The 144179-nt window shown below is 36.5% G+C and overlaps 1 protein-coding gene and 1 long non-coding RNA gene across 21 annotated transcripts; one reads left to right on the forward strand and one right to left on the reverse strand.

Moving 5' to 3' along the window:
• Nucleotides 1-22617: 22617 nt before the first annotated feature.
• PEX2 (peroxisomal biogenesis factor 2) lies at nucleotides 22618-80531 on the reverse strand. 18 transcript variants are annotated; one of them, XR_012128261.1, is made up of 10 exons: nucleotides 80375-80531; nucleotides 68370-68514; nucleotides 66399-66860; nucleotides 58457-58562; nucleotides 57995-58080; nucleotides 54038-54148; nucleotides 51956-52069; nucleotides 49835-49938; nucleotides 37758-37883; nucleotides 22619-23181 (listed from the first exon to the last, which is right to left on the reverse strand). XR_012128261.1 is itself a non-coding variant. In XM_073229734.1 (7 exons), exons 2-6 carry the CDS (start codon nucleotides 68380-68382, stop codon nucleotides 54081-54083), a joined length of 735 nt encoding a protein of 244 aa, XP_073085835.1. In that variant the 5' UTR covers nucleotides 68383-68514; nucleotides 80375-80531; the 3' UTR covers nucleotides 46168-49938; nucleotides 54038-54080. The 18 variants fall into 18 exon arrangements, 9 of the variants coding, with proteins under 9 accessions (XP_073085840.1, XP_073085837.1, XP_073085835.1 ...); XR_012128264.1 differs by lacking the exon at nucleotides 58457-58562 and having other exon boundaries at nucleotides 22618-23181; nucleotides 80375-80530; XR_012128262.1 differs by lacking the exon at nucleotides 51956-52069 and having other exon boundaries at nucleotides 22621-23181; nucleotides 54038-54205; nucleotides 80375-80530.
• Nucleotides 80532-80719: 188 nt separating this feature from the next.
• LOC140847943 (uncharacterized) lies at nucleotides 80720-95448 on the forward strand. Of its 3 annotated transcripts, XR_012128273.1 has the most exons (4): nucleotides 80720-81238; nucleotides 81658-81784; nucleotides 83314-83439; nucleotides 88217-95448. It is a non-coding gene; the product is annotated as an uncharacterized lncRNA (long non-coding RNA). The 3 variants fall into 3 exon arrangements; XR_012128272.1 differs by having other exon boundaries at nucleotides 80720-81784; nucleotides 83311-83439; XR_012128271.1 differs by having other exon boundaries at nucleotides 80720-81784.
• The last annotated feature ends 48731 nt before the right edge of the window (nucleotides 95449-144179 follow it).

Consider the following 144179-nt stretch of genomic DNA (forward strand, 5'->3'; position numbering starts at 1 on the left):
CACAACCCTATCCATTCTATTTTAAGAGTTAACATTTCTTACTCCACTGAGAATGGAGCTAAGGCCCACAAATCCGACTCCTCAGTTTTGTTTGTTATGTTTCACCCAGAGAATCACCTCCAACAGATGTTGAACATACTTATTCTGGAGTTTGGAGAGACTGTGCCCCTCAAGGCCTCGTCAGGTCCAATGCTTTTGCCATGCATTCTTGCCCAGAGCCTGGATTTTTCTCAACTCTTTATCTCATCACTTCTTGAATAACTCAGAAGCTTTGATGTCAACAAAAATGTTTTCTTCTGCCATAACTTTTTCTAGAGGCCTGGAACATCTCTTGTGTTGTTTTTATCCCCATACCCTTTCTAGAGACTTAGTTGTGTTTTTACAATTTGCTTAAATACGTCCCTTTATTTTTCTACCACCTGCTTGTTGTATTTTTCACTTTTCTTTTCAGCCATTTATTTTTCTACCACACTTCTCTAGATTGAGTCTTGTTTCACAATCACCAGAATGCCTGTCTTATAAGAAGAATGAATTCAATGAACTGCAAGTCTGCCAAAAGTCTATATTTTTCAAATAAATATGTCTACTTCCTCCACCCCATCCCCACATTGAATCATCCCACCCAGGAAGTATTCTTTCATCAGATGACCATCTAACCTGAACTGAACTTCAGTATAAAACAGTAAATCATAGTGCTCAAGAGTACAGATGCTGGAGCTTAATCATATGAGCTTGAATTCCAGCTACTTTACCTACTAGCTATATATCCTTGGGCAACTCATTTAAATTATTGTGCTAAGTTTCCTTGTATGTAAAATGGGATTATGAAATTCCCTCCCTTGTGACATTATTGTAAATACTAAATAAACTCATACATAAAATTCTGAGATTAGTACATGACACATAGTAATAGTTATAATGTGTTAATGTCCCTGTACTTTCCTTTATTCATACATTTTCCAAGCACTTTAACTTAAGAGAAAAAGAATAGCCCTATAATCACCAGGCCCTTCACAGGCACCTACTAATGCCCTAAACATGATACTCTTTAGCCTTCTCTTCTAAAATGCATATCTAACTTTTATAAAATACTAGGTGATAGTTGGTTCAAGCCTTGAGATCATTTCATTGAGCTTCTGGAGATCTTGCTACCTTTCTGTTAGTTTTCTTTGAATCCTGTTCACTCTTTCTGATCCAGTAACTGCAAAACTCTTCTCTAATCCTATGTGCAAGAACAACTAAACCTGGGTGCATCACCATTCCCCTTTCTCATTTTCCCACACTGATCTCCAAGGCCTTTTTCTTCCTGTCACTGGCCTCCCTTCTTCTGTAAGAGCTTAACCTTGCTCCTAAAAAATCTCTGTCTTCCTCTTAACCAAACTTTGTTTTTTCCTCTTTCATCCTCTCAGTGACCATGTTCTGATAGCTTTTAAGCCAATCCAGTTCCTTCTGGATTGTCACCTCCTGTTCTGTTGCTTGAACAAACCCAGTTCCTGAGGACAAAGTATTTCTGTACAGACCTTTTTTATTTGCCTTCTTAGCTTTTGGGTTTGAATAAATTTCATTAGATTGCTTCCACCTCAAGCAAAAATGGTCTATCCCTTATTTAACGAGGGCTCCTCTATTGGAGCTGTTCATTGATGCAGTCACTGTCCCTCTGGGTATGAATCCAGTCTGCTGAAGATGTGGGTTGGGCAGAACTGTTGGAGACAAACCATGGGAATAGAGGGTGTGGGCCTGCCATGCTTCACCCCTTTGACACTAACGCAGTTAAGGAAAAAGAGTGACTCAGATTCCAACCTTTGCTTGCTATGAAGCTCTGTGGCTCAAAAAGAACCTAAGTGTTTCTGAAATTTAAATTGAAGGTGTTGATGAAAATAATAATAATAATAATTCCATGCAACCAGTGTCTAAAGAGCCTGCACAGTGATATCTGACAAAAGGACTTTTTTTTCCATGACCTTCTAATCCTTTTCTGGGCCTCACCTGTGATGCTAGGCCAAGCTGCCCCTCTGTGATTCATGTGCAGCAGCAATAACATGCACACTAAAGCCTGCACAGCCAGTTCACTGGGGTCTGTCCCAGCTAACAGCTAGCTGTACCACTGGAAAAGCAGCCACATATATGCTACCTCAAAATACTAGGATACCCTTCCAGAAAACCTGGATCTACAAAGTGCTAAGTAAATATAACTCGAAACAAAGATCACCAGGTGTTATTTCGGTCCCTAGGTATCAGTCTGTGTCCATCCTTCAAGGTTAGTAGACTATGCGTTTCTCCTTTTCCCTCCTGAAACACTCAATAAATAGCAATGTAGCCATAGGAAGCAGATAGAGATAAAAATATTAGCTTATTGTTAAAAGCTGAGCTGGAGGATATGGCTTCAATGTGTGTTTTCCTGATTCTTCACTCCACATGGCCACAGCCAGACACCCCTGAAGGAGTCTCCTGACCCAGAAAGCTTAGCATGTAGAGAGAACAGACAGAACATAGGCTTTCCATAGGCAAACAGTTTCAAAAAGAGAAGCTGGAATTACCTTGTGTTCTTCTTCCCACTTACCAGTCAGAAGATCCCACGAGAAGGCATAAGTCAGTGAAGGAGTAGGAAAGGACACAAAGTGCCAGGAGTTTCCTCATAGGAAGATGAAGCCAGGTTAATACTTTAGACTTGGATTTTAAATAATTGCCAAAAGAGTAAAGGACTAAGTGCTGGCTGGATAGGGAATTATTCGCCAAGTCCCAAGGACTTCCCTAATATTCTACTCAGTTATTAAATGCAAAAAATGTGGGAAAGGCAGGTTAACCATTCCTTCAATATTACAATGTTTGTAGTATGGACAATAAACCACACTGACTATTTAGAGCTAATGTTGATTTTTCTACCTGTCCATCTGTAGGACTTATTTTACTTAGAGAGTTTTTAATTCAAGTTAGAAAATAAGTCCATATGATTTTTAAGAATAACATTTCCAGCATATTTTGGTAAGAATTTGACTCACATGTACAATTTTTGAAATTTTTCTTGAAAGTGCTTTGAAAGCTGTAAGATATTGAACAGAACTATGTTTTCTATACTATGTGTACTATTGTTTATAAGTTTAGAGTTTTATGCAGTTGCTTTTTTCCAATAAACCATATCTGTTCCTAAAGGTATATGAATAGGTACATGTAATGTTTACAAAAACAAACTTTAAAGTGGCTGATTTGCTTCTGAAGTGAAAGGAGATGGAACCTGATTAGGTTAATGGGATATGTTTTTTCTTTCTTGCTAGAACACAGATGGGAACCCCTGCTTTTTTGAGATGGGTAAGAAGCATCAATAATCCCAACTAAACTCAATTGCTATTCTCATTTCTGTATTTTTCCTTCTAGACTCTCCCTTTATTATGTTCTTTCTCATGGAAAAATAATTAGTTTTATATGCCTTTTCTTTAAGCATACTTATTTCTCAGCTGCAACCATATAAAATTTATATTAGCATTGTACACAAGTTGATTCCAAAATACTGTCCACTTACATATGGCTGACAGTATTACATATGACTAGTGTCTCCTTTTTTAATAGAGAAACTTCTCTTCATTCAGGTCATCACATGAATTACTTGAGCTCCTTGGTGATCTCAGTTGCTCATTGTGATTAATGTCCAGTTAAAGCCCTTCCCACACCATCTCTTTCATCTTCTTCACGGGAGAGTGTTTGAAAAGGTACATAAATGTCCCTACCAAGTAGGAGTCATTCCCAATAATATCATATTCTGCACTGAGCTCTAATAATTTATAAACTCATGCCAACACATCATGTTTAATTTCATTTGTGCCATACAATTATTCTTTAATAAATAAAAATAAATAACTTTAGCCCGAAGATTTCCTTTAAGTGAAATATTGGTTAAGTAAAATGGATCTAAAATCATCTTTATGTGTCCATCAGGTTATTTTTCCCTGGGGTCTTTGATATAAGACAAGTCAGAAACAAGGTGATTTTGTTAAAAGGGACTGGGGTCTGCTCACAGGCACACAGAAGTTCAAAGTGAAAATATGTACAATAGATCTTCTGGGTTCCCTATTGTTATAAAAGTAATCTCTAAGGAATCTGGAAACCAAATAATAATGGCGGGTGAAGGGAGAAAGAAGGGAGAGAGAAAAAAAAGAGACAGACCGAATAACAGAGAGTTTTCTACTTTTAAGAGGTTTAGCAGATTAGAGGCACTACTCTCAAGATCCCAGGGAGCCCTCTTTTACATAGCTCAGAGAATTTGCAAAACAGATTCTGTGTGAATTCTACCCCTCATAATCTAACCAGCCTCTGCTTTACTGACCCCTTTCTGTGAAGTGGTTGACTGATGCTGCTACAGTGTTCTACCTGACCCACGGTTGGAATAAATTATCATCATGGTCCTGTTACCAGGCCCAAGACAAGATAGTGCATAACATAGGAATAATGTGGATCCAAGTGTAAATAATTAGAGTGGTAATTCAAGCACAGTTTACCAGTGACATCGTTTATCAGTGTCACTAGAATCCTTCAATGAAATTACAGCTTTATATGTAAAACTTAGATGTATACCATTCATTGTGATACATGAAGAATGTTCCTATTAAACATAGGTACTAGATGCATTAACATCACAGGGCAGGTCTTGATCTGAAACACTGAGACTATTCTATTTTCTCCTCCCACTGAACAGGAACCATATATTGCTCCCTTTCTAGATTCTGTGGCTATAATCTTAATTTAAAAATGATTGTCCTCTTTTTGGAGGGCAATTCAAAAAACAAAAGGCAAGGTGAAAAAGTTCAAGTGGCCAACTGTTGGGCAAGTATGAGTTAGTGAATAGAAAAATAAAAACTGACGTCAGGTTCCCAGTATATATCAGAAACCACCTTTTACTTGAGTATTTCTGTAAAGGTTTACTTCTTGCTGGGCTGAGAAAAATCTCAAGGGAGAACTTAGTTTTCTGCTAACTGATATTTTAGAGTGAGTAAATTATAAGAATGTAATATAAATTATGCCAGATATGGTTATTTCAAGATGGCCTTGATATCATGTGCTATAAGAAAAAAAATAACAAAGAAGTTTGCAAACAAATTCTTCTAAATAGAGTTGAGGGGTAGAGTCTATTTCAAGTAATAGATGTTCTGAAACTAAATTGATGGATTGAAATTTTCTTAAAGTATCTTGGGGATACAATAAGACCATGTAACCTGTGAAATAATAAATGGCAACATTTCTGGTTTACTAATCACTCTTTCATTTTTTATTTTTTCATATAGATGATCATCCTATCCAAGAAACAAAGTATTTCCATAGTATGACTGTGTCTGCTTAGTTCCAATCTTTCCCCTTCATTTCTCCTTCTTAAAGAAGCCTAAACATCTCATGTAGACATATGACAACTTGTTCTCCTTAAAAATAAGGTGAGAACAGAGTATGGAAAAGAATATTGTTGTGCAATTAAGCCTATCAGCCTTCTTTCAAAAAGAATTGGTCACAATTTGCTTTGTAGGAGCAATCTGTCCCTTGTCACTGATTTATATTGCTCTGTGGGACCATGTTAGAAAAACATTATTATTATTAGCAGAAGTAATACTTGGCAGCCATTCAGCACATTTCATCAAAGACTCCAAGAACTTAGCCATCAATCAAACTTGCCTTGGTGTGCTCCTGGGAGGAGGTGGTATTATTTCTGTTTGGAACAGAGGTTAAGTGACTCGCCCAAGGCCTTGAAGCTGGTGAGCTTCAGAGTTGGGAATTAAACCCTGGAGACTTGACACCCAGCAGCCCACTCTCCTTCCTGGAGCACATTCCCTCCGCCTGTCTGAAAGATGTAGAGATAAATAAAGCATCTAATAGAAAAATGTCCTGCTCCATAGCATGTGTTCTTATGTTCAAGCTCTTCTGGCATTAAACTGAAAAAGCATAAGTCATTTCACTCAGAACTTGAGCTGATACCTTTCAGTTTTGACACTCGTTCCAGTCATTCCTTCACCAAATATTTAGTGTTACCATGTGTTAGACAACAATTCAGTTGTGAGCAACACAGCCATGGCTCACAGGAAGTCTTCAGTCTAGTAGAAAAGAAAGACTAACAAACAGACCATCACGATGCTAAGTGATGTTACTTAGTGTTTACTACTGTGCCATGGTCCACATTTCAAATCTAGATCCTGCCTCTTTAGAGATACATTATAGGTTTTAATGATGTAACATTGGTGTCACAAAACCTAAAGCTACATACAGTATATACATACACCTAAAAATCAGGTTTGGTCCTTTAATTTTAAGTATAAATAGGTGATAATCACATTCTATATCATTTTTCAGAAGTCAGTAGAAGATAATTGCTAAGAAAGTTTAGAATTAGAACATGACTCCTGAAGGGCAAAATAATTTTTTAAAAATTCCTTTTGCTGTAATAAAAATAATCGAGATTTAAAAATTTGTTGTATTTGAGTTCAGTCCTTCCTCTCAGAAGAAGCAGTAGCATGTAGTGTTTTTGATGGCTAATCCACATGCTTTCACTGTGGCCTCCAATGTGCCAGGCACTAAGCTACTTGTAGTGGCTTTATATAAGAAACTAAGAATCAGAACCTGCCCTTCAGATGCTTATATTTATTAAGGAATGCGTTTATAGCCTAGGTGGACCTTTATTCAAAGGAATTCTGTGTTTCAGGATTTGTCACTTAAATCCTAATTCTTCTTAAAGAGATAGAATTCTACTAAATGCTAAGCACGAGGAGATTCCACATGACCTCTGTAGCTACCACCTTGTTCCTACTGCCTGTCACCAGCCGGAATGTTTACATGATATAGAGTTGTACACAGAGGCAGGGACTCCCAAGTTAAAATTTCAGATCTAGGATGGTGTTTTATTTAATCCTTTTAAGCCTTTATTTCTTTCATGGAGAATGAATATGGTCAAAATACCTGTTTTACCTATCTCTGAGATTTGAAGGATCAAATGAGATCTTAACAGGTAAAAACTCTGGTAAACTGTGAAGTATTGTATAAAGGTAAGTCATTATAATGTCCTTTGGAGGAATAAAGTTCTTAGAATGCATACAGTTCCTTTTGGGAGGACATTTCTGACTTGATATGCATGATGTTGATGATGAAGATGTCCTTCTTACCATTTTACCCATGTCTGAACAGACAGATGGAGGCAGCAAAACGTATAACTCATTATTGTTTGTGAATCATTTTGCATTAAAGGCCAGACCATGAACAAATTGTGTCTAAATAGAAAAGCTTCATACATACCAATTTGTAGCAGGTACAAATCTCAGTCTCAGTAGAAGTCATGATAAAGATTCTCTACGAACTAGAAATAGAATATGACTTTCTTAATCTGAAAAAGGACCTCTACAAAAAAATACAGCTAACATCCTTAATGCTTTTTCCCTAAACTTAGGAATGAAATATGGATGTCCCTTATTATTACTTACATTTAACATTGTAGTGGAGTGTCCTGGTCAACTGAATAAGGCAAGAAAAAAATGCATAAAGACTGAAAAGTATAAATATAACTGTCTCTATTTGTATAAAACATATTTGCCCATGTAGAAAATCCTAAGAAATCTAGACACATGCATATGACTACTAGTATTAATCAGATACAAGGTCATCACAAAATTCAGTGTCATTTCTATACATTAGCAATAATTAAATGAAAATTAGCAAATGAATAAAAAATCCTACAGAATTAAAAACCAAGTAACATTTAGGATTAATTTCAGATTTCTACACTAAAAACTATAAACCATTGCTGAGCAGAATGAAATGGAATCTAAATAAATACATATATCATGTTCATAGAATAGAAGACTCAGTACCATTAAGATGTCCATTTTCCCCAAATAGGTCAATAAATCCAAAATAATCTCTATCAAAATTATAGCAGGGCTGTTAGTAGGAATTAAGAAACTGTCTAAAATTTACATGGAAATAAATGCAAAAGACCTAGAATAATCAAAACAATTTTGACAAAAAAGAACAAAGTTGCATGACTCATACTTCTGGAATTCAAAGTTAAACAATCAAGACAGTGTAGTATTTGCATAAAGATAAAGACATTTATAGCACAATGGAAGAAAAGTCTTGAAGTACACCTACACATATATGGTCAATTAATCTGAATGAAGGTGTCTATGTCAAAGGGAAAAGTATAGACTTTTTCAAAAAATGGCATTGAAATAATTGGTTATCTATATGGGAAAAAAATGAACTTTGATCTTTGTCTCATCTCTTGTGTCAAAATTAGTTAGAAATGGATCACATCTAAACATAAAAGCTAAAAGTATAAACCTTACAGAAGGAAAAAAATAGGACAGAGTCTTTGCAACTTTTGGGGTTGACAAAGATTTCTTATGTGTTAACCACAAAAGAAAAGGGGAATACATGATAGATTGGACTTTATTAAAATAAAATCTTCTACTCTTCAAAAGCCACCACTGAGAAAATGAAAAGACAATATGCAGACTGTAAGAAAATACCTGCAACACATACTTTACAAAGGATTTGTAACAGGAATTTGTAAAGAAACTTTATAGCTCAAAAAGAGGAAGAAAATCATCCAGTACAAAAAGTTACAAAAGAGGTATTCAAGTGGACAATAAGAATGGAAAAAGGTTCTCAATATCATTAGAGGTTAAGGGAATACAAATTCAAACCACAGTGAGATAAAATTAAAAGAGGAATGATACCAAGTGTTGGTGAAGATGTGGAGCAAATGAAACACTAATAGTTTGCTTTTAGAGGAGTAAATTGTAAAAAGTGGTATAACCACTTCAAATAGTCTGGCAGCTTTTTATAAAGTGAATCATATGCTTACCATAAGACATGGCAATTTTACTCCTAGGTATTAACACAAGAGAAAGATACTCACAAATTCTTACACACAAAAGCTCATAATAGGTTTATTCATAATAACCCAAAACTAAAAATGAGATCCACCAACGGGTGAATATATAGACTGTTTCTATTCATGCAATGAATAGAATACTACTCAACAATGAAAAGGAACAAATATATGCAATATAATACGAATGAATTCTTAATCTTTAAAACTAAATTAAAAAAGTCAGACAAAAAGAACCACATAATATATTATCTTATTTATGTGAGGTTGTAAAAGAGGCAAAACTAATTCATGATAGAAAGCAGATCATCAATTGCCTTGGAGGATAGGTTGAGACTGACTTCAGATAGGCATGAGGGAACTTTATAAGTATTTCCATATCTGTCTTAGGGGTAGTTGAAATGTTCTGTATATCTTCAATGGGGGGATGATTTCAGGGGTATGTAAATTTTTCAAAATTCATCAAAGTGTACACTTAAAATGTTTACTTGCATTGTATTGGATATGAAACTTAATCTTAAGAAAATTTATTGAAAAAAGCCTGTCACAAATGTAAGCATTCAAGAAATATAAATTTCCTTGAATAGGTAACACAACCTAATTTCTATTATTCAATAACACTATAAAGCTTCCTGCCATAGGATGAATGTAGATTTAAAACAATTGATGATTAGCTCCTGTCCTCTCCTGTTCCAGATCTCAAAGAGGGAAGAAGGAGTGGGGTAAAGTGGTATATTTTTTATGTTCTCTTCTATGGATGGATGTGAAAGATAGGTAAGAACTCTTATGATGACATATGGAACTTTTCTGTTCAGTGTAGTGGATTTTACATTATAATTTTCATCACCTTTATTCTTGTGCTTTATTTTTTGACCTAATAGATGAACCCAAAATGATTTTAATTAACCTTTAATACAGCTTTTCTTTTACATGATTGCATTTTATGTACCCTAATTGCTGTTTTTTCTTTCTTTTTCTTTCTTTTTAAAAGAGTAAAATTCTTCCTTCCTTCCTTCCTTCCTTCTTTCTTTCCTTCTTTCCTTCTTTCTTTCCTTCTTTCCTTCTTTCCTTCTTTCCTTCTTTCTTTCTTTCTTTCTTTCTTTCTTTCTTTCTTTCTTTCTTTCTTTCTTTCTTTCTTTCTTTCTTTCTTTCTTTCTTTCTTTCTCTCTTTCTTTCTCTCTCTCTCTCTTTCTCTCTCTCTCTCTTTCTCTCTCTCTTTCTCTCTCTCTTCTCTCTCTCTCTCTCTCTCTTTCTTTCTCTCTCTCTCTCTCTCTTTCTCTCTCCCTTCCTTCCTTCCTTCCTTCCTTCCTTCCTTCCTTCCTTCCTTCCTTCCTTCCTTCCTTCCTTCCTTCCTTCCTTCCTTTCTTTCTTTCTTTCTTTCTTTCTTTCTTTCTTTCTTTCTTTCTTTTTCTTTTAAAGGATTTAACTATACTATCCATCACCCTGGAGCAAAATTAATCTTAGTCAGTTTATGGTTTCCATTTTCCTTTGTGTTCTGAATCCTAAATTCTGGGAATCTTGCTTATATCTTGCCAAAGCATAGGGAAAGGGCAATTTCTGGCCCTCAGTGAGATGTCCTCATTACTGCTGACTTTCTTTGTTCTTATGCTTCTAGGTCACTGCAGCAGTGTCCTTTATTTCTGACTGCAAGACTCCCTCAGCTGTCACTCTCAGCTGCAGCCCCTCAGTCTTCCCCAGCGTAGGAAACTCAGTGCACTACCTACAGACTTGACCATCTCCAATATATTCTTTGGCCACATCGAAATTATTCTATTTTTATATAATGTTAAGGGTCTGATAAATTATGTAAGGCTATTTTGAGTCCATATGTCTAGATCTATGCTGTAGATAATCAAACACCTGTAATAACTAGATTGGTAAATAGGTAGCTGAGGTAGGTGGGTGGTGGGACTGTGATGACCTGGGAAACAACTTGTCCTGTTAGAAGAGGGGTGGGAGCATTATTTGGCTTTAGCAAAATGCTTCTCTGTGAAAATGTGGACCCATGTTCACAGATCTTCTGGGATTTCAAAAAGCAGAAATAAGATTTTATGTGAAATTTCCTGGCATCAGGTCCTATCTAGCCTGTGGACATCTATAGTAATTTTCTATTGCTGTTGTAACAAATTAGCACAAAGTCAGTGGCATAAGATGATGCAAATGTATCATCTTATAATTCAGTAGGTCAGAAATCTGACATAGATCTCACTGAGCTAAGATTAATGTGTTGGCAGACCGTGTTCCTTTCTGAAGACTCTCTGGGAGACTCTGTGTCTGTTTTATCCAGCTTCTAGAGATCACCCACACACCTTGGCTCATGGCCCACATCCTCCATCTTCAAAGTCAGCAATGTCATATCCATCCCTCTGTCTGTTGTCATAGCTCTCTCTGACCACAATTGAGAAAGGTTATCCACTTTAAAGGACTCATGTGATCATATTAGACCCATTTGGATAACCCAGGATAATCTCCCTATCTCAAGGCTCTCAACTTTAATCAAAGTTAAATTCCCTTTTGCCCTGTAAATGAACATATTCACATATTCCAGGGATTAGGATTATGACATCTTTTGGGGGGTCATTATTCTGCCTACTACAGACCACAGGTGCTAATTGTGACCTCTGACCTAGATTTTCTATGAAGTCATCCCTACTCTAGGAGTCTTTCTATGACCTAGAAAAAGGCTGCAGGTCTCTTATATTTCGCTGTTCTCCTGGGTTTACCAACACGCTGTCACACCTGCCCAGGGGAAGTATTGTGTGGGGGATTGCGAAGGTTTGGGATTCCTCCGGCACTCCTCAGGGATCCATTAAAATAGATTTCTATATGTAAAATCAAAGAAAGAATTGAATATTGTGCGAGAACAACTGCAGCAACAAGCAAAATATATATGAATAAATATATCATTAATTTGAAAAACCAGATTATGAACAGTATGTGGAGTTTGAACTAGTTTTCCTAACCGCATATGCTAATGGATAAAAAGTGTCCTGGTATGATACTGACCAAAGCTATCACAGTAGTTATTACCTTGCACTGTGGGACAATAGGTGTTTTTATTGCTTTGTGTATTATCTTTTTTAAATTTCTCTAAAATGTATTTATTTTATGGTTCTTTTTAATTAAAAATCAAAGTTGACTCTAGTAAAGATATCTAGTCACCTCTTACAATACAAAAGTCATTTATTTCTATAGGCTATTTCATCACTACTTCTCTTGCAAAGGTTACACAGACCACTGAACATAGGGTTGTTACCCGTATCTGTGTACCTGTTCCACGTCATCTGCAGGTAAGCATACCTTCAACTAGGTAGCACTTCCACATGACAGGGGATATATTCCCAATGTTTCTTCTTTGTACAGTGAATTCAAGTACTTTAAAACTTTCCTTGTAACAAAATAGCAGCAGACTTAGAGACTCCAAGAATGAACTAGTGGTTACCAAAGGGGAGGGGTGTGTGGGAGGGCGGATGGGGAGGGACGGAGAAGGGGGCTGAGGGGTATTATGTTTAGTACACATGGTGTGGGGGATCACAGGGAGAACAGTGTAGCACAGAGAAGGCACATAGTGAATCTGTGGCATCTTACTACACTGATGGACAGTGACTGCATTGGGGTATGGGTGGGGACTTGATAATATGGGTAAATGTAGTAACCACATTGTTTTTTTATGTGTTTTTTATTGTTTTTTAATAAAAAATTAAAACAAACAAATAAATAAATAAATAAAAAGTAGATCAACAAACCTAATATAAGAGCTAAAGCTAAATAAGTCTTGGAAGAAAACAGATAAATCTTGATCTCAGGTTGGCAGGGGATTCTTAAATACCTCAAAAGCACAAGCACATTTCAACAAGGTGGGGTTTATTCGAGGAATGAAGGTTATTTTAACATTTGAAAATCAGTCAATGCAATATGCCACATTAGCAGCAGAAAAAAAAGTGAAATTCTAAGAAAGACTGTTATTTAGTTAATATGTTAATATTAACAATAATATCCTATCAGTGTTAATTTCCTGGTTTTGATCATTGTAGTATGGATGTGTAAGATATGAACACTGGAAAAACTGGGGAAAGCCATATGTGAACCCTGCTATTTTTTGCAACTTTTCTGTAAGTCTAAAATTATTTCACAATAAAATCTGCTTTAAAATTAAAAAAAAAAACTTTCCTTTTGACGTAGACTAATTTGTTTATATGATCAAAAACAGAGTGTGTCTGCTCTAAGTAGCTGAAATGATTAGAAATCTCTTAGATTATGGAGATCCTAAGAGAATCTCCTTGGCTTTTCAGTGCAATCTTGTGCAATGTAGTATGTGCCAGATGCCATGAAACAAGGACGAACTGGAATGGTGTTTATCATGAAAGAAGGAGACACCTCACCGTGAGCCTCTGTTTGCCCCTAGGTATTTGCAAGCTTTCTTGAATTTAGAACATAATTAGTTTTATGGTAAATTCTCAATTAAATGTTCATTGCTTCATTACTTAAGTGTCGTAGCATTTAATTTTGACTATCAGTACAACGGTTTGTTAAGTTCATTTGATAAATCAGAAGGAGCATCCTTATTTGATTTTTTAAAATTACTTCCTTAGAAAAACTGCTTTAGAGCAAATATGTATTTATAACTGGAAACAATTTAAAAATCATAAGCCTAAAATAGCGACAGGTACAATAGCTTTAATAGTCATTGAGGATCTATTAACATAAATCGTTATCCTATCTGCAGGGAACACTTCTCTGCTGAGGTACAAAGATCAGCAAATGGGGCTTTGGGGAGGTAGTCCTCTAAGTCAATCTCCTTGAGGCTTTTTGGGTTGCACTGTGCACAAGGGGCTGTGTCAGGGTTGAAATTCAGACCTGATTCACCTCACCAAACTATATATCCTTGTGAGAGGCCGAGTCTGCCTAGGCCTTTGAAGGAGAACTAACCTTAATCAGCACAAAGGCTCTGTTTGGTCTTTGCTGTCCTACATGTTCTATAAGTGTGAAGCTATATTACACTTTACTAAGCTTCTTTCACAGTTAGAATAAAAAGGGTTTTCAGTACAGTATTAAAGGTTAGGATTAATACTTCCCTATTGGCCACTTATTGGCCTGCCGGGGTGCTCATTCATTCTTTCAACACATGAGTACTGGTTTCTTATTATACGCCAGTCATTATACTAAGCTCCAGAGATGCAAAAATGAACAGAAAAGACCCTGCCTTCAAGGAATTTACAAACTGGCAATAGCCATTTGTAACTTCATTTTGAAAAATGGTAATTAACAGGTAACAGAAGTGTGGACAAGGCATGCTCTTGAGGCACTGTAACGGTCTCAGCTTGTTTCACAATGGCTAGATGACAGATAAAGTTTTCTGGGTCAAGCACAGGGCATGATGCTCATTGAGTTCTAAGGTTTTAGGAATATAGTTGTAAGAAAACCCCCAGGTTTAAGCATTCTCTAAATAATGCCCCTGGCCCTTTCTCAACCCTTTACCCCAACATACTCACCTCTGTTTTATTTAGCTTGAAACTCGGCCAGGCAGCTTTCACATGAGTCCTTACCTCAGCCAGGCACTGAGTCAGCTCTAAAGTTAACTGTCAGAATAGATGAAAAGAAGATGTAGTGCAGAGTATCATTAGTGTTCTGATGATATTCCAATATTTGCATTAAGAGACCATAAATATTTTTAATCAGAATTCAGAAATTCCTTGTGCCCAGCCTGATTTTCATAGGAATACCCCAAGAAATTTAGTAGAGATATTTTACACAGTTGGTGGGAGAAGACAGATTGATCTTGGCTGGAAAGAAGAGCTGAATAAAAACTATAAGCTAACATAGGTCATGTGTTTCTGGGGCAGTTTTTTATAGGTGTATATGATTCTATAAAATTGAATTTGCCTAACTTTTTTAAAGTGATTTCTAAAAAATGATATTCTTTAGTGTGCAAAATAGAAAGTATCCTTTTTTCTCCCTTAGACATGAGTATCAGAACATCAAAATATTCTAGTTAAAATACACAGTGTCAGGGATTCAGCCTCATTGCTATTATGCTAGAGCAGCACGGTACCTAAGAACAATGGAACTGGAATGAACTCTTCCAGGCCCAGTCTGCTTTATTCGAGCATAGCACTTTTCTTAGCACTGATTTCCCTGATTGACAGCAATATTGGCAGTGGGAAGGAGTTTATGGGTATCATTAATGACAAACAGTGGAAGCTTTTAGGTATTTTTTTAATAAGAAACATTATGAAGATATGGAAGCAACCTAAGTGTCCATCTGTAGATGAATGAATAAAGAAGATGTGGTACATATATACAATGGAATACTATTCAGCCATAAGAAAGAAACAAATCCTACCATTTGCAACAACATGGATGGAGCTAGAGGACATTATGCTCAGTGAAATAAGCCAGGAGGAGAAAGACAAAATGCCAAATGATTTCCCTCATTTGTGGAGTATAACAATGAAGCAAAACTGAAGGAACAAAATGGCAGCAGACTCACAGACTCCAAGAACGAACGAGTGGTTACCAAAGGGGAGGGGTGGGGGAGGGCAGGTGGGGAGGGAGGGAGAAAGGGACTGAGGGGAATTACGTTTAGTACACATGGTGTGGGGGATCACGGGGAGAACAGTGTATCACAGAGAAGGGACATAGTGGATCTGTGGCAACTTGCAGCACTGATGGACAGTGACTGCATTGGGGCATGGGTGGGGACTTGATAATATGGGTAAATGCAGTAACCGCATTGTTTTTTCATGTGAAACCTTCATAATAGTGTATATCAATCATACCTTAATAAAAAAAAAAGAAATATTATGCCTTTCAAACTAACATGGTATAAGGACCTTTACTCGGATGAAATTCATAGAACTTAAAATGGAAATCTAACATGCACCATTATGCTTATATGCAGAGGCAGTTCTGCAACTTTCTGAAGCTAGGTGGTTGGCAGTTCATCATGGAAGTATAATAAAGATAAGAGGCCATCATGAGAAGTTTTTGCTTCCCCTCCTTCTTCTGTGACAGGTTACTCAGCCAAAGTCCTCTGTGATATTGACTAGATCCGTATTAAATACTGCACACAATCTGGTGCTTGGCAAATGAGATTGCTGTTAGAAACTAGGCAGAAACAATGTGCTTAAATTCCAGATTACATTAATGTTACCATAAATGGAAAATCAAATTGTCATTGTCTTAAAGGAGTAAAGAAAAAAAAAATTTTTATACCAGACACATCATAAAATTAAGTTACATCATATAAAATATAAATTACTCTAGTCCCAAGAGAAAACCATTAAATATAGGCATATATAAAGACAGTTTTGACTCTAACAGAAATGAAATAAATTCAGGATCTGACTTGGCCATGACACATGGGTAGAGTTGCTAAATAGACCCCCTGTAATGGAGGGCAGCCTGTTTCTGAAATACTAAGGACTTTTTATTGCAGAAAATTTGGTGGTAAAGGGAAAGAATAAGGAGACATGAGAGAAGGTTCTAGTAACACATTTGTTAAGTGCCATTTCCCATTGCCTAAATCCGGTTCTGATTACTTCTGCCATTTTAAAAGGCTCAAAACCTGAGAACCTGACAAGGAAATGGAGTAAAAAATTGAACCCACATGTAAACTATTTACAGGTTTGCTAGCATAGAGAAATACAATGGGAAACAAACAGGAGCAGCAGCAAATTCAAAATTGGCTATAAATCTCATATAAGAAATGTAAGACTCAGATTGGGCACGGTATACTAGGATCAGCTTTAGAACTCAGTGGTTTTATATATATATAACAGGACATCTTTCATTAATTCTGTCAGCTGGTTGGAGAAAAATTATAGTAGATAACTGACACCCATTGAGATGGCCTATTGGGGAAAAGCGTTGTTTATATTTTCTGTTTATTACTGTAAGTGCTTAAACTATTAGCAGCTCTGCTGAAGTAAAGAATGCTATGTTGCAAACCTGTGAGTGGGGCCAGAATTTGTAGAACTCAAATGCAGGCTCTTTCTTTAGCCTCAGGCAGGACCTTTAGCCTTTGTCATTCAATTTCATCTTTCTACATAGCACAGTGGAAAATGATACAGCATCCCTCAACACAACTGCTAATAGCCTAGGGGTACTCATGCCATCTTCAGGGGCCATCTGATTCTGGGAGGCGAAGCAAGTGTCCGTATACTGACAAGAATGATCAGTCAGTGCTTTAGGTGCTAGTCTTAACCCTAGGGGCATTGTCTTATTGGCCCTGGGCATTTTGCACTCTGTATTCTTGTGAGCTTGCAGAGGCAAGTTTGAGATGGAATAGCAGTTTCCTATCGAGTTATTATAAATGTTGGAAGTTCATTCAACATGTAAATATGTCCTGAGATTCGGCTGGACCAGTTACACTTTCTTCATGGTTTCATGCATTGAAATGAGTTTTGAGAACAAACAGTATGGTGGACAGTGTGCTTGATAATGGGATTACAAAAGAAAAGATTATTGCCCAATCTGCAACCTAATGGAGGGAGCTGATAGTGAAACAAACATTTCCATGTTATGTGATCAAAACTATAAGGCATCCTATGAAGTAACTTCAGAGTAGCAAGGACAGATGTAACAGGCTTGATTTCAGGAAGCTGGAGGAAGCTACCCAAAGGGAGTTGCCCTGTGACTGGAACTGGCTACATATTAGAGAGTGAGGTGGAGTTCACTGTGCGGGATGGGATCTTTGGGAGGGCTGTTCTTAAATGAAGGTAAAGGCAGAGGAAAGGCCCCGAGGAATGGAAAACATAATGTGTTTTGAATAATCAGAGATTTTTAATGTGTAAAATTGAGAGTGATCGAAGTTGAGCCTGGAAAGGTGGGTTGGGGCCTGAACTTAAATGGCTTTGGATGCCATCCTAATGCAGGGTTTCAACCCTATTAGCCCAGCGTGGAATCAGTTCAGTGTCTGGCTTCCCAAGACTTCACTTTTGCATTTATATTATTTCCTCTGAAGCATTTTTTTTTTACCTTTCTTTTGGATCATCTATCAACATACATACATGCATTAACATTTATTCTCTTCAAATAAAAATTCTTTCTAAATGCTAGGTTCTTTCCTACTCATCCCTCTGAGTTGCCATCTCTATAGGTCTCTAGGTAAACCTACCCTTATAGATATTTCTCAAAATTACTTTTTAATAAATGCATCAGCCTTTACCAGTTATGATGGTTAATTTTATGCATCAGTTTGACTAGACCACATGGTATCCATATTTTGTTCAAACATTATTCTGGATATGTCTGTGAGAGTTTTCTGGATGAGATTAACATTTGAATGTATAGAATGAGTAAAGCAAATTGCCATCCCTAATGTAGGTGAGCCTCATCCAATCAATTAAAGGCTTGAATAAAACAAGTTGACCCTTCTGTGAATAAGAGAAAATTCCTCCTGCCTGACTGGAACAGGAACTTTCCTTGCCTTCAGATTCTAACAGCAGTTCCCCCTGGGTCTCAAGCCTGCTGCCCTTTAGCCTGGAAGTATATCATGAGCTCTCCTGGGCCTCCAGCTTGTCAACTCATCCTGAAGGACTTGACAGGCTCCATAATCATATGAACCAATTCCTTACAATAAAACTCTTTATATATATTATATCAATACAAACATATAAATATTACACATACATTTAAATAAATATACACACATATATGTGTGTGTATCTATCTTCTATTGGTTCTATTTCTCTGTAACCCTGACTAACAGTCCAGCTAAGACTTTCTAAGTCTCAGTTTCTTCATCTTTATAACAGAGAGAACAGTAGTATCCACCACTGGGTTTTATTATAAGGAAATGGTACTAACATATCTATGTGTCTGATATATGTGTTTACAGTGCTTAGATTCTGCAAAAAATATATACACAATTTAAGCTACTATTATTTTTTCAATTTTTTCCCATCTACATTACTTTATAGAACCTAAGGAACTCACTGGGGCATTTCTTAATACTCCCATGACAGCCATACAAATGCAAAGCAACTAAGGACCCAGACCCTTTAGGGAGGAAGGGCGGGGTCACCACTAAGGCAAACAACTTTGACAGGGTAAAGGGATGGCAAAAGATAAGGGGAGTCCAGAATAGGTGATAGAGAAGGATGTTAATAAATGTAAATCACAGCTTCAGTACAGTTGCAGCATTGGGATTATAGTTTGCTCAATTTAACCTGCAGTATTGTCTTGTGGAAATGAAGGTCATCTGTTACTTTGAAGGTCTTGTGACTAAGAAGATCTGAGTGGTGCAAGGAATGGATATAATCAGATCTTCTTGTTTCCTATCTTATTTTATCTTTTGTTCTAACCTTTAATTCCAATTATCACTGGAGCAATCAGCTTTTTGCCAGTAAAATATGGCAAGACCTCTTTCAACTGTACCTTATGTCTTTTTCTTACTGTCCTGATACTTCTTTGATTCCACTGAGGGCAGCATCTCTCAACAGTGACATTTGTAAAAACCTGGAAAAGCAAAGTGAACATCCTGACCCTTGAACAGTGGGAGATAGGAGCCTATGGATTAGTGTTCTTCTCTTCTATCCCATAGGCAATTCTAACGCAAATTATTCAGCTTCTTAGAAGGTTCTAGGATGACTGAGTCTACCAAGATGATGAAGTTAATGCACACATGTATTAACTTCCCTCCTTCCCTGTTCCACCCTTTCAAGTCCTCCATTCCTATTTCCTAGAATCATGTCCTTAAATAATCTACCTTCACTGTAGCCTTTGTTTCAGACTGCTTTCTAGGGGGTTATACAAGCTGAAACAGTCACCACTGGCATCCATGTCCAATGGTCATTTCTCTGTCCTCATCATATTCAACCTGTCAGAAACATTAGACTAGAGTTTACCACATTTTACTTGACATATTTTGCTCTCTTGGTTTCTGTGATACAGATTCACCTGATTTTTCTCCTACTTCATTGCTTTCCTCTTCTTAGTCTTCTTCATTGGTGTTAAATTTTATGTTCTACCCATAAATATTACAGTGTTTCAGGATTCAATCTTTGGCTTTTTCAGTTCACATTCTTAAGACATCTTATCTAGTTACTTGAGTGTCATCAGAATATCAACAAATCCCAAATTTGTATCTCTAACCATGATTTCTACACTGACCTCCAGACTCCAACACATATGCAATGATATATTTGATTTCTATCCTTGGTTAGCTTATGGGCTTCTCAAAATTACCTTGGTCAAAGCTGATTCCTAAAACTTTCTGATCTAGCCTTCTCAATCAGCTATATTGTTTAAAACTAGGAGTCACTCATCTCAAGTCCAGTCTATAAACAAATCCCATCAGTTCTACCTTCAATAAATATCACATATCTGTTGGCTTCTGTCCATCTTCACTCCCTAGTCTAGGTTATTATCATATCTCACCTGAATTGCTGAAAGGTCTTCAAATGGGTCTTTCAATTTCCATTCTTGTGCCTTAGAATTCAATCTCTTCACAGTAGACAGAATGATCTCTTAAATCCATTACTGAGAACATGTTATTCCCAGGCTTAAATCCCTCTAAAAGGCTTTTTACTGCACTTAGAATAAATCTAATGACTTACCATCACTTTCAAAAGTCTACAAGAATTGGCTGTTCCCTGCCTGCCTGACTTTATCATCTGCTATGCTCCACCTCTCTCATTATGGTATAGTCAACACTGACCTCCCATCTAATCTATGAATTTATCAAGCATATTCTTGCTTCAGGGCATTTTCACTCTGTTTCCTCTCTTTCTGGGACAGTCATCTTTATAGAGCTTGGTCCTTGTTATTTGTCTCAAATACTACCTCCTTAGAGGGGACTTCAAGTCTATCCAAATAACCCTGTCTTCATGCCTACTGACTCTATATCACATTTTCCTATTTTAATTTTTATATATTTATCACCACCCAAAATGACCACACTTATTTATTTGTTTAATTGCTTACTGTCTTTCCTTTAGGAATGCAAGCTTCATGAGAACATTTAAGTTGCTTAACACTCTTGCTGGTACCTAGGCAGAGTTTAATACACATATATAAAATGAATGGGGAAAACATTTTTCACTGCAAAACAAAGTTCTTTTTTTAAAGTTTTAAAATACAGATTTTATTCCACCTTACTGTTAATTATTTACTCTCCATAATCTTGTGAGTTTTACCTAATCTCACCTTCAATGTTTATCTAGTAATTCCTAAATCATGGAAATTTGTTGCAATGATTAAAAGGAATATATTACATAGCCATTCCTTACTAGCTGTCTTTATACACAGGTATGGTTCTTCTGTCCCATTAGGAGTAGGATACTCATACTGTATGATTCTATTTATATGACATTCTGATAAAGGCAAAACTAGAGGGAGAATAATCAGTTCAGTTGCAGGGGATGGAAGTATACAGACAGATTAGACTAAGAAGGAGCAAAAGGGAATTTTTAGGGTGATGGAAAATTTCTAAGTCTTGATTGTGGTGGTAGTTAAATGACTATATTACAGTGGTAAATTTTTCTCAAGAAATTCAATAAATTTGACTTAAAATGTTAATTTTGCCAAGAACTATAATAGAGATATACAATAGGTGGAGAAAACATCAACAAGGGAAATGTAACCTGCAATAGGGTGATGGATTGCTTTGAGATAAATACAAGGTTTCTATCATCCAACATGACATTAAGTATCAATTGGCCAAATAATAAAATATTTGAACTGCTGAAGATGAATGAGGTGTTGTATTATGTTTTACAGAAGCATCATTGTACCCATGTTCCTGACCACTTGACTATATGCTCCTTGAAAGCATAAATTTGATATTGAGACAGGGACAGTGGGTATAGTCAGAGTAGGGTGAGGACCTCCGGGAAAAGCAAGGCAGGATATTTACAGTCCAGCAATGTAACAATGTAAAGTCCCTATCAAAACTCTGTGTTCAGCATTATGCAAAGTAAAGGTCACACTAATTCGCTAGGGTAAAGATACCAGACTAGGAATATAGACATCTTCAGTGAGATCAGTTAAAGGTCAAAAGGCCAGGAGCAACTTGGTCCAGAATGTTTGAGTGTTCCACAAGGGTATCTCAGCATAATCCATGACTTCACTGTAAACAGCCCTAGCAATCAGACAATGACCCAGCCCACCTTGAGGGCAGGGCAGGTAGTACAAATTCACACCCTAAGCCCTGAATTCCCCCAAATCCTCAACTGCCTATAAATCCCCTAGACAACGTACCACCCTGGGCTCTCTTGTCCCCTACTGGTATGAGCCAGGAGCTCTTTCCTCTCTCTTTATTTCTAAATAAAAGCCTCTCCTTGGCTCTTCTACCCTGGGTGTTTGCTAAATTCATTCTTCGACTCTGCAAACAAGAACCCCGGCATCAGTATCATTCTTTATATTATCCCCTGTGCTTAGCACAATGTTTGGAAATGTATTGGCATACCATAAATGTTTCTTGACTGATGGACTGAACATGTTGTGGGAAATCAGTTTTAAGTTCCAAGATCTCAATCAGATGGTTACTCATCTCAAAAATAAGGAGTAGAATTTAAAATACTTTGCCTATTTCCACATCAGGGGCAGGACAGAGAGACAGTAGTCAAGGACCAAAGAGTGTTGGGTCGGGAAATGGATGTAAATCTTAAGCAAGCAGGAAAATTACTAGTAAAAAGTAGTGACAAAAACTTTGCAGAATAAATTGCAAAAAAAAAAAAAGCATGTCTCTACTAATTTCAGTAATACAGATTAGATTTCACATGAAACTTTAGAAAATCTGGAGATACTAATAAGTACTCTATAGAAGGACCTCTCAGATCTGTGCAGAAGAACAGTGTGGGACACATAGAAAAGTTTCAGCCAAATTTGAAGGTAAAAAGGGAAGAGAAATGTAGACTGCCCAAGAGGAGATTCTTCTCTTTTTCCAACTTCTCTGAATAGGGGCTTTCTTTATTGAGGAGGAATACCAAATTATTTTTAGAACTAAATTTTATGTCATTATTGTGGTATTAATACACAAATCAAGTAGAATAGAAATCAAATGTACAAATACATATGGCTTGATTATTTTTCCTACAACAGAATGATTAGAGCCAAAACAGTTCCTACAACTCATGACCACCCTCACATGGTTTCGGTGTCCTTGAGAAGCGTCATGCCCTAGGGCTAGACTCAAGGTCAGATAATGATTGTGTGTTGATAATGTGTTGAACCCCATACTCAGAATTCTTTTGATGTTTAAGTTCATTTGCTCAATAAATATGAGGAGTCCTGGCCTTACTCTTGTGCTGCTACGCCTTGAGTCCATCCCCTGGCTGGTCCTTTCAGATCTTCAGCATTTCATCGCGTTCCCTCCAAATCTGCGGGTCAGAGGTAGGGGGAAGCCGATACATTATAATTTGTGTATAAATATTCTGCCTCATATTAAATTCAACTCCATTTTTGCTCTTTCTATAAAGTCCAAATTTTAAGTACCCCCAAGTTCAGGTTTCACATGACATTAAACCATAGGAATCTTGAAAGTGAAAAAGCAAGCAAGTAGCATCTCTTTTGGGGCTATGATAGTAATTCTATTTATTTCAGACTGAGAAGAGGTATATCTCTTAAGATAAAGGATTCTATCTGGGGTTCAGGGATCCAGGTTGTACTCCATGTCAACCACTTTCCTACCAATATTCTTAATTTCTTTGCTTAACATTTCTTTTGCAAATGTGATTTGGATGTGTATTCATTAAACAACTGCTCTTATTCCAGTAGCACTCCCCCAAAGAGAGGTTATATATACTCTGACTTTCTCTCACACCTCTACAGATACTTAAGGTCCAGTTACATCAGAATTTTTACTGTTTTTCAGTTCTATTCACCCAGTTTTCCCCAAAGGCAAATTCACACACCTCTTCCAGGAAGTGCACTGGTCTCCCAAGCCTGGATAAGTGCTTATCAGGTGTCTTCTTTTTATGTGCTGCTTATTACATTGTATAAGCACATATTTATTTCCCTAACTATATTGTAAGTTTATGTGGCCAGAATCCAAGTCTGTATTACTCATCTTTGTATCTCAGAACTGAATACCAAACCTCACTTATATTAAATACTGTATAAATACACAGTGAAAAGAAATGAATACTAATGAACTTTAATTTTCCTCATGTTAATGACTGAGAGGACTAAGAAAACAAACTCAGTAGAGCTAAACAACTTGTATCCCGCTTAAGAGTTTTTTAAATCAGCATCCACTAGGGTCTGAACTTATTTTTATTTTTGTTCCAGTTAAGTACAAAGTTAAGTAAGGAATAAAGGGCAGACAGAGAATACAATATATTCTCGTGGATTTCTTTTAACCTCCCACTAGGAAGCTAATAAGCTGAGGCAGGGGCAATGGTAGAAAGAAAAGAATAAAATATCCTCTGAACAATGGGTCTACTTAAATATTTCCTTAATAAATGCCATAGCATTTGGGAATTCATTAAAGAGAAGCACTCTTTTCTATATGTTAACTGCAGCTTCAGCAATAGGAGAGATAATTAAGAGATTCTTTGAAAGGAGCCCAACTTCCTCAGCAGCAGACTAATAGCTATGATTTTCCTAAAAAGGACCTTCCTAATAGCCTGTAAGCTTTCCTAATCCCTGGTTCAGGCCTGTTTTCTGTCTATGAATAAAAGTAGAATAGTTATAGAACCCAACCCTAAGTCCTTCAATTTTAGAATCTCCTTTAAAAGAGAAGACAGATTGCTTAATAGTATCTTCACTTGCTGAATTTTTTCCTTCCTGTCCCCTATACAGGGCTCCAACTCAAGACAGACATTTCTAGCAATATGCTTTCATAATTTTACCTTAAAATTAGGACGCATTTTAAAGAATTTAGATGATTCAATTTAAAAAAATCATTTGAAGCTAGTATTTGACAAAAGAACACATTTCAGATCAATAGAGTAAATTTAAAAGTAAAAATATGATATCTGAAAAGAATTTAGACTCCAGATTTATGAGGTTTTCTCAATCCTGGGAAAATATTATGAATATATTGGTTACAACTGTTTTAGCACTATATGGCTCTATAAAATATTCCAGGTATAGAAATGAAACACAGGTTAAATAACTGTCTGGATACAAAGGTTGAAGCACTCCCTGATTAATTCACATTACTCACAGATGGTTTATCCTAAGATAAAATTTTTAAATGTTTATTTACTGATTTAATAAAAGCAAAGTAAAGGAGAAAACTGAAATAATTATGCAAATGGTCCAAACTCTCATAGAATTTCCACCTACAACATTCAAAGTATTTGTCCTTGGGTTGCCTGGTAATTTCCTCAGATCTTCATTTGTGCAATAACATCTATACGTCCTCAATACTATCAGTACTAATGTAACTTTACATAATATCTCAAGAAACCATGTGCTGTGACATAGTAAACTAAGAATATATATATATATATATATATTCCAAATAAACTTGTTCAAATGAAAAATAAATTCTAATTTGGAGGAGATCTTCACAACAGAACAAAAGCCTTATCAAATAATGAGAATCTGTCTCTTAAATACGTTTTACATAAAGTGTACATTAAAATCAAATATTAAATCTGGCACAAATACCAAAAGATATTTGAACACTTTGGTCAATTTTTAATTTTTGAAAATAGGTATTTGTATATGTATATATGAATGTGAAAATGCAAAGGTTTACTCAACAAACATTTGTATATAGTTTTGTATATAGATTATATTGAATACATATTATATTCAATATAATCAAACATTTGTTGAATAAAGCTTTGCATTTGCAAATCTGACATGCATATACAAACACCTGCTTTCAAAAACTAAAAATTGATCAAATTGCTCAGTAAAGTAAAGTGATAAATAATAAGGAGATTCAATCAAATCAAATGAATGTTTATGGGACAGAATGCTTCCCTTTTTTCACCTAGGACACTATGTCAACCTCAGTTGCTCATGAGAATTATCTGGAAGCTTCCAAAAGTTGATGCCTAGACCACACTAGTTAACTCAGAATCTCTAGAGATTGGAGGACCTGGTTGGTTTTCAAGATCTCCTGGTGATTCCACTGTGTATATCATTTCAGTCTGAGACCTACTGACCTAGGACAAGTAAGGGTTAATTGGATGAAAGATTCATTAATTCGACAGGTAGAATCAATACAAATGGAAGGAGCACTTAAGTGACCTTTCTTTTTGACCTAGGCTTTCAATATGCATTCTTTAAAGTAGTCAGTCCTTGAAAAGCCTTTGCATGACCTTGAGCAAGTCACTTAAACTCTTTATCATGCAGTTTCCTCACTGTGAAATGGGGATTATCCTACAAAGATTAAATGAATTATGTGCAAAACATTTAGTCAAGAGCCTGGCACAATACATTTGTTTATTTATTTCTTTTTAAACACAAGTAATATTTGCACAGTGGGGGAAAAAAAGAAAGTATAGATGTGCAAAGAAGAAAGATTTATATAGTCCTACCATCCAGAGATCATTGTTTTTTCTACTTAGGGCAGATTATTCAGCATTATATTTATATTTATATTAAAATCATAGTACACAGAGTCAGTAAGACCTGTTTTGAATCTTGTCTCTGTCCTTTTCTAGTTTTGTGACCTTAGGCAAGTCATGTAAACTATCAGTGATTTTCTTTCTTATTATTTGACTTTGTTGCTTTATACATTAGCATGTTTATTATGTTTATTCTTGGTTTCCTCACTACAGAATGTTAAGGCTCCAGGGGGGTAAAAGGGACATTGTCTTATTCACTACCCCTAGTACTTGGAAAGCCCCACGTGGATACATAGAAGTTGTTTGAGAAATATTTGTTGAATGAATGAATGCTTAGATTAGGTAGGCCTTCCTCACCCCCAAGACTATATAATTCTTTATAATTATTTTCATTTAAAATTTATTATAAAATGTTTTTTTCTCAGTAGTAAGCCAGTTGTTCCAATATCACCATTAAATATAACTGTGGCTATTTCATTTGAATTACCATCTTTATCATATTATGTAATGTTACATACATTTGGGTCTGGATCTGGGCTTTGTAGGTATTGTACTGACCTGTTTGACCTTGGCTTAATTGACTGTGACTGTACACTGTCTTTTCATTTCACATGTAGCATAACCCCTTATTGCTCTTCTTTAAGGTGGTACTGCCTATTCTTGCATGTTTCTTGTTCCAGATGAACTTTAGAATAACTTAGTCAAGTTTAAATACAAATTGTTTCTGTATTTTTGAAGAAAGTTAAGACTTGACCCTTACTTTATATCCTACACAAATATTAAGTCAAAATGGATCATAGAACTACTCATAAGAGACACATAAGAGCTAAAAACCATATTCTAGAAGAGGACATGAGAAAGTCTTTAGACAGGACACCCACCTCATGAATCACAGAAGAAAAAATGATAAACTTATCAAAATTTTTTTTTCCCTTGGGATTTTATTTTATTCCTTGATTTTGTTGAAAATGAGTTGGGCCTAAAGTGAGTTTTTATAATCACACCATGTGACTCATTTCTTCTTTGGAAGCCAGATCTTCTCTCCCACTGTGTAGTCTCATCTAGTCTCCCCGAAGTACAGGGCTAGCGGAGTTGATAATGAAATGCAGTCCTACTTATCACGCTCAGCAAAGGACTCAGAGAAGACAGGGGGAAAAAATCAATCCCACAGGAACTTCTTGAGTGCTAGATATCCATATTTAACCCCCATGTATTTAAAATGGAAATGAGATATTTAGGGTTTTAGTTTTTGATTTACACAAGTTGTCACCACCTCCTTGGCAATGGGAATATTTTACAGACCAACTACTGACCTGTCTGGGAAGATCTTAGCCTGTCATCTCAGGTCCAGGGTAGTTTCTTCATATTTCTTTCAAAACTCTCAGCAGTGCTTTGCAGTAGCTTTGATTCTTCAGGCTTCAAAGGATGCCCCTTCCAGGGCCAATCTGTTAGTTCATTTTTGGGTTCTGTAATTCTGCTGCTGTTTTGTTCCTTCAGCTTTTCCTTTGTTCTTATACTCCACAGATGAGTGAAATCATTTGGTATTTCTCTTTCTCCGCTTGGCTTATTTCACTGAGCATAATACCCTCCAGGTCCATCCATGTTGCTGCAAATGGTAGGATTTGCCCTTTTCTTATGGCTGAGTAGTATTCCATTGTGTATATGTACCACACCTTCTTTATCCATTCATCTACCGATGGACATTTAGGTTGCTTCCAATTCTTGCCTATTGTAAATAGTGCTGCGATAAACATAGGGGTGCATCTGTCTTTCTCAAACTTGATTGCCGCATTCTTGGGGTAAATTCCTAGGAGTGGAATTCCTGGGTCAAATGGTAGGTCTGTTTTGAGCATTTTGATGAACCTCCATACAGCTTTCCACAATGGTTGAACTAATTTACATTCCCACCAGCAGCATAGGAGGGTTCCCCTTTCTCCACAGCCTCGCCAACATTTGTTGTTTGTCTTTTGGATGGCAGCCATCCTTAATGATATGAGGGGATATCTCGTTGTAGTTTTAATTTGCATTTCTCTGATAATTAGTGATGTGGAGCATCTTTTCATGAGTTTGTTGGCCATCTGTATTTCTTTTTTGGAGAACTGTCTGTTCAGTTCCTCTGCCCATTTTTTAATTGGATTATTTGTTTTTTGTTTGTTGAGGCATGTGAGCTCTTTATATATTTTGGACGTCAAGCCTTTATTGGATCTGTCATTTTCAAATATATTCTCCCATACAGTAGGGTTCCTTTTTGTTCTACTGATGGTGTCTTTTGCTGTACAGAAGCTTTTCAGCTTAATATAGTCCCACTTGTTCATTTTTGCTGTTGTTTTCCTTGCCCAGGGAGATATGTTCAAGAAGAGGTCACTCATGTTTATGTCTAAAAGGTTTTTGCCTATGTTTTTTTCTAAGAGTTTTATGGTTTCATGACTTACATTCAGATCTTTGATCCATTTTGAATTTACTTTTGTGTATGGTGTTAGACAATGGTCCAGTTTCATTCTCCTACTGTCCAGTTTTGCCAGCACCATCTGTTGAAGAGACTGTCATTTCCCCATTGTATGTCCATGGCTCCTTTATCAAATATTAATTGACCATATATGTTTGAGTTGATGTCTGGAGTCTCTAATCTGTTCCACTGGTCTGTGGCTCTGTTCTTGTGCCAGTACCAAATTGTCTTGATTACTATGGCTATGTAGTAGAGCTTAAAGTTGGGGAGTGAGATCCCCCCTACTTTATTCTTCTTTCTCAGGATTGCTTTGGCTATTTGGGGGTCTTTGGTGTTTCCACATGAATTTTTGAATTATTTGTTCCAGTTTATTGAAGAATGTTGCTGGTAATTTGATAGGGATTGCATCAAATCTGTATATTGCTTTGGGCAGGATGGCCATTTTGACAATATTAATTCTTCCTAGCCATGAGCATGGGATGAGTTTCCATTTGTTAGTGTCCCCTTTAATTTCTCTTAAGAGTGACTTGTAGTTTTCAGGGTATAGGTCTTTCACTTCTTTGGTTAGGTTTATTCCTAGGTATTTTATTCTTTTTGATGCAATTGTGAATGAAATTGTTTTCCTGATTTCTCTTTCTATTGGTTGATTGTTAGTGTATAGGGAAGCTACAGATTTCTGTGTGTTAATTTTGTATCCTGCAACTTTGCTGTATTCCGATATCAGTTCTAGTAGTTTTGGAGTGGAGTCTTTAGGGTTTTTTATGTACAATAGCATGTCATCTGCAAATAGTGACAATTTAACTTCTTCTTTACCAATCTGGATTCCTTGTATTTCTTTGTTTTGTCTGATTGCCATGGCTAGGACCTCTAGTACTATGTTAAATAACAGTGGGGAGAGTGGGCATCCCTGTCTAGTTCCCGATCTCAGAGGAAATGCTTTCAGCTTCTCGCTGTTCAGTATAATGTTGGCTGTGGGTTTATCATATAAGGCCTTTATTATGTTGAGATACTTGCCCTCTATTCCCATTTTGCTGAGAGTTTTTATCATGAATGGATGTTGAATTTTGTCAAATGCTTTTTCAGCATCTATGGAGATGATCAGGTGGTTTTTGTCTTTCTTTTTATTGATGTGGTGGATGATGTTGATGGATTTTCGAATGTTGAATCCCACTTGGTCATGGTGTATGATCCTTTTGATATGCTGTTGAATTCTGTTTGCTAATATTTTATTGAGTATTTTTGCATCTACATTCATCAGGGATATTGGTCTGTAATTTTCTTTTTTGGTGGGGTCTTTGCCTGGTTTTGGTATTAGGGTGATGTTGGCTTCATAGAATGAGTTTGGGAGTATTCCCTCCTCTTCTGTTTTGGAAAACTTTAAGGGGAATGAGTATTATGTCTTCTCTGTGTGTCTGATAAAATTCCGAGGTAAATCTGTCCAGCGCCGGGGTTTTGTTCTTGGGTAGTTTTTTGATAACCATTTCAATTTCTTTGCTCGTAATTGGTTTGTTTAACTTTTGTGTTTCTTCCTTGGTCAGTCTTGGGAGGTTGTATTTTTCTTGGAAGTTGTCCATTTCTTCTAGGTTTTCCAGCTTGTTGGCATATAGGTTTTCATAGTAGTCTTTAATAATTCTTTGTATTTCTGTGGAGTCTGTCGTGATTTTTCCAGTCTCATTTCTGATTATGTTGATTTGTGTTGATTCTCTTTTTCTCTTAATAAGTTTGGCTAGAGACTTATCTATTTTGCTTATTTTCTCAAAGAACCACCTCTTGGTTTCATTGATTTTTGCTATTGTTTTATTCTTCTCAATTTTGTTTATTTCTCCTCTGATCTTTATTATGTCCCTCCTTCTGCTGACTTTAGGCCTCATTTGTTCTTCTTTTTCCAGTTTCGATAATTGTGATGTTAGACTATTCATTTGGGTTTGTTCTTCCTTCTTCAAGTGTGCCTGGATCACTATATACTTTCCTCTTAAGACTGCTTTCGCTGCGTCCCACAGAAGTTGGGGCTTTGTATTGTTGTCATTTGTTTCTATATATTCCTTGATCTCTATTTTGATTTGTTCATTGATCCATTGATTATTTAGAAGCATGTTGTTAAGCCTCCATGTGTTTGTGAGCCTTTTTGTTTTCTTTGTAGAATTTATTTCTAGTTTTACACCTTTGTGGTCTGAAAAATTGGTTGGTAGAATTTCAATATTTTGGAATTTACTGAGGCTCTTTTTGTGAGCTAGTATGTGGTCTATTCTGCAGAATGTTCCATGTGCACTTGAGAAGAATGTATATCCTGTTGCTTTTGGATGTAGAGTTCTATAGATGTCTATTAGGTCCATCTGTTCTAGTGTGTTTGTTCAGTGCCTCTGTGTCCTTATGTATTTTATGCCCAGTGGATCTATCCTTTGGGGTGAGTGGTGTATTGAAGTCTCCTAAAATGAATGCATTGCAGTCTATTTCCCTCTTTAGTTCTGTCAGTATTTGTTTCACATATGCTGGTGCTCCTGTGTTGGGTGCATATATATTTAGAATGGTTATATCCTCTTGTTGGACTGAGCCCTTTATCATTATGTAGTGTCCTTCTTTATCTCTTGTTACTTTCTTTGTTTTGAAGTCTATTTTGTCTGATATTAGTACTGCAACCCCTGCTTTCTTCTCACTGTTGTTTGCCTGAAATATGTTTTTCCATCCCTTGACTTTTAGTCTGTGCATGTCTTTGGGTTTGAGGTGAGTTTCTTATAAGCAGCATATAGATGGGTCTTGCCTTTTTATCCATTCTATTACTCTGTGTCTTTTGATTGGTGCATTAAGTCTATTTACATTCAAGGTGACTATTGAGAGATATGTACTTATTGCCATTGGAGGCTTTAAATTCGTGGTTACCAAAGGTTCAAGGTTAGCCTCTTTAGTATCTTAGTGCCTAACTTAGCTCACTTATTGAGCTGTTATATACACTGTCTGAAGATTCTTTTCTTCTCTCCCTTCTTATTCCTCCTCCTCCATTCTTCATATGTTGTGTGTTTTGTTCTGTGCTCTTTTTAGGAGTGCTCCCATCTAGAGCAGTCCCTGTAAGATGCCCTGTAGAGGTGGTTTGTGGGAAGCAGATTCCCTCAGCTTTTGCTTGTCTGGGAATTGTTTAATCCCGCCATCATATTTATATGATAGTCGTGCTGGATACAGTATACTTGGTTCAAGGCCCTTCTGTTTCATTGTATTAAATATATCATGCCATTCTCTTCAGGCCTGTAGGGTTTCTATCGAGAAGTCTGATGTTAGCCTGATGGGTTTTCCTTTATAGGTGACCTTTTTCTCTCTAGCTGCCTTTAAAACTTTCCTTTTCCTTGATCCTTGCCATTTTAATTATTATGTGTCTTGGTGTTGTCCTCCTTGGATCCTTTCTGTTGGGGGTTCTGTGTGTTTCCGTGGTCTGTTCAATTATTTCCTCCCCTAGTTTGGGGAAGTTTTCAGCAATTATTTCTTCAAAGATACTTTCTATCCTTCTTCCTCTCTTTTCTTCTTCTGGTACCCCTATAAGACAGATTTTGTTCCTTTTGGATTGGTCACATAGTTCTCTTAGTATTGTTTCATTCCTGGAGATCCTTTTATCTCTCTCTATGTCAGCTTCTATATGTTCCTGTTCTCTGGTTTCTATTCCTTCAATGGCCTCTTGCATCTTATCCATTCTGCTTATAAATCCTTCCAGGGTTTGTTTCACTTCTGTGGTCTCCTTCCTGACATCTGTGATCTCCCTACGGACTTCATCCCATTGCTCTTGCATTTTTCTCTGCATCTCTGTCAGCATGTTCATGATTTTTATTTTGAATTCTTTTTCAGGAGGACTGGTTAGGTCTGTCTCCTTCTCAGGTGTTGTCTCAGTGATCTTTGTCTGCCTGTAGTTTTGCCTTTTCATGGTGATAGAGAGAGTTTGCAGAGCTGGTATGAGTGACAGCTGGAAGAGCTTTCCTTCTTATTGGTTTGTGGCCTTCCTCTCCTGGGAGAATAGCGACCTCTAGTGGCTTGTGCTGGGCAGCTGTGCGCAGACAGGGCTTCTGCTACCTGCCCGGTTGCTATGGAGTTTACTGTGGGCGTGGCCTGGCTCGGGCTGCTCCTCCAAATGGTGGAGTCCCGTTGGAGGGGGAGTGTCCAGGAGGCTATTTATCTCTGTAAGGGGCCTCTGTGCTCCCTGATGCCCAGGGGATTAGAGTGCCCAGAGATCCCCAGATTCCCTGCCTCTGGATTAAGTGTCCTGCCCTGCCCCTTTAAGAGTTCCAAAAAGCACTCTCCAAACCAAAACAACAACAGCAATAAAAAAATAAATAAATAAAAATTTAAATAAATAATTAAAAAAAAAAAAAGAAAAACGCCTGATTTTCTTTGTCCTCAGGTGCCGGTCTCAGGCACCCGCTCACCGGTCCTGCTTCCCTGTTTCCCTAGTATTGGGTCCCTGTCCCTTGAAGACTTCCAAAAAGCACTTGCCAAAAAAAAAAAAAAAAATGCCGCTCCCATTTCTTTGTTCTCCAGCATCGGCCTCAGGCACCTGCTCACCAGTCCTGCCGCCCTGTTTCCCTAGTATCCAGGACCCCACGCATGCACTGTGTCTGCGCTCTGGTCTGGATGGGTGTGGCTGGGTGTTCAGCAGTCCTGGGCTCCTTCTCCCTCCCTGCTGACTCCTCTCCTCCCGCCAGGAGCTGGGGGAAGGGGTGCTCGGGACCTGCCGGACCGGGGCTTGTACCCCTTTCGTGAGGTGCTGGGTTCTTGCAGGTGTGGATGTGGTCTGGATGTTGTCCTGTGTCCTCTGGTCTCTATTTTAGGAAGAGTTGTCTTTGTTATATTTTCATAGATATATGTGGTTTTGGGAGGAGATTTCTGCTGCTCTACTCATGCCACCATCTTGGCTCCTACCCAAAATTTGACTTGTTTATCAGAAAATACAGTTAAGGAAATGAGTGAAAAGACAAGCCACACACAGACAGAGGAAAAATATTTGCAAAACATGTATCTGGTGAATGACTTGTCTACACAATTCCTAAAGAACTCCTACAATTCAGTATTGAGAATACAAGCAAAAGGACAAAAATATGAGCACTTCAAAAAAGAAAATACACAAATTATCAGTAAGCACATGAAAAGATGTTCAACATCTTTGGCCAATAGGAAAACACAGTTTAAATCTACAGTGAAATAGCATGGCAAATCCACTAGAAAGTTTAAAATTAAAGTGCCAATTGGTAAGGATGGGAGCAAATGAAAATCTCATCTAAGGCTGGTGGAAATTCAAAATCATAATGTCACTTTGGAAAACAGTCTTGTCATTTCTTATAAAACTTAAACATACATATGTCCATAGAAGGACTTATCTATTAATTTTCATGAAAGCATTATTCATGATAGCTAAAAACTTAAAATAATCTAAATGTCTATCAACTGGTATATGAATGAGCAAACCGTAGTCTATTCACACAATGGAATAGCATTTGTCAATAAAAAGATATGAACTGATTCTTGAAAGAGGACGAGGGAATTTATGAAAGTAATATTTCAAAATTTGAGTGTGGTGGTAGTTGTACTACTCTGCTTATTTACCAAAAGTCACCAAAATGATGACTGAAACTGATCAATTTTGTTTTGGGTAGATTATATTTTAGTTATAGCTCAATAAATTATGAAAGAATTATGTTGGTAGTTTGTTATAAATTATGTACATCCAGGAGTTGAAATGTAGGATTATATTACATGGAAGACATAGATGAATAGGTAGATATAGAGAGGTAAACATTTTATTGTTTTTTCCATAGAGAGAAGTTTATTCCTGGATATATTATATTTTGCTTATTATTTGGTATGGGTTTTATTTTCATATCTTAATTTATAAGGATCTGAATTTCAGTGATGAAGAAAGACATTTTTCTTTTCACTAAGGAACTTACAGTGATAATCATATGTCTGTAAGAAAGCTGTTGAGTTCATTCCAGGACCAATTCAATGAGATCTCTTGCAGTTATAATGGTTTTGCAGGTGATTCTCATGAGTTTTTTTTCCATGTAGATAAGTCATATCATTTGAAGATTTAAAAAATTGCTCTTCTCTTTCCAGTATTATAAGACCTCATTCTATTTTTTGATTGCATTACTTAGCATTTCCAGAAAGACGTTAAATACTAACGGTGAATTGAGCAACTTGCCTTATTCTTAAACTCTAAACAGAATTACTTTCTGTTTCAACATTAAGCATGATGACAGTTATTAAGATGCCATAGATGTTTATATCAAGTTAAGAAACTATTCTTCAATTTCTTTTTTGCTAAGAGTTTTATCTTTAATATGAATGGACATTAAATTTATCAATTGCCTTTAGATCATCTATCAAAATGATCTTTGATTTTGCTCCTCTGACCTACTAGGAAAATTAATTATATTGATTTCTAATATTAAATTATAGTGGGGAACTTTCTTTTTTCACATACTGCTGGATTTATTTGCTATTATTTCACTTAGGATTTGCCTTTATCTTCAGAAGAGAAATGGTTCTACTTTTTGCCATTTTTGTTAGGTTTTGTTAATAGGGTAATTTTACTGTTACATTATTATTTACATTAATTGAAGAATGGGCTCCTTTTTTATCCTTTGAACAATTAAGATGAATGGGATTTACCCTTTTCTTAGAAGTTTTGAATATTTCGACTATAAAACAGTAGATTGTGTGCTTTTTGAGGAAAATTCTTTTATGGGACTTAAAATATCATGTTTATTGATCTATTCAGATATTTTCTTTTTGACTTAGTTTTAGAAATATATATTCTCCATGAATATCATGACTTTTACCAAGATTTTAATAATCATTATTGTTTAGTTTTATATGACATTTGCATGTCCTTAAATATCTGCCCTATAACTTTGGTTATAACATATCTCTTTCCAAAACATTTTGTGTCTGCTCCCTCTCAATCTTATTCACTCTCTCAGTTTCTGTCTCTGTCTCTTCTTATTGATGAGCCTTGTCAGATGTTTTTCTCTGCCTTTTAAGAAGAAAATAAAACAAGATTTGTATTTATTAATTTCACTTTTTGTTTTCTGTTTCATTTCTACTTGTATCTATAAAGGTATATTCCCCACTAAATGTTTCTGTGTGGCCTAGGATTTGTAGTAGATGCTATGAGTTGCCTACCCAATATTTGGGCTCACATTTTTAACTAAATAATTGAATCCTGACATCAATTTAGGCAATACTTAAGTCTTGCCTAAAGCTTGTCAAAAGTCTTGTCCAAAAACTACATTTTTAAAGTTTTGCTTGAAGGTAGGTGTGACCATGTCCCTAACCCTGGCCAATGAAATGCAGACAGGAGGTGGGAGGTGGGACTGTCAGGTAGGCTTTTTAGGGAAGTTGACTTTGCTCTTCCTTCTTCTTGATGCTTCAGTGTGGCTGTTATGGCCAGAAATCTAGAGGCCACCTTGTCACTTTACAATTAAAGGATTGTAAAGGCGATAGGAGAAGAAACTTCAGTCTCTAATGTCTTATGAGACTCCAAAATCTGTCTTGGGATGCTTATCTCTGGAAGTTTTTCAGATGAGAGAGAAATAAACTTGCCACTATCATCCCATTCTCACCATAATCTATGCTCAACATAATAGCCATGCTTACTCTTGTAAAGGAATACCAGATTATAGTCTTCCTTTGTCCTAGTCATTATTATTTGTCTTGAATTCTATGTTGTTGATGATTGATTATTGGTATTGGCTTTTTGGTTTGTTTGATATTTTCCTCAGTAATTTATTTGGCTATGCCATAATTTTTAGCCTTTCATTTATTTTTTGTCATTTGGCTTTAGGTACAACTTAAAAGTTGCTTGTTATAAAATTTAACTGTTTCAATTTGTGGTTTAATAATTGTCATTTAGTAACTTTCATTGAATACTTACTATACACACTGTGTTAACCATTTATACATTATTTTCATTGCTTTAATCCTTGAAACAATCATAGATTTTATCAGAAGTTATCAGGAATATTCTTATCACCATTATACTGATGGGAGAGCTGAAGCTTAAAAAGGTGAAGTGATTTGGCCAAGATAAAGCGTCTGGTAAAAGAAGGAGAAAAGATTTGAATCCAGATTTCTCTGAGTCCCAACATTTGCTCTGCTGTATCAGAGCCCATGATTTGTACACATGTATTCAGGAGGTTCTCTTTTGTTAGTATTTATAGTTATCTTATGTTCCATGATATTTTGTTCAATAATATTCTTTTGCTTTGCACAAATTTTCCTTTAATCTCCATAATGAGTTTTATCTCCTGAGGGCCTGGACTAATAGAGCTAATCAGAGACTCTCTGGAAGTGCAGACCTAGTCCTTTCTAGACCAGAATAGCTTAGAATAATAACATTGTTGTCAAGATGTTTACTATTTCATGTAGGAAAAACCAATGAACCATTCAAGTCATATAAAGTGAAATATAAGCAAAATATGAGTGAAAGTTTCTAATTATTATCTAATTTGTGAGCCAGTGATTTAAAGTCAATATTCACTAACTATTAAAATCTCTCTTTTTTTGTCAGTTTGTGTTCCAAAGATAATGAAACTAATGTAGCTTCTTGTTTTTTTTTCTTTTTAAAAACTTATTATTATTAAATGATATTCTCCCATTCACACAGTGAGTCCCTGGCTAAAACATTAAAATATATGTGCCATGAGTTGATTGGTCTGCATTTAGTGACCTGGAAATATGAGATGAGTACAGAAATGAAATAAAGAACAGATAGAAAAGATTCTCAGAGATTCAACTTAAAAAATTCTATTGTTTTTGCAAATAGTCACTTTCTCACTAGTCATAGGTGATGATCAGTTTATGCCAGGGATGTAGTAATGAACACTGACTTTGTCAGTGATCTTCTTTGGGGACAGAGAACTACTAACCTTGAAAACAAATATGATTTACATTCTTACATAAATCTGATAAAGAATTATGAAGGAAAAGAGAAGTTTCACCCTACCTCAAAAATGATACATAACGTTACTCTTAATCTTTGGCATCAGCAGAATATTTTGTGAAGTATTCCTTGTGTCACTCAGTTTTAGAGATTTCAAACTGGTATCTCCTTTTGCATCTGATTTTGCTACTGAAAGAAGGAGCCAGAAAAGAAGTATAATTAGAAATAGAGAATAAAACAAATTAAAATCAGTATTTAAAAATTTTGAAAGGAGATTCAGGTGACAAGACAATATTTTCAGCAGCCATTATTAATTTCAAAGTATATTTCCTTAGATTTAGTTTGACATGAAGGTACTGACAACCTCAGTTAGAAAATATCTATTTATCTGAAAAAATAAAATAATGGATGGTGTACAAACTGACTTATTTAAGCTTAAAACCATTTTGTTATTGAAAATGTTAAAAGCAATCACTTTTCAGAGTTATTTTTGGAATGGAACTGACCTAGAATGAAATTTATGACTTCCAGAAAATTAATCTCATTAGATTTTCTTTGTGTTTACTTTATGATAGTTTCAAATTTTGGTGACAGCCACATTAAAAACCAGTACCAAAGACTACTTTATGCTCACGACCAAAACAAAGAAAAAGATATTACTGTGACTGTATCTTCTTTCTCTTATGAATAGGATGAAAAGTACAACTTCTCTTTTTGGAAATAATTACCCTATACCAGAGCATAAGAAGTTTTGAATTAAGTTTAGAAACATTATATGAATACAAATGATTCCAGATTTAAAAGACAATGTTTTTCCACAGGCAGAAACTCATGGCAGTCAAAGAGTCACCCACATTCCAGCATCATAGCACAACCACAGAATCCCTATACAATGGGGGACTAGAAATATAAGTAAGATATGCTCTCTGTTTTCAAGGACTTTCAGTGGGGGAGACATACAGAGCATGAATATGTATAAATTGAAGAAGAAAAACATTCCAGACTTCTTCGCAGGTACATCCCCCCTCCATGCCAGCCCCTTCCCCTGCACACAGAAACTCACACCTTAAAGATTTTCACATGTTGATATTCTTCAAGAATGGATCTCTGGCTCTTATCCTCTCTAATGTGACATATTTTCTAAGCAATCTTTAAGTCAACAAATGTATATCAAACACAGACTTCTTTTTTGATCTTAAGTGCACCTTAAATAGAAGTTTCCCGAAATGGAAAGAATCTTCTCCCTAGATCATGTCTTCCAGCGTTCTCTGTGTTGGGGGATGGCCCCACCACTCATTATGCATAATCCTGAAACACTGACATCTTCCTCCTTTATCCTGCATTTGAAACTATCTCTAAGTCTAGATGATCTCATGATCTAAGTACTTCTCAAACAAATGCACTTCTCTTGATCACCACCTACACCACCATAACTCAAGCTACCACTTCACACCTGAACTGCTACAATAGTCTGACAACTAGTTAATTTTCATCCACTTTTGCTATCCTCAAATAATTTTCCATGTTACAAACAGAAAGTTCTTTACAAAACTGTGTCACCTTCCCTGCATAAAACTCATCAGAGGTTTTCCATTTGCCTTGAAGACAAAATCTGGACACTATCATAAGAGATGCTCTCATTCTTCAGCCCTTGCTTTCTGCATTCCAGCCTCTCTTACTTTATTTCAGTTCTATAAACTAGCCAAGGTCACTCCCACCATGAAGCTTTTGCATTCTCAGCCCCTCTCTCTGGGATGCTGCTTCTCCTCTCTTCATCCAGTTAACTCCTACTAGTCCTTCAGATTTCAGCTCACCTGTTACTTACTCAGAAAAGTTCATCCCTACTACCTGGGAAAAACTACTTATACATATTTACTAAACACTTTTCTCACAGAGCTCTTTTCTTAGTTTATCCTTACATCTCAGGGTTATTATTTGATTAATATCTGTCTTCCACACCAATCTAAGCTCCAGGAGAACAGAACCTCTCACAGGACAGGACAGAGTACCTGGTTCGTAGTAGGCCTTTAAAAAACATTTGTTGAATGGATGAATGGATGGGGGACAGATGAAATGATGGGTGAATAAGTAGAGGAATCATTAATATGAAGTAAAAGTAGAAGGAGAATTGATTTAATCCTGAAAACAGGATCAGGATAGATTACTTGAGGTGAAGACTTTTGAGCTGAACCTAATAGGCTGAGAAAACTTAATAGACAGGGATAAGAGTCCTTCTAGGTTAGGAGAGAACATTTTAGAAAGTATAAATTTTTTGTTGTTGGCATGTTAAGTTAGCCAGGGTTGCCTGAGTAGGAATCTGTGAGGAATTATATAAAGGAAATATAGTGACATACCAAGGATACTATTTGGTAGGCACTAAGGAACAAATGAAGGCTTGGAGGAGGGCTATGTCATTATTTTAGCTGCTGAAAGATGACTTGAATTTGAAGGATGGACTATAGAGTCAAGATACTGAAAAGAGAAAAAACTGATTGAGAGGCTCCTCAGGAAAGAGAATGGATTTCTCAGTGAGGGCAATAGAAGTGGAGCTGGAAAGGAGAAAGGGCTAAAAACATCTCAGAGAATGAAGCAAAAGTGCTGGGTGACCATTCAAATGAGGGGAGAGGGAAATGAAGACACTGCAGATGACTTTCCTTTCTTTAACCTGCGTGACTAGGAAGACTGGATATATAGATATAGATATAGATATAGATATAGATATAGATATAGATATAGGACCATAGGATGGCTAATCCTGGTGAAATATGCTCAGATTAGGAAAAATGAAAACTGAATAAACCAGCATAACATCGTCATGGACATGAGTGACAGGTAATAATTGCAGTCCTGACCTTTGACCCTGAAAAAGAAGCCTTTGCCTTTGAACAGCAATTAAGAGGACTCTACCTTGGCACTGGTCTGGATATGCTTCCCCTTGGGTGAGAACTGCACAGTTCTTAAAAGGATCTGCCCTGCAATCCACTGCCCATGATAGAAGAATCTGAGTTCTTGGGAGTCTAGATACTATGACCAAATTCCCCCAAGTCCACTTCTAGGATTGGTACAGGCGTCTCCTTTGGGTTCGCTCTCTGATGTGCCTCCTTGAAGACCAAAGCCTGCACCTGAAGTACAGGACCCCTTTGCCTACATACAGGGCTCCAAGTGGGCCAGAATGTGAAAGAGCAAAGGAATGGGACAGGCATGGAGTGGTTCTTCCCTTCTCTTATGTTCTGGGGAGGAATTCCCAGAATCCTAAGAAATTTAAATTAAAAGTTGGCCTTCAGGTTTTTGTGAAGGCATATTTGTCAGAAGTTCAACTATTCAATTATATTTTTTTAGCAATTTGTTAGGTGACTTATGATTTAAAAATTTTAGAAAGATGAAATGCCAGCTTCTTTTAGTACTTTTGAATCAAGTCCTGCAAAGTTTGAGAGAAGGCTTGTTTAAAGATTTGACATGGGGCATCTGTTAGGATATCAGCTGGAGTTAAAGACTCGAGAGTAATCAGCATAGAGCCATTCACTGACACCACAGATATGGAGGAAGGTTCTTCTGGACCAAGCACAGACTCAGAAGTCATTATGGGGGATTGGATGTAGGAAAGGCAGAAAGATGGGAGTTTGTGAATGAGACTTAGATGGAGCAGTCATAAGTATAGAATGCCATTCAGATAAGCAGTCAGAAACAGTGTCATGAAAGCCAAAGGAGAGTTTCAAAAATAGCAGTATTATTAATGTATCTTTTTACAGAGAGGTCAAGCAGGTTGAAAACTGAGAAGTGTAAACGACCTTTTAAATAATTGTTGCAATGATATTTTATGGGCAGTCATAAGATCTTTAGGGATTAAGAAGGAAATGAGATATGAGAAAGTGAAGTTCACAAGTAATGAATATTTCCTGAAAAATTTGGTAGTGAAGGGAATGAAAGAAATTAATGGGAAGTTTTTATTAAGACAGGAGATAATCTGACTGGTAACCAATGGTATAGAAAATATGGAAGATGCAGGAGTGGGTAGTAATTGATGGAGCAAATATCAAGACAGTTGGGAAGCAGCAGTGTCCATGAACTGGGTTGAAGTGTGTGACAGAATTGGTCTAGAAAGTAGGGGCTGCAATCTTATGTAGGTTTTGGGTTGGGGTGAATAAGTGATAAATATTGAGAGTTTGTACCTGGTGATCTTCATTTTTTATGTGATTCCTAGGACAGGGTTTTAGTAAGGATGTGTGGGTAGTGTAAGAAAAGCAGAAATTTTCTGAAATAATTACTGTAAGAAAAGTAATCAGTAATTAAGTGGATTAGTGAGCACCTTTGGTCGAGGAAAGGCTGAAACACAGTTATTTGTCATCAGATAGGTCAGGTTTAGTCACGCCTCTCCTTCTGAGAGCATCATCACTCAGAAAGTCAGGGAATTCAAAAAGAAGTATATTTTAGGGTTTTGTCAAAGTTTTGTTATTTAATCACCTAATATTTATTGTTGCCTAAATAAATGACTTAGATAGGCATAGAATTTATATTTGGGGACCTAATTGTACAGTGGAATTAGTACAAAGTCAAGTAGTCAACGAAATTTTGAATGCTTGTAAATGATAGTTGAAACTCATCATGGAGATCAAGCTGGGTTAAGAATGAGAGTGAAACCAGATAGTAAACTTGGTGAGATCAGGAACAATCAGAACGTTTCTCTGTAAAATCTGCATTGACCGACACAATGTCTACTAGAGAACAGCTTTAAAAACCCCTGATTAAGAAATTAATGAATGATGTTGATCTGATAAAAATAAATGCATCTGACATAAATGAATATTTAGAGACAAGTTGGACATGGAAGACTGGTTGAAATTAAAGAGTAGATTAGGTGGTAGTACGGGACTGACAATGGAAACAGTAAGTATCAGGGAGGAAGAATCTAGAATTTGATAAAGGCCAAAGAATTCTGAATAATGTAGGTGCTAAAGTGTGTCTCAGTTGAAATGCTATAACTCTGGGGGAAAATCCCAGGGCAAAATACCTTTGAAACCAAAATCAGTCAAAGGGAGAAAAGTGGAAGAAACCCATTTATGCTTATAAGCAGTTGTCCACTTCTGCTCTCCCATGTCTCACGTGACCCAGCTGCAGAAAAAGGGGCTCTTCACAACCTCTATGGTCCAGATATGCCCTCGCTTGCCCTTGTAATTACCTATTGATACGGAGATGGGACTACTTCTCTCTACCCCTTGGAAACACCTATTGATAGAGAGATGCACTAAGGCCAGATGAAAGTTTCTGGAAATACTGCAATTTTACCCACAAATGCCATGAAGTAAAATGTGTTAGATTTAGTCCAGGAACTGTGATATCTATTAGGAGGCTGCTCACTGGAATGATAAAGGGCAAGCCTAGAAGAAATCTGGTGCAGGTTTCAAGAACTCCAAACCTGAAGGGGAACATCCTGAAGTTAAAATCATAATGGTAATGAGAGGAGTAAAATCATATAGGCAAAAAAGAAGGAAGAAAAATTAATGATGGTAGGCAAGCAAAGTCATTATGGGGGATTGGATGTAGGTAGCGAGAAAGGGATGGAGGTAGATCTTGACTGTATATTTTGGTTCTGAAATATAAATTTGGGGTAATGAACCATCTTATTTTGAGAGTTACTGGGAAAGCCCTATCATCTGAACGAATCAGTTTTCCTTTAGAGTGGAAGAGCTGTAGGGGCAGAATGGTGGCTCTCTAAAGATGCCCATTCCCTAATCACTAGAACCTGTGAATACATTACTTTATAAGGCAGAAAGAACTTTGCAAGGGTAATTAAACTTAAGAATCTTAAAATAGGGAATTTATTTGAATTATCTTGGTGGACCCAATCTAATCACATGTGATCTTAAAGCTGGCTATGTTGAAAGAGAAGTGGCAGTGTGAGAAAGACCCCACTCTCCCTTTGCTGGTTCTGGGTAGTAAGAGGCCATGTGCAAGGACTAGACAGAGATCTCCTCTGGGAGCTGAGGCATTCCCCCTGCCACTGAACAGTCAGCAAGGTAACACAGATCTCAGTCCTACAAACCACATAATACTGAATTCTGTCCACATGAATGAGCAAGACTCAGATTCTCTGCAGAGTTTCAGGATAGGAACACAGCTTGCCCCCACTTTGGTTTTGTCCTGATTAGACCCATACTGGATTTCTGAACTACAGAACCACGAGATAATAAATTTATGTTGTTCAGGCCACTAAGTTTGTGGTTATTTGCTACAGCAGCAATAAAAAACAAATAAAGGGACTATTATAGGAATAAACTAAGATTTAAAGGAATTTGCTGACAAAATGAATGGGGATTTTAGGGAAAACATTGAAAATATTTAGGAGGACATGGATAAAAACTTCTCAGATATCAAAAATGCATGTATAATTTATTTTTCAAGTGCCACACACTCTCATAAAATTATATGGAGGTAAAAGATCTCAAATTATATTCATTAAAATAGAAATTAAGTACTATGTAAAATGTGAAACGTCAGTTTGGTAATTATTTCTACAAAAATTTTTATAAACTAAAATTAATACTATTTTTATATGAAGAAAACTTGCACATAATTAAAGAAAAAAATTTTTGTATAATAAAGTAGGGTTAATTTCCATTGTCACAGTACATTGAAAAAATAAAAAAATCATTGACTTCTTGGCTTCCAGTCCTATTTAAATCTAGAAATGGTCTAGAAGAGTCTTGGCTTGAAGTATAAGTCCAGCTCATATGGCAGTCTCGAAGGAAGAAAAAACCCCTGCCTTTATGTACCTTTTATGATTTCGTAGCAAAGATGAGTTTCAATCCATCCTTTTCCATTTTAGTCCCAAGTGCCCCACTGGTCTGGGAAAATTGTTCCTGACAGAGGGATGAAAACAAAAGAGAACCTGCCTGCTTTTTGCTGAGGTGCAGGAGATCTTTCCCAGAATTTCCTTTTGGCAAAAGTAGATCTTTCAATTTACATAAAAATGACTGTGTTTTTCCTTTTACTGGTACCCTTTTGATTTACATTCTTCCTTATTGACTCACTTCTTCCTGGCGTGTTAAAAATCACTCCTCAAATTCTAGAATGACTAAGAGTACTTTTTGGCTCTTCTTCAGGCCATGCTTCTTCATGACCACACTCTTGTCAAATCCCAGCTGTTTCACCCCCATGACTGCCCTGAAGAATGGGGCTCATTCTGGGGTGGTTCTTTTGGACCTATTCTCTCTGCATGTGAGGGAAGTAAAGACATATTTATAACACAGAGTCCTGTATGTCATTTGAATGCCTTAAATATTTTTAAATAGTATTATTTTTGTTAGAGAGATCAAATGTATTGAAGTTTCCTACTAATAGTAAAATGACAATTTTTAAGAATAATGAATACAGATGATTTGAGGAAAACTTACAAGCATAATTAATTCAGTAAATGTTTAGACATTTTAAATGGATCAAGGAAAGCAGAAAATACCAATAAAAGAACCATAGGTTTTGGGACTAGCTAGAAGTATCTTTGATGTAGACACAGTTCTGTAACATATTAATTCTGTAACTTTGGACTTAACTTTCCTGAGGCTCAGGTTTATTTTGCTGTTGTCCCCATCTGTAAATGGGGATGGTGACACCTACCCTACAAGGCAGTTGTTACAAGGATTAAAACACAATAATATCTCACATATTGAACAACTATTTGCCATTGCATGGGGGTTGTTGAGAGCAGAAACTGTGCCTTTTCATTTGTTTTTTCCCATGATAAACACAGCAGCCACCTGGTAAACACATAAAAGGTATATATTGAATGACTGAACAAGGGCAGCAGTGTGAACAATCAGGAGCAACAGATAATTGGAATGAATGAATTACTACTGAAGGAAGTTTATGTATGGCTTTCCATGGAATTAGATTTACATGATTCATTAATAGCCAACATTTGCAATTGGATGGCATTCTATGGACACAGGTTTAGCAGAAAGTCACCCAAGACTTTGGTGAGCAATTAAGTGGCAACTGGTCTGGGACTAACAACCCCTATAAAAATAAGTAGAAGCCAATAACAATGCCAGTCCCTTTATACTCTTTCTTTCTTTTTACACTGGATTCAGTGGACCTAGACTATCTTTATACCATGGAACCCTTCTTTCGGCATATCCAAATATAGTGAGTATATTTTGTAGGGCAGTTGGGCAATTTTGAGGTTTTGATTTTTTTCTCCATGGAACTCCTGATCCCAGAGTCTGGGAAAACCAGAAAACTAGAATTGAGCAAAGAGTAATTGGAATGGTAGCTTCAGTTTATACTGTCTAGTTCCCATGGGTTTTACAGCAGACTGTTAAGTTATCTGGAGCCCTGTGGTGAGAACATTTCTGAGCTAAAACTTGGAGATCTTTTAATAAGGATGGTAACGCAAAAAGTAAGACAAAAAAAAAAAATCACCAGTGATCAGGAAAAGACTTATCTTGAAAATATACTATGGGCTATTGATAGCATTACTTTTAATGTATTTTTTGCCACCAGTATGGCTTGCTATGTGTTGCATTCAACAAAAAGTGACTCATAAATACTTTAAGGCCATAAGCTTTAAGGACAATCAATCAGATTTAAACAAAGAACTTGTTTTAAAATGACATATTTAAATCTTCAGCTACAAGGGCTTCTTTTAGCTTTAGTATAGAATCATGCCTTCTTTACTGAAGTTAATTGTATCAGGGAGTGAATAAGAATCACTCTTAATTTTATTATTTTTTATTGCAGCTCATTATCTGAATCATCAAAATATAATGATGATCAGGTTTTTAAGGAGCCTGATGTTTTGCTCTTCTTTGTTTTGCAGTAGTTTAAGAAATTCACATCATATATTACTTGTGAGCACCTATTGTGAGTGGGAAAAATAGTCAAAGACTCGTGATAGCTGATATTTCTGTACCTGATAACATAGCCTAATGGATTTCAGTGAGTTTTACAAAGGACCCAGCTTGCTATTTTTGTAACAATAAATACAAAAAGAGAATTATAGTTTTTAAAGAAAGCAGGACAAAATTATTTATATCTAATTAAATTGATTCATTAGCAACATTATAGTAACTAGCACACTAAGGAAAGTACAGTTAAATAATTAAATATGGAGGCACTGAATATTACAATATTGCATTGTTTTAATGAAGGTGTCAACTCCAATACTGACTGTCTGGTAGATAACAATGGGTTAAGGGCCTGGGACAAAAAAAGCTGATGGTATTTAAGGGGCAGAGATGGTGGAAAAGCAGAGATGTAAGTAATGAAGAAATGATTACAGTGGTGAAGGCTGAGCTAGTGTTCTGGAACCCAGTCCAAAAGGTTGGCAACATAGGGATAAAGGGAAGAGAGGAGACTTATAACCTAATATTAAAAGCCAAATGTGCCTTGTAGATCAATATACATTGGTTCAGATCTTAGTTCCACTTACAGCATGACTTCAGGGTTGGATCAGAGCCTGTTTTATCATTTGTAAGATAGAAATAATAACACTTGCTTCTTATGGTTATTTCATGTGTACCCACCACCATTTGGCATTATCTTTGGACTTGTCTCTCCTCTTCAGGAATTTATATTTCAGTAGGTGAGGGAGTGTGTATACAAGTAATTGCTAGATTGTGATGCATGCAGTATATATATATATTCAAGGTTGTCTAATGACAGAAGATGGGAGTAATAAACTCAGCTTGAGTAAGTGAGGGGAACCTGCACAGAGAAGGAAACACTTAACACTTTAACACTTATGTTCCGTAATTGATTATCCAAGGTAGGCACTTGTCTTAGCTTGAGCTGTTGCAATATGAGTCATAAGAAATATGTTATTTATCACGCATATGACCAAATACATATTTCCCAGGTATATTTGGTCTCTACCCACAGTTCCTGAAAATGCTGTAGAGTCTTAAAGGTGAAATGGGTGTTTCATTATGTTAATGAGAGATTTTTGGACCCCCACCTAGGAGCAGGGGCTGGAGGTTGAATCAGCCAATGGTCACTAATTTAGTCAATCATGACTATGCAATGAAGCCCTTACAAAAAACCCTGAGAAGAGCTCATTGCTCTCTGCTCTGTCGCATCCTGCTTCTCAGTTGGAGAGAGCTTCTATGCTTGGGGAATCAGAATGCATCCACGTGCCACCAAGCTAGGCCCTGAGCTTCATGAGGATCAAAGCTCATTTGGGACCTTGCCTGGCTATTAACTTGTATCCTTTATTAAACTGGTAAATGTGTTTTCCTGAGTTCTGTGAGCTGCCCTAGCAAATTAATCAAACCCAAGGGGGAAGTCATGGGAACCTTCAATCTGTAGCTGGTAGGTCAGAAGCACAGGTAACTGCCTGGGGCCTGCTACCATGGAGGGCAGTCTTGTAGGATGGAGCCCTTAACCTGGGGAATCTGGTGCTGTCTCTGGGCAGATAGCATCAGAAATGAGTTGAGTTCTCCAACACCCTGCTGATGTTCAAGAGTTGCTTGGTGTTAGTTTCTCCCTGTTTGCTCACAGGGTCTTTCCTCATTTTTACATGCTGAGAGAACTCTCTGGTATCTCTTCCTTTTCTTATAAGGCCACCAGTCTTACTAGATTAGGACACCAGCCTTATGACCTCATTTAACCCTAATTACTTCCTAAAATCCTTGTCTCCAAATACACTCACACTGGGGAGTTAGGGCTTCAACACAGGAACTGGGGGGATACAATTCAATCCGTGGCAGCATCTAGTTAGAGGCAAGCACCAAGGTAATAAAGACTAAGGGACAAAGGATACAGAATCCAAAGAGGCTGAAGGGAAGGAATTAGAAGCTCAGACATATAGCCTAGCACCAACAAGTCTTCACCAGAATTGAAATTCTTTAGAGTAAGGTAATTTTTCTCAGACTAGGAAATTTGCATATTTCCAACTTTTTATGGCAAAAGACATTCTCTAAGTGTGGCTATTTAAGGCCTTATGGTGTAGCTCAGTGGGTGTACTGGCTGAAGAAGTCATGCTGATAGAGAAAGGAGAGGAACTATTGTTTCATCCATCTTTTATTCTTCCATGGGGTCTGATACACTAGCAGATGTTCAAAACATTTCAGTTTGATTAGCTAGATAGGATAATCTCAATACAGAAAAACAAACATGTTTTTGGTTCAATAATGATAGAATGTACCTTCTTTTCAGAGAAAAAAAATTGCTTAATATTCCAGCAAAGGTGGGGTATTTGTTAAACTATCTAAATCACATATTCTACAGAAGCTCATTAATGAACTCAGTGAAGAGTAGTACATGCAAACAGAATGCTGTGATATAAATTCCATTTCTACATTTTCTCCTGTGGGCACAAGAGGATTGTATTGTGCAACCTCCTTAACGGTAGATTAGGGCCACATGAGTAAGGGCCCATGGGATGTGAGCTGATGTGAAATAAGCCACTTCTAGGCCTGGCCTATGAATGTATCTTGTATGGCTCTCAAACTCTTCACTGCTGGAGATGGCACCCTGACTTGAACCACGCATTTCATGTTCTGAAATTGTAAGTTAGAGGATGCTAACCTAACCTGAACTGGCTTTGTATGAGTGAGAAGGAAATTGTTTTTTGTGTTAAAGTCACTTAGATATCAAGTATAATTTAGCTTATCCTGACTAATTCAGTGTTCTTTCCATGTGTGAGGAAAGTTATTTTCTGTTCTACTTAATTCGGTTATACTTTAGCTTAAAAAAAAACCCTGGCAACCTGTTCAAATGTTATAATGACCCTTAATGGGTCCTGATCAGTAGTTTGAAAATACATTTTTAAAGAATGCTAGAGTCAGATAAGATAATGGGATCCTTGCCCTTAAAACAGATGGATTGAATCACCTTCTTAAGGACTCTTGGGGGTATGGTTCAGACTAATTACAATTAGATGGTTCCATTGTCTTCTTACTTAACTAAAATCCTACCCAGTCTTCTCATGGATTGGTAACAATGGAAACCAACTTCAGAGACTTGTCTTTTTCAAAACAAGGCAAAGACTATTAAAACATTATACATATTAATGAGGCACTCTATAAAAGGACAAAGGAAATGCGATACCACTTTTGAAATGATGGTATATTTTTGCCTCCTTGATCTGAGACTGTCTTACTGGGTCTTATTTTTAGCCACTGTCTTCTTCCATCTAGAGTTCCTACCCTTTCACTTCATAGCTGTGGCTTCCTGGAGCAATCTGGCTGTGGCACATTACCAGGAGCAATTACCCGCCAGGCTGTTCTTCCTCTTTGAGGCCTGAATCCTCCTGTATAAACAGATGAACACAAAGCCAGTTAGCTGCTAACCTTTTAACGAACACACATACTTAAGCTCTAAGAAAGGTCGCTCCCTCTCTAGACATGTGTCGCTGTGTAGGAAAACATTTTCTCCCTATGCTCCCAGTACTCCAACCATGAAAACATTGCATGAAACTTTGAAACTGTTCTCAAAGAGAAGAATGTTATCAGTGTAACACCCTCATATTCCCTTTTGATGGACTTCTTTTTTTCTTTGCTTATTTTTAAGTAATTGTTCAAGAAAGAAGGTATTGGGCTTATAGATATGTCCATCTCCATCACTTCTGAAAAATGTAGAAAGTCTGGAGATCCTGGCGTATCCTAGCTTGAGATCTGATTCAGCCCACCCTCTTATCTGTGGGTTTCAAATTATTTTAAACCCTAATTTTTTTTTTCTACTCTGTCCCTATATGAACTGTTAAGAAGGTTGGATGATGACAAGGAGCCAAGTAAGCTTCCTGCTGATAAGAATTTCTATTTTTAAAATTTTTCATTAAACCATCTTAATATTTCAACATAATACATTAGAAGCAAATTTGAAACTGATTCCAACCTAACTTCTTCACAGGTTAAAATAATGCTCCAAGGTTATTTAGTTTGGAGAAAAAATGATTAGTAAATGCTTTTGCCAACATAGTTAAAAGCATGTGGTCATGCTCTTACAGAAGATTCCATATTCTTTGGATTGCTGAACAGGAAAAGAAATATAAGACAGTATATACAGATCACAAAGTGCTAGAAAAGGAGGACAAGTACAATTAGTTAATACTCAACTTTGGTGTTGCCATTTATAACAAGGTAGAGTCTATAAAGACTGGAAGTGATGCACTTACGTCAGGCATTTAAAGACAAAAAAAATTATGGTGAAAGTTTAAGTACCATTCTGAGGGGACTTATTCTAGTCACAGTAAGTTGATCCCTACAAATAGTTCCTACCTTGATTAGGAAGTGTGATTGTTGCTTAAGGCCACAGGTAACTGGCATGAACTACAATTATGATAATTAGGTTAGTATATCCATGGTGGTTGCTGACATTTAGGAAGAGGTAGGAAATGCCAGAGTTATAAAGGAGTGGCATCATCTGAAGTACACAACCATGGAAGGTGATGGAGATTCCACTGTGGAGAGCAAATGGGGGGCAGACTCAAAGACCCTTGAATGTTATGCTAAATCAATTATTTTTCCTTTTACATAAATGGAAAGCCATCAAAGAAGCTTTAAAGCAGTGTAGAGGTCCTGTCTGATTAATGTGAAATTTGGATAACAATCCTCAGTGTGAAAGATGAATTGGATGGCTGAGTTAGAGGAAAGGAAGTCAGAGATAACAATCTAAACTATAGGCAGGGAAGTAGAAATGCAGGTAGTGGGTAGAAAGGATCTCTAAATTTAAACAACGCAAATGTAGAATTGCTGGGTTAGGGGACCAACTGAATGAGAGAGTGAAGGAGAATGGGAAAGCAAGAAATGATCCATAAATAATCCCAAGCTTCCTTTCGTGGTGGTGATTGAATAGATGGTGATACAATTAAAAGAACATAGTAAGGAAGTGGGTTGGGGGATAATGATCATCAGTTCAGTATTGAACCATAAATTCTCAAGTTATGTTAGAGTGGACAAGTAGACATGAACCAAGAGAGGGCAGTGGAGGTCAGAAACCACCTGAACCCCTCAGCAGTAAACATCCAGGCTTTAAGGTTGACATATTTTGATCCTGTGGTTGACAAATCTTATATTGCCACCACAGTGCAGAATGAGATGAGCAGATAACAGGAAAATGGTGGAATGTGACCACTATACGTCCTTCTACTAGGGGCAGTGGCCCAAGAACCTCAAAATCCAAACAGTGCTTGTCAGCCCCACCCAGGTAGGGGCAGGGAACAGCTTGAAAGATAGGGCTAGCACATGGTCCCACCCTAGGATATGGCTTAAATTGAGTCAGGGGAGGAAGAACCCAATACTTAGGAAGTCATAACTTAAAAATCCAACCTTAGTAGTCTTCTTGAGTTGCCCATTTGGACCCCTCCAAGTGTACTTCCGATTTAACCTGATAAACTCTTTGCTGCTTTCACTTGCAACCTTCTCTCTCAACTGAATTCTCTCCTTGAGAAGACAAGAAGCAGTGAAAATACAATGTAACCTATGGGTAACTGATTTATGATGCTCTTTGAAAACCAGGTCAAAGAGTTTAACTCTGATGCAGTAATTAGACAAAAACTATTGAAGAGCTAAATTATAGAATAATAAAGATGGTGTTCATGTATAATTTATTGTATATCCATATACATATGGAAAAATAAGAAGGGAAGAAAAACCCATCTTTCTGGTGATGTAGGCATAGTGATAGCAATACAAAAAATCAGGAATACACCACAGAGGACAGATTTGACATGATGTCATTTAAGGAACAAAGATCCTTAACCTGTTTCACATCTGTGTCTGAGTAAGAAGAAGGTGAATTCTCCATTTACACTAAGTCCTTCAGGTGGAGAGCTTGGCAAGTGAAGCTGATAGTGGGTGCCTTTGTGAAAATGGTAAAAGATGCCCCATCTTTATGGGTGTCTACAGCTTCATACTGGGACTCAACACTTGACATGGGAGTGTGGCCTGAATTTCAGCTCCCCTCCCCCATCCCTCTGACCAAGCTTCCCTGTGCATTTTGGGATCTGGGGATGTTGCTGTGCCAGAGGAAGGGGAGACAAGCCTGGAGGCATTTGACTAGATAAGAGAATAGGATTCTTATTTTAGGTAGATAAAGACTCTCTTGGGGAAGGAAGATTAGACTTTTCTAATGGTTTTACAGGGCAGAATTACAACCAGCATGCAACTATTTAGTACTAGCAGGTAAGTGTTTTAAGTAAATAAAATCACTTGAAGCATGACTGATTTTCTTGGGAGACAGTGAATTCAGTCATTAGAAGTGATGAATGGAGTATGGAAACCTAATTGATACAGATTTTACAGAAGAAGTCTTCAAAAAATTCTTTTGAGTCTGCGATTTGACAATTATTTGCCAAATGAGTGTTATGGCCAGTAAATTCAGGACCACAGAGGTAAACTGACTGTGGCTGGAATTGAGAAAGCAGAACATGGTTTGGTTCTTGAAGGAGGAATATTTCCTCAAATACAAAGTATGGGGGAGAAAATAGAAGAGCCTTTTACTTAACTTTGAATATATGCATAGCTGTATAATGTTTACTGCAGTCAACTATGATTTTTCCAAGGTACCAGATCAACTTTGGCCAGAAGTCCTACTTGAATTAACTGATTTTCTAGCAGAAGTTATCGTGAATGAAATCCTGACTTGACTTTGGCTAGACCATGTCTATTGTCTGCCTGCATTTCCCAGATGTTTCAATATAGATAATTGGATAGCTAGTATTGTTTTTTTGTTTCTGATCCATTGCTTTGATTTGATATACTTTACATCTGAGACATCAATTTTATTTAAAATGGAGGTCTTCAGTATTACCTAACTGTAAATAAGTATACAGGTATGAAGTGTCTGTGCTGAACTGAAGTAAGAAAGAATGATAATTATCAAGTATCTTGTCTCTGTTTAAAAATTAATTAGCCAACTAATTTAAGGAAACAACTTTTTTTTTTGAAAAAATTGTTAGTTTATAAATATTAAGTGTTTTCAAATACTTAAACAGTGGAGAAAGTTGAAAGAATATGGAGAAAGGAAAGCAGCTTGCTAAAAAAGGACAAGAGGAATCTGAGCCAGCAGGTTAGTTACACAGCTAATGTTGCTCTGTCTTTACAAAGAATAAATAGAAGGTCAGGAAGATATAAGTCCAATTTCCTGGTTCAGGAAGTTGCTGCACAGCTTGGAAGATATCCTACTTTCCAACTCATAGCCCTCGTTGGAGATTAGACACAGGTTCTGACAGATCAGAGTGTCTAAGAGTTAATGCTTTTAGCAAAGTAGAACACTGAGTCTGACAATTTGGTATACCCAAACCTATTTTTATGATAGTCATGTAATCAGAATTGCAAGTAATAGAGGAAAATGAACATTCAAAACATCAGTAGTACAGTAAACACATGAACTCAGCAAAACTCAAATACCTTATCATTTCAAAAAATGGATTCTTATTGAATTCACAGAAATTCATTCTTCAATATTTGTTCGTAGAATGCCCACCATGTGACAGCCTCGTAGGACGGGAACAGCAGCAGCTACAGCAAAAAGCATCCAATGCTTCTTTTTTAATCAGTCATTGTGATTGTCTTGATCTAACACACAACAACTAAAACAATAATTCAATTCGAGTAGCTTTATTTAGCAACTAGAAAAGTGTATCCTTATGGGACATCAACTATTAATGAATTTAGGGTACTGTAATTGTTACTGAATTAAAGGAACCTTATGTCAACATAAGAAATAAAATATTTTACAAAATAATATTTACTCTGTCTTATGTGGCAATTTGTCATAGTTTATTGCCATTTGGCATGAGTATAGTGTAAAATCATGTTCAGTATTGTAAGGTGTTTTTGTATTAGTTACCTGTTACTGTGTGACAAACTACCACTTGAAGATGGAACCTTGTCTGCCAGTTCCTAGATCTGCAAATGCTTGCTGAATCAGAAAGGTGTTGACTCCAAGTACTCATTGAATCAGACCATTGCTGTTTTCCTTAAAGATGAGAAGAAACCCTCTCTCTCCACTTTGGCCAGATTTTGTCCTTCAGGCTCCAGAGCAGTATTGTGTATGCCTTTGTCTTACAGGGATCTTCCTGAGAACATTTCTGTTGATCTCTGCTGGCAATTCCTCTATCACAGAGTGTGTTGGTTAATTTTATGTGTCAACTTGGCTGGCACTGTGGGGTGCCCAGATATTTGGTCAAACATTATCCTGGTGTTTCTGTCAGGATGCCAGAGCACCAGGATGAGGTTAACATTTAAACTGGGAGACTTTGAATATAGCAGATTGGCCTTCATAATGCAGGTGGGTCTCATCTAATCAGTTAAAGACCTGCATAGACCAAAAACACCAGTCTGTCATGAGCAAAATTCTCCAGCTCACTGGTCATCAGACCAAAAGTGCAGCATCAGCTTTCCTGTGACTCTAGCCTGTTGCTCTACTATGCAGAGTTTTCCAGCCTCTAGTATAAGCCAATTCCTTAGAATAAGTCTCTTTCTCTGTATCTGCATACCCTATTGGCTCTGTTTCTCTGGAACCCTGACACAAGGTTATACTTATTGCACGATGGTGGGCAAGACAGATGACAGGATGCCATGCAATCCTCTCCACCATCCCTGTCATGGCCCCAGTGCAAGTTGATTCAAAATTCCTCTAACATACACATATGTGATTCTAGAAGTACACATAACCTTGTGATGTACATATTTGTATATACAGAGCTGTCACTATTTTGGACTGCTTTCCCAAAATAGATTCTGAGAAGTGGAATTATTGGGTCAAAAGTTGTGTGTTATTTAAGGTTCTTTGTTCATACTGGCAAATGGCTTTCCTCAAATATGTCATTACTGGGCCTTTATCACTAATTTATATTTACATTCATATAGCGCATTGTTATTCTAATTAGCACTTCTTTGATTACAGTCAAGTGGAACATATTTTTTAAGTTTATATGCCATTATCATCTCCTTTTGAGAAAATTGTCTTTGTATATTTTTTTACTCATTTTTTGGGTGGGTAAGGATGGGAATTAGGACATTAACACTTTATCTTTTATATAATTTGAAAATATTTTTATTTTGTTGCTTGCCTTTACATGTTTACAAAGTTGTGTTTTATTTAAGTAAAGGAAATATATATTTTTTTCAGTGAATATTTGGAAAATACACAAAATCACATAGAAGGAAATAAAAATCACCTGATTTCCCAGAGATGACTATTACAAACATTTTGCTACAAATTCTTCTAGTCTTTATTTGTGGCTATATTTTGTTTTCAGGAAAATATAGTAATATTGTGTAGTCCTCTTATACTATTTATAATTTTTTCCCTAGAATATTAAATGAAAATCTTATCATTTATTAAATATTCTCTTACAGCTGATTAATCATCTTCCTGTTGGGAGATTTTTGGTTATTGTCAATTCTTACCATTTTTAAATAGGGATGAGCATCCTGGAAAATCAATCTCTCTGTACAACAGAATTTTAATTTGTTATGGAAAAAGAGGCATATTTTAAGGCTTCTGATAAATATAACCAATCTATTCTTCAAAACAGATTGGTTATATTTATATTTCTATAGTACATTTACACTTGTATAGTAATATAAGAAAATGCTTGTTTTTCTGTAGTCCCAACAATATTTGGTGTGATTATTAAAAACAACACCAGCAGAAAATAAGTTTGACAATATTTAGGTTAAAATGAGTTATACCTGTCTCTTAATATTCATTCTTCTATTCATTCAACTAGTAATTACTGAGGATCTCCATGGACTAGGCTGAGTTCTGAGAAAAAGCTAATAACCCCTCCTCTTCCTGAATCATTTTCTCCATTTTTGGGTCAAAAGAAATTTTTGACATAGATTTTTCCTCATAAGTATCCAAATGTCTCAAGAATATACGGTGTCTCCCCTATTTCTCAGTTTATAGCACAATTACTCAAACAGAATATTTTAACCAGTGTCATTGCTGTTAAGGCCAATACTCTAAATGGCAGTATGGTAGTTCCATCTTAGTAACCTTTTTTTTTCTTCTTATACATTACTGATTTTTATTCAAATCAATGTAATGTAGAGGGTATGGACAAGCCAGTTGTACAAAGGTCTCTGGAAGAAACTGTGAAATAAAATTGAGAGGAGGTTTGTTATTATAGAAGGTGGATTTTGAGTCAGAAAGATGTTAGCCCTCACTCTTGCATTGTAACCTTGGATAAATTATTTAGTTGCCTCTTTTGTGAAGTGTTACTTATATAACATTTTTCTCACTGAATAAAAAATTCTAGAAGAGTATCAGCCACTTAGTGGAGACTAAGGATTTTTGGTTTCAGCCAAACTTTGTCTCCTTTTAACAATCCTATCTCAAGTTTTGCTGCTCTGTGTCTGAAGCATCCCGAGTCCTCACTGCTGATCTTGGAAAACATAGATCTCCACTGGAGAGGACCAACATGTGCTTTCTTCTCTAAATGCACCTTATAATATGAACCTGTCTTGGTCCTGCTCATGCACAAACTGGAGCCTATTTTCCACAATGATAACCAGTTTTCATGAGAACTATGAACTCTGTATGGGCAGAAAACATCCTCTGTTGCATATTTCTGTATCCTCGGTGCTTACCCAGTATAGTGTCTGGTATTCTGGAGGTCCTTCTTGATTATTTATTGATAACTATTCATCTGACCTTGGATGATAAGGGCTCACATATTAAATCTCAAGAGTATTTTTTTTTCTTATTTCCATGTCCCTTCTTTGTTTTACCTGAAGGTATCGTACATACCTATCAATTCAGAACTTAAATGTCCCCTTTCCTAGAGACAGGGACCTACTACAGGTCCCTGATGGAATAAATTACTCACTTCTTGATGTTCTCCAAGCACTTTGTCTATTTACTCTCATCATTTTCTCCCATTGGGAGACCCTGATCTCTTACTTATCGTTGAATTTCTAGTACGCAACATACTAAAGAAAGTCTTCAATAATCATTTGTCTGAATTGAATGGAGAGGAACGCTTTGCTTAATCATTTCTATGACTTTAAATTTCAGTTTGTATAAAGGAGAAGCCAGTTTATAATGTACTTGAAGAACAGTAAGTAAAATGAGGTAACATGCAATAATCAGGAGGTGCAGGGGGTTGAGGAGACAGGTTTTAATTGGTGGTCCCATAGTTGATGGGTGTATGTTCAGGGCCCAACTTGCCCATTTCTCTGGCTTCCTCTATTCTCTGCCTGTTGCCAGCAGGAAACCCACTAGGGGGCATCACATTTCATGTAATTCAGCATAAAAGAGATAATGCTCTGCCCTTACAGACATACTACTATCCAGATTCCAGGCACCAAGACTGGCTCATGGGCAGATATTTATATTTCTCAAAACACACTCACTTGTCTGCATAAGAATGGTCCTGCTGAGACAAGTCCATGGGCCGTCCTCATGTAACTCATTAAAGGAAATGTGTGGGTAACCAGAGCTACAATGGAAAGCAGAGGGGGTAAATAAGGACCAGTTTCAGAATCTAATTGGTTGTCTTGAAAATCTGTTACTTCACCCTTGTAATACTTCATAATTTTGTGTTATTAGTAAATTTAATTATCATGCTTTTGATTCAGGCTTTCAATCCCATGACTAAGGTGTTTTTAAAAAAACCAGACTCGTATTTCCTAAGGCTTTTAGGAGACATTTAACTGTTTTCCTGTGATATTTTCTGAGAAATTTTCATTTATCATATATGGCCTTAGACCATCACTGAATCTGCAGTTAAGAAGAAATTTCTTTCTTAACTCCATATTTTATAGTTGAATGTTCACTTCCCATTGTCATCTTTGAAACACTGGACAAAACTTAACTCAAGTATTGATGGTAGAATTTCACAAGGATACTCCCAGTAGTTGCAATGTTGATAGAAAAGTGGACATTTCCTCATTTTTCCACAGCCCACTACAACCTGCATTGCTGTGGAGTTGAAAGAGGGAAAGTAAATATTATTGAGGAAAAAGGATTTAGACTTGGAAAAACATTTTCTTCTTTTAATATTTCTAATTTTACTTCAGCAAAAGGAATGAATGTTTTTGTTTTCAAACATCAAGTAATCTATGGATTTCGAATTTTCTACCAGTTATCCGTCCATATATGGAATCAACACATGCAGGAAAGACTAGGAGACTGAGTACTTAATTTTTAAAAATAAAACTGATGAGACTGCAAATGATATTCAATCCTATTAAAGAGACTAAGCAGAGACCTTAAAAAGAAAATCCTTACATTCCTTGCATTGGGATCGTGTGATATGGTTCCACAATTCAGGGAGATTGGAAATTACAGAACATCTACAATGAAATTGGTTTTCTGTGGAAAACTGATGAATTACTTACTGCCAATGACTAGAAAGAAAAGCACTTGTTTATGCCCTTATGTAATGAATTTTTATGAGGTGAAGTTTGCTGTTTATAAAAAATACACTTTAAGCTGCTGTAGATGTAAAATAATAGAATTCAGACTTCAGAGCAATGTATTACTGCAAAGACAGTCCCTAGCAGAATATTATCTGCTTACAAAACACCAAAACAGGCTTATTACTTTTATAATGGAATTAAAAAAAATATCTCATCTACCCTGTTGGATTCTAGAAGAAAAAGTGTTTAAAGAGACATAGCTGAAATTGACAGCTTCAAAATTGCATGTATTTTCAAAGAAAAGTTATTCTCTTCTTGTGCTCCTGAATTCCAACGGTTTTTTCCCTCAAAGCAACAATCCCACAGAACATTTTAAATTAAAAATGGCATTCCTAAGATAAACTACAAAGACAAACTGGGGGTGCTGGCCCCTCTACACTGTTACAGAAAAGTATGTAGATATCTTCCCCAAATAATACCATCAGTTGTTCTGCTCAATAATGTGAGGAGCTTCATGATCAAACTCCAAACTCTTGCCTTCTTCAACCACATACTGAGCATCTGTATTGCATCAGTCACTGGGGCTGCAGTATCACCAAGAAAGAGGGACAAACAGTTTCTGTCCTCACCGAATTCAAAGTCTACTTTGCTGTTTAAGAATTATCTTGTTGAAACTGAGGAACATCACACACAGTTTTAGATGGAGGGTCATTGCTTTCACATAATTCATTTGCCTTTTGTATTTGATAGGAGGTAAGCATTTTTAAAGCAATTAACCATACTGCAGTACCTTATAATTTTGTTGACTAAAAGGGCACTCTTACACATTGATGTGGATTTAAAAGTAGAGGCTGTCAAGAGAGGATGCTATTTTCTCAATGCTTAGTGAGATGTGTTTACCAGGGAACTGTCCTGGAGACATCTCAGAACCGAGCAGCCCCTGGCTCCATTAATTCTGAATTGTGACTATTTAGAAAAAGTCTCAGCTGAAGTTCAAGTTTGCATTATATCTTATTGGCAACTGAACCATAAAAGTACTTTTGAAATGTCAGCATTTTTGTGTCCACATCTGGAAGGAATACAAAATCCTGGACCAGACCCTGTCTTGATTCTTAGTTGAGGAAATATGGTCAACCCATAGGCTTAGGTGAACTAATATACAAGTATTCATGTCAACTGTTTTGATCTGGTGTATTTATTTTAGATACTTTGACTAAATTATATTTACACAAATACTGTCCATTTATTTACAAAGATTATACAAGTACTTTAGGAAAATGAAGTGAGAACTTTTTACCTTTTGTTGCCTACATACTTCTAAGTGGTTTTAAAATATATATATATATATATATATATATATATATACTATATGAAGGCATATTTGATATTTAATCAAAAAGTATGAAATAATTCAGACTTTTTCAACAGTTGCAGTTGGCCAGAAAGGCAGGCTTTACTTATCATAATTTGAAAATGGGTACTCTAGGGGTTTTTAGGATCTTATATCTCCTAAATACACATATTTAAAAAACTTGTTTACTAGCTGTGCACTTTTTTTTTTTAAAGTTTAAAATCCGCTTGTTGCTTACAAACTGCAGTCCTGTGCAGACATTTTACCTCTGAATTTAACTGGAACAAATTTGGCCACAAGATTTTAAATAAATAACTTGTTCTGGTTTAATTAAAAAGTATTATATGCTCACTGTAGAAAATTTGGGAAATATAGAATAGTATAAATCAAAGTTGAGTTACAAAGACATTTATTTATTGTAAGATGCATGTGTCTTTCATAGTTGAGATATTACTTAATATCTTCCTTCATTTTAGTATATCGTATGTTTTTATGTAAAATTATTCATATAAATTTTTGCATAAAATTATTTTCCATGGCATTTATACAATGTTTGGGTCAATTAAATAGTTATACTGTTTAATTTATTCCCCTACTATTGAGCATTTATGGTGTCTAACATCTTTCTTTATTGTGAATAGTGCTAAACTGAATATCACTTCAATAAATCTATATCCAAATACAGTTGGCTCTTGAAAAACGGGGGGAGAGGGAAGAGGAAGAACAGTTAGGGATGCCAAACCCCACACAGATGAAAATCGACAGATGACTTTTCAATCCCCAAAACTTACTACTAACAGCCTACTGTTGACCAGCTTTAGCACTAACCTAAAATAAATTAACACATTTTGTATATTCATTATATATTGCACTCTCACAATAAAGTAAGCTAGATAAGCACAATAAAGTAAGTTTTTTTAAATTGTCACAAATGTCCAGAGATTTTTCCAATATATTTACTGAAAAAACCTGCATATAGGTGGACCTATGTGGTTCAAACCTGTGCTGTTCAAGGGCCAACTGTACTGATATTTCCTTGAGGTATGTTCTCAGGGTCAATGGATATAAACATATCCACAGCCATCTGATTTTAAAATTAGCTTTACTCAAGTTTCATTGGCTCTGGGATTTCAGCAAAGGCACAGTTGAGTCTGTTAAGGAGAAAAAGTTACTCTACTGTTAATGAGAAGGAAAGTGAACTACTTATTGAGTTCCGTGCTTTTGGATTTCCTAGCAATCCAAACCAGGAGAAACTTGGTTTAACATTTTTTTGACTTGTTTTAATTGCCAGAAGACAACTCAAGGCAATATTCTACGAAGGCCATGGTATAAAATGGTGTTTACTTTTTAAAAAAATGTCATTTTAAAACCATAAGCTTTTTCCTGAAAATATTGAGAGAATAAGAGACTACCAGGAAATTTGAAGGTATATTTTGCTTTGTTTCATGATTTATGTACTCTTTGAAGGAAAAAAAGTCCCAGAGATACAAGTCAAGTACTTGCTAACTTGCTTTGGTTAAGAATAGAGATGTATACACTACATATTAAATTTGGCAGCAGAGAACCGTGGAGTATCAGTTCTACAGACAATATGGCCAACTGGCTTTGGCCAAAAAGTATGTTTAAAATTGTTCTGTTACTGAAAATATCTCTTCTTAATTCAGTAACATTTATTGAGCGCTGTTAGAAAAATAGCTTTTTGTTAAAAGTAAAATGTTCCAAATTAATCAAGTTTTTGCAGGTGAGTACCAACATTACTTTGAAGTCTTCCTCAAAGAGAGCAATACTAATGTCCCTGCCTTCTTAAGCAAATCATACAGAACAAAAGGTAGCTTTATTGATCCTGTCATTTTTTTAAAAACATATTTAATTTTTACTAAACATTTCCCATTCTAAATGTTACCAGATTATAGTATTAAAAGAATTTTTTTTCATTGATACCATATTTTCTATTATTTATTGTAAACATTCCTATTATATATATAAAAAAAGCTTGCTTTTACCAGTTTATTCCCTCCCTCTTACCTGTTATTTTTAGTCTGTTGTTGAAAGTTCATTAGAATTCTATTCAAATAAGCTGCCTCTAAATGTTGACTCAAGAAACTACCTCATGTGAAGAGCTTTGGAGCATGGAATCTGTTGAAGTCTATTTTAGTTTCCTAGGGTTTCGTTTACTTCCAGGTTCCTGACCATTTCAGATAGTGATACTGTTAATGTACCACAAACTAACAGAAATAACAATCATGGCTGACACCAAAGATTATTTGCTGTAAGCTTTGACCTGGTTTTCTTGCTTTTACTCATACCTCTCCACACATTAGTCATAGTGAACCTTTAAAAATGTAAACTTGATGTTACCTCTCTGCTAAAAATCTTCTGCTGACTTCCTTATTCTTGGAATAAATCCAGGTATTTTTTCACCATGGCCTGCATGGCCTAGCCCTGGCCACCTCAGCTCACTTGCTCATTCCCTACCTCTCCTGTTTCTCACTCTGGTTGCCATTCCCTCACTAGGCAATGGACTTCCACCTCAGCTTGGCCACTTCCTTCTCCTGGCACTCCTTCTCTGCTTGGCTTTCTCCCTCATTCCATTCAGATCCCTTTTAAAATTTCAGTTCCTCAGAGAGGTCTTCCATGAGTGTCCACTTTAAGACAGCATCCTTTGTCTCTCTCCATTCCCTTAGCCTGTTTTGTTTACTTCAGAGTACTGACATAGAAATTTTCTTTCACATTTGTTGTCTATTACTCCCTCCAAGAATGTAAACTCCATGAGAACAGGGGTTTTGTTTTATTCATGAATATATGTCTGAGTACCGAAGAATATCTGTAGGGGCTCAATTAAATAATTTTTCAAAGAGTAAGTGTGGGTAAAATTGCAATATTTCCAGAATCTCTCACCTGGCCTTGGTGTATCTCCATATCAATATGTGTTTCCAAGGGGTGGAGAGAGGTAGCCATCTCCATATCAATAGGTGATTTACAAGAGGGAGCAAGGGCATATCTGGACCAGAGAGGTTTGGTGGAAGCCCCTTTTTTGCAGCCAGGTTGCGAGAGATACAGGTGAGCAGAAGTGGATGACTGCTTGTAAGCAATAAATGGATTTCTCCCACTTTATTTCTCCTTTTGACTGATTTTGGCTCCAAAGGTAATTTGTCCCAGCTGGGAACATATTTTTCCCCCAGGGTTAGAGTAAGTTATTTAATTCCCATTACAGTCCTAAGGTAGACATTACTGAATGTGCACTTCATATGTTGATCACACTGAATCTTAGAGAAATTAAAGCAGCTTTTCCAAAACCCACAGTCATTGAGTATTGAAGGTACAGGGGCGGGGGCCAGGGAGCAGGACATGCCTTGTGTTAGCTTTGATTGCTGTGTTAGTATTTTAGATATGATCACTGAAACCACTGGATATGCTAACTACACAAGTAGCAAATCTGATGGGAGAGAAAAAAAAATGTTACTGTAAAAGTTTTTATTTTCCCAAGGGGAGATGCTCATAGCTGATGGTTAGGTTTTTGAGGCTGAAGTAGAAACATATCAGGTAGCTAAATATAACCCCATTTACCTGAACCTCAAGCCCTGAGACCACTGGGGTGTGGGAACAGAAGCTCCAGTGTTAAAGCAAGTCTCCTGGCAGCGCACAGGCAGGCAGGCACAGAATGGAGTCTGGGACTGTCAGCAATGTGGCCAGCAGGCCTGGCGCTCTACAGTTAGGCAGACCTCCAAAGGCAGCACTTAGTGCACAGCCAGTCATAAACCCAGGGGTTATAGGTTGAACGCTACCTGCATGAGCGCCTTGTGTGCCAAGTATCCCTACAAGTAAGAGAAACAAAAATAGTAAACTATAAATAAAAACAATGGTATTACGTGTGGCACACAGATAGCCACTTAGCTCCTCCTTCAAGGAAGGACCTGTTGCCCAGAGGTGGGAAGCGGGGTCAGCAGACTGCCTCCAGCTGTTAGCTCCTGCAAGGTCTGGCTCAGTGGCCCAGAGATGTCATGTTCCAGGACACCCGTTCCTGGAGCAGCCCACATACAGTGAATAAGAGCTGTGGGGAAAAAGGCCTGACAATTTGGGACCAATCCAAGACATAACAGACACTAGCCCCAGAGTACCCCTCAGGGTTGGCTGAGGCTGTCAGGCCTACATTACAGTTCTCATTCCATTTCTCTTTCTTCTGCCTCTTCCTGCTTCTTCATTTCTTTTCATAGGTGTGGACCCAGAATGAGTATCTTGTACTTCAAACCCCGCAACACCTGTTTCTGCAGAACCCACTCTGTGATGTTTATGTTTAGTCGCTCAGCTAATAAAATGTCTCTATTGGTGCACTGGATCGAAGAGGTAGGCTTTGGTTATTTGGTGCTGAGCAAAACAGACTCTGACCCCTGGGGGTAATCGCTTAGTGGTGTGGTAGACATTAAATAAAAATTAAACATTAAAAAAAGGTCTTGTATTAAAGGTCTTTAGTGACTGTGAAAAGCCATTAAGCCCCCATAATACTGACAACTCTATTAGCATATAGGTAAAGAACTGTGTTTTCATGTTACAGTTTTAACAATATGGGCACCTACTCAGAATTTATTCTGCTATCAAATGACACCATAATGAAAATGTAGGTATAACAGTATTTGTTTTTATTCAATCCTTTTAAATCGGTAATCTAAGATAAGCATTTAGTTATTTATGTCCTTATCAAACAAGATCACTGGTGGAATTATACACTGCATGTTAATTTTTCCTATAAAGGCAAATGTAGACTCACGTAGGGATCTATTGTTTTTACCTGCCCTGTGTCCACTACTCTTGCAATAGCACCTCCGTTTCCTGTGGTGAACCACCCACTCCTTGATTTTAGGTTCAGGTGGTACATGTAAGTGTGTGTCACTCACATTTGTGTTATCAGAAGCAGTATTTTTCCATCCTGGCTCACGAATATGCACATAATCCCAGGTGCATCAAAGACAGTGAGCTCCTGGACTTTGCTGAAACTGTTTAGGAAAGAAGTTCTCATTCCAGTGGGATCAGTAGAACATGTAAGTCTTGAGATTCCAGTGACCCTCATTTTGCCTGTGAATGAAGCCAACTTCAAACCTCTTAAAAATTGGCTTTGGAGAAAAGCTGAATATTACAACTGGGCATCAGATCTTAAGGTTTAAAACAATAGGGTATTATCACCCTCAGATTATGATGATGTTATAACATCACTGAAAATAAATACACACTCATCCTAGAGTCTCCAGAATCTTTTTTTTTTTTTAAGAGTCTAACCTCTTTCCCGGAAATAGCAAAATAAAGAAGCATTCTTAGTAGTCATCTGACAAAATCTGTCATACAATTCTTGATATTAAAAACTGGAAGCAATGACTTAAAAAAATAATTATCATTTACATAATATATTTAGAATCATGTGGTTTCCAGAGATTAGAATTTAGTCATACCTGGAAAGGAACAGAAGATAGTGGCTGACAAGTATGTGCCCTAATAAAAGACACATAAATGGTAATCTTAGGATGAGTAATATTAAGAACTTGAATGTAATACTGTTTCTTAGAGAAAATAATTTTAGTTTCTAAAGAGCATTCACTTCTGACATCTCAATTCCCGACTTCAATGGCTGTAGACTGTGTACCTCTGTGCCACACTTGGGACAAGTAAAGTACATGTCAAATAAGAAACTACTCTTAACACAGTAATAACAGAAGATGTGCTCACATCCTATGGAATGGGGCATGGTGGGCCACTCTCCGCACAGAGCACACTGTTTGCCCCTGGTGACTAATGCATTGTCGCTATTAGGAATGCCAGTCAGAGGGATACACCATGAAGATAACTTGGCTTTCAACTTCTGGATATTGACAAGTGGTAAGAGAAAAATCAGAAACTCGGCAAAACCATGCCAGAGAAGTTCCCGATTCATATACTCAAAGCCAATTTCACGTATGTTTTGGGGCTTGCAATATACAGAACGAATGCCTAGGAGACGTTCTGTCAAAGTTGCAAACTTGCCCCTTTGAAGGAAAATCAAGAAATTAATCAACTCACCTAATTTTAAAAGTCCAATCACAAAATGCACACACTGCTTGGCTTTCCCAAATGATGCTAAACGGTGGTTTCGAAACAAATCATAGCATCGTTCTTCTAACCACTTCCCACCAATTGTACAGACAGCGTACCAGAGCTTTTGATTTTTACTTGGTGGCTGGTATTTCAGGTTTGGGGAGAAATCGTTTTTGTACTGAATATTCAAAACTGACTGTCCCACAGTGGCATTTTTAGAGTAGATGGTGAATCTCCACAAGAAAAGCCACAAGAGCGCTTTCGCCTCTGGTTCAAAATGGGCCAGCAGCCCGGGCTTAAACCCATGGAAGCACTGAGTGAATTGGGACCAAACCAGCTGTTCCAGTGCCTTGTTTAGTTCAAGGGCATCCAACTGACTTATCCTCAGCACTCTGCTTGTCCTCTTTGTATTGTCTTCTCTGGAAGCCATATCTTCTTTGAAGATCTCTAGGAAAAGATACAATTAGGGAGCACCATCAGTTATACCCTCTTACTGTAATACTCAACTCACTTGGAAAACAGTGATACATAAATGCCTCAGGACACATATTAGATGGGCCTTCAGTAGTGTCAAAACAGCAGAGTGAACAACCACTTCTTCAAGGAAATTCCTTCTCTTCCCTCTCCTCCCTCCCTCTTTTTCTCTGCTCCCCACCCCCCCGCAACCCCCTACCAGGACCTGTTTTTGGCCTCCTCATCAAGAAGACACAAACAGGTCTTAGTAAGCGGTATCCTATTTCCACAAATTACCTCTACGTAATCTAACATGTTCAGATATTTTAGCCCGGAGATGATAAAATCCTGAAGCTAACAGTGATAAGGCTGAATAATAACATGACTAATGGAGAAATACATGAACTTAATACATACAATGAACTTTATGGGACACTGCAGTGGATGGTAAGTCAAGATCTCAGTTTAACTTCCAGCACTTCAACTGACTCAAAGGTGTATTTTTCAACAAGTCATTTTATCTTTCTTAAGTACATTTTATGTAAAGGAAGTTAGAAGAACTTTTCTTCTGAAGAAAATAATTACTAGCACAAAGCAACATGAATGCAGAAATGTCATTACCAAGCTACTAAAATAGCACACATCATACAGTTTTCTAAGAAAGAAAACTGATGTAAAAATATATACTAAGATCATATCATGAATATACTAAGTAAACAAATAGTTGCTAAAGGGACAAAAGTCTTTTAAAATGAAATAGAAGCTGATTAATGGTTAGCTAGGTATGACTGACTCATTCAAAACACATTTATTAAATGCCTATGATATGCAAGCCAAAGTGATTAAAATACCCAGCGGCTGCTGTTGTCAAAGAATGGACAGACCAGTTTAGATATTTTACATATTATTAATGAACAGGCAGATCCAAACTATCACAAGAAATCTGTTTAAATTTAGTTTCTAAAATAGGCTTTGAATACATGGATCTTGATCCTGATCTCTGGGCTTTCAAAGGGTCCAGTGCGCTAACCGGAAGAACAGGACATTCTTCCACTAATTGGGAGGCAGGTGTCCTGCTGAAGCTCACTGCTACCAACTGTGTAGCCATTGTGATCTTGTGTAAGTCACTTCACCTTATCCCTGCCTTGGTTTCTTTACTTATATAACTAAGGGCAGGAGACAAAATGACATCTGAAGTCCTTTCAAATTCTATTATTTAATGAGTTTTACTAAAAAGATGTTTAATATAATTTGTTAGAAGTTAAGATTGAAAAATGCATCCTAAATTAAAATTATACTTCTTGAAATCGGGAATATCTTTGAGAATCAACAAAGTTTTCAAGAGGGACATTTTTAAATTACTCCTGGATCCTAGATGACTCAGTGACAGAAGACTACACACTTAACAAGATCAAGCATAGGTAACAAAAATGACTATTAAATAATAGGTTGTTTGAGGCTGTTTTCCTCTCACACCAGATATATGACAGGAATACTTCTCACCAACATATGCCATCTGCCTTCTGTGGTGATCTCACCTTTTTCCCCTTCCTGCAGCTCCCTCAAGACTTCACAGCCTATTGCTCTGGCAGTGGGGATTTTTGCTGCAAATTCTTCTGTGAAATCCTTGCCTCATACTAGCCAGGAGCTACAGGAAAGAAAGAAGGGGGTTAGGACGATGTTCCTTTTCCTCTCTCTCTACACGTCTAATCAATCCAGGGTCTGTTCTTTGTCCAGAATATTTTTCTAATCCACTCATTACTTTATCCCCCTGCAAGCCTTTTCCTAAATTCTGGCTGTCCCCATCTCTCCCCTGATTACTTCAATTTGTCTAGCTTGCCTTTTGCCTCCTTCCATGTATTTCCTACACTGCAGTCCTTGGATAATACAAGCCTCCCTAAATCTACCCCACACTTGCTTTCTTTTCTAATGCTTCGACTGCTAGTTATGACTTCTCTTGTTCACTTGTGGACACTTTCTGCCTGTCCCTTCATTTGGGACAGTGTGTTCCTATTCCTTAACTGGAAAACTCACAGTAAGTTTTTAAGCACTGGCGTAGGCATCTCATCCTCCTGTCTCTCCAAACTGGAGTGAAGCTGCCTCTTCTGGTTGTTTCCTTAGCACTCTCTTCTTCCTCTTTCTTGGCCTTTATGCATTATACATAGACCATTTTGCTACTTTAGGTACTATACATAAACTACTTTTTGTTTATTTCCCCCACTAGAGGACAAGCCCTATTGCAAAGAATTTTTGAGTCTTTGTCTCAGTTCCCTCTTAGCAACTAGCACAATGCCTGGATCACAGACTAAATCCTACAAATATAGATGAATAGATTAATTAACAGGATAAAAATCTAGCTTGAGTGGAGGGTAAAAAAATACAAATTCTCCTCCTTTAACTTTTTAAACTACCATATCCAAACTGTTGATTACTACTTATTTCAACATGTTTTTCTGTGCATCTATTTACCAGTTAATATGCTGGAGCTAGTGATACAGTATTAGAACAGACACAGTTTCAACCCCTGTGGAGACTATATCATAGTGTTGGGAGAATTAAGAATGTGCTATATAAAATGATAACCAGGCAATTGTGATAAGGTGGGATAAGTGATATTCAAGGGAAATTCAGGGCCTCATGCTTACAATTAGACCTCAGAAGGTCAGAGAAGTCTTTGTAGAGAGGTAACATCTAAGTAGCCATTGGAGAGGCAGTATCAGCCCAGTAAAGGAAGATAATTATGTTATTCCAAGCAGAAGGAAGGCAGGAGACAGACCCTAAAGGCCCTAAAAGCTAAGTTGAGCAGGCTGTATTTTATCAAGATGGTAATGGGCAGCTGCTGAATAGTTCTAAGCAAAGAACTAATCAAGCTTGCATTTTAGAAAGCCTGTTCTGGCCACAGCTGAGAACAGATTCAAAGCTGAAAGCCTGGAGGCACACAGACCAGTGAAGATGATGTTATATGATGGTTTAAACTAGAAAGGTATCAGTGAGGATTAAGAAACAGGTACTTTTGAAAACTATGAGGTGGTAGAGTTGACACAATTTAGTGAGAAATAAGCCAAGAATAACTGAGTTGAGTAATTGAGTGGACGACAGTTCAGTTCCCTGAACTAGGAAACACATGCAGAGATACTGTTTTGAAGGGAAAGATATTAAATACATGTAGTTTTAGAGAGCTGAGGCTCCTATGAGATAGCTAAAAAGGTCAGCAGGCAGTTATGTGGATATGGAACAGAAAATTTAGGTTGAGATTTTGAGTGTGAGGTCCCTCTCATATAATCTATTTTAAATCTATCTACATAAAGGCTAAGATCAGGGAGGCAGCAATCTAAGATAGATAGGTCTTGTCCATTTATAACACATTCAACTTCTTTGTTAACAGTACAATCCTTTTCTCCTAGTTTTCCTATTTCAGCCACTATGGCATTTCACTGGTTATGTTCCCTGATGTCACAGGTATCAGTGGGCTTTTCCTTTCTATGGGCGGTCTTCACATCACACTCCTCTAGTCTTATTATTATTCTGATCTACCTAGAGGTTTTCAAACTTGAGGGCTTACCATGATCACTTAGACTTGTCAGACTGGGGTGCCTCATCTCCAGAGTTTCTGATTCAGTAGGTCAGGAGTGGGAGCCAAGAATTTGCATTTCTAACAAGTTCCCTGGTGATACTGAGAATTACCGAGCTAGTCGATTTCAAAGTAAACTTCATAAATTTTTGGCATATCTGTCACCCATAGAGCTAAATGCTGCATGCCAGCCCTCTTACTCATTTCTCATTTGTTCTCAGCTCTGTATCTACAGAGGCTGTTACAAGTCTTGCTCTGACTCAGGCTTTCCCTTTCTTTTGTTAAGTAGTCCTTGTGAGATTAGGGACCATTAACGGAGTCTACAAACTCTAAGAGCAACAGTACATCCTAGCACTGCTAGGTGCTGAGGATGCAGAGACAAAAACTTGTCCTGCTTCTCACTCAAGGACCCTGACCAAGGTCTCACAGGGAGGCAGGCAGGTAAATGGACAACTGGGGCAACAAAGGAAGTCTATGGTATTAAAGGTTCTCAAAGCCAATACATACAATTTACACCTCAATAGAAAAAGAATTCCAAAGTTAATGAAAATATCAATGAATAAAATTATTTTTCTCCTTTTCTGCTGTTCACAGATTTTCTCTAACATATCATTTAAGTAATTAAAAAACTAAAATAATTTTTGAAAACCTTGTAAGCAAACCAAAATCTATGAAGTGATTTGCCCACATTTACCAAATCACCTCTTTCTAACCTCATTATTATGAAATCTGGGGAAGATACAGTGTTGTAGACACTGTTACAATATACACTGTTATCCTATACCCCTAGGATAAAGTACAAACTTCTCAGACCTAATCTAGCCCAATTCTGTCTCTGCACCTCTGTAACTGTATAACCCACAATTCCCCAGTGAGCCTTTAACTCCAGACCATTCTTCAGTTCTAACTCTGTGCCTTGTTCTCACGTACCTAAAGCACTTACCTTCCCTACTAACTATTCCCACTGCCCTCAAATATTTGCCCTTCACATTCCAATTCTGCTTCAACATTCTCCATGAAACCTTCATAAGTATATCCAACTTATCACAATTTTTAACTCTGACAGAGACTTGTCTTTGCCACTTACTTCCACCCTCAACTATCTGCACTGTGATTTCAGTCATGCAAACACTTCTTCTTTCCCTAACTTCACTGTAAGCTAGTAAAGGAAAGTGCCTTACCTTACTTATTTCGCAAAGCACCTGCCCTCTACAAAATGACACTGATACCTAGTTCAGTTCTCCTCATGCAAAATCTCCCATGGTTCATGCTATTGTGGGAATATGGTATATATTACTCTTGTAGTTCAGTGGTGTCTACAAATCTCTGTCTTCCCCAGGTTTCACATCCTGTGGTCAGCAAGATGAGGGATGCTTTCTTATTGTCAAATTACCCTTGAATAGCTCTGACCATACTGAATATTGATGTAAGACCAGCACTACCAGTCCCCTCCTCTTTCTCTTCCCCTGTCCCCAGTACTGGACTGGCTGGATTGCTATTTTTTTGCTAAGGATCAGATGAAATACATGGCTCGTGTTAGAGGGCCAGCTGTGCCAATTTATTTGTCTTTAAATATTAGAAGTCACAATCAGTTCCAGATTGTGGCTGATGAATATCTTATTAATCTTATATAATTTACCACAAAGATGGGCTGCTCAATAAATGTCTGTTGAATCTGTATGTAATGGAAGGAGTAGCTTGGTAGCTAATCACTGTACTGACTTGAATACTGCTTGAGGGTATCGAGGTGCACTAGATGGTGAGGGAAGCCATCTCTTTCTCAGCTTCCTTGTTTGTATTTAGTGAGAAACTGGTCAGCAGTCGTTTCTCAGAGGAATCATCTATTCCAAATCGCTCATTTCTGGAGGCATCATACTTAAGAACATTTAGTAAAGACAGGAATTTTTAATGGCTGCCAGAAAAGGACACTTAACACACTTTTGAACCAATCCAATATTTAACAATCTTTATTATCAAAAATTTCTTTCTTATTCCTTCTGTTACAGTTTAACTTTTTTTTTCTTTCCTCTTTTTCTTCCCATGCCTGGCCACAATGTAGATAAAGAACAGCTGGGCTCAATCTCCCTATGCAAGATTCTTTAATAGACTAAAAGACAATTATTAAACTGTTCTTTAGCCTTTGCTCTTCCAGATGAATAATTTGTTTCTCTATCTTTAGTTTTAGGTTTTATTTTCCATCATTTTAGTCATTTTTGTGACTTCTTTTAGTTGTAAACAGAACAGACACTGGCCATTACACACTATAGTTTGTTAAAGTGGAATACCCCTCCTATGCTCTACATTCCTATTCAGGCAACTGTGACAAGCGTGGAAGAAGTGGATTTAAAATCAAGCATACCTGAGCTCAAATTCCAGCTCTGTCGCTTACTTCCTATGTAATCTTAAAAAAGTTATTAGCCTCAGATTCTTCAAAAAATTGGAAATAACAGCTACCTCACAAAGTTGTTGATATGAAACCACTTACTGTTTTGAAAGCGGTTTGGTAACTGGAAAGCACTATTCTTATTATTGTATTGTTACTGCTTTGGCCAGGGATGGGCATAACAAGAAAAAGACAGAGTTGACTTTAGCAAATATCATTTCAAAAGACTGACATCTTCCATCATTACTCACGCTAATGCCTCCATCAACCTGTGGTAGAATAATTTTTTTTCCCGGAAATATTGACTACGATATTAAAATGTAACTGTGGTAGTTACACAGTGAAATGATGTCACCATTATGTCTTCACGTGTGGGGGCCCAGGTGGGAAGGGGGAGACACATGGTTCTGGGGAACTGCATCTTATCTGAAGGGAGATGATGGAGTAGGGATTCTATGAGAATGGGGATGGGTCCCAGCATGACCAGCTTGGTCACTGAACCTCCATCACCATGGTCATGCCTGTTACTTGGAAGCAAAGAAACCTTAGGAATGCATACTGGTAACATCTGACTCTAGGGTATTTGCTAAGTGGGGCATGGTACAGGCAGTCCGAGATGAGCATCCAACCTTGGTTCAACACCAACAAACCACGTTCAGGTCCCCCCACTTCCCACTCTCTCCTTTCTGGCAGGCGTAGTTATTCTAGACTACTGGAGTTAGAGAAAGACTGAAGAAACTGATGAAACAGAAGCAATTAATCTGATTATGGAATCTGCTTCCCTCCACTGCTGTACAATAATACTTGCCCAATAGGTGTGAAGCACAGAAAAATGCCACACATGCCTTTAAGTCACATAGTTATTCTAAGTATATGTTAGGCAGTTTGTGTTTCAATGAATCCTAATTCTCTGACAAATGGCTACTCAATTTAACCTGTTTTTATTGAGCACCTACCAAATGTCAGGCATTCTCTTAGGTACCAGGGATTCGATCCAAATATTTAATTCTCAGTTAACTTCCTTTTATTCAAGCACTTTTAAAGAAATAGGCTATTCCTGAATTCACGACTAGGCATTGATTTCTGAGCAAAGCCTGGATCTTGAAATCTGGAAACGTGACAAAGGATCACATGATTCCCTGGCCAGAAAAGAGAAGAGTGGTATTTAAGGCAAGGAAACAGGTTGTGCAAACTCCAGAAATGTGCAAACCATGAAACCTGGCTATGATCTATCTGGAAGACATGGAGATGGGTTCCAACATTAGCTGCATCCTTGGTTAATCCCCATCAATGTGGTTTGAGCTTGTATCTGGAAGCAAAGAATCAAGCCAGAGCAAAATAGGCTGGCGGAAGAGTAAACCCAACCACTGGCCTATTTCTTCTTACTTTCAAGAATTTATGTAAGCTTTAATAATCCCCATATTATTGGTTCTTGTAGATTAGCATCTAGTTTCACGAAAGTAGGCTTCAACTTGAATAGTTAAAAAAAAGTACAAACTAATCTGTTTTATTGTTGTTGTGATTGTTTTTAATCAAAAGAAACATTATATTTAATTCAAGTGGATTTTTCCAGAATGCCAAAAACAGGCAATGCTTTTTCCTTTTCTGCCATGAAATCTCATTCTTTTAATACAGAATCCTGTATCACCCTCTCCTTCACCAATCCCGTTCCCAAACTATACTAATTTAAGATTCTAAAAGGCTAAACTGGGGGAAACATTTATGGCCATGCAAAGAAACATAAAAATAACCAGTTAAAAAAGTATAATTGGCACTGAATAATACTAGTGTGAGTGAAGGACACTACTATTGTAAGAACATGTGAAAATGATGCTTAAGGTAAAATCAAGACCAGATTAAAAGTGCAGCATCTATAAGGTTAGTATGATTAACTTGTCACATAAATATGTTTAAGACAAAATAATCTAGTACTAACAAATGTTAAAAAGGTCTTCTGCTGTTATTTTATCACTAGGCATGTCATACTGCTTTTCCTTCATAGAAAAAAACAAACTAGGAAAGTCATTTACTAAGACCAGTGTGATATATAACCTTACTCCTTAAATAATTCATGCTTTCCTTTTATGCTTTTCATTCCCCTAAATAAAACTTTGTCATCTATATTGTATTACAAAACCAAAACAAGTGGTTGTTTCTCACTAAAGAGGGAAGAATTTTTCAGGATGTATTTCAGAGATCTTATTGAGTACAGTGCAAATTATGAATGAATATATTTTATTTAAAACATGTTATTGACAGAAATCTATCAATAATAATGTGGGTATTGTCAAGGGCCTGTCAATATTAATGTAATTATGATTAAGGGGATAACATGGATTTTTAGCTATAATACCAAGTAACATCTCTTACATTGCTGCTATCAATATCTGCATTACTATTGACCTGTGCCAAGACTCTCAGTATTAGATGTATTACCGTTAGGCATATTTGTCAATGCATGCTGCCTACAAAAATTCTACATTTAAATTTACAGTCCTATAAACTCTATCAGCAGAAACATGATTCTCAAGTAATCTCTAAGGTGTCAAACCCATTCACGTACCTGCTGCCAGGCTTTTTCCAGATCCACAATATCAACTAATTTTCAGTATGAAGAGGTTGTTTGCACACTATCCTAAGGGTTTTAGTAATCAAAATGGATGAGAAAATATACCCATTTTTCCTTTTAGGTTTTAAAAAATTTTAAACATTTGATATTATGAGGTTATGTGAATGAAGTTCTATAACGAGAGACCTTAAGCTTTGAACCTACACCTACTACCTTATTTCCTTTGTGTAGTCAAATAGATTTACTGTCCATTGTATTGAAATCAATACTAATAAATGGGACATACATCAAAGAGGGATTTAACAGGACACTGATTCGCAGAACACATTGCAAACATGAGCAAAAGAGCAAAAGCTAGGGCAGAGACCCATTAGGACACTGTGACCTCTGGCACTGGAATAGGCCTAGAAATCAACAGCTTGTAAGTTCAAATCCCACTCTGCCACAGGCTTGCTAAGTGACTTCTCACTGTACTTCTGTTCTTCTCTTTCATTAAATATAAACTAAGTTTCAATAGTATATAGATATCTAATGCTATCTCAACTGTACTCATTTGGATCTAGACAAGACATGGAATTTTTAATTTTGTTATGGACGCAAGACTTTGCAATTACTCTTCAATAGAATCCCCATTAAAATCCAAACAGGATTTTTCTTTTTGGGGGTGGTAGTGGGTATACAAAAAAATGTTCCTAAAATATATCTGAAGAATAAACTTGAGAAAAGCATACATTTCTCCAAAAAGTGAATTATGATAAACAAGTTGCCTGGTAGAGAAGAAATACATTTTTTGTTTAGAGAGAACAGGAAAAAATTCAAATACTACAATCTTCAATTAGTCTTACAATTAGTCTTACAATCAGTCTTACAATTGAGCACCTTACCTATTTCATTTATGGTACATTTACTCAAGTATCTAAAACTAACACAAAATACTTTTTTTAAACCTTGAAACAGAATTTCCAGTACCTTGACTTAGTTTCACAAATACATTTTTAAGAGAACAGAATGGCACTCATAATCTTTTCTTTCAGAAAGTTAATACTTCTGAGTCTTTAAGAAAGAAAGCACATTGTGAAAATAAAGAGCAGATGTTTGAATGAGTATGGTGGTGGGGGGAAGAGTTAAACTGGTTCTGATTAGTTGTGTATTCTAGCCAAGGTTCACTAGTAGGCTGTGTGACTCTGGACAAGTCATTTTACTACACTATACTCTTTAGCAGTTAAAAAGTTTAAAAAACAAAAAAGCAACTGTAAAAGCCTACCTGTCTAGAATCCTCAGAGGAACTGTTTTATGAAACCCTGGAAGAGGAAGAAAAAAATAAAAGAACAGAAATGGTAATGTTGTGTATCAGTCTGGAAAAGGCTAGAGAAAGCAGAGAAATCAGAACAGAACATATGAGACAAAGACACAATCATGGAAAAAAAGAGCAACGTATTATGGAAGACAATCCCAGCCAATTTGTGAGTTTACAACAGTGGTACACATACATCATTTACTGGTTATTAAGTGCTAATAAGTGACCTTTGCAAAATTAAGCGTTAAAAAATTTAATCCTTACAATACTATGAGAGGTTCTTTTATTATTTCTGCTTTAAAACAAGGAAACTGAGGCTCAGAGAGATTAGGTGACATGCACAGAATCACACAGCTACAAGGGGCAGAGCCTAGCTCTCCTCTACTGACAAAGTGGCGATGGGCCTAAAAGATGAAGATAAACATTTAGAATGGACATGCACATGAAGCAGTTTTAAGAGGTTAAGTACTAAATGACTAAGAGTATAAGCATGAACTACAGCAAAAAATCTAATCCAAGGATGAAGAAACAAGAGTCACATGAAACACGAAGTAATTGAATCTTTAGCTATTCTATATATTTAGAAAAGGGCTTTTGGATCTAATTGCCTAAGAAAAGACTTGAAAACTACTGGCATATACATTTACTTGCACATTTTATGGTACTTGAGAGAATGTGGTAATATCCACAAAGAGGTATTAGCAATGGATGAGGAGGCAGTACCATGTGATATATGATAACGCGTGAGGCACTTTTTTTCTTTACATTCTTTCTCTCATTTAATCCTCACAATACAGTAAATATTATCATGTCCATTTTAAGAAGACAAAAATTAAGGCTTGAAAAAATTAACAACTTGTTTAAGGTCATGCTGGCATTAGTAAATTTCTAGCAAACACTCAGGAAATTGTGGAACACACAAAAGGAAGTTATTAGTGTGGATATTTGGTAAACTTGGATCAAATTCAGCCCCACAGAGCTCAAAGCAAGCTTTTTACCCTCAAGATTGTTCATAAGACCAGACTGCCAGTCAAGCTCTCAGGACTGTATACGGGGAAAAAAATTAAAGGAATGTGGTAAAGTTGCCCATGTTGCCCAAGATGCAGCTGTCTACATTCCCTCTCTTCATCTATACATGTGGTCAGAGAACCAAAGAGACTGAATGTCAAATCTGAACAAAGGGAAAATGAGACATGAACATGCATTTAATTATTATGAACACATACTATATGCAAAACATAGGCAATGCCAACTCATCTAACAGTGGAAGGGGTTGGTTATGAATAATCAAAACAATTCTAGAGGTCTTGATTTTATGTTTTAACAGTTAAGAAAGAAAAGACAACTTGGGTGAATTTTATCTCAACTTAGCTGACAGGAAGGTGAGAAGGGAGAGCTCTGAAAGAAAGAAAATACGTTAAATAGAAGAAATAGCAATATAGAAAAGGACATTTTGATTGTATAGATGGGAAAAGGTTGGGAAGAAGTTGATTGACAGACCACGACAGGAAAGACAGGTGGTGCTGGACAGCCTCTTCCCTGCTGCCACACCCATGTACAGAAAACACATCACTTGCATTTACAGGGTGAGGATTACAGACATGGGCCACACGAGGCAGTTCAGGGCTTTTCTCCTAAGGTTTCTTCCACATTACAAAGAACTGAAGAGGAACATGAAATGTTTAGAAACTGCTGTCATTTCACAGGAAGAGATAAAGGGAACAGCCAATTTGCTTCTAGGTTGTCCAATTAAGATAATCAAGGAGAGAAAAAAAGAAGTGATTCAGAGCAGAATTTTGGTCCAGAAATAAAGATTGTACATATGGCATACATTTTCCTTGTGCTACAGGAACCTGAACACGGTGGAGTGCAAAGGAAGAAACTTTCACATTTTTTGATGCTGTAGGGAAAACATGGGGTTAGGACTCATAATTTACTAGCAATGTTATGTTGGGGAAAAGTGCTAACATATTTAAGGGTCAGCTACCAGATACGTAAAATGGAAAACACCTGCGTTCTCTATTGCAAAGATTACTATAATCTTCATATATCTGCAAAAAAAATTTCTGGCTAAAATAAAAGGGTAGAAAGAAGAGAGTGAAGTAAAAAAATTTTTTAATCAAAAAGAATTAAATTTGATATTTGTGTCAAATGAATGAGACTCAATATAGACATGTTAGTGGGTGTTAGTAATTAATTAGTTGTGAACATGTCATTTATTATTTAAAAAAATGGTACTAGTCAAATGAATCCATGTTGAATACAAATGAATAATTATCTTAAATGGAATTTTAATGCTAGAAAGAAATACAGATCATTTAGTCTAAGATGTGAATAAATTTTATCGGGAACCTTGTGTTTCAAAGAGAACATGTGTAACAGCTGCTATTGCAAAATACTGCTAAAGGTCCGCTTGCTGTGTCTCTCTCCTACATGGCTCCAGGAAACTTCTACAGGAGTCCTTCTACAGAACAGATTTAAAATGACAGATTGAGGCTACCGCAAAATTTCTAAAACAGAAGAGTTAATAAGGCCAAAAGGTAGAGGTGATCAAAGGAAAAACAGAGTCAATTGGTAGAACTCAATTCTCTTGACTTAGTCTAATGTTCTCTCTACATGTCCTGTTACTTCGGTTTTCTTTCCACCTTTAAAAAAAAAAGAGATGGGTTTCTCTTTCGGACTTTGTAAATAATTCCACTATTTTTCTTCTTTCAAACCTCCTTCCAGCTCACGATCATTCAACTCTGATCTTTCTGGATACAAGTAATTAATAAAATAGGTGAGATGAGAGAGAAGTTCAAGTGTAAAAGAAAAACACAAAGTCAGCCATCCCAAGTTTACACTGTTCAGGATTAAATAAAGGTAACATATTAGGGGAAGATGTTTAGACTACAAACGGTGGTGTGGATGGAGTCTCAGTATTCTAACTGCTTAAAATTGTTAAGATAAAAAATTTTCAAGGGGTATCATAGAATACCAGAGCACGTCAGATGTGAACATTCAACAACTTGGTCTTATTCTGTGAAAAGCCCTTTCACTAAATGCTGTAGTTTGGAACATGGGACCCATAGAAGTAAACAAACAATGACTTTTAATTTAAGGCACTAGTAGAAAATGCAAATGATTTTCACATTTCTTACCAGAAATCAATGTTCAATATAACGAACTCGTCGCAATTTTCTAAGAAAATTCTCAAAAACTCTTCATCCCCAACAAAATTAAAACTGCTTTTAAGTTCACAGTCTTTCAAAAAATGTTGGAAACTTAAGCATACTCACTTTCTTTGTACCAAATGTTAACACTTCACATGAACCATCAAGACATTAAGTTTGGACACTGTAATTTTTAAGCCGTTCATACGAGGCAAATCTCACCACAAGTGCAAGGAAAAGATTTCGAAGTTTGCCTCTACCAAGTTACTTGGAGGAATACGAAAAGATCGTAGGTTTACCTATTTCTGTCCTTTTTCTTTTTAATGGTTCTATCCTAAGCCTACATTTAGGATTTTAGGATTGCTTCGTTGTCTTTCCCCAAAGCAGACTTTGATTTGCGTCTTTCAGAAAGACAGGAAGCCAATAAATAAGGAAACAAGCAAAGGGCAACAATCCCAAGGCCGTGAAACTCCGCGCCCTCCCGGCTGTAAACAAGACCGCAGCTCCGCACGGGGCTCTCTGGGGCAGACACTGACCTGAGGAGCCTGCGAAACTCCCCCGCTCCAGTAACTGTCTGACACCTTCTCTGGAAGGCTTGGCTTCTGCTAGCAGAAGACCGGCTCCCCAGGCTTCCGGAACTCAGGGGCTTCCGGAGCGACGCAAGACCCGGAAGTGTCCAAAAAAAAAAGGGGGTGGATATTAAATCGGTGAGAACTACGCTTTAGTGCGCTGCGGAATGCCGGGGAGGGCCCGGCTACGGCGAGCGCCGAAGAGCCGAAGAGGACGCCCGCGCGCGGTGATTGGTCGGCTGGCTGTTCCGAGGAAAACCGTATCTGATTGGCAGGAGGGTCGCGAACTCGTCAGCCTAGGGTCGGGGGCCGTGCGTGAAGAGACCTAGGTGTCATGGGGTCGCGGGAAAACCGGAGCACTCCGAGGGCAGGGCTTTCCCTCCCTCGGGAGCCGCAGCTGGCCGCCAAACAAGCGCCGCCGACTGGCGGCGGGGCGCCTGCGCACCTCGGGGCTCCTCGCCGGCCTTGGGTGGGGAGGGCCCTCCGCAGAATGGCCCTGTAGGAAGGGCAGCCAAGGGTGGGGCGGCAGCATCGGGGCTGGGGCGTCTGGTGGCGCGTAGCTGCTGGGGTGGGTGGCTCTTGATCTCTTTAGGCTGAGGAAGGCAGGTCGTGCCGCCTAGGCAGCCGTCCGCACTACAAAGCTCTGCAAAGCCCTGCAAAGCCGCGGCCCGAGAGGCCTGTCGGACGGGTTGGACGCGCTCACACTACTGGGGCAGTGAGCACTGGCCATAGGGTGAAAATGAATTACCCGGAGCAGTTAAGAGTTCGGAAAGCCTGGTCGTCCTCCCCTGGAACAGAGTCAAGATTTCTAGAACGCGGGCCCCGAGGAAGGTATTTTCTGAGCGTTCACCCGGCATTTCACATGTAGCCGGCATGGAGAATCGCTTTCACATTCAGTAGCGTAGCTGCCAATGCCTGTTGGCGTTTGCTCTAAGGTTTGAGGTCAGGTGGGTAAGTTCCCGCACATAGTAGGTCTTACGTTTAAGTGCTTGATTAACCGCCTTCTGCCAGGAGCGTTCAGTCCTACAACAGCTGTATTGTAAAGAATGGAGAACTTAGCATGTAGAAGCTGTGTTACAAGAATTTTTTTTTTTAATTATCCCGTGCAAGTGTTGATATTCAGGATATGAAACATTATGGACAAGATAAAAGAACATTCATTAATGAATTCTAATACTGCTCAAATTCGTGTCTACATTATAGATGTGCAATTCAACATCTCTTACAACTAAGATTTTGTTGTCTTCCAGGCATTGAGGAATCTTGGAAAAAAAGAGGAGCATGATGGTGATTTCATAAATTAGCTAAAGAAAGCCCTTCCCATCACAGTGAACTAACAGTACCAATGGGACAGAATAGGAACTACAAGTTGATAGGGTATGTAGTTCCCAGGATGGGAAGTTTTTTAGGGCCGAAGTTGACCAGCATGGTAACAGCCACTAGCCATCTGAAATGTAGGAAGGTGGAATTCAGGTCGTCTCCAAGTGTAAAATGTACACTGTATTTCTAAGATACAGTGTGGAAAGAAAAGAATATAAACTATTTCATTATATATTGGTTACATGTTGAAATGAAAATGTTTTGGAGAATTTAAAATTACGTATGTGGCTGGTGTTTTATTTATGTTGGATAGTGCTGCTCTAGAGGATAAGAAAATCTCTTTGAAGATAACCAGGTCTTTTATTTATTATTTTTTTTCTTTTTTTCTTTTCTTTATTTATTTTTAATTTTTTTATTACGGTTTGATTGATATACACTCTTTTGAAGGTTTCACATGAAAAAACAATGTGGTTACTACATTTGCCCATATTATCAAGTCCCCACCCATACCCCAATGCAGCCACTGTCCATCAGGGCAGCAAGTTGCCAGAGATCCACTATGTGCCTTCTCTGTGATACAGTGTTCTCCCTGTGATCCCCCACACCATGTGTACTAAACATAATACCCCTCAATCCCCTTCTCCCTACCTCCCCACCTGCCCTCCCACACCCCTCCCCTTTGGTAACCACTAGTTCATTCTTGGAGTCTCTGAGTTGGCTGCCATTTTGTTCCTTCAGTTTTGCTTCACTGTTATACTCCACAAATGAGGGAAATCATTTGGCATTTGTCTTTCTCTACCTGGCTTATTTCACTGAGCATAATGTCCTCCAGCTCCATCCATGTTGTTGCAAATGGTAGGATTTGTTTCTTTCTTATGGCTGAATAGTATTCCTTTGTGTGTATGTACCACATCTTCTTTATCCATTCAGCTACAGATGTACACTTAGGTTGCTTCCATGTCTTGGCTATTGTAAAAAGTGCTGCGATAAACATAGGGGTGCATATGTCTTTTTGAATCTGAGAAGTTGTATTCTTTGGGTATATTCCAAGGAGTGGATTACTGGGTCAAATGGTATTTCTATTTTTAGTTTTTTGAGGAACCTCCGTATTGCTTTCCACAATGGTTGAACTAGCTTACATTACCCCCAGCAGTGTAGGAGGGTTCCCCTTTCTCCGCATCCTTCCCAGCATTTGTTGTTCTTAGTCTTTTGGGTGCTGGCCATCCTTATTGGTATGAGGTGATATCTCATTGTGGTTTTAATTTGCATTTCCCTGATGATTAGTGATGTGGAGCCTCTTTTCATGTGTCTGTTGGCCATCTGAATTTCTCCTTTGGAGAACTGTCTCGTCATATCCTCTGCCCATTTGTTAATCAGGTTATTTGTTTTTTGGGTGTTGAGATGTGTAAATTCTTTATATATTTTGGATGTTAATCCCTTGTCGGATATGTCATTGACAAATATATTCTCCCATACTGTAGGATGCCTTTTTGTTTTGTTTATGATGTCCTTTGCCCTACAAAAACTTTTTAGTTTGATGAAGTCCTATGAGTTCATTTTTGCTTTTGTTTCCCTTTCTCGAGGAGATGGGTTCAGGAAGAAGTTGCTCATGCTTATATTCAGGAGATGTTTGCCTGTGTTGTCTTCTAAGAGGAAAACCAGGTCTTATATTTAGCAGTTGTGAAGCAAAGCAACCGTGTTGCACTTCTCAGGTAGGCCTACACATGTACTGTGCTTCATTTAATTTTGATGAAAGTAGGAAAAAAAGACTAACATGAAGGATATTTTCAGAAGGCAAGTCCTAATTCATGGATCCTTATGTATGTCACATGAACCTCACAATATTTGTTGATAGTAGTAAATGTACCAGGCTATCAAGATATTTGAATTATGTCTAATGAATCTGATTAAGAATGCAAAACATATAGGACATTAAGATTTCTGTTGAAAATGTTTAAAATAAGTTTTGGGTTTTATCACTTAGCTCCTACTATACATCTTTAGTTTTATAGTGAGCTAGTTAAGCTGAGGTTTCAGGGAAGCTTTGTTTCCAGTTTTTTTTTTTATATTTGCTTAAAAAATATATATTAATTTTTCATTCATTTATTTAACAAAAGCCTGCTGGGGGCCAGGAGTATTGCTAGGCAGTATTGGTATGAAGGTGAACACCCAGACAGACCTTTCCTCTCTTGGATCTAATGAATGTCAATTCAGAGACAATGAAATAGTAGATAATAACTAAGGCATAGTGTATTTTGCCTTTTTACCTCTGTAAATTTAACGCATTAATAGTTTTAAACCTAAAATATATACATTCTTTCCAACATGTTAACAGAAAATTGCTTTAGGACCTGATTTGGGGTTTAAAATACATTAGTAAAAAAAAGTATATTTTTAATTCATCTATTAATTATAAGAACTTAAGAAAAAAATTAAATTGGAGTATTTCTTTACCTTTTCTTTTCTTAAATATAAAGAAAAGATTTAAAAAATTGTATTGGCCTCTTATCTATAACCACTTTTTAGCCTTTCAGCAACTTTCAGGTTCCAAGGAGTTTAATAATAAAAATGTAAAGGAGACATTGATTTATGCCCCTAACATAATTTAAAATTGCTGACTTTAAAAAGTTAAATTTATTTTAGCATATTACATAGTTCTTACATCAATATGTTTTAGTCTTTTAGGAAAAAAATTAAACATAGATCTTATGTTAGTTTCTACTGCTGCTGTAACAAAGTACTACAAAGTGGCTCAAAACACCAGTTGTATTGTCTTAAAGTTCTGTAGTCAGAAGACCAACCTGGGTCTGAGTGGGCTAGAATCAAGGTGTCTACAGGTCTGTGTTCCTTCCTCCAGGGTCTAGGGAAGAATCTGGCTTTTTGTGCATTCAGGGTGTTGGCAGAATTCAGTTCCTTGCTGTGGTAGTACTGAGGTCCCTGGCTCCTTCCAGCTGTCAGCAGAGGGATTATTCTGGCCTCTAGAAGCCATCCATGTTCCTTGGGTGGTGCCCTTCTTTCTCCATCTTCAAAGCCAGCAATAGTGGGATGAGGTCCTCTCATCTTTTTCAATCTTTTTCATATCTCTTACCTTTTGTTCTGTTATTTCATCTTTATAATTGCAGTGTTTTTTTTTTTTAGAATATGATCAGGTTGGGTCTACCTGGATGATGAATCTAGGGTAATTTCTCCATCTCATGGTCCATAACCTAACCTGGGTCACATCTGCCAAGTCTCTGTTGCCATGGTGAGGTAACATACACACAGATTTCAGGGTTTAGGGCATGGACATTATTAGGGGCCATTATTCTGCCTACCACAGACCTTAATTGGGGCCTTGCAGTATATCTAGCATTTCTTACTGATAATTCTCAGTAGTTTAGGACAGAATAATGTTAATAAAAGTGGGTAAATCTTTTTGAATGTGTAGTATGTTCTGGGCACCATTCTAAATCCTTTTTCTGCATTTAGTCATTAAGTCTTCAGAAATGCACTATTATTATATCCACTTACAGATAAGGAAACAGGTACAGAGTGGAGAAGTTACTTGCCTGACTTCTCATAACTGTCAAATGGTGGAGTGAGGATTTGAACTGACATAGTCTGGTTCCAGAGCCTCTGTGTACTCTGAAGCACAACATAATAAAAATAGTTTCTGAATGTCTGGATTAACTAAACATTCTTTAGTGATATAGTGACTATGAATTCAGAATCTGGCATCTCAATGCCTGGATTCAAATTCTACCTTTATCAGTTACTGGATGACCCTGCACAAGTTACTTAACCTTTCTGGGTATCAGTTAACAATAAATCAAATTAATAGTAACACTTGAGGATGAAATGAGGCCATATATGTAAAGTACTTAAAACAGTGCTTCCACAGAGTAAGCTATCGCAGGCCAAAATTCTTCATGATAATTCAACTTTTAGAAGTAGTATTTTATTATAAAAAGAAATACTTGCTTTAGGAAAATTCAGTCTCTTTATGAAATAAAAAGTGAAAACTAAACTTTTCCTTTTAATACACCTACAATGCTATGTCCTTTCTCAGCCTCTGATTTCTCACCACTTCAGTCTAGCCTTCTTCTTTCTACCAGTGTTACAAAAGTTATTCTTCATACAGTTAGTGTTGTCTGTACACTTTAAACGCTTTGTCCAGATTCTAGTTGCCCCAGGCTAATGTGTGAATTCCTTAGAAGGGCACTGGGAAAGCTCCCTTTTGCCATTCCTCTGCCTGGTATTTACACAGCCATCATTTCTAACTTTGGGCTATTCTCTTTTGCTATTATTATTCCTTAGAGAGGCCCATGGCATATTCTGGGACCTTTCTATTATTAGAAGGCCATAATCCCTTCTAATACCACTCCAGATCTCATCATCTCTTCTAATAATCTTTGCTGTCATTGCCTTTATTCAAACTCACCATCTCTGCACTTTTAGTCATTTCCTAACAAATTTGTGGCCTCCAGCCTTACCACCCTTAAGTCTTACTCTCCTCCCAGCTCACCAGAATGTTGTCGAGGATGAAACTTCGCACATTGAACTCTGTTACCTGCCTTCAAAATCCTCATTGTCTTCTCCCCACTCCAGTTACTGCAGATGCTCCTTTTCCTAATTCTCTTAACAGCAGTTAGGTGCTTCTGCTGGAGTATTTAAAGCATCACAATTGTTTATTCAAGCACTTGTCTTTCCTTCTAATTCATGGACTCATTGATAGGGAATTAGAGATGGTTGTGGTTGAATGAATTTATTATATTATTTTGTCATTATCTATTTACATGGCTCTCTTTTGTTACTAAACTGTGAACTCTTTAAGGGGAGGCTTGTTTTATTTTTCTTTTCCTCTCTGCCCTAGACATAGGATGTATTTAGTAATTGTTAAATGAATAAATAGGGAAAAATAACCCACCATACATACATTTAAAAAAATTTTGCTTAAGTCTAAAGATATTTCTAAAGGAACTTACTGGGAATATGTAAGGTTATGATTTTAGTGAAAATTAAAAATTTTTTGTGGTGATTAAAAGTATAGACTGGATCCAGAGTGCCTGGTTTCATATTCTGGTTCTGCCACTTACTACCTACGTACTCTTGGGCATGCTAATGAACCCAGTGTCTGTTCTTTGTAAAACAGGGATGATAATACTATCTCTTAGGGCGTATAGATAAAAATGAGTTAATGTTTATAAAGTATCTATAATAGTGTCTACCACATAGTAAATATTCAATAAATGTTAAGTAAAAATACAGTAGTTTATGTTCTCATTGCTTTTGATGATAGCTAATGTCCTTATAATACAGTTATAAAAAATAGCCCTGAGTTTTATAATTGTGATAGTTAACTAGAGATTTTTTAACTCTCAATGCTTTTTAATATCTTACATTACAGAATGACCGTATGTATTTATTAAACATTTAGAGAGTACTTGTGTATGAGCTCTCTCTTCTACATTTTCTTCTTCTTATTTTTCTATTATTTGCTATAATATAACAAAGGACTACAAACTTATGGCTTAAAATGACATAAATTCATTATGTTATGGTCCTGTAGGTCAGAAGCACAACACTGATCTGACCAGGCTCGGATCAAGTTGTCAGCAAGGCTGCATTACTTTCTGGAGACTCTAGGGTAGAATCCATTTTCTTGACTTCCTCAGCTAGAGGAGTCCACATCCCTTGAATCATGGCCTCCTTCCTCCATCTTCAAAACCAGCAGGATTGTATCTCTTGAATCATCTGCAGTCATATCACTTTCCTTGACCACAGACGGGGAAGTAGTCTCTGCTTTTAAGGATTACTGTGATATGGTTAGGCCCACCTGGATAATCTACACCACTCTCAGCTCAAAATCCTTAACTTATTTACGTTTGCAAAGTCCCTTTTACCACGTAATGTATTCACAGGTTCTGGGGGTTCAGGTAAGAGAATCTTTGTGGGGGATACCATTATTCTGCCTGCCACACTCTTGTACTATAAATGAATCACTGCTGAAAGGTACATAGGTGTACTTTCTGAAAATGAAGACAATATTAACTAAATTGTGAACAGTTGTGTCACTGTCATCATTTATTCCTCCAGTGGTTGGTGAGAGCCATATCTGCTTAACAGAAGGCTGAGCTACTGCAGGGCTCACTGATCAATATCCTTATTTTCAAGGACTTTTATTTTAGTAAGGAGAGGAGAATAAATTCACAGTGGCTGAATATCTGCTATGGGGGCTAAGCACTTTGCAATGAATTTCATGTACATCAGTCCCATTTAATTTCCACAGTAACTTTATAAGGTGTTGTAGGCAGCCAAAAGATGATCCTCAAAGATTCCCAACCATGTGCTATTCATACCCTTGTGTAATCTTGTTCCTTTAGTGTGGGCTGGATCTGGTGACTCTCCCAGTGAATGGAGTAAGACAATAGTAATAGGATATTATTTCTGGGATGAAGTTACAGAATTTGTGACTTCTCTCTTGCTCACACTCTATTTCCCTTTTATTAGCTTATGTTGATGGAGCAAGCTGCAGTGTGGCATATTGCTCTATGCAGAGACCAACATGTCAAGGAACTGAAGGCAACTTCTGGCCAATAGATGAGAAGAAGCCAAGACCCTCAGTCCAACAGCTTGTGAGGGACTAAAATCCTAGCAGCAACCAGAGCATGAATTTATAAGCAGACTTCTCTAGTTAATCCTTGTCATGATTGTGTCTCCAGTGAACACTCTGCAGCCTTGTAACAGAGCCTGAGCCAGAGGACCCTGGTAAGCGGTATCCAGATCCCATAGAATTATGCAATCATAAATATTTTTAAAGCCACTAAGTTTTGGAGTAATTTGTTATGCAGCAATAGATAACTAATATGATATTGCAGTTGACCCTTGAGCAACAGAGAAGTTAGAGGATGCTGACCCCTACACATTAAAAAATTCATGTATAGCTTGATTCCCCCAAAATTTTACTAGTAGCCTACTGTTTCCTGGAAGCCTTACAAATAATACAAATGGTTGATTAACACATATTTTATATGTTATATGTATTATACACTATTCTTATAATAAAGTAAGCTGGAGAAATGTTTTATCAAATTGTCTCAAATCTCAAGAAACATTTTACAATATATTTATTGAAAAAAATCCATGTATAAGTAGATCCATGCAGTTTAAACCCATGTTGTTCAATGGTCCACTGCAATGCTATTTTAATGCAGATAAGGGGAAAAGATTTAGAATGATAAGGCAATGTTATAGCCTCCCCAGTTAGTGAAAACTCTAATCTACTACAAATAACAATAATATTAAATTTAGAATATTAGTAGTGGCTTATGTTTATTGATCACTTACTAGGTATTGGGCACCTTTCAAATCATTATATATATATATGTTTTATATGTATAAGGTGATAGATATGTATCTCAGATTATTGTAACAACTCTATGAGATAGGTACTGTAGTTATCTCCATTTTATGAATAATGAAACTGGAGCTGAGAGAAGTTAAACGGCATGCTCAAGATTCCCAGTTAGTCAACAGATTGATAAGATTTGAACCCAGGTTGTATGACTGATTTCAGAGTTTTCAATCTTAACCACCATTATACAGATCTTCCTTGACTTATGCTGGAATTATGCCCCAATAAATCTATTGATTATAAGTTGAAAAAATCATTAAGTTAAAAATGCATTATTAACCTGCCAAACATAGCTTAGCTTATTCTACCTTAAACATGCTAAGAACACCTACATTAGGCTACTGTTGCACAAGATCATCTAACAAAGCCTGTTTTATAATAAAAAATTGACTATTGTGTAACTTACTGAATGATATCCCAAAAGGGAAAAGCAGAATGGTTGTATGGGTACAGGATGGTTGTAAGTGTATGCGTGGTTCACCCTCCTGACTGCATGGCTGACTGGGAGCTGCCTGGCACCACATGGGAGGACAGTACTGCTCATTGTTGGCTCCAGAGAAGATCAACATTCAAAATTCCAAGTATGGTTTCTACTGAATGCTTACTGCTTTCCCACCAGTGTAGGTGAAAAAATTGTAGATTGAGCCATCATCACTTATGGACCATCTGTAAATTGTTCCCTAAAGATCGATGTTAGTAAGTGAAAGGTGATGGATACAGCCGGAAGAAGAAGGGCTCCAAGAGCTCACAGGCAGATGAGATTCCTCCTGATCAGGGAAACTAGGAAATCCTAGGGTTCTCAGAAAACACCTGATCTGACTCTTGAAGGCTGGGGAGGACTTAGGTGTGTGGTTATGAAGGGAAGGCGTGTATCAGCTGGGCAAGAGGGGAGGAAAGCATGAGATACAGATAAGGGAACACCACCTTACAGTTTCTAGACCTGGGGTGGGATGAAGCATAGGGAGAGATAAAAGTAGAAATGTAGTTTGGAGCCTGGTTATAGTTATGTAAAAAATCATGGAATTTTTTAATTAAAAAAACTGTTCTTGAGTTTTTTTTGTTGTTGTTCTTGAGTTTTTTGACTATTAATTTGACTACATCTTAGTTTCTACTATATAATAGAAGTATTATAGACTTAATGTTCTGGTGAATTTAAAATACAAAGAACCTGATTGTATAGATTGTATGAAAATATGAAATTTAGTTCCAGTGAAGTATGAAGGAAAAGTAGGAATGCACATGGAACATTTTGTGTTGTTAAATTTCTTAACACATTCAAAGATGTTCAATTGATGTTTAGTTTTAGTAAAACTGCGTGACTATCAAAATTTGCAGGCCTTTTTGTTTAACTGCAAAAACAGTACTACTGGTGGTTACATTCAAAGCACATTAAGTATTTTACTAAAAATAGAACATATAGAAATAAAGAAAAAAGTAATACAATTGTTTGTGTTTTCAGTTACTAGGAAATGGTCCTTAAAAATAGTACTGTGGGAGTCATATGAAGCAGGACTTAAAATATTTTCCTCTTTTTTTTCCTCAAAACATTATTTAAATTCACTAGATGGAAATTTAATTTTGTAAGATGTCTGTACTGTTCAAATTTGTTTATGGTGTGAGCTTTCAATTTAGACAATTTATCATTACTTGGAGAGGAACTTTTTCTCTTAAGCCAGATTGAGTTTCCTTTCCAGGGAATAGATGAATCCAGGAAAAATGTTTCCACAGCTCATACCTAGCCAAAAGCAGTGGCCATGGAGGAACAGAGAGGTTATTGAATAATGACAAAAGGAAAATATGTAATCCCTTTTCCCCTAGTTTCTCTGAGTCTTTGACATGTCTCAAAATTCTCCAGTCATAGATTCAAGCAGTTTACATTTTGAAAATTTAGGGGTTGAACTTCTGTTTCATGGCAATATTAAGCAGGTGATTGCAAATATGAAATACACACTGAGGGCTGACTTTGATTTGTCTCTGACAGTTGTGTGACCTTTGGAAGGTCTCTTAACTGTCATGAGCCTCAGTTTCTTAATCTCTCATCTGTTTGACATGTCCTCTAAGGTTCTTTTTTTTTTATAAAATGGATTAGGATTCTAAAGGCCAATTTTGCACGATTATAGTTTCAGCCCCACTGTACACTGAAACATGTGGGCCTTTATACTTTCTCCATGTATTTTTGAACCTATGTGTGCCTGTTTTCTGCAACAATGTAATCATATCCATAAGAAAGAATAAATCCTGAATTCTTAGCCGAGCCCCGATTTGGCCCTTCTTGTTATTTTTGATCTTATAATTTAGGAGAGGATACTCCCTCCACTTCTGACAGATCCTCTACCAGCCCTAGAGGAATAAGCTTAAAGTCATTTCCTTGTGAAATATCTGCCTTTCTGTATTTTTTTAAGTATTTGCACTGTATGTTTTACTGCCATAAGAAAGGAAGTCAGTGAGAAAAGAGAAAAAATATATGGCAATAATTTAACCTGACACCATTAACCTCAGTAACCTTAGCATGCAAAGCCTCGCTGTGTCCCCAGCCCACAACTCCCAACCCTGGAGAATTGCAGTGACTCTTGGAGATAGGGAATTTCTTCAAAAAGAAACCTCTGAAACCTTGATAAGGTGTTCCAAACAAGAGCAATTCAATCATTACGTCAGAGGTCCAGAACTGGTCTGCTGTAGATACTCTTGTATCCCTCAAAATTGTGAAAAGTAGAATAAAGGTTTATATAGGTGCACTGGGATTTCACATAATTTCTAACAGTCTGGAAAGTGTCCAGAAGCCCTGATTCTTCTTGAGTTTCTGAATTAGTGCATTGTTCCCCCTGTGACTCATTTTAGAAGGATCTAATAACTAAACATTGCTCCTGATTATCTCTGGGTCATAGAAATTCCCTGTAAGTTGGATAAAGATGATGTTACAGAGTTATAAAAACTGGGTACAGAGTTAAGAAGACATGTTCGGTTTAGGTCCACCACATACATAGAGTTGAATGCCCTTGGGCAAATGATAGATCTCCCTTGGGCCTCAGTATGTCATGTGAAAATGAAGAGTATGAGCTAGATAAATTTTGAGAACTCTTTGAATTCTAAATTTATTTGATTGTTAGAATAAGTAGTTTAACCCACTTTGATTCCAAAAACTTCTGAGGAGAAAAATAGCCCTGAGTATGTAAATTAGGCTTACTATGGCTATACTGTCTCTAAGTGTTTTGTTGTATAATATTCATCTTACAGAGCTTTAATAACTGCAAAACTTTTATGTTACAGAACAACAGTGTAAAATCTACAATTCCTTTATTTACTCCTTTCAATTCTATTATTTTTTAATAATCCTTATTAGACAATCCTACTAAGATTCACTTATCCAGTGACAATTAATGAAGCGAGATTTTTATTGCATATATGACACTCTTTAGTCACTTTGGAAGGATATAAACACTTATGAGAAAATACTTGCCCTTGGATAGCTTGTATGTTAGGAGAGGAGAAAAACCACAAAGAAATAAAGATAAGAACAGGAGTGAAAGAATCAAAATGCCCAGGACATTTTACAGAATGGAATTAACCTATAAGGGAAAATGTATGATTTTGTTTTCTAATAAAATAATTTTGTGAGTAATTGTTAAATTGAAGATTATTTTACTTAGAAACAGGTTGGAATCTTTCTTTTCCCAGTATGCAAGTCTCTCTTAAAAGATAAACGTTGCTGTGGTATTTTTAATTATTAAGGCTGGGCACTCATTTTCTTCTTACATTCACATACTTCCAAAGGGATTTGGAACATGGAAGAGTTTTATAGCTTTTTAGAGAAATGAGAACTTAGGTCTTTATAATTACAAACATTACTTCCCAGTTCTATCTAAGTTCAGTCTCTATTCTCTGTAGTATTAAACCTTCCAAGTTGTATTACATCAATATAATGTATGATCTGTGTGTCCTGGAACATCCAAACATTGGTGAGTCTCTAGGCTACATTAAGGCAATTTTATTTCAACTAGCTTTGTTTTGAGCTTTTTAAAAAATATGTGGTTAGTAAATTATCAAATAAACATATAATTAGGAAATAAAATTTTATAAATTTCTCCTCATTCCCAAGTAATTGTAGCTCCGACACAATGCAACAATAATGAAATCTGGCTATCTTGGGCTGATTACCTGCAACAGTATCTAAGCATGTTAATCATAAGCTTGAGATAACCAGAAAATGCTCATTTGGGGAGTAATCATGATAGATGCCTGCATACCTATGAAAATCTTATATCATATCCATGTATGTTTAAGTAGTGTTTAGGGAAGGCAAATAAGGAAGTTGTCATGTATAATTTTAAAAATAATGTTAATTTATAATAAAGTAATTTATAATGTATAGGTTTAAGGCTAGGCTATTTGTATTTTGTGAAATAACATTAAAGGCTAATATTTATATAGTACCAACTCTTTGCCAGACACTCTTCTAAGTGTTTTACATATACTAGTTCACTTTATATAGTAGACATTGTTATGATCACAATCCCATTTTACAGATGAAAAAAATGAGGCATGGAGAGATTAAGTAAAATGCGCCATCAGAAAAGTAGCAGGTCAGAATTTGAATTTAGGCATGCTGACTCTGGCCTTTGTATTTTGATTTACCATGATGGACTTCCTTTCCACAAAGGAGCCTCTACCTCAGCTTCCTCATTTTGAGGCATGGTACCACACACTGTTATCATTTGAGCACCTGTAGCTAAAATGTGTTTTTCACTTAATCATTCAATAATAAATGAATGAGATGAGAAGAAGTCATATAGCTAGCTTGTAGCCCGGGCCAGCTACATAATTTGCAGAGCTCAGTACAAAATGAAAATGTGGGCTTCTTGTTCAAAGTAGAAAGAAATTAAAGATATTCTTTAAAGTATAAAGGCTCTTTCTTTTTTCCATGGTCTCTCTCTTGTCATGATATTTTTAATTTGCCATTTTATGCTGTTCTAAGTAAAGAAAAATTAAGGGTTTGAATTATTAGCATGAATTTTGCCAGTCATATTTATATTGTGTGATATCTAGTCTAGATGCCAATGTAAAAGTATTTACTTTGTTTGTGGAATCACCAAAATTACACTATGCTTTTTTTATTGCTTGTATCTGAATTTTCTTTTTTCTTACTGGAACAACAGAAACTGCAAAAAAGAAACTCAACTGTTTCTATTTTACTTCTTGATATATGCACATTTTATCACACTTCCTACCCCAGGCTTGCTGATGAATAAAGAGGGATGAAAAGGAAAAGGAAATGTAGGTTGTCCTGCATTTTCCTTTTCTTCTATGTCATAATTTTCATTATAAAGTAGTCCACTAATAGGGGATCTAATATGAATAAGAAAAGATATGATAAAGTTCCTTGGTGGTTCATGTTTCTTATAACACCATTGTTTTCTTTCTGCATTTGAAGCAATTCTAGTTTGAACAGAAAGCATAGTCCCTTGGAGCTACTAGTGTCCTTGCTTACCCATTTGTATACATAACCCACTTTGTACTTGATTTGAGTCCTCTGAACTTTCACTTATTGTGGGTCTACTGGAATCCTGTGTTCATGAACATCATAAACACTATATGTGAATTGGGAAGTAAGGAACAGAAGAGACATCCATTTTGCTTGTATCCTTTCTTCTCATGTGTATGTTCTATTCTCCCACTGGACTTCACTTACAAAATGCAAAATATGAAATTATTGAAAAACTCAGAACAACAATAGCAGAGTGCTTCTGAGTACAGGCTCTGCACTGGCCACATGCCTGTGAAGCAGGCCCTGCTTTGGGCCATTTGATGAGTTGGAAACTAGGCTGGACTGAATCAGTTTTTCCAGCCAGCTCCAAACATCTCAAACATTTTACTAAAGATATAGATTGCCTAGGTGGGTTAGGTGTGGTCAAAGCAGGTGATCAAAACAGAGCAACCATGCCTATAAAGACAGTAGAGTTGGAAGGCTACTGCTATATTGAAACGAGACTCTACAGAAGGATAATGCAAGGTTGTTTGCCATTGATAAATGGTTCATTCACTACTAACTGTGAAAACTAGAGAGCTTGGGTGGTTTTGACCAATTTAGAGGGCAGCTATATTAAATGGCAGGGAGAAGAGCTAATTGTGGGAGTTGTAGAGATGTTTGAACACATAGCCGAGGCAGATCTGTTATGTGAAGGTCAGAGGCCTACTGGGGAAAACGAGGGATACTAGAAGTGAGTTAGGGCTCGCTGGATGTCCCTGAGGATGTTGACTCTGCAATCTCTCTGGATCCTTTAGATGTGCTTAGTGACCTCCCTGCCCTCCTGCAGGAAGGACCAGCCCTTAAGCCACGGTAGGAGAAGCTGCAGAAGCCTCTCTCCACAAATCCATCTAGGGTTGAATTTATTTTGTTATCATTAATCTACAATTACATGAAGAACATTATGTTTACTAGGCTCTCCCCTACCCCAAGTCCCCCCCACAAACCCCATTACAGTCACTGTCCAACAACATAGTAAGATATTGTAGAATCACTACTTGTCTTCTCCGTGTTGCAAAGCCATCCCCTTTCCCCCACCCCCACATTATACATGCTAATCATAATACCCCCTTTCTTCTTCCCCACCCTTATCCTTCCCTACCCTCCTATTCTCCCCAGAGTCTTTCCCTTTGGTTACTGTTAGTCCATTCTTGGGTTCTGTGATTCTGTTGCTGTTTTGTTCCTTCAGTTTTTCTTTTGTTTTTATACTCCACAGATGAGTGAAATCATTTGGTATTTGTCTTTCTCCACTTGGCTTATTTGACTGAGCATAATACCCTCTAGCTCCATCCATGTTGTTGCAAATGGTAGGATTTGTTTTCTTCTTATGGCTGAATAATATTCCATTGTGTATATGTACCACGTCTTCTTTATCCATTCATCTACTAATGGACACTTAGGTTGCTTCCATTTCTTGGCTATTGTAAATAGTGCTGTGATAAACATAGGGGTGCATCTGTCTTTTTCAAACTGGAGTGCTGCATCCTTAGGGTATATTCCTAGAATTGGAATTCCTGGGTAAAATGGTAAGTCTATTTTGAGCATTTTGAGGAACCTCCATATTGCTTTCCACAATGGTTGAACTAATTTACATTCCCACCAGCAGTGTAGGAGGGTTCCCCTTTCTCCACAACCTTGCCAACATATGCTGTTGTTTGTCTTTTGGATGGTAGTCATCCTTACTGGTGTGGGGTGATATCTCATTGTGGTTTTAATTTGCATTTCTCTGATAACTAGTGATGTGGAGCATTTTTTCATGTGTCTGTTGGCCATCTGAATTTCTTTGGAGAACTGTCGAACTGTCTGTTCAGCTCCTCTGTCCATTTTTTAATTGGATTATTTGCTTTTTGTTTGTTGAGGTGCGTGAGCTCTTTATATATTTTGGATGTCAAACCTTTATCAGATCTGTCATTTATGAATGTATTCTCCCATACTGTAGGGTACCTTTTGTTCTATTGATGGTGTCCTTTGCTGTACAGAAGCTTTTCAGCTTGATATAGCCCCACTTGTTCATTTTTGCTTTTGTTTTCCTTGCCCGAGGAGATGTATTCATGAAGAAGTCACTCATGTTTATGTCCAAGAGATTTTTGCCTGTGTTTTTTTCCTATGAGTTTTATGGTTTCATGACTTACATTCAGGTCTTTGATCCATTTTGAATTTACTTTTGTGTATGGGGTTAGACAGTGATCCAGTTTCATTCTCTTACATGTAGCTGTCCAGTTTTGCCAGCACCATCTGTTGAAGAGACTGTCATTTCCCCCATTGTATGTCCATGGCTCCTTTATCGAATATTAATTGACCATATATGTTTGGGTTAATGTCTGGAGTCTCTAATCTGTTCCACTGGTCTGTGGCTCTGTTCTTGTGCCAGTACCAAATTGTCTTGATTACTATGGCTTTGTAATAGAGCTTGAAGTTGGGGAGTGAGATCCCTGCCACTTTATTCTTCTTTCTCAGGATTGCTTTGGCTATTTGGGGTCTTTGTTGTTTCCATATGAATTTTTGAACTATTTGTTCCAGTTCGTTGAAGAATGTTGTTGGTAATTTGATAGGGATTGCATCAAATCTGTATATTGCTTTGGGCAGGATGGCCATTTTGACAATATTAATTCTTCCTAGCCATGAGCATGGGATGAGTTTCCATTTGTTAGTGTCCTCTTTAATTTCTCCTAAGAGTGTCTTATAGTTTTCAGGGTATAGGTCTTTCACTTCTTTGGTTAGGTTTATTCCTAGGTATTTTATTCTTTTTGATGCAATTGTGAATGGAATTGTTTTCCTGATTTCTCTTTCTATTGGCTCATTGTTAGTGTATAGGAAAGCCACAGATTTCTGTGTGTTAGTTTTGTATCCTGCAACTTTACTGTATTCTGATATCAGTTCTAGTAGTTTTGGAGTGGAGTCTTTATGGTTTTTTATGTACAATATCATGTCATCTGCAAATAGTGACAGTTTAACTTCTTCTTTACCAATCTGGATTCCTTGTGTTTCTTTGTTTTGTCTAATTGCTGTGGCTAGGACCTCCAGTACTATGTTAAATAACAGTGGGAGAGTGGGCATCCCTGTCTTGTTCCCGATGTCAGAGGAAAAGCTTTCAGCTTCTCGCTGTTCAGTATGATGTTGGCTGTGGGTTTATCGTATGTGGCCTTTATTATGTTGAGGTACTTGACCTCTATACCCATTTTGCTGAGAGATTTTATCATGAATGGATGTTGAATTTTGTCAAATGCTTTTTCAGCATCTATGGAGATGGTCATGTGGTTTTTGTCTTTCTTTTTGTTGATGTGGTGGATGATGTTGATGGATTTTCAAATGTTGTACCATCCTTGTATCCCTGGGATGAATCTTACTTGGTCATGGTGTATGATCCTTTTGATATATTTTTGAATTTGGTTTGCTAATATTTTATTGAGTATTTTTGCATCTATGTTCATCAGGGATATTGGTCTGTAATTTTCTTTTTCGGTGGGGTCTTTGCCTGGTTTTGGTATTAGGGTGATGTTGGCTTCATAGAATGAGTTTGGGAGTATTCCCTCCTCTTGTATTTTTTGGAAAATTTTAAGGAGAATGGGTATTATATCTTCTCTGTATGTCTGATAAAATTCCGAGGTAAATCTGTCCGGCCCCAGAGTTTTGTTCTTGGGTAGTTTTTTGATTACCGCTTCAATTTCTTTGCTGGTAATTGGTTTGTTTAGATTTTGTGTTTCTTCCTTGGTCAGTTTTGGAAGGTTGTATTTTTCTACGAAGTTGTCCATTTCTTCTAGGTTTTCCAGCTTCTTAGCATATAGGTTTTCATAGTAGTCTCTAATAATGCTTTGTATTTCTGTTGGGTCTGTCATTATGTTTCCTTTCTCATTTCTGATTCTGTTGATGTGTGTTGATTCTCTTTTCCTCTTAATAAGTCTGGCTAGAGGCTTATCTATTTTGTTTATTTTCTCAAAGAACTAGTTCTTGGTTTTATTGATTTTTTCTATTGTTTTATTCTTCTCAATTTTGTTTATTTCTTCTCTGATCTTTATTATGTCCCTCCTTCTCCTGACTTTAGGCCTCATTTGTTCTTCTTTTTTCCTTTTTGATAATTATGACATTAGACTCTTCATTTGGGTTTGTTGTTCCTTCTTTAAATATGCCTGGATTGCTATATACTTTCCTCTTAAGACTGCTTTCGCTGCATCCCACAGAAGTTGGGGCTTTGTGTTGTTGTTGTCATTTATTTCCATATATTGCTGGATCTCCATTTTAATTTGGTCATTGATCCATTGACTATTTAGAAGCATGTTCTTAAGCCTCCATGTGTTTGTGAGCCTTTTTGCTTTCTTGGTACAATTTATTTCTTATTTTATACCTTTGTGGTCTGAAACATTGGTTGGTAGGATTTCAATCTTTTTGAATTTACTGAGGCTCTTTTTGTGGCCCAGTATGTCGTCTATTCTGGAGAATTTTCCATGTGCATTTGAGAACAATGTGTATCCTGTTGCTTTTGGGTATAGAGTTCTATAGATATCTATTAGGTCCATCTGTTCTAGTGTGTTGTTCAGTGCCTCTGTGTCCTTACTTACTTTCTGTCTGGTGGATCTGTCCTTTGGAGTGAATGGTGTGTTGAAGTCTCCTAAAATGAATGCATTGCAGTCTATTTCCTCCTTTAGTTCTGTTAGTATTTGTTTCACATATGCTGGTGCTCCTGTGTTGGGTGCATATATATTTATAATGGTTATATCCTCTTGTTGGACTGAGCCCTTTATCATTATGTAATGTCCTTCTTTATCTCTTGTTACTTTCTTTGTTTTGAAGTCTATTTTGTCTGATACTAGTATTGCAACACCTGCTTTTTTCTCCCTATTGTTTGCATGAAATATCTTTTTCTATCCCTTGACTTTTAGTCTGTGCATGTCTTTGGGTTTGAGGTGAGTCTCTTGTAAGCAGTATATAGATGGGTCTTGTATTTTATCCATTCACTGACTCTATGTCTTTTGATTGGTGCACTCAGTCCATTTACATTTAGGGTGATTATCGGTAGGTATGTACTTATTGCCATTTCAGACTTTAGATTCATGGTTAGCAAAGGTTCTAGATTACTTTCCTTACTATCTAAGAGTCTAACTTAACTCACTTAATGTGCTGTTACAAACACAATCTAAAGGTTCTTTTCTATTTCTCCTACTTTTTCTTCCTCCTTCATTCTTTATATATTAGGTATCAAATTCTGTACTTTTTGTCTATCCCTTGATTGACTTTGGGGATAGTCAATTTAATTTTGCATTTGCCTTGCAATCAGCTGCTCTACCCTCCATACAGTGATTTTACTACCTCTGGTGACAGCTATCCAGCCCTAGGAACACTTCCATCTATAGCAGTCCCTCCAAAATAGACTGCAGAGATGGTTTGTGGAAGGTAAACTCTCTCAGCTTTTGCTTATCTGGAAATTGTTTAATCCCTCCTTCAAATTTAAATGATAATCTTGCCAGATAAAGTAATCTTGGTTCCAGGCCCTTCTGCTTCATGACATTTAATATATCATGTCACTCCCTTCTGGCCTGTAAGGTTTCTGCTGAGAAGTCTGATGTTAGTCTGATGGGCTTTCCTTTGTATGTGATCTTATTTCTACCTCTGGCTGCTTTGAATAGTCTGTCCTTATCCTTGATATTTCCCATTTTAATTACTATATGTATTGCTATTGTCTTCCTTGGGTCCCTTGTGTTGGGGGATCTGTGGATCTCCATAGCCTGACAGACTATATCCTTCCCCAGATTGGGGAAGTTTTCAGCAACTACCTCCTCAAAGACGCTTTCTATCCCTTTCTCTCTCTCTTCTTCTTCTGGTATCCCTATAATGAGAATATTGTTCTGCTTGGATTGGTCACACAGTTCTCTCAATATTCTTTCATTCTTAGAGATCCTTTTTTCTCTTTCTTTGTATTCCTCTTCTCTAGCTTCTATTTCACTTATTGTCTCTTCCACCGTATCCAACTTGCTTTTTATACCCTCTGTCATGTTCTTTAACAATTGAATCTCTGACCTGAATTAATTCCTGAGTTCTTGGATGTCTTTCCGTACCTCCATTAGGATGTTGATGATTTTTATTTTGAACTCCCTTTCAGGAAGAGTCATGAGGTCCATATCATTTAAATCTTTCTTGGGAGTTGTATTAACAATTTTACTCTGGACAAGGTTCCTTTGGTGTTTCATGTTTGTATGTGGCACCCTCTAGTGTCCAGAAGCTCTATTCTGGAGCTGCTGAGCCCCTGAAGCAATGTCGGGGTCGCAGGGGAGCGGTACTGGTGCCTGGGGGTAGGAAAGAGCTGGTCCCCGCCTCCTGGGTGCTGTGCCTGTCTCCACTGCCTGAGCCAGTGGGCCGGTCACACAGGTATAAGTTTTTGTCCCAGAGCAGCCAGATATGGATCCCTGCTTTCCACAAGCAGCCGGAATCCCAGTCTCCACAGGAACTCTGCCTCTATTAACTTTCCAACCCAGTAGTCATGCGAGTCTCATGAAAGCACCATGAAATGTAGGTTTGTGCTCCCAGAGCAGATCTCCGGAGCTAGGTATTCAGCAGTCCCAAGCCTTCCACTCCCTCCGTGCTCCGTTTCTCTTCCTCCCACCGGTGAGCTGGGGTGGGGGAGGGGCTCAGGTCCCACGGAGCCACAGCTCTGGTATGTTACCCCGTTTGGTGAGGTCCGCTCTTTTCTCCAGGTGTGTGCAGTCTGATGCCATCCTCTTTCCTGTTGCTTTCTCAGGATTAGTTGCACCAATTACATTTTCTAATTGTATCCAGTTTTAGGAGGAAGCCTCTGTCTCTCCTCTCATGCCGCCATCTTTAATCTAGGGTTGAATTTTTAAGTGTGCTTCATCAAGGGGTCAGAATATAAATCTGAATAAACAACAATTTATTAAATTAGGGGCACTTTCCCGAGAAATGAGGATTAACACCCTACCAAAGACCCTAGGCATGGGACACATGTGCTACTGTGGTGGCTCTTAGAAATAGAAAGACAATGGCCAACTTTCAGTAACTTAGAAATGCCTGAGTTGCCTTGACAGATTGTAGAAGAAGGGGAAGAAAATATTTAAGAGAATGAGCATATTGCAGTGGATAATATGTAAGTCCAGAAAACCCACTGTGTGATTATGTCCCATGAGAGAGCCAAGGAGCCAGACCCTTCATCACAGCCATCAGGAGTGTGCTGGTGAGAGAGAGGCAGGCCAGCAATCATTCAGTCTCAGAGTAATCTATGGCCAGTATGTGGTCACGGAGATGTGTACATTTCATGAATTGATGACCTTAGGGGCCCATTAGTAGTAGAGGCCAGGTGGTTGCTTAACCACCAGGGGCCATAATTAAACTGGGAAGGTCACAGCGAGTTGTGTAGAGCATGTGTTCCCAGGGGCAAACAATAGTGCTGCCTAACCTCAGTAAGAGAGAGAAAGCAAGAGTGATAGAGGAATAAGAGGCTGAGTAGTCCGGACTAATAAAAAAAAATCAAGATTCTTTGCTCAGTTCCAAAAGATAGTCAATTTCAGGTCTGGAATCCACTGACTACAGAGGTACCTGCGTCCCTAAGAAGGAGGATTCTTCAACCCTATGGCAAGTATATACAATGACAGTTCTGTCCTTCCCCAAAGGCACTTACCACCAGTCATTACCTGTGGGTAATAGTCACTGGGGAAAGGGGACTCACAAGACCTTTGGGGACTATTGTACTCCAGGTCCAAGTTGACATGGATTGCCATCAACCAAAGTGTCATCATGGACTCCTATTGGAGTGGGGTTATGGGGAACAGGTAATGGAATCCTGATTAAAATTCAGTTCACAGTGCATCCACTTGTTCCATGGATTCTCCAGTGGTCATTTCTCCAGTCCTGAGTGTATAATCAGAATTGATACATTAGAGCTGGATTAACTGTCCATATATCTGTACTCCATATATCTGTACTCCAGAACTCCTTATCTCCAATCTTCGAGTCTATTTCCTTCCAGACCTCTGATGATCGCCAAGCCATTGACCACTGCCCAGGAATCTGTGAATATTTTCATTCCAGGATATTTCTCCTTGTATACAAAGTGGGTGACCAGGTATACTACTCACAGTTCTTCTCATTGGGAAGATTTGCCCTCTCCACTTTCTCAGGGATTCCCTCAAATGTAGCTGTAATAGAGTTGCCCTCTATTTTTGGCATGCACATACTATCTGGCCAATCCACCCATAATTCAAACTTGGTTTTTTTCTCCCTTCTCATATGTGAATATTGTCATTTTTTCCATATGAGTGTGAGCTCTTTCTGATCCCCTTTCATTATTGGAATGTAAAATAGTGCATTTTCCAAATCAATGGCCACATCCTTATATTTGAGGACTTACTGAACTATTTTAGCAACAATACTGTATCTGGCACAGCAGCTTCAACTGGAGTTACTACTTGGCTAGGTCTACAGTAGTCTATAGGCATTTTCCTGGACTCATGGGGGCCAGCCTGGGCAAATAACTTCATATATGATAGAGACCGCTATTTCTGCCTCATCTAGGTCTTTAATAATGTCATTAATCTCTACCACCACTGCAGGGATAAAATACCATTTTGATTTACTTTTTTGGCCTGGGTTTAGGGGGAATTAGCGTCAGAGGTTTCCATTTGGCCTTCCCCATTATAATACCACTTATTCTACCAGCCAGGGACCCAATGTAGCAGTTAATCCAATTCTAATGTATGGGAGTGGATACAAAGGTGTAAATCTGTTTTCACCCTTAACATGCACCAGAACACATCCAACATTGAAGAGGCAGTAGGCAACCAAACTGATAAAAAAACTTGGCCAGTTGATATTGGCCAATGTTTGCCACCCTAGAATCGACATGATGGACAAATGAATGGACTCTCACTTTGGTCCAAGACAACTCCTTTTTGGCTTTGTTAAACTTTCTTAACTGCAACAGCCATCCAGAATGCTTCTACCTGACCTTCTCCCTTTCTCTCCTTCAGTCGGGACCAGACTTTTATCATTGTCTGAAGCTTGCTCAGCCTTATCTGGCTGCCTCCCTTGTTCCTTTCAAATAGGAATTTTCCCTAATAAAATTATTTCATGTTTAATCCTGTCTTGGATATAGAGGACCTGGACTTACATAGCCCTCTAACCTAGGGATGCAGAAATGTTCTTTGATGAGGTTCCAGCTCTATTCTCTCATAGCTTCCTTCTCTACTATTTTCCATGGACCTTAGCTCTGTCTTCTTCCTTCTACATCATTCTCCTTGACCATGCCTACAGAGGGCATTGGAAACTATGCCTTCTCTGGGAACTGAGTAACTTTGTCAACTTCTGCTTCCTGATTCTGAATGTTAGGAGACCAACAGACATATTAAGTAACAAATGGTCACAATCTCTTTCAGTCCAGACTGGTGACAGTACAACTCTTGCAAAAACATAGCTTTGTATCAATCTAATTCTGGTTAGCTCATTTTGCCGGTAATCACACCTGTGATTGTTTCTGAGACATGCCTCTTTCTCTGGATTCAATTGCTGGTAAAGAAGTAGTATGTTTTTCTGTGGGAGAGCCACTCCTTTAGTTGTCTTTCTCTGAGCCATTTGGACCAACTGAAAGATTTTACTTAATTCTACTACAGAGCATTTGCTCACTTAGTTCCCACACCGACCTTCATCCTGTTTGCCCAGTTTTTTGTCTTCTACAGTTCTTAGGCACCTTTTAGCCTTCACCCTCCCACCTACAAGATTGTTACTAGACCATTTTGTGTCTGTTAGAAATACATTACAGACAATTCTGTTAATTGGACATTCAGACTACTGATGGGTTCCATATCTTTATTTTTCCTCTCATGCATTTTTACATTTCTGCCAACAAATCTAACACCAAGGTCAGTTCCTCCCTTTTGTCTACTTTCCTTAGTTTACCCAGATTTTGTTGTTTTAATTTTTACTACAATACATGGAGGAACAATAACTGACTCTGGGACACTCCAACATTTAAATATCAAGAAGAAGAGGAGGAACCAGAGCAGAACAACCAATGGGAGAGGAGAACAACCAAGAAAAGGGCTACAAGGAGAAAGTAGCAGTTGTGCTCAATGCTGACAGGTCAAGCTAGGTGTGAACTTAAAATTGACCATTTGCTTTAGCCCCATGGTCACTAGTGACCTGGACTAGAGCAGTTCTGGGGGAGTGATAAGGTTGGAGTCTAACTGCAACTGATTCAAGAGGGAACAGAATCTGTGATTCATTTCCGTATTATGTAAAGAAATCTCTTCTCTGTTACTTTAATTCTGTATCTCGGCCACTCACCTCCATTAGAACAAAACAACTCAGTAGCCAAAGGCTCTTTCCTTCTGTGAAACTGGAGAATGGGAATAAGTATGCCTATTTTAATACTCTGTCCCCATCTCATCCATTGGAGTGGTGTGTAGAATTCCTGAAACCATGCTTGTATTTCACCTCATCACTCATGAAGGTCTATCAAATCACATTATCAGGTTCTCTTTTGAGGTAGTTGGAAAAAGAAAATAATTGGCTGGGTACTTGGGTTCTAGCCTTGATTCTGACATAATTGAGTGGTTCAGTGAAGGTTCTTAGTTGTAAGGTTATCTGAGCAAATCACTCAGAAAGTTTCACTTCTAAAAAGAGAGAGTCTTTATAGTTTCCTCAGATCCATGAATCTGTGCCTTAATGCCCTTTGCTGTTCACACATTGCTTTTTTAAATCAACTTATTTTTTCCAAATGTCTGAAGAGGTAGATTTAATATTCATGTTTTAGAGAATAGGAAAAGGAAGTTAAGAAAATCTAGGTGATTTAGCATGTTTTAAAGTTGGTAAGGGAGAGAACAACTTAGTATTGTAAACTCTGAGTCCAGGTGACCTATATTTGAATTATAAGCTGTAACTTACAAGCTTCAGATTGTATACTGACATTGGACAGTGACTTAAACCTTGAGACTCAGTTACTTTAACTGCAAAATGGGGCTAAAAGCAATATTTGAATTATGGATTGTTGGGACCATTACCTGTGATAATATAAGTAAAATGCATTAATATTCCCCAGCATATGGTATGTATTCAATCAGTATTACTCATAATAAAATGTGTTTCCTTATCTTTAGTATTGGGCTTGCTACTTGTATCTGAAGCATATACCAATTGCCTATCTAGTCTTTCAAACCCCATTTTTATTTCAGAATTCTAGCTACTGGAAGATATGACAAGACTATAACTTTTTTTTTAAGGGACAAATTAGTAAGAGGAATTTTATCATTTTCTATCAATTTCCAATATCAAAATTGACAAATCAAAGCAGCCCAAATTTGAAAATGGTCAGAGAGGAAGATCCCCATTAAATCACCTCATTTATTTTCTTTTTCAAAAATATATTTTTTAAAACAGAAAGATAAAAAAGGAAAATTGTATTGGGAAAAGGGCTGTTACCCTACTGCATTTCCTCAGTGATTGACTGTATATTCTCCCAGGAATTGAAGAAAAGGAGAAGAGAATGTGAGGGTTGATTGCATCAAAAGTATGAGACGAATAAAAGAATCAAGAAATCACATATGTCTGTACATAAGTCAACTAATAAATCAAAAGCATGTTCTTAGTCAAGTTAGATGTTTCGTTGAAACAGCATATGGTGCAATTCCATTATACTTTATATTCAGCTACCTAACATGCTGTCTTGTTGCTTTCAACTAGTGAAAAATCTAGCAGCACAAATGTTTATAAGGCTGGTAAAACATTTCAACTTTATTTTATGCCCTGATTAGCTATTACTGGCCTGATGATTATATTGCAAAACCTAAAATCATAATAAATGGAGAAAGTAACCTGTTGGCAGGAGTGAACACTAATTGTTACAACATCCTGTATTAAATGTGTTCATAGAGTTTTTTTAGCAGTTATTTTGATATAAAATTTAACAAGTTTTCTTTCATCACATAGAAAGTCTGTATTTTTAAAAAGTTGTGGATTTAAATTTCTGCATTATTTTTGGAGTTGAGAGCCATTAAATTAGCATAAGTCATAATAGCTTAAACTGAGTCAAATCCTCATGGTAGTATCATGTTCTAATCAAGAAACGATGAGGATTATAACCTTTATAAATGTTATGATTATTGTATCTTACTGTGAAGGAAAATTAAATCTCAGTATATTTGAAGAAAATAGTCCACATGGATTTTTAAACTTTCAAATGCTAATAAGTCCATGACTATGTGACTGTTGCTGTGGGTGGATATAACTTTGTACCAAAGGAGAAACTTATTAGACTATAATTAATTGAGAAGGGTAGGAGGAATTTGTTTCAGCAGATCATTATTCTAAGTTTCAGAATTTTATTTAATTACCATAAGATTGTAATGTCAATGTTAGTCAATGTCAAATCTGCAAATTATATTCCACTCCCTATATCCTTTGACTGAAAAATGGAACAACTCATGTTCATTGGTCACTGATATCAAGTAAGGACGGTCTTCTGGAGGAAATTATTGAGTGTTATGCTTTAGAACATGCAAAAGAGAAGAGGGATGGGAGGATATTAGTGAAAAAATTCTGAATAGAAAAGTGATAAAGGAGACATTGGTATAATTTTCTAACCAGTTCTTTTACTCTCTTCACATCTTGTAAATCAGCAAGCTGTTCTGAATGAAAGCTGAAGTCCCTCATTTCCAATGACCACCCAGGAATATCCACATAATTTACAAGAAGTAATAGTGGACTCCTTCCTACATTTGGAGACACTTAAATGTCGAAGAGAGGGTCCTAGAGCTCCTTTGCCAGGATTCTGAAATCTAGTCTGTCTTGCATATTTCTTCTTTTTATTAACTCCACTCATTATTTCCCAAGGCTGCTAATTCTGTATTTGTTGTCTACTTACAGCACTCAGTATTTCATAAGACCATGGTCCTATCAGAAACAACAAAACAAATAATGACAAAATGCTATGCTAAAAATTCAAGTAGTCAGATATTGGTGGGACTGTTTATATGTTGAAGGAATAAGTAGAGTGGGTGTTTTAATTGTATAATTTTTCCCCATCTGGTCCCCAGATTTAAAAATTGAAGAAAATAAAAAGAAAATGGCATTAGTGAACAATTTCTTATCTGATAGACAGTTGGCACACATACCTCAGTTGGTTTTCCACTGACCCTGGCCTGAGACAAATTTTGTTCAGAGTTGAGAAATATTAATGAGCCTTGGAACAGTAATCTTCTGACTAAGCATCAGGCCAAACATATGTAAGGCCTGGCCTCTTGCTTTTGCCTTTGTTACAATAAACGGTATTGTCAAACCTTGATCAAAGTGTTGTTTTTCCCTGTATCCTACTTAAATTTATCCATGAATTGTTCTTTTCCCTGAATCTTACCCCATTTTACTTACTATCAGTCTCCTGGATACCTTTGCATCCTTTCATGTTTGCTTGCTTACCCAGACTTCTTATTGCCTGCAGCTGCTTCCCACCAATAATTACATTCCACCTTCAGGAGCATCTCTTCATGCCGGGATGTTCCTGCTATGAATTGCCTGACTGCTTAGATTTTCGCTATTTGCTGTAATTCCCGAAAATACCATATGTGGGTTCAGAATTACCCACATTTCCTACTTTTATACCCATCTCTAGTTGCCTCCTCTTTTCATTCAGGTCCACCTAGCTTTAACTGTCTGACCTTCCCTATGTGCTTTGGTTCTTTGAATATGAGAAAGAGGAAGCAAAATGTGGGTAGAGTGACTGGAAATATAGCAGTGGTGAAAAATCTGAACTTTGGAGTCATTTCTGCTTTGGAGCTGTCCTGGCTAGATTCTTCCATCTTTTGTTCCTTTCTAATTGCATGGAGAAGGAATTTGTGAAGTCTTGATTAATTCGAAGTTAGTGGATATGTTAGCTCACAGGTAGTGATTTTGGCAGCTGTTTTGAGTTTATACACGTCAGTAGCTGTAATTGCAAGCCTCTTTCTTCTTAATTCCTGGAGTTCCTCTTTTCTTCCCCTGCTGTGAAATTTTGTCCCTTTCCAAAACAGAACACAATTTTTTTCTGATGCATAAAGCACACTCGTTAATTTCTCACTTAGTGATGATTCATTAATCATGGGAGGGCATGTGAGCTGTAGTAAAAGCAACTCCTTTAATTTAATTTAATTTACAAACATTTATTGAGTGTTTAATGTGCAGAGTAAAGCATTAAGAATGAGACTCAAAGAGAACCAATGGGTGATATGTAAATTATTTTTTCATTGAGATAAGTGTTTAATAAACTTCTGAGTCAAATCTAATTAGTATAGACTTTATTATGGTTTTAGTTTAGATAATAAGTTCTAGCACAGACTGTTTAGTAAAAAAAGATAAGAAAGATACATGGATTGTTTCCATAAAGAGTGAATAATTTTTACTTAGAGAATTTATCTATAGTTTAGAATCTCATGCTAAATCAAAATCAAACTACAAAATAGCACTGGTTATGCCTTTCTTTTGTACTGTCTTTCTTCTCTGCTGATTCTGTTATGTAGGAATCATGCAGGTTAAAATTGGGAAAATAGAGAAGGAATGATATTTGAGCAAAACAAAGATATAGTGTGAAATAGTCATTTCATTTTAATTATATCTTATGTCATAGAATCATAGAACATTAGAACAAAGATCCAGGTATCAAGCTCATTTCAATCATCATACAGGTAAGAGGACTAAGACCTAGGGAAAAAACATAATTTGCCCAACTAGTTGATATTAGAAACCAGCATTTTATGTAAGTCTGAAGTGTTAGTCATTATTCTTTGAATTGTAAGAAACAGAATACAATCCAAATTGTTGGCCATGACATTGAGAAATGGGTAGATTGCAGTTACGGCTTGATATATGGGTACCAATGGTTTTAGTTTCATTCAGTTTTCTCTCTCCATCTCCAGGATCACCTTCTCTTTTTTGTGGCCTCATCTCTTCTTGGGGACAGGCTTCACTCACGCTTCTGATAAAGATATTCATAAGTTTTCCCAGATTCAGTGTTGCTCACTTATCAATTTGATGAAAAGCCTGAAATAAAACTCTTTCTTATTATTTGTATATCAGTCAGGATCCCAATTGCCTCTACATGGATGGTACATGTGTTCCACCGTACCAGTCAATAAGCCCAAAAGTGTACAGAATCATGATTGACCAGGCATGCCTCACCTGCCTACTCTCTTTGTACAGGGAAGACTGTCTGCTTTCCAGAATAAAGGCCATACTGGGAAAATGTTCCAGATAGAAAAAAACAATGGCACCATAGCCAACTGCATTAGAAAAAAAAACGAAAAAAATTTTTTAAAGGCTCCTATAATTAAAAGAAAACAGATAATTGATTTGTGTTTTTTTACTTTTGGAATGTTAAAAAAATACAGGAGATATTGATTAGGATATTATTTGCTATACTGGATCTTGTTCAAACATCGAATAATTTTTATCACTGTAGTATACTTTCCCTTTTTCATAACCCTTCCAGTATGATTCAAACATATCCACAAATAATTAGCAAACCCAATTTTTTACATCCTGTTGTTGTCAGTTGTTGTCTTGCCATTGGGTTACAGCCCTGGGCAAGTTTACTGTTAATTCAGTGGGACTGAGGAATGATAATGGAACACTTTTGGGGTAAAAGTGTTTATTATCTGGCTTGTTCTTCCAGCAATAGGTTGAGCTCTAGAATCATGTCTGCATCCAACAGTCGGCAGTTCTGTAATCATCCTTTGTCTCTGCCTCCTCCAAGGCAGAGCTCTTTATATAGTGACTCAGTTAATAATAGCTTATTCCTAGGGTGTTGAAGCAGTAGCCTAGCAGTAGGTCAGTTACATCATTAAGTACTTTAGGTTCAGGTGAGGATCAAGGCCATAGGAACCTTCACTTTATCCACACTCCACCCCTCCAGGATTCTCACCTCACAGTCTACATGTTGTCACTCTTTTCCAATGGTCCCTGTGCAAAAAAGCAGGAACATTATAACCAGATTTCACAACAGCAACACAGGATAACAACACAGAGATAATAACAAAAATTAAGAAACAACAAGATTATGATACAGGTAACAAAAATTATAATAATTCTCAAGCCTGAGGAGGTTATTTCAGCTATATTCAAAACAGTTATACTCAGATGAACTCATGACTCACATAGTGGTCATACTGGTAGGGAGCTCCATGCACCCCAGCAAGTAGGGTGTGTGCCCAATCCACTAACCTTAAGGGTGATAAGACACATATTTTAATGATAGCAACATAGGAAAATCTTGTCCATCAGGTAGGATGCATGTGAGAGAGTGGTCCTGTGATAGGACTGCAGCAGGAAGGGGATCCCATCCAGGTCTACTATACCATACCTTTACCCCTCTCCCCATGGGGGTTACTGAGGGGTCTATATATAGTGCTACTGGAGGTGCATGCACTGGCCATAATGATAAAAAAAAAAAACTCCCTGGTAAGATGCTCCTACCTCCTGGCCATTTAGGATATACTACTGTGATCTTTGGGGACCACTATGCTGTTACTCCAGGAATACACAGGAAATCATATTTCAAGCCTTGTCCACAAAGTGCCAGGAGGGCTAGCCATCATTTGTCCATGTGTCAAAATGTCCAAGGCCACTTCCACTCAATGGAGTCTTCAGGGTTTCATGCAGTTGGTGCTTGTGGCTAAATAGTATTCTGGTGGCTGAACCTTGCTTCAATGGTTCTTCCTTCTTTGTACTTGCAGTTGTATAGAGGAGGCAGCAATATGCATTAGCATGTCTGTGGGGCTCAGTGCTCCCTTTCAGGGTTTCTCATTCAAATGCAGTAGCACTGTCCACAAGTGGACTGACCCTCTGCCTATCTGACTTCAATCTAGATTTTAGCAAACCATTGTACCTTTCTATTGTGCCTGCTGCAGTAGGATTGTATGGCACATGAAACTTCCATTTGATTCCCAACTATTGCATCCATTCCTGTAATGCATGCCCAGTGAAATGGGGGCCTGGATCACTCTCAATTATCTGTGGCCAGCCATATGCTATAAAGAGATTCTCCAGGCCCCTTTTGGTCATCTGTTGATCTGCACAACATGTAGGGAAAGTCCAATAGCTATGTCCACACAAGTCATGGCAGTTTCGTACCCTTCTGACATGGGCAGACGCCCAATATAGTCTAGTTAATGAGGGGTATTGGCCCTTTAGCTATTGTTCCATGTTGCTGTGGAACTTGGTGTAAGTCCCTCTTAGAGCATACGATGCACTCCTGCCTGGTTCTGCTGACTTCTTCAAAGGTCAAAGACAAGCCACACTGACAGGCTACAGTCCGCATTGTCTTTTACCCTGTATACAATGAATGCTGATATAACCATTGGGCTACATCAGAGGCAGACGTTCCTTGTAGCAGACATACCTAAGCTAATTCATCTGCTTCATTGTTTCCTGGGGATGCCAGTGGCAGATGACCTGTCACATGATATCCATAATTGTTTTAGTCTGACCACAGGCCCATAATTCTTGCCACAGTTTTTGCCCCCAAAGGGGTCAGTGACCAACCAACCAGTTGGCATGTTACCATGTCGGTAGCCACAGAGTCAAGCCCAAACAGATGGCCCAGTTGTTAGTACAGACAACTATTAGAGAGGACTCCTGGTTGATCACAAGCCACACTGCCTGCAACTCTGCCCATTGACTACTCTTCCCCTCACCATCTTCCATCCATATTGTTTCGGTCTTAGGATGGATAGCTACAACCCTCCATTTTGGGGACTGCCTTGGCTAATGCCATCTGTGTATCATGCATCTTCAGATATAGGGGCTTTTCCCTCCTGATAAGGACTCTCTGCTACTAATGGTTCTAAAGTAAGTTCTTCCTGCTTTTCACTAGTATATGTCACTGGCCACATTAAGCATTGGAGTTCTTCACTCAAGGGGCTAGTAGAGAGGATGCTAGTCTGCTGTAGGTATGCACCCCACTTGGCCAGTGTAGGCATCTGTGACACACCACTCTGTGCCTTTTGGGTCCAGTCCCATACCCACTCCTTGATGAGATAGGTGGTTGTTACCTTTATTGGGGCCATTCCAGTGATGGTTTCTGTAGCCAGAAAGGCATAATACATGGTAGCTAGTTGTTTTTCTATCAAGATGTATTGTACCTCTGCTCCTTTCCAGAGTTGTGACCAGAATCCAATAGGTTGGTGAGTTCAATAAAGCCACTGCCAGAGACCCAGCTATAACTGTCTTCAGTCACATGAATATCCAGCTCACAGGGCCTTGATGGGTCTATTGTACTCAAGGCCTGCATGGCCTTGGCTGTCCATTTTGCTGTAGTAAAGGCCGATGCACATGTCTTATACCAGTCCCACCTGATGTCGTTTTATACCAAATGGTATAAAGGCTTCAGAATTTGTGCCAAATGCAGGATAAACACTCTCCAGTAGCCTAGAAGACCCAAAAACTCCTGTAACAATGCCACAGTTGTATGGGTAGGAAAGGCCTGGACTTCATCTATAACTGCTTCTGGGATAACATTAGTCTTACCCAACCAGATGACCCCCAAGAATTTGACTGACAAACCAGGCCCCTGAACCTTGGTGCTGTTAATGGCTCATCCTTTCTCTTGTAGATGTTGCAGCTGTCTAGGCGCTGCACCTTCTAGATCTGAAAGAGGATCAGATATGAGCATGACATCATCAATATAATGGTACAGCTGTACCACTGGCAGTTTCTACTATGCTGCCAAGTCCTGGGCTACAGGTCCATGACAGATGGTGGGGCTGTGGAGGTATCCCTGTGGAAAGACAGTGAAAGTCCATTGCCATCCTTCCCGTGTGAAGGCAAACTATTCCTGACTTTCCTGTTCTATGTCAATGGAAAAGAAGGCATTAGCAAGATTCACAACATGATAGTATGTTCCTAGTTCATGACTGAGGGTATCCATCAGGTCTGCAACAGAGTGGATGGCAGCATGTATAGGGGGTATAACTTTATTCAATTCTCTGTAATTGATGGTCATACACTAGGAGTCATCTGGCTTTTTTACTGCCCATGCTGGGGAATTGAAAGGACTATGGGTGGGCTTTATAATACCCACCTTTTTCAGTTCCTGGAGGGTTTCTCCAATTTCTTCATGCCCTCCAGGCAATTTGTATTGTTTGGTGTTAGCCACCTGCTGAGGCACAGGAAAAGCTATGGGTGGGTGCATATCTTGTTCCCTCAGAACTGTCTTCACCACACGTACTCTAATCTGAACTCCCCTGCAGTAGTGAGTAACTATAGGCCTGCAGGATATCTATCTGTAAAATATATTCGATGATGGGAGAGATATACACAGTATATTCCTTTATGGGTAGACACCCTATTCCCAAAGGGATTTGGGCTTGTTTCACTCTGTTAGCCTTACCCCTTTATCCATCTATAATAGTAGGGGGTCCCAGGAAACTGCTCAGGGTTGACATAAATCAGTGAACATTAAGACCCTGTGTCTACCAGAGCCAAGACATGTTGTATGTTCACTGGGAACAAATGAATTGATATTCCAACATATGGCCTCTAGTCCCCCTCACCCCATCCATCCCTCAGGGCATGTACCTTGACCTTCCCCTCAATCAAACCATGTGCCCCAATCATCTTCCTGTGCAGGTTCAAGTGAGGTTGGCTCACTTTCCATCAGGAAGTCTTACAAAGACAAAGGCCAGACTTGTGGCTCTATGTCTGGCCTCTACTTCTTCATTCTCAGTGGCTGAAACTGCTGCTCCAGTTTCAGTTGTTGTCACAGCCCAGTAAGATTCTATTTGACTTCCCATCTAATTTCCTTCCATCTGCTCCTGTCCACATTAAATCAACCCACATCTATGAGGGTCCTGGGTCCTCATAACCTTCACAGGACCCTTTAAATTCTTCCTCTGAGTAGCAGACCTTATTTCTTTCCATGTTCTCATTGCTTCAGCCTCTTCCAAGTATGCTACTGTACAAGTAACCTCACTTATGGGCTTCCCTAAGTGAGGGCAAGAATGGCCCACTAGAGGCCCCTAAAGGGATGTGAGAGCTGTTTGAAGCACAACATTTCTCTTCCCTGCATTAAAAGGCTCCTCATCTGGGTCATTATTCTCTGTAGTATATGGCATTTTTTAATGCCTAGCTCCCATAACACCTGCTGGAGCTCAGCAAATGTCTTCCATTTAGCAGGGAAGAATGGTAAATAACCCTGACTGGGCCACACAGCACAAATGTAGCCAAAGCCAATGGAGGAGGGAGTTTTTTCCTGGGGTTTTGTAATTGCTGATGTGCATTTTGTAATATTCAAGGCAGGATGAACCATCAGGGAAGCAAGCTTTCCCATCTCCAATCCAGAAAGAACGATTCCATCCCTCGCATATCCCAAAGACACAGGAGCCAAACTGATATTGACTCTAATGGCTTCTGCCAACACCGGGAGCCCAAATCTACCAGCACAGCCTGAGTATAGGGGTGAACCATAGAGTGCTCCACGACCTGAGGAGGGAGCTGCACCTCTCCCAGAGGAACCCTCGGTTGCTATGTGTTTATTTTCTTTATAACCATTGGGCATGCTTTCAGTAGAGGAGGAGCCGGTGTTTCCAGCACCACCCCTTTGTCCTTCCCCAGCTCCTCCATTCCCGAGGCCAATGGCAGCTTTCTCTCTACTCCCCCAAGTGCCTCCTCTGCTACACCCTTTACCTTTTCTACAGTGCCTCACAGCAACGCTGGCTCAGTTGTAAGTAGGTCTCTTACCTTCACCTCAATGCCTTGCATCTGGCATTCTCATGTTGCCTCTTCCTGTGCTTCCCTCAGGAGTAAGTCCTTCTCCTCCATGGCCTTTGCCTCCTTCAAAGCACCTTTCAGCACTGCTGTCTCATTCTGTAAAGAATCTTTTACCTCCTCCTCTGGACCTTGTAGCTCACATTCTCGCACTGCCTCTTCTTGTGCCTTTTTCAGGGTTCTGTTCTGCTCCTTCATGGTCTTTACCTCTTCCACAGTGTCTCACAGCAGTATCATTTCATTTTTCAACAAATCTTTTACTTTCTTCACAGCACCTCACATCTGGCATTCTCATGCTGCCTCCTCTCATATCCATGCCATTTCAGTCTTCAGTGAATCCACAGCAGTTTGCAGCTTATGTTCTCATGCTGCCATTCCTTGTGTCTCTTTTAGAGGCATGTTCTTCTCATTTGTAGACCTTTTTAATATTGTGAGAAAAAGCCAACCCACAGTTCCCACTGCCTCACAGGTGCTCTGTTTCTCAAAGGACCTCATTATACCAAGGGCCACATCTACTGCCTCAGGTGTCACCTCCACCTGCCTCCAGTCCTGGGGTGGGGCCCAGCCCTCTAGGATGCAAGCCACCTCAGACCACATGCCTACTGGGAGACAGCTCTCTCCCTATTCATAGGGGCAGCTTGCTGAAGCACCCCTCCCATAAGGGCAGCCTGTTCTTTTCCCCGCCAACAGTGAATCCTTCCAACATCACCAATTGTCTTGTCAATGGTTTCAGACACATGCAAGTTTGCTATGGATTCAGTGAGATTTAGGAATGAAAATGGAGTGTTCTTGGGGTAAAAGGGTTTATTACCCAGCTTGTTCTCCCGGCCATAGGTTAAGTACTAGAATTACATCTGTATCCAACAGTCTGCAGGTCTGTAATCCTCCTTTGTCTATGCCTCCTCCCAGAGCACTGGGCAGATCTCTTTATATAGTGACTCAGTTAATAATAGCTTATTGCCTGTGGGTGTGGAAGCAGTAGCCTAGCAGCAGGCCAGTTACATCATCAAGTAGATTAGGTTCAGGTGAGGATCCTGGCCACAGGCACTTCAATTTTCCCTACAGTTGCAAGACTCCAGGTAAACAACAGAGAAAATTCTTATGAAAAAAAATGTTCAGGAATCCTTATTATTCGTATTCATTAGATTCTTTGATAATAGTAATGTTTTTATATTACAATGGATATTAATAAGTTCATGAAATTATGAATAAGGCTTAGGGTATTGCTACATACATAGAAAGTGCTCTAAGTTTTTTTTTTGAATAATCAAAAGCTTTTTGGAAGTTTATCCTCCTGAGTATAAATATTTTTGTGCTTATGCATTATCTGTTTCAATTCTTGTAGTTCAATGCACCTCATACTCATTGAACACTTAGGAAGTTATTTCTAGAATGAGTTAGCAAATAAATGACTACATGTAAATATAAATGCATACACATGTTCATAAACAGACATCTGACTTTCAGGCAAAGGAAATTAACACTCAACCACTTCTAGTCTTTATGGTTAATCTTTAATTCTATCTCTAAGAGGTAGATGCTATTCCTATTTAAATGATGTAATTAGTAAAATTTAACAATGAGTGATAAATAATTATTTAAATTATTAAATATTAAATATTATTTTAAGAATGGAAGCTTTGTCAGATAGTATGGGTTTTAATCCCAGCTCTGCTTCTTGCTAATTTACGTAAGCTTGCTAAATCTTAGTTTCCTTGTCAGAAAAATCTTTGTAAAAATAGGAGCTAGCCACATGCCTGGAAAATAACAAACACTTGTGTTTGTCTGATTGCAAATACCAAGCTTCTTTCTTCTATTCACACTTTGTATATCTCAAACATGTCAACACTACCATGCACACACACACACAAAGGGATGTGGCAATTTTCCATAAGTGACAAGTCAAAAGATAAATGAGATACATCATCCTCCAGCACCAATTTTATTTAAAAGTTTCTGAGGAAAAGTTAGAGAATTTAACTTTAAATAATTTGCAATATTTCAAAAATCTAAAGAAGTGTAGATAAGTTACAGCTTCCCATTTCCCTGTTACCCAGCTCCTACAGTAAATTTGAGTATTCCAACCAGATCTTAGACTCTCAGTTCCTTGTGCCTCTCATTTCCAGTTACCTTAACTCCCATTTTATCATGGTCATCACACTCCACAAAATTCTCCTTGTCTGGAAGAATTTTGAATTCCTCAGCCACTCAAAGACTATATTGTAATATCTCATTCTCACCACTGCCTCTTAGTTTTCTAACTCACTCATTGAGAACTCTGTGTCTAGAAATGTCTCCCTGTTATCCTTCCTTATTTACCACCTGTGGTTTAGGCTTATTTTCTTTCAGAGTAGACACTGTCAATATCCCCAATTCTCTTCTTCTATTATCTGTCACTGTCTGTGTGCTGTGACCTTCAGTCTCTCTCTAGCTCCCCAAACTCTGCTCCAAGAGAACTAAAAGTACTGGAAGCTCCCTGAACATGCCCTGTTGTTATGAGTTTTTGTTCCTTTGCTTGTGCCACTCTCTACCTGAAGTATGTGCCATACAAAGATACATTTAATTTTAAAATATTTCTGGGAAAAGTCTCTATGAAAACTTTCATGATCAACCTCCTCGATTAAATACACACTCATTTGTTGCCTTAAAGTGTTCTATATCCCTAACAGCAAGGCACATATTATACTCATTTCTACTTATTTGACTTTTATATCTGCCTTCCATGGCTGCTTAACTTCTGTCTGCTCAGCATCAGTGTAGTGCCTAACATGTAGTAGGCAATTAATCAGTATTTATTGGATATTTATTAAATGAATTAAGCAAGAGAAAATACTCTCTTTCTGGAAAAATTAAAGTTTCTCCTTTCCAATAGTAAGGCACACATGACTTTAATTTCCTCTCACTGCTTTTTTCTCTGGCTACTGGGAAGTTCAGGGTCAGGTGTGAAAATAAAAGTTATGTTAACCCTCATTGTTGGTATATTTTAATTCTTTATTCTCCTCTAGCTAGAATTTAGATTTTTAACTTTAGATTTTATAGTTTTTAAAATATGAGGGATGTGTGTGTGTGTGTGTGTACAGAAAACTGGATAAATAACATTTCAACAGGTGATATTTCAGAATATAACACTATCTTCCTTGATACCTTTTGATATTGCAGGTGTACCAGATATCACTTTTCCAACTTGCTATATAAAATAACTAAGATTACTATATCATATGAAAGGAAATTTTCACACAAAGATTATTACAACACCAAGGGAGAAAACTTTCTCTTTTTGAAATTAATAATTAAAATCAGTCATAGAAATGTAAATATCTTGAATAAATATAACATTTAATTCTGTAAACTTTAATTTTCTTAATACAAACATGATTTATGGCTCCTGCAAATATCTGTTCAAACATTTAGCTCAAATACATAAGTGCTGTTGGGCTAAACACTTAGAGAAAAACACTTAGATATGTAAATTCATCATCATATAGAAAAAGAATAACTAAACACATGCCAAAGCACTTCCTAAGTCTTACTGTTTGAAAAAATTGGTTTTTACACCAAAGACAGCGAGGTAGTTATATCAGATACTAGGATGTGTCTTGAAGTTTTATATATAATAGTGAAGCAGGTCTATGGTGTAACCTATTGTAATTTAGATATATTTCATTTGTGGAAGGATTTGCAGAAAGTTAAATAAACTAATAAAATACATTGTCTGCATAAGTAATTTTTAGGAACTCAGAATGAGTGAATTCATGGTTTAATTACATAGTTTACATTTATCATGAGCACCATAATTTGTAGCTATTGATATTGATATTATTGATGTGTTTTGGATAATTTAATCTTCTTGTAAATATTTAATAACCAACTCTCTGGGGGCTAAGAAAGTCATGATTTGTAATCTTTGCCAACTTCCGTGATGTAAATGCTCCCACAACAGCCAATTTCAAACTACCAACATAAGGTTACAGAACAGAGAGTTTAGGAAAAGAAGCACACACTTTGTCCTTGTGAGCTGTGCAAGCCAGATCCAGCACATCACTGCCAAATGCTTTGGCTTCTGTAGATTTCCAGTAGGAGCTTACTATTTTAATTTAGATACTTCTTTTAATAAAATGATAAAAGAGTCATTATACATGAGGTAGGTTACCTTAAAGGCCTGTATTCAAGGATTCCCTTTTCTCTCTGAATTTCCTCTAACAGTTATAGGATATAAAGTTCACCTTTTCTTTATTGCTAACCAGGTGTGAGGTAATAATTTTCTAAGAATTGTATGGAAATTTCCAGATGTTGGAAGGCTTTACTCTTCCATTCTGCTGTCTGGACTTCTTGACCATAGCTCTTGAATTGGGGCCCATGTTCTGTTTCCTTGATAGGTCTCAGAAAATGAGAAAGTATCAGTTTCTAAACATGTTCTGTTTGAATGTACATTTGTAATTGACAAGGTGTAGTCACACATTGGTATTTATTTTTCTTTCTTAAGCTTTTTGAAACTTTCCAGATTCCATTTTAGGTTAGTTCATAAAGATCAAGTCTCTTGAAGAGTTGTATAAAGGCTTTGCTTAGACAGAATATAAAATTTCTTCATCTATAAATTAGAGACAGCAGAATATTGTGGAAACAGCCTTGATTTTATGGTCATTATCTATAATACATAAAATAACCCCTGCTTAAATAAGCAATGTTTTAGCTAATATAAGTAAAAATTGTCCAAAGTTCCTAGGTACTAAAGTTAAAGTTTGTTTGAATGCTTTTAAATATTCAAATAGTTGCAGCTTTATCTTTTATATAGTATTTAAGATCTTCAGAATTTCTTAGAGTGCTGTATAAGTACAGATATGAGCATGAAGAATGTTTGAGTCAAATAAAGCCTAGTATCATTCTGAACCATTGAAGTTTATATATTTTTATTGTGTTATTATGAGTTTTCTGGAATATTCCAGAACATTTTAGTGTCATTAATTCTGAACATATTTCTGCAATAATAAACTTATTCTTTGGATTTTCCTATACTTCTTTCCCAAGGTGTGTCCTTTTTCCAGAGGATACAAGTCCCATGAGGTGCACTTTGAAAGAAAAGGTTGGTGGGTGGTGGCTATACAGACAAGTATGGAAAATGTTATACTGACCCTCCTTCCCTTTAAAGAGAAGGTGCACTGCACATAAGAATATTAAGGATTCTGAGAACTCATACAGAAAAGAAATCTTAATATTTGTTTTAAAGCATTTTCCAATTATATGGGCCATGGGTCCTCATTTTTTGTTATCCTACTGGCATCCATGAAACACACAGTTGGCAGTATCTCCTTTATAAAATCATTTTTGAGAAAATTTTGAAATTCTAATTTTCAGACCAGTATTACACAATACACAGCCAATTTAAACATTCAGGTTTCTAAATATTCTAAGAAATTGAAAATTACCAAAATTGACTCAAAATGTATAAATATGCTAAATAACACATTGATCGTGGAAGGAATTCATTATGTTGTTAACTTAAGGCCTTGCCTGGAAAAATACCAAAGAATTTAATGGATGAATGTTTTCAAACTTTGAAAGAAAAGGTAACTCCTGTGCAATTTAAATTGTTTCAGGCATAGAAAATAAAGAAAACATTCCATTTCTGAAGAAAACCCAAACTATGACATTGACTCAAAATCTGACAAAGGCACCACAAAAAAGAAAATGATAAATCATTTCAGTTATGCATATTAATGCAAACAGTAAATAAAGAAAATAAAATCCAGTACTACATTAAAAGAATAATATGCCATGACCAAGTGGGGTTTATTTCAGGAATGTAAGAATGTTTAGCAATATGAAATCTCATAGCACAACTGACTACAGGTAAAAGAAGAAAAGTGTTTTATAAAATAGGAAGATAATGATAATTTAAATGAAATTATATTCATTTCTTAAACCCATTGCTAGTATTATTCTTGGTGATGAAACACTTCAAGCATCCCCACTGAAATCAGGAATAAGAGAGGGATACCTAGTTTCCCCATTATTATTTAATATTTTCCTGGAATTGTAATAGGCAATTAAATTAGATAAAGGAGTGAAATAATTATGAACATTGGAAGAAAAGAGGCAATATTATTATTACAGATGATACAATTATATATGTGAAAAGCCCAAGAAAATCAATGGGAACAAGTACTAGTACTATTAGAAAGAATAGAAGAATCCAGTAATGTGACTGGTCACAAAGTATATGAAACAGCCTTGATAAAATCATAATTAAGAAAATGATAGAGGGAAAAGTATTGCAATTATAATTGCAAATAATAAAATAGTAACAGTAAGCCAAATACACCAAAATAAATGTAACAAGAAACATACCGTTCTTAAATGAAGAATGAGGTTTGAATAAATGTATATGTATACCTTATTTTGGATAATGACACACAGGATTATAACTATGAATAATTATTTTAATTAGCATATATGTTTATTATAAATACAATTAAAATTCCAACAGAATAATTCTGAAATTCCCCTAGAATAATAAACATGTGAGAACAGACAATATATTTTTGTATTTTTTAACTTTCTACCATGAATAATATGATGGAAAATAATAGTAGCTGAATAACAGACTATCCCTAAGATCTCACTGGCTTAAATAATAGAAATTGATATCTCATTTAAGCCAATGTCCAATGGAGATGTACCTTATTGGATTTACCTCTTTGTGATCATTCAGAGGCTCAGGTTCCTCACATGTTGTGGTTCCACCTCCCTTCAAGTCCTCCAAGATCTACTCATTAAAGTTGCATCTTAACTTCTTTATACATGAATATGCATCATTCCCAGGTCAGCTCTCAGCCATGTAATCTCACCTCACTGTTTGTGGAGCCACAAAATTAATTCTAGCTGTGAACACTGGAAGAACATGATACTAATTTTGACAAAACAGAGCAATCTGGCAACACTTTTATAATTAGAAACAAAATAGCAGATTCTAAAATATATAATGAATATTACTGTATCTGCCTTAAAGAAAAACTAACAAAACAAGTAAGAAGTATCTGTGCTTTTTAAAATACAGACAAATTTTCTCCTAGTAGATTGAATAATACTATCTTGCAAAGAGAAACTAATTGCTTTTAATCTAACAGTATGTAGAAACATGTCATAGCAGTTGTGCCCAGATGGGCTAATTGGAGGATCTAAGTGGGTGGATTTTCTCATTAGTTATCAGTGCTTCATACTGTTTAGGAATCCAAACTTTACTGAAAGTTAGTGTGGGCTTGCTGTTTGCTCCTACATCTGGAACGTGGAATGAACAAAGCAGATGGAACTCAATCTGGTGAGTGTATGCCAATGAAGACATCTTGAAAACACAGGTGGCCTTCAACAATTTCTATGTCTGTTGTACGCTAATTTTATGTTGGATGACTATGAGCTTTTATAGAAGGGTGTTTCCTAAACATATATTCTCAATGTAGCCACTTCACGGTATTTTTCTGAGAATCAGTTGCAATTTTTACACAATTAAATGTTTGAAAAATTACTGTTTTGTATAAAATTTGGTAGATCTTTATTCTTTCCTCAAATGTAAATTGAGCACTTACAGTGCCCAAACACTATTCAAGACTGAGTGGTGCACATGCTTCTGGTTGGGGGCAAATGCAAGCTTTCAACATGCTTTTATAGGGGCAGAAACTAAGCATATAAACAAGTAGATAAGGTAATTTTAGACACTACTAAGTGCCATCCTAGAGACTGGAAAGGGCAGGGGCTGACTACATTAGCTAGACAGGCATAGTATATTTGAGAAGGCTGCACTTGAGCTGACACCGGTATGATGAGAGGGGCAAGTTATGCAAAGAACACTCAATAAATGTTTGCTGAATGAACACATTTAGTTATTTATTTTTCATCTTTAAGTTCATTTTACACCGTGATGTCAAAAGTAAAATGTTTTCAACAGCTTAACTAACTCCAAATTCATATATGAAGGATTTTCATGATCTAAATCAAGTTATATGTTTGGACCTTGGGCAGAATGATAGCTCAATCTGTCGGCTTTAAAGACCTAGACATTTGTATAAAGTAGAATTTTATCATAAATATAGTACTTAAAATTAGTCACAGATGTAAATGTTGTGGCTTCTACTTCTGGCCCCTCTCTTCAGGTCTCTGACTGTTCAGCACCTGCCCTGTTCTCTTCCTTTCCAGTAATGCTAGTGCCATCATTCTTAATGACTTCATCCATGTAGCTCACCCCTCCATGTTAACAACTCTACCTGTTTCCTCATCTGTAACTTTGGGCTAATAATTCCTTCCTAGTCACTCAAAGAACTTATGTAAGAATCAATTGTCATGATTTATAGGAACATACTATGTTATCATACAGCATTATTTTATTTTTTCCTTCATTTTTACAACATTGTAATGCACTGGTGCCATAATTTATTAAATGGGTATATTATTGACATTCACTATTTCATAGAAAAAATTTCTGGTTAATTAAATGCATATCTAAAAATTAAATAAAAAATGTTTTCTAGCATTCCTTTAAAATATAGTTTGTAAGTGAACATGAATGATGATTCTTGAAGATTTTTGTCTCCTCATCTGATTGTCATCAGTTTGGCTGGTTGTGTCTTCCCTGGAAGTGTTTTAGAAAATTTTGATGATTATCATCTGCATTATGAATTTGTGGGGTTGAAAAGATCACATAGCAAATAAAAACAACAACCCCCACCAAAAAAAACCCTCTAATTGTGTGTTAAGAATTCTCTTACAGAAGGGAATAAGCTGATTAAAGAGTGCCCTGAAATATTGCTCCATAAATAGCTTGCATAACTTGATTTTAGAGATAGAAAATTTCACAGGTTAAATGATAAGGATCTTGGCTACTCTCAATAGGCCTTTTAAAGATGTTTGGTTTAGTGTTTAATATCCTATACAATACAATTTGATGAAGTAACTTGAGGTTACTTTTGGTAAAATCCTTTTAGCAGAGTTAATGGCAACTTTGTTAGGCAAAACCAGTGAGTTCCTCAATTGCACTCTCAATTGTATCAGAAATCACTGTGTTTTCCACGAAAAACTACTTAACTAGTGGAGGTAGAAACATTCTACCACCGAGAGTTCTTACCCAAAATTAAGCCCTGTGTCAAACATTAACATAGATTTTTTTCTTTCTTTTTTTACGAAGCCTCCTTATTTCTTAGGAAATGAGGCTGTGGTAATTTCCATTCTTTACAAGTGGGTGTCAATATTGGACCTGTAAGTACAAATTCAGGCCAATTTCTGAATGTGCTGTTGTACCTATGTGTCAACAGTCCTCTGGAATAGTGGTTCAGTTTCTCCAGAAGAAGCCTTCTTTTTAGGAAGAAAATTTATGTTGATGATTTTCAAATTATTGGAACTCCTCAGGCAATTTTTCCAGCTGGCCAGCCCCTATACACTGACTTCAGAAGTGCCAATTTGGGATTTCTGGCAGTCACTAGCATGACCTGGTGAACTTCAAGAGGCAGCTCAGGGAGAGATTAGCATCCACATTTTAACACAATTACCGGTTTGCTTCTGGATGAAATCCAGCACTTTATTTTTGATATGTAAGGCTCAATGTCTCTTTAAAATTACTTTCTCCTTATGTTCTATTTGTGAGGAGGTGAAGAGGTCTGTTAGGAAAAATCTAAAACATAGTGTCCTTTGATTTTCTTTGATTTGAAAATTCAAAAAATGATATCTCTGATTGTCTGGCATATTTATTTACCCTTGCAGATTCAGCTTTCTTTATTCAGGCTAGTAGTTGTATGTGGGTTTAGAGTGTTAATATTCATTCAGTATCTAGAATATTGAAGATGGGGATTATTCTTATAATATTTATAGAAAATGTGTAATGTTTAAATATAAACCAATTTGAAAATGATAATTCATATTAAATGTTTCCATCTATTAGGTGGTCATTTTGTATTCTTAGTGGAATTAATTTATTTGAAAATTTAGAGTACTAGTAATGATTATCTTTAAACTATTGAGCAGTCTTATATTCTATTATAGAGGAATGAAACTGTGTGTTCCAGAAAGAGAATGGTATTTTCTCCATGTTACAGACCTGCAGAGAACCACAGTGCCTAGCTTTGAAATACACAAACACACACACACACACACACACACACACACACACGAAAAAATTTTCACAATGCTTATCCAATGTCTGGGAACAGCAAACATTTATCACTAATGTGATAGACTTTAGGTGGGCTTGAAAAATTAGAAATTGCTGGGAAATAACTTACTGATGTGAAAGAAAAGGAAGACAAATAACTTTTGAAAGCATGACCATGAATAGTTTACCTAAGTTATACAAGTCTTAGTTTTCACATCTGCAAAGTGAGGATAATAATGCTCAATTTATACGATAATTGTGGGTATTAATCAAGCACAGTGCCTTGAACCTAGCAAATATTTAACAAATGGTAATACTTGTGAGGAGCAGTTTGTGTTTTGGATTTCCAATGCCTTGGGTTTGAATTCTGGCTCTATCATTTATTAGCTGTATGATGATTAATGAACTGGATCTCATTTTCCATCTAGTGTTTGATGAATAACTGAAATAAAGTATATAAAATGTGCAGCCCAGACGTCAATAAATGTTGCTTTTATGATTAATAAAACATTGCTAGCTTGAAGATTCCCCAATGGTAGGACTAGGGTACACCAGCTGGTTCAGTGCTTTTCAATTTCCCTCCCATGGTGCTTAATTATTGGATGGACACTCTCCCTGCTTTAGTTGTTTATGGGCATATAAAATATATTGCTTTTCCACATGAATTTTCACTTGAAGAAACAATTGTGCTGCTAAGAAAAGCTTGAAAAACATCCACTTTGTCCAAACTCGTTAATTTACAGATGCAGTAGTTGAAGCTCATGAAAGTTAATAATGAAGCAGTCAGGACTGGAATTCAGGTCAGCAGAATTCTGACTCCAAATTATATATTTCCACCATTTCATTCTTACTTGCCCTTTAATTTTCACTTTAATTAGTTGACTTCAGGAATTGAGAAATCAGGTATTTTAAATATGTACTAATCAAAGAGAAATTTCTTTAAAATTTCTTTTAAAGAATACTAAAAAAAGAAATTAGGGAAGAACAGTATTACTAGGTGTATTATCCTGGGTTCTCCAGAGAAACAGACCAATAGGAGATATATAAGATCTATCTATCTATTTATCATCAAACATTTATCTATCATCTATCTATCTATCTATCTATCTATCTATCTATCTATCTATCTATCTATCATCTATCTATCAATCATCTATCTATATCTATTGAGATTCATTATAAGGAATGGCTCATGTACCTATGGAAACTAAGAAGTGTCATATCTCCAGTTGGCAAGCTGGAATTCCAGAGGAGCCTGAGTCTGTCTTGTAAATCTCCATCTCAAATTTGAGTCCAAAGACAGAAGACCGAGGTCAAGCTTGAAAGCCATTAGGAAGAGAGAGCAGGTTCTTTCTTGTTTAGCCTTTTGCTCTTTTCAGGCCTTCAGTGGATTAGATCAGACCCACCCATGTAGGGGAGGGCAATCTGCTTTACAATTCAAAAGTTAATCTCATCCAAAAACACGCTCACAGACTCACGAAAATAATGTTTAACCTAATATATGGGCACCCCATGGCTCAGTCAAAGTGACACATAAAATTGAAATCAACTAATGTGATTTTTTTCCCTCACCCAATACATCACTATGTCTCACTGTCTGAATCTTTGTTTTGTGATAGTTGTTTGCTTGTCTGTCAACTTGGTCATGAGGTGGACATTAGTTTATTATGTTTACAATTCTTGTCATTGTGATATTAGTTCATGGTATTGATAAATTCACCTAATTTTAAATATCTTTTCCTTATCTGGAGTTTAGAATACATAAATATTCTGAACTAAAGATAGTAACCCAGATGGATTTATTTTGAATCCAAAAGAAAAATAATATCAAGATTTTTGTGAGAAATAAAATAATGGTAAGGAATTTCTGTGGTCATTCAGACATAGCAAAAATAAAAGTGAATTAATCAGATCATCTGTACTATCCAACTCCTTAAGATTATTATACTGTCCCTGTCCCTTCACAGAGAAAGGGGGAAAAGCAATATTATTATTCATCTATTCTGCAATATTTGACACTTTATGGAATTTTCAAAACAATTAGGAAATGAGTCATTCAATTTTATGTGAATAGTATTTGATAGCATATTCCATTCCCTAGTTGATATATTCTTATACCTGTTTATTAAGATGCATATTACATTTTCAAAAAAATTGAAAGGTAGCATGTTAATAGATCTATTTCTACCCTTAAAATATTGGTTTTAGTAACTGTCTAAATACTGAAATTGTTATTCGATTAAAATGCTACTGAAGTTATGCTGAACTTCTATTTGAGAGAATTATCCTTAATTTCTACTTCACCTATTCAAGATTTTTGAAAATTGACCAGGACTTGAATGAAGTTCACAAAAAACAATATATGTGAGTAGCAAAAATTGCATCATAGTAGAAACGTTAAGCTAATTAATATAAAATAATCTAGAAGTACCTTTCTATATAATAATTTTGCTTAGATGGGCCTTTAATCTTCCTTCATTTCCTTAAGTCTTTGGCACTGTTAAACCCCTTCTCTTTTCAAACATTTGCCTCTTCTGAATCCTATGGCTCCACATGGCTATCTGGAGACATTAAAAATCCACTCTTGCCTCTCAAAGGAATACATCCAACCAAGCCTCAAGACCATCTTATTGCATCTTGCCTTAGGACCAGTTTACTATCTTGATTATGGCTTTTGCCATTGATCACATAGTAATTGACTTCTAGCTTGGTGTCAGAAGCTGTGTTATGAATTGCCAAACTTTTTTTTGGGAGGGGGTGTGTTTCACTATCACCTCAATTAACAGGTTTCACCTACCTCCCATTCTTCTGTATCATTGCCAGTGACAACCATGTTACATTTGTAATTTCTCTAAGATATTCTCTTTTTTGTTCCACATTAAGACTGTGACTACATTGCTACTTTTATAATTTCTCTTAGATAGGACTTTTCTTAACAAGCTTTTCTTATTTCACCTAGTCCATTGACTGTTGATATTAATTTACCAACAAATTTGCCAACTGAAGTGTCTTCTCTAATTACTACTGCTGTTTGTGTTCCATGTTACCTGAGGTCATCCTTGGTCCAGAAACAGATGATCCTCCTTCTGACACATAGTCAGGTCAGTAGTGGCCTAACTAACACTACAGCTCACCTTACTTCATCTCATCCTGTAGGCATTTTATCATCTCACATCATCACAAGAAGAAGGTTGAGTACAGGGCAATAAGATATTTTAAAAGAGAGATCACATTGACATAACTTTCATTATATTATACTGCTGTAATTGTTCTATTTCATTATTAGTCATTGTTTTAAATCTCTTGCTGCATCTGATTTATAAATTCAACTTTATCATAGGTATATGCATATAGAAAAAATACAGTATATATAGATTTCAGTACTATCTGCAGTTTCAGGCACCCACTAGGGGTGTTGGAATGTATCCCCTTGAGATAAAGAAGAGTCTGTTGTACTTCAACTGGATTAGTCCTTGTAAAACATTGCTATATGCACATCACTGTCTGGATCAAAACCACCAATGATTATCTCTGTTGAATGGATTGGAATCCTTACTTCTTATTCATCATTTAAGAATCTTATATATTCTGGTCCCACCCCCTCTTTTCCCACATATCACACAGTGCTCCCTCTTGCCAAATGCAATAACTTATTTGCAATGCTCTAATATGCCTTCTATTTCATTCTCTTGACTGTTGCACACAGGATTTGTTTCACCTAGGATGGTAATCCTCATCATCACCATTGATCTGAATTTTAGTCATTCTTTAATCACTTTTAGTTCACCTAAATTTCCACCTCTTTCATGAAATTTCTGACAATGCTTTTTTCTTTTTTCAACTGCTAACAATCTCCTTTAACTCATTTGGCAATATTGTTTGTGCAAAATAACAATATACACAGTGTCAGATACATATATTCTTTCTTCTCAAAAACTGAAAGTTCTTGATAGAAGTGTCTTCGGAGTTTCATATTCCCATTGCCTATATTAATTTGCATACTAGTTTGGTTTGCTCTAATAGATAAACCTGTTTTTGTACTTTAGTCTCATACCAGTTTCATATCCTATTTAAGATCCAGATTTTATCCTAAAAATCATTATTTTTCAAAACATTGATATCTCTTGTTTGATACATTCCATGATGGTTCAGATTGGATGCTGAAGTGTCCAGGTAAGAGAAGGTCAACTGGTGAGAGGCCTGCCATTCCTCAATTTCTTATTTTAAATGTCTGTATCAGGAGATTTTAGTCTATGGTTTTACCAGTACAAAACTCTATATTGAAAATGAAACTCAAAATCACATGGATATTTAGTATGCTTATTTTAACATTATACTTATTAAATAGAATTAGTAGTTTTGTAATGTTAATATGCAAAATTTAATAAAATAAATTGAGTGGGCATTGTTGACTAAGAGCTCAAAATTCAATTGTATGATATAATGAAAAGTCACAGCATAATTTTTGTTCCATTTTTGAAATACATCATTTAGAACAATTCTTTCAGGATAAATACTTCATCAGTTTCGGATAAATTATTTCTAGAAACATTGACAGAGAGCTTTAGAGGTGAGTATATAGTATGCTGAGGGGAGTCAAAACCATAACTTTGAGAAATGAATTAAAGTATTGGGGGTGGCATCTATCTCAAAAAGGGAAATACTCATAGAAATACGATATGTATTTTGAAGGGCTGTCTTATGGTTGAAATGTCAGTTTATTTTGTGTCATTTCCAAAGACAGAACGAGAAACAATGAGAGTTATGGAGGTATATTTTGGCCCAATATAAAAAATCTTATTCTATTGAAGGGTCTGAAACATGAGATGGTCTGGGATATAATATATAGATATTTCCATATTGTTGGAAATATTTAAAAAGAATTAACTATCTTTATTCATGCTTCACTTGCACTTAAATTGTACATCTTTTACATCCTGTATCACTTTCTACTTTCTTAACAGTATTACCAAACATTAAACATAATGTGTCTGTGTATGTGTGTGTGTGTATACATGCTGTCTTGAAATTTATTCATTCTTAATTTTAGCTGGGCCTCTGGAAGTTAAGAACTATATAATCAATTATTGTCTCACTTGCATGTACATCCTGGATAACCTAAGATTTTGGAAAAGCAGTTTTGCTAATGTAAGTTAGTGGCCATTCTAATATATTGGATGAAGTTAAAGGATTAACAGAAGATTCCTTTAGAGAAAGTTATTCTTCAATAGGGAAAAGGAGTAGGATACTCTACTCTTACCTGAAACCAGTGAATAGAACTTTAAGGTTCATTTGCATCCTTGAAGTTTTGGGAACTGGTGTCTGAATCTTAAGAAGAGAATTCTAAAGTCAAGAGACTGTACATAAAGCACTTGTTTGGCCACAGAGACAAAGGGAAAAGAAGACTTCCTTGCAGGCAAATTTCACCTCTATAGTTGGAGAGTATTTTGGTAAATTTTTCCTTTGAGTCAAACAGATGCATGGAAGAGAGACATTCAGGAGACTCCTTGAAAACAATTTCATCCACAAGGACTATAAGGTGGTGGGGGAGAAGGGTTTGAAATCAACAGGTGGAAGAACAGAACACTGGAAGCCCCAGGAGGCTGATTCAAAGTTTGAGTTGCTGGAAAGAGAATCATTGCCTGCATCACTGAAGTTGCTGTTGGAGATAGTGAGTGAGGCAATCTCTAAGAAACTCCACTAAACATTCCAAAAGAAAGGGACAACAGTGAGTACATGAAGCCCAAACTTCATTGATGCTGTATGATGACAGTTCCAACCAGCCACATAAATCTAGGGAGAGGTGACCATTTCCCCTTGTCCCTCTTTCCCTGGGCCTGTCTTTGAGGTGTTGGATTCTGTGACAGGAGGGGGACTCAGGAAAGCAGCACCTGAATAAAGACTTCTCCCTCCTCAAACTTTCCAACCTTTGGTAGCACTAAGCTAGATAGAGGAAGAAGTCAATTGTCAACAATTCACAATTTTGATTATTACACTGGATTGGACATTTTAACTACCAAAATGAGACTGTTAGTATGAAAAAAATGATGAGAAGGCTAGTAATTAAGACTGAAAGCTATAGGACCTGCTTTGGGTGTCATTAGGGGCAAGAAAAGAATTAGGTCACAGAGTTATTTACGTATAATAAATAAACCTGGACTCTGAATTTGTGAGACATTTCTCCATGAAGAATGTCATGTAAACTATATAACCCTTTGGAGGATAAAATCACATTGTTTCTTAATGTGAATGCTCCCTGCTGTAAATTGGAGACCTCTTTGATTATTCTAGGCCAAAGGTGTATGTATGTTTGATGGAGGAAAAGCTTGAGAAAATACCCTCAGTCTTCTGGCCTTTCTCTGCTTTGTGTCTTGTGGTTGTTTATCCACTTGAAATTACTAATAAGGCTTGAGATGAGGTAAGCTCTCTGATTCATGTGCATCTAATTTCACAATTGATTTCTATGGGTTATTTCAGAACTTATGTAGTAATTAGACTAACCTGACTTTGATTTATCTGAACATGAATGAATAAATTTTAAAACTTCCCAGAATTTCATCACATCAGGAAAACTGGTGTGAACACACAGGTCAGGAAGAATAAAGGTATTTTCTACTTGTGCTCTTCTAAGTCCAGAATGTTCCATTATTCATTCACAATAGCCATTTGTGCACATGCCTTTTGTTCTTTTAGACTGTAAGCACCTCTATTGCAGGGACCACATCTTTATTTTTATGTTCTCAATTTTTATTACATTAAATTAAATATGGAAATGTTTCAAGTATTGCATGGGGATTAGAGCAAGTTCATTCTAACCTTTATAATAGGCAATTCTATTAAATAAAGTACACAGTTTAAGCCTATAGTTAAAAATTGCTGTCTAGCAAGTACCATTCTCTTAAACATGCTTTTTATAATGAAAGATTTTCAAGACCCAGAACTGACTTATTTCAAGCAATAATATTTTTTTTTAACACAATATCAATGTGAGTATTTTGGTTACTCCATGAAGTCAATTACTTATAACTGGATTTGAATCATGAAGATAATTTATATGGAAAGATCATTGTATTAGGAATTACTTGAATGCTGATGGAAATACAATTTATTCATTTTGACTAATTTTGTGGTTCCCTGTATCACAATATCTTAATCTATAAAACATGAGAAATAGTGATTGCCTTGCTTACTTTCCATATGGTTGTGTGCAATAAGTCAATATAAAGTAAATCCATAAATAAATACATATTTGCCATGTGTCTAATATGCAGGGGATGGTAACTCTTTAAAACTCTGAAATCAATTCCTACTGATTTCTTTCTTCACTTTCCTTTGCAGAACTTCAAAATTGACTTTACTAAGGTATAATTTACATACCAAAAATGCACCCAATTTAAGCATATGGTTTGATGTGTTTTTGACAAATGTTTACATAGCATACACACACACACACACACACACACACACACACACACACACACACACACAGGTGAAACAAACAGCACAAGCAAGATACTGAACATTTCTATCTCCCCAAAATGTTCTCTTCCAACACTTTCCAGTTAATTTCCAGCCCCTGCTTCCACCTCAGGCTTGAATTCTGTCAGAAGAGATGAGTTTTTCCTGCCATAGAACTTCATATAAATGGACAAATGAATTTAACAGACACATCATTTTTTTTTGGTAAGAAAATGGCAGGATAATAAGTTATCTTTTGTGTTCTGTATTAGCCACTCCTTCCACTCGTATGTACGTATCAGTTGAAATGGGTGGTGGGGAAGAAGTCTGCTTCTTTGTTGTTTTTTAAACAGCTGTTGGAGAAATGTCAGTTAATTTTTGTGGACTATATAAACAAAATACTTTCAATGTTTTCATATTTTAAAGATATCTTGTAAGAATAATTGTTGGAATAATAATTCCAGGGTACATATATTTTAAAAATAGTTTATAGAATACACACAAAAAAATTTGTTTAGTAATTGGGAATAATTCCAAAAGGAATATAAAAACACATTACTTTCCCCTATATATACAAGCACTAATATAGGAAAATATATTAAACCAAATCTTTGGGGACTTCAGTAATATTATGTGTCATATACTCCATGTTGAAATAAGTGTTTACAGATTTTTCTTTAGTGGACTTTGATTTTTTTTTCTTGCACATCTTGAAGTTTGTTTGATCACAAATATGTATATAAAAGTTGGGAATTTGATTCTTGCTTAACAGGGAGCTTTTATTTTTGATGGCCTTCCATTTACCTTTTAGTAAACTAAATATTCCTCCATGTCAGACTACGTCACTTCCCAAAGCCTGCTAACTCAGGATTGACAGGAGTTTTTATTTCTTCTGTACCAACCACATATACCTTACATGTTGGCATTTTAATAAACTAACATACTCCTATATTTTCATGTGAGGGAAGGCAATTTCCTTTTTGGTGGGAAGTTTTCTTTTAAAGACCTGATTAATTTTTTTTAACTTTATTCAGTTTTGAAAAGAAATATAACTCAATGATGTCTTATACATGAGGAATGATTACTGGAAAATTCAGTAGCAAACACAATAATTTCTAGCTTTCAACAAAGAGCTTCCCTTCTTGGACTGTCTTATTTGATCAATAGTTGTAGTTCAGGTTTTAAAAAATAATTATTTCTTTAAATTAAGAACATATGTCATTCCCTTTGATAAACAATTTTACTCCAAAATTCAAACTATTTCGGAATTGTTAAACAGAGTTATATGCTCACTTTTTTATTGTTTAAAATGTTAGTGTTCTCTCAAAGACTGTGAGCAGGAATGTTCTTGGTACCATATTCTCATAGGGCAATTAGTCATATTGGTGACAATTTAAAAATGTGTATGCTCTGTAATATAGCAATTCTAAAAAACTCAGAACGCTTGTCAAAGCATACAAAATTACTTGTAAAGGAAATTCATTGCATTATTATCTGGGATATTTAAAAAATGTGAGCCCTCTGCATAGAAGCTCTATGAGAGCAGGTAATCCATCTGTTTGATCTGCCTTAATTGTCAGTGTTTACACAGGGCCTAGCATGCAACAGCGAATCATTAAGTACTTACTTATCATGTTAAATATATTCCTAAGCATATTTTGGTGCTATTTATTCTTTCTGATGCAGTAATGCTATTATTGTTCTTATTCTCTCAATTTCATTTTCTGGTTGTTCATTGCTCACTTATAGAAATACAATTGATTTTTGTGTATTGATCTTGTATGCTGATTTTCACTATGTCAATACAAGCTTTTTCCTTTATTCTCTTTTCTTATATCCTCTTTCCATAAGATAAACTGTCATGAAAAATATTTTCAAATACATAAATATAATTCAATAATTACTTATTAAAAATAATACATACCCTTTAACAGATACCAATTTACCAGATACCCTTTTACCAATACAAAAAAGTGTAAGGGAAAACAAAAATCAGCACCCATATTTAACTTTGAGTCTGAATGTGTGTCTGTGTGTGTGTATGTGTATTTGATCATCGAAAGACTTTGTTTTAATAGATGGGCATTTTCCTCTTTTTGTGTAAGTAAAAATAGTTTTACATCATTAATTTTAATGACTATCTGATATTCCATATACTATAATTTATTCAATATAGTGTAATTTAATTATCAGTTCACGTTAAGTTGTTTAGAATTATAGCTGTTATAAATAATACTAACATTCTCTAGTTCTAATTTTGAGATAACCTTGTGTGGTATCTCTTCAGGAGAGAATTCCTGAGAATGTGATTGTTGGTCTGAAAATATGCTCACATACAATTCCAGAATCCACACTCTGGTCAATACAGTTATATCCTTTAATTTTTAAATCATTTCAAACATATCTTAATCATTTAAAATCTCTTCTGAGTTTCAAAGACACCCACCTACTCAATTTCCCTTAATTCAAAGGAGAAAGAAAAGGAAAAACCAAGGAGGTAACACTTTGCAGACAGGTGTTGTCTTTAAATCACAGGATTTGGAACTTTAAGGGACATTAGTGGTTTTCTTTCTACTTTGACCGTTAATGAGGAACTATTTTCTATAGCAACCTGATGGATAGCTATCATATCTTTTAGTGATCCCCCCTCAGTTGAAAGAGAACATGACCAACCATGGGCAAGTAAATAATTTGATATTTTAAATTATTAAAACATTTTTTCTTGTCTTGGGTGAAAATCTACGCTTTTGAAATTTGTACCAAATGAATCAGGCTTGTTTCTGAGGGAAAGCAGCTTTTTTTTTTTTTTCTATTGCTTCTTTCACATTGGAAGATATTTGTTGTGTCTCCCATTAGTTACCTGTTTCTGGAAATTTCCTATTAAAATTCTGAGATTCAGTTTTTGAGGACTGCAGTTTGGAAAATCACATCAAATTCTGTTTTATCCTTTTGTTGCTAGTAGGTTTTAGAAATTAAATAGTTTTTACATGTAATCTGGATGCATTTAAATAAAATAAGGCACAGTTTTAAAGAAGTAAAACATTAAAAGATAAATAATTAAAACTCCGTGGGATAATCTGACTATCTGCCATTTAGGAGAGAAATCCATTTTCCCCATCTGGATGGGACTGAGTAGAAGAGTAAAAAGTGACGGTGGTCTCTCTCTAGCAGAGTAGTTCAGACTTTTTTGTTGTCTTGCAAATTATGTTTACATCTTAAACTTGTCATTATGCTTTAAAATGGTTATGCAAAATATCATATAAAACAGTAATTCTCTGAATTTCTGTTTGTTTTTTCTTGAAAACATTTCATACAACCTTAGGGATATGGATAAGCTCATTTGAAGTATTTATTGGTTTTGTGCATTCTGATTTTATTGGCTTTGGTACTTAATTTGTTAACAATAATACTGAGTTTATTAAATGTTATGTAAGTGTGACTAGATGGATAAAAAGTAAATATTATGTCTCCGTTTCTGTGAAAGCATTTTGAAGATTTTCATTTTTGGCCTCCAAAAAAAAAGAAAGAAAAAAGTGTCTGTACCATCAAGACAAAATACATAAATATTTATAAATGCCTACATTTTTCTTTTAGTTGTAATACTAGCCTTAACCAGAAATGAATGAATAGTAATTTGGGAGCTAGTGGCTTTCTGATCTATGCTGTATTGTAATTATTGCTTTATGGCCAAGACTTTTCTACACCTCATGGCCTCATTGAAATCTTTTCTCAGATCTTATTAAAGTTAAAAAATAGCCAATAAATATAGCTGAAGGTAAATGTGAATGTTGTCATCTAAACAAGAGGTTCTACCACCATTTTTCTCATTGTTTATTTACCTTTAAGAGTTTGCATTGGGCAGGTAATACTCTTTGTTTTTCATATGTTAATGATGAATATATTTCATACTGTTTCACATTTTGATACTGCTTCTCACTATATAATTTTTCTTTTCATATTATGCAGTTGATGGGAAGTCAATTTTTCTGTATATGATAGATTCCATCGTTTGCTCAGTAATGTATCTCTTGGCAGTGAATATATTACAATAGCACATCCCAGTGGCTTCAACAGAAAGAACTCAAGTTCTAATCTAGACCTAGACCTTGTGTTTGTCTATGTATCCCCAAATAGTTCTTATTTCATCTGTTTCCTATTCTAAACCCTAACAAAACTGGAAAAAAAAAGTCTTTCTCACAAGCATTTGAATGTGTATTATTTGTGAGAAATTTTTAATTTCATAACAGACACATAATATCAGTTACTGATTAATGCTACCAGACTATGGCTTGGATAGCGAACACCTGAATATCAAAATATTTAATATTTTAAATATCAAAAAATATTTTGGCACAATTCTATATTATTGACATTTTCATTTCATGGCATTAGAAAGGTAAGGCAAACCATCAAAGTGAAGAGAACGAGAGAGAAAATTTGAGAATGTGGAGCTTATATTTTGTTATTAAAGTTGATTGGACTCAAAATAATCACTTACTCAGTCTGAGCTTTGAGGACTCAGGTATGACACATTATTTCATAATGACATGAACCTCTTAAACATTTATATGGTGCTTAGTTACATATTATTTTAAAGCATCTTAGTTAACCTTTATTAATTAACTTCTTAGTTTAATATACACTAAGAATTTTTAACTGCTAAATATTTTTATATCAATTTACTGAAAACAAATTCATCAATTATTATTTAACATTATATACCTGCTATTTTAAGATTAAAATCTTTGTTTTTTCTCATTAAAAATTTTCTTATCAGTTTTAAATTGTTTTCTTAGAAAAACATAACTATTTTAACTTATTTTCTTCCCTTCATCCTCTTCCCCCACCCACCCATAGATATACACTAGACACACTGCCTATTAACTAGATGATCTGTCTGCAAGTTCCTAAAGATTAGAAACATTATCCTGGATATTAAAAAGAACATTTAAGAAATACTAAAATATTTTCAAACTTTCCAGAAGTTCTCTGTCTCAGAAACCATATGATATTTTATAATTAGTTGAAAGTTGAAACTGTTTTCTGCAATTCATGGAGATAAAATGACCAAGGCAATGATAAATATCCCAGGGTAGCCATATGTGGATTTATTTTGCCTTTGTATCTGGTGGTGTGATTGCTCTTAGAGGACTTTTACTATCTTTAACAATGCAGAATTGATTTTCCAAATGAAATGTATCACAGAAAAGTGTCCAGTGGATAATTTTAATAACAATTTATGGAGCTATCATGGGACATGCAGTCCTCTAACAGTTACTTGCCCTTGAGATTTAGAAGAAATCATATCTCTAGTGCTCAAAATAAGGAGCTAATTTAACTGAGTTCAAGTTAGCTGTGAACAAACGGGTTAACAAACACCTTATTAAAATTTTAATTTACATTTCATTTACCATGTTTAACAGAATCAATTTTGTTGTTTCAGAGTGGGAAAAAGCATTAATTTCAAGCATAACTTTAGGTACCATTAATTTTGAATGTTTTTATTGTTTTTCATAGTTGCCATAATTATGTATCCTATGTAACATGAAAATATAAGATTCATAACAGAATTTTTTGTTAAAGACTATTTAATTATTCAACAAATTATAGACCTTTATGTTTGTGTAGCTTATGACTATTCTTGGCACTGTAAGAATGTTTAATAAAGGTAATTTAAGATCTTTGGTTCTTTCAGGATATAATTTAGGTACTTATATCTTTCTGTGTCTGGAAAAATAGTCTGAATTTACACTGGCAGTATTTTGACTTAGGTCTTAATGATTCATGCTGGTTATTGTTTCCTTTGCCTCTTCATTATTTTTGCTCTTTGCATATGACAATATTCTGATCATATGTGTTAACAAAGATTTATGCGTTTATTGGTAATATAAGAAACATTGCTATGTAATCAAGAAAAATGATTCTGTATAGGTAGTATTTAATACCAATGAACAAGGGACTGATGAAAAATTGTTGTAATACACAAATGTTAATTTTAACAGGGAAAAAGAAACACTTGAAATCATTGTGCATATTAAAATCTTTCCACTCAAAGTCTTGCCCCTAAAGCAAAGGAGTTCATTACCTGAATAGGATTGAAAAGATACTCTTACCTTTTCCTTTTTGATCTGTCTTTAAAATTGACTTATAATTACAATTCTTAAACTCAACTGGTTCTTATGAAATAATTGATGGCTTTGATTCATTTTTATAATGACAATCATGTGAACTTGATATATTTGAGGGCACAACTTTAAACACCTTATAGATTTCTGAATAAGGAAAAATAAGTGTATGTTGAAGGGCCTGTATTCTGTTATCAAAATTAGTATCCTGTCAAGATATTTTCCAGATTATATCATCAAAATAGTAAAAAGTAACATTTCCTTAAAGTGAGACAAGTGATCTAATTTTAATGACAGCTACTGTTAATGTCAGGCACCCAGATATACTTTATAATGCTTAGTAATTACAGCAATCTTTCTTCCCTTTTACTAATTATTTCAAGAAAAAGAAGTAAAAGCTTTAAGAATGGGCACAAAGGCAGCTTTATTGGATCTTTTCTGTAAAGCAAATAGCTTTCAAATAATTCCATTAGCTGTCATCAGAGTACAAAAAGAATTAATCAAAAATGACACCATTTTAAGGGCCTGCCAAAATCTCATGAGAAAAACAGTTCTATCATAAAAAAGAGAAATTAAGGGTACTGTCCCTGATTCCATAAAGGTATTTAACTTTTTTCCCTTGTGCACCCACACTTGTGATATAGAGGATTATAGATAAAATGTCTGTTTTTAGTTCTCTTGGTGCATTTATTGCAGGGAACTAATTCATCTAATGTACTAACTAAAGTGAATCAATACGTTCTTGTAGACCTTGAGTTTGCTTGAGTTTCATTCCTTTTTTCTAACAATGAGTATCTTTTGTTAGCCTATTTTCTTGATTTTGACTATTTTAGCCTAACATTTGAAATGGTTAGAATCTTGTGTAGAATTGTGTAGAATCACAGCAGACAACTAAAGCATATATTACTTGAAACTAAAAGATAAAAATAGGGAAAGACATGAGAAGAGGTGTTTTGTTGAGCCTAAATGGAAATATCCAAGAATTGCTAATGAAATATTATTTACTATACAGTTGTTTTTGAATTACTACTAAAATGACAACTTTGTGCTTACTTAGAGTGTTCCTAATCTATATGATCTTGTTAAAATTTGATACTTGCTAATACTGTAATGTGCGTGTTAACATTACTTCTTTGTAATAGTTAACCAAGGCACTGAATGATAAGATTGCCAAGGTAAGTGGGGAAGTCAGACATGGAATATGGTCCACTACTTCTTCAGTTCTCTTCCCACTAGTTTATAGCTCCTGTCTTGCTACCCTCTGAGCAAGTACCATGGGCCTTGAACTTTTGTAGGAGTTGAGCAGAAGAAACAGTAAAGCTAATTTCTTTCTTTCTGATTGTTTGCTTGAGATATATCAGTGAGCAAAACAAAGGCTGCTGTTTTTGTAAAATTTATTTCATAGTAGAGGAAGACTGAAAATAGATAATAAACATAACATAAATGAATAAGTGTTAGAGTTAGTTAATAAATAAATGCAGAGAGTTTGTTAGAAAAGGAGTTCCACAGAAACAGGAAAATCAGGGCATATGGAATTGGGAATCTGGAGGTAGAGGTATGAGAAGAGATAGGCCTTATTAAAGTTTCTTTCTTCTTTTGTTTAAGAAAGTGTGTCCTCTCTACATGCCTCATCATAATGTACATACATATAAAGTATAACAATTTAAAGATAAATTATACAAATATAAATTATATGTGGGTGCATACATGTATGTGTGTGTGTATACACACATGCGAAGTTGATCCTCATTATTCACAGATTCTGTATTTGGTGAATTCACTTACTTGCTAACATTTATTTGTAACCCCAAGTAAATATTCATGTCACTTTATTAGTCACTCATAGACCAATACTTAAATAGCAAGAATTTGAGTTACTCAGTATGCATGTTCCCAGTTGAAACTGGACAAGGAGATTCTGCCTTCTTATTTCATTTCACATATTGTAAGCAAGTGTCCTTTTCATGGCATATTTAGAGCCACTCTTTTTGCAACTCTGTCCTTTCTGTTGGTATTTGTACTGTTTAAAGTAGCTACCAAACATAGTGATGAAATTTTGTTTAATGATCCTAGACACAAGAGGCTATGATGTGCCTTGTGAAAAAATACTTGTGTTAGATGAACTTCATTCAGGTATAAGTTATAGTGTTGTTGGCTATGCAATATCAATGAATCAACAATACATATTAAATAAAATGTCTTCAAACATAAACGTACATCAAACAAGGTTATGAATTGATAGGCCAATGAAAATGTGACCAGAGCCTGGGTTTCCTCTAGGGCCAATGATTCAGTATTTGCTAACTCAGATTTTTTGGTGACTTTATAGAATATTACTGTGAATGAGATATAGCTATATAAGGTTATAAGGTATGTAATATATATTAAAATTATGCCTTTAATCATAAATAATTCCAGTAATTTTTCACCAAAAGGCTTGATTATTTCCCATAGTTATTACATTTGCTAACTACAAACTTTTTGTTTAGTGTTATTCTATATGGTTTAAAAGCTTAAAAAACTTTTTTTGAGGAATTATTGAGTGATTCTGGCTGACATTTCTCAATCTAATGCTATTTGTGAAGGAATTATTTTGGAGCTCCTTGAATTTTTTTTATTATCTAGGATCTTGGCACTTAATATGTGGCTCATTTCAACACAGTCTTTTTGCCATCTATGCTCATTTCTTTTTCTTTGATTTTTCTCTCCATGCTTCAGTCTGGATATTTTCTATTTACCTATCTTCCAGTTTGCTAATCTTCTCTTATGCTGTATCTAATATAATTTTAATGTATTTATTGAGTTCATGATTTCAGTTTTTATATATCTTTTTTGTAGAATTTCTATTTAAATCTTCTTTATAGATTCAAGGTCTCTATTTCAATGGATTTTATAATGAATCTTTGAATGTGAAAAATTAAACTCAGAATTGACTATGAGATAGAAAGTTTAATTGTTCTTCCTAATATAGTGAGATGGCCTGGAAACAGAGACATAGAGAGACAAGGAGAGAATCTTGAGGGTAAGAATGTGCTCTGAGGAATATGGTGAAGGACTGGAGCCTGCACAGAAATGTGACCAGTGAGAGATGCTGTGATATAATTATGCCACTTCTTCCTTCCATGTCACACACACACACACACACACACACACACACGCACCACTTATGTGATACCTTCAGCTAAGACTGCTGCTCACACATGCCCTTGACAATTACCTTGGAATAAATCAAGGAAAATAAAAAAACAGCTAAATTTTCCATCTAAAGCAGTGAGATCTGAAAAACTGAAGAATATAAAATATAGGTGAGATTAAGTCCAGCAGGCCCAGGAACTCAGAGCCTGGAGTTCCCATGGAAACCTAATCCCTTAAGAATTCACAGAAATCTTACATAAGGCACTGGACTTCATTTATAATATGAGATAAGGCTCACTAAACTAATATCAGAATTACAAGTGATTGAAGCAAAAGGTTGATTTGGCGAGTTCCTCCAGGAAAACTGTAAGAATGCAAATTATCATATGGAACAAAGGATGGATCCTTGAATAACAAAAATATCTTGAGGGAAGGTGCTCACCAGTGTAGGAGGGAGATAAGACTGGTGGTGTCTGAAAGTCAAAGTAGCAGACTGTCTTAAGGAGAAGAGGCTAGTAAATAGATCACATGTGGTTATCAAGTAAGATAAGATTGCACAAAGATTTTCTTTTCTTTCAGTCACTTAAGTCATGTGTTCTTTTAGTAAGAAAAATTTAAGCATGAAGCTGTGGTACTAGAAATCAGAAAGTAATGGGATGAAGCCTAATCTGCAAATAATAAATAAATTCAGTAGCCACTTACTCCTTTTCCAAAAAGCTTTTCAGTAAGGTGGGGGAGAAAGAGAGTAATAGATAAAGGAGGATTGTGAAGTGTTCTTATAAAATGTGCTAATGAGAAAGGGCAAGAAGAGAGGGAGAAATTAAGCAAACACCAGAGCACTTCTTAACTTTTTGTGTTTGTCACAGATTCTTTGATTACCTAATGAAATCTCTTCACTTTCAGAAAAATATATATTGCATGTACTTACCAATGTTAGCATGCCATTTGAAGGAATTATTCCTGTCTCTGAAAAGCTAATTGTTTCTAGGCTAAGAGCCTTTGCACCGAAGAGAGAGAAAATGAATGATGGACCAAGATTCTTGAGATAAAGAGAAAACTTTGAATCAAGAACAAGGGTGACATGCTGTCTTGGAATTGAAGGAAGGGTTTCCATAATTATTTCTCTTATAACCTTAAACTTTTGGAGACAATGAAGAGATGTCCTTACCATATATACATTGACGTTCTGATAGTTCAGCAAGATTCTAAATCTGCTCTATAGGTGGATGGGTGAAGGGTTGATTTGAACTTTCTTTCAATTAAAGAGCATAGTGTTTAGAATTCCCTAAACCTGTCATCTTTAGGGTTAGGTCTCCAGTCAGAATAGTCAGTGCTTTCTCTGTGCTTTAAGGGCAATCTATATCTGCTCTCTTATATCAGTTATCATCATGTTTGATCTTTACTAGTTATTTATATCCTGGCCTTATGCAAATAAGGAGGCAAGTAGATTAAAATTGTGACATTTTATTTTAATTATTTGCTTCTATCTGGCAAAAGTTGACAGAACAGATCTATGTCATATTTTTTTCCTCAGTTACTAAATGTGTACTGAATAAATGAGTTAAATTTAAATTATTTTTGAAGTTGCAATGTAGTGAACACAATGAGAAATCTGTCACATATAGAAATGATTTCTAGGAAACTCAGTACAATAGACTCTGAGTAGCCATCGTCAGTTGAAACTTAATTCCTATCCTTGAGTATTACCCACATGAAAATATAAACAAGATTATAGACTGATTAATCCCCTGAAACTCAATTCAAACTTTTGTAGGCATGATTTATATTAATTATTAAAAGTGACAATGATAATTACTACCATCTTAAGTGCCAACCTTGTGTCAACTGATACTTACAGATTTTTCTATATGTATTTTTCTATCAATCTATGCATACCTATGTATTTAGACATCATATCTCTTTCTAAATAAATTTTCTTCATAATAACCATGTAAGGCAAG

This window comes from Manis javanica, chromosome 2 (genome assembly GCF_040802235.1).
Source record: "Manis javanica isolate MJ-LG chromosome 2, MJ_LKY, whole genome shotgun sequence".
NCBI classification, from domain to species: Eukaryota; Metazoa; Chordata; class Mammalia; order Pholidota; family Manidae; genus Manis; species Manis javanica.